The 144,179-nt window shown below is 31.1% G+C and overlaps 4 protein-coding genes across 7 annotated transcripts; 2 read left to right on the top strand and 2 right to left on the bottom strand.

The window, feature by feature from the left end:
- The first annotated feature begins 7,720 nt into the window (after nucleotides 1-7,720).
- Nucleotides 7,721-38,885, top strand: LOC134710273 (glypican-5-like). 2 transcript variants are annotated; one of them, XM_063570561.1, is made up of 7 exons: nucleotides 7,721-8,184; nucleotides 10,524-10,700; nucleotides 24,369-25,072; nucleotides 30,909-31,174; nucleotides 32,247-32,349; nucleotides 34,830-34,971; nucleotides 36,365-38,885. In XM_063570561.1, the coding sequence occupies exons 1-7, from the start codon at nucleotides 8,028-8,030 to the stop codon at nucleotides 36,478-36,480; spliced, it is 1,665 nt and encodes a 554-aa protein (XP_063426631.1). In that variant the 5' UTR covers nucleotides 7,721-8,027; the 3' UTR covers nucleotides 36,481-38,885. The 2 variants fall into 2 exon arrangements, with proteins under 2 accessions (XP_063426631.1, XP_063426630.1); XM_063570560.1 differs by having other exon boundaries at nucleotides 7,728-8,184; nucleotides 34,773-34,971.
- Nucleotides 38,886-46,699: 7,814 nt separating this feature from the next.
- On the bottom strand, nucleotides 46,700-60,074 carry LOC134710272 (DNA replication licensing factor mcm7-like). Its single transcript, XM_063570559.1, has 15 exons — nucleotides 59,939-60,074; nucleotides 59,022-59,101; nucleotides 57,187-57,351; nucleotides 56,801-56,931; nucleotides 56,204-56,384; nucleotides 54,865-55,002; nucleotides 54,363-54,467; nucleotides 53,902-53,979; nucleotides 53,150-53,363; nucleotides 52,717-52,800; nucleotides 49,965-50,176; nucleotides 49,234-49,499; nucleotides 48,595-48,763; nucleotides 48,143-48,252; nucleotides 46,700-47,522 (listed from the first exon to the last, which is right to left on the bottom strand). Exons 1-15 carry the CDS (start codon nucleotides 59,967-59,969, stop codon nucleotides 47,315-47,317), a joined length of 2,172 nt encoding a protein of 723 aa, XP_063426629.1. The 5' UTR covers nucleotides 59,970-60,074; the 3' UTR covers nucleotides 46,700-47,314.
- A 6,293-nt stretch (nucleotides 60,075-66,367) lies between these two features.
- On the top strand, nucleotides 66,368-74,869 carry LOC134710271 (DCN1-like protein 1). Its single transcript, XM_063570558.1, has 7 exons — nucleotides 66,368-66,429; nucleotides 66,509-66,728; nucleotides 68,547-68,715; nucleotides 70,535-70,665; nucleotides 71,291-71,373; nucleotides 73,551-73,647; nucleotides 74,418-74,869. The coding sequence occupies exons 1-7, from the start codon at nucleotides 66,427-66,429 to the stop codon at nucleotides 74,495-74,497; spliced, it is 783 nt and encodes a 260-aa protein (XP_063426628.1). The 5' UTR covers nucleotides 66,368-66,426; the 3' UTR covers nucleotides 74,498-74,869.
- A 9,499-nt stretch (nucleotides 74,870-84,368) lies between these two features.
- Nucleotides 84,369-141,758, bottom strand: LOC134710270 (filamin-B-like). 3 transcript variants are annotated; one of them, XM_063570555.1, is made up of 39 exons: nucleotides 141,148-141,758; nucleotides 135,642-135,831; nucleotides 133,111-133,176; nucleotides 131,938-132,151; nucleotides 131,177-131,276; nucleotides 130,566-130,753; nucleotides 128,160-128,315; nucleotides 126,840-126,968; nucleotides 126,116-126,245; nucleotides 125,192-125,329; nucleotides 124,537-124,710; nucleotides 123,636-123,779; nucleotides 120,574-120,657; nucleotides 118,008-118,148; nucleotides 116,814-116,990; nucleotides 115,885-116,034; nucleotides 114,297-114,377; nucleotides 113,325-113,462; nucleotides 112,358-112,525; nucleotides 111,360-111,509; nucleotides 109,294-109,380; nucleotides 108,132-108,269; nucleotides 107,647-107,820; nucleotides 107,167-107,316; nucleotides 106,626-106,847; nucleotides 105,670-105,843; nucleotides 104,931-105,155; nucleotides 104,127-104,210; nucleotides 101,511-101,648; nucleotides 100,021-100,200; nucleotides 92,289-92,432; nucleotides 91,222-91,344; nucleotides 90,125-90,271; nucleotides 89,616-89,720; nucleotides 88,867-89,043; nucleotides 88,290-88,571; nucleotides 87,827-87,976; nucleotides 87,171-87,338; nucleotides 84,369-86,753 (listed from the first exon to the last, which is right to left on the bottom strand). In XM_063570555.1, exons 1-39 carry the CDS (start codon nucleotides 141,464-141,466, stop codon nucleotides 86,506-86,508), a joined length of 6,153 nt encoding a protein of 2,050 aa, XP_063426625.1. In that variant the 5' UTR covers nucleotides 141,467-141,758; the 3' UTR covers nucleotides 84,369-86,505. The 3 variants fall into 3 exon arrangements, with proteins under 3 accessions (XP_063426625.1, XP_063426626.1, XP_063426627.1); XM_063570556.1 differs by lacking the exons at nucleotides 115,885-116,034; nucleotides 116,814-116,990; nucleotides 118,008-118,148; nucleotides 120,574-120,657 and having other exon boundaries at nucleotides 141,148-141,757; XM_063570557.1 differs by lacking the exons at nucleotides 104,931-105,155; nucleotides 105,670-105,843; nucleotides 106,626-106,847; ... (2 more) ...; nucleotides 108,132-108,269; nucleotides 109,294-109,380 and having other exon boundaries at nucleotides 141,148-141,755.
- Nucleotides 141,759-144,179: the final 2,421 nt, after the last annotated feature.

The raw sequence follows: 144,179 nt of genomic DNA, 5'->3' as shown, positions 1-144,179 counted from the left end.
GAAAAAAAACTAGATATATAAGGTAAAAATGTTAAAAAAAAACAATGGGATACAGTCGTCAATATTCTGTTATAATCTTAATCACTTTAAAAACAAAGAAAAATGTAACAAAGAACGCGTTAAATGTGTGAAAACACAAACATATGAAATGTTCTTAAATGAAACATACGCTTGTGAATATAGTAAATATTGTATAACAAGAATTCCTTTTATATTGCATAGTTTTATGATAGATGATTTTACATACAAGTTAGAAATTTGAAAACAAGTTAGAAAAAAAGACGAACAAAAGAAGTTATACTTTTAGTAGTAATGGCTTAAATTGTTGATATACCAACAAGAGTGAACATTATTATTAAAATATGCTAACCAATTCTTTCGTTTATGGATTATATTATACATTTCTTAACTATTTTACCAGTTTGAAATTACATGTTTTGATGAAGTACATTTAGACGTAGGTACCTTGAACATAAAAACTACCGCATGACGAAATCGGTCCCGATGACAAGTTTCTTTCATCCATTCCACCTTTAGCGGTCTAACTGAATAACCGATACTCTTTATATTTTTGTATACTACAGTCAACCCTTGTGAATATATTGGAATTGAATATGGCTCAAACGTTAATATAGTCTTGTAAATATATTTTTTTGGGTAGGAGGGGGTATAAAGATAACAGAACAACGCAATAGATAAAGTTGATAAGATGTCAACTATAGACGATAATCCAGCAACACTATGAAAGTAATTCAAAACATTTATAGGTTAACACACCATCTTCAATGATTAAAGATATCGAACACTGATTCGCTTTTGCAATATAGTTGAAAATGTTCTTAACCTTACATCCCTTTAAAAAAATAACTTGAATATTCATATAATGAAAATTTAAACGAGCAACGACAGATTCATTGACAAGATGAAGAATTTGTGGTTTAGAGATCATATTCAGAAACTTATACTGATTTTAACAGTGTCAAATTCGTCCTTGTAAGATTACATTTCAAAACAGAGGAATGCATTTCAAAAGAAGGTGTCACTTGTTATGATATTCTACTAAATGACATAAACAAGGGATTTAATTTCGTGGTGGATAACATTAAACTAGTGTACTATGTTGCATAACTTAGTCATGGTACATCGAGTAAGCTCTTCATTCAGAAAACCATTTATTTAACGACACCTCCGATTTTTTTCAATGAGAACTGACGAAACGTGTCATTGTGCTTCCGTTTTTACACTAAATTTGCAATTTAAAATAGTTTATGAATGAAGTGGTGGTTTATTCATAGTTTATTTTTATAGCATATGTTGTATGTTTATTTTCTACTTAATTTAAGGTGGAAAATATTCTGAGAATAACATCTATATGGCATTAATTGACTAGTATTATGTAAATATGTAAATACGCGATTTTCTACATTTTACCGGAAACATGTAATACAATAAATGTCTCTGATTTTACAATGCAGTCTTCATTTTCAGTGGGCTTAGTAATAATTGTTTTGTAAATTTGCATTGTTTTTTTCTTATTGAAGTAAAGAACTTATTAACAACCCGGCGGATTAATTCTCTTTGAATAGGGATGAGGCACTTTTTCTTTCGATAAAATAGACTAGTATTGACATTTTATCAATCGCCCATGCATTAATCATATTTGCCTCTTCGGAAAAATGACAGACTCGTCAGTCCATTGAAAAATATATACTAATAAAACCTGTGACTTAGTATTGGCTTGTAGCAAAATGTAAAGGAAAAGTCAAGTACCATGAAGATCAAAATCCCTAAATAGTTGTGCTAATTATGGATATGACTTGGGGTAGAAAAGTCATAATATTTTGCATGATTTTAAAGGTTTTTTTTATTTACTGATTTACAGAATTTGATTGTATTAATGATAATTCAAGTCAGGCAACTCAGAATTACGCTTATCTCATTGGGAAGATACCCTGATGAGGAAAAGAAAGCATACATAAACACACTTTCGATTTACTTTAATAGTCTATAAATGTTTTGGAGAGTTTTGGCCTTCAAGGCTGCTGTTGTGTTGATGAGCCCATTTTTTCCATTATCTCGAGCTCAATCAAGTTTTCCTTGACTAGAGTGGGGTGCTCATTTTCGCCACATCTTCTTATGTTTTCCACAGTTTATGTTCAGGTCTAAATGTTTTTGAAGTATACTGATATTTCTATACAAAGATAACTTCGAATGCAAAATATTCTTAAGCGTGAAAACGTGTTTGTTTGAATATCATCATCTGAAAAGTTAGATTAAAGGGTGTTCGAAATTTCCTGATTTTTTGTCAATGGGGGATACACATTCGCCGTTTTTACACATCTATTTAAAACCAAATAATCACAGCTTTAGACAACATTGACCAAATCAATTTCATTATAGATGAATAGCAGACATTTCAAAGGTGTTAAGAACTGAAATTTAGGGCATTCAGTCAAAGAATTACTTAGAAATACTTCTTTGAATTCGTGTCTTTTCTTCAGGAAATTGGCCGAAATTGTTGTCCGTTTTTCGGTCCTTTTCAGTAGGTGCCGCAATTTTGTCTCAAAAAATAATCATATTTGTTATATTATATCGTTTACCGGTATATTTTTTCCATTTCAGCCATCCTTTGAAGTTTTTACACTTCAAAATCATTAAACGGCGAAATTGTGTCCCCGGCGAATATGGGCGCCCCACTCTATTTGTATTTGCGTTTAAGCTTTAAAAGCTAGTAATCGAGTTTTCCCTGAAATACAATGAAAAATGTTGCTCGTCTTCAGTTGCAGCCAGGACTGTTATTATCGGTTTTCTTCCCATTTAAGGGCGTAAAAGGGAAGTTGGAAGGCTAAAGTGATGCGATTATCATGTCTGTCATTTTGTTGATCTTATCTCCTGATTTTCATATACATGATAGCAAATCATATTCTGAGAAAACAAACTTAACACGGTGATATAAGCTATAGTTCTATTAGTAAAACATCTAGGCAAAAGCTTAATAAAAGAAAAGTTTTCTTCGTAACCAATTTAAATCTGAAAAAAAATGTTTGGGAAATGCTTTTAAGATTACTATAATAATATTCGCTGCCGAATTTTACAGTATTTTACATGTATGATTTGTATGAAATTGACTAAACATTCACTGCAGAGTGAATAAGTATATAACAAGATGAAACTATCATAATTTACTACGAATAGAAGTAGCTCTTAACCGTCTGAAAAGCAATTTCCGGAAGCACTCATTGAACTACTGTTTCTCTTGACGCTGTAGAGCAAGTCACAAGTTGATTTTCAAGTATATTTAAAAGTTGATATAAATAAAATCTTCTTGGAAACAAATACTTAAATCTATACATCTGGATTTTCCATTATTCCATCCGTTATGGGGCCATATACTTATGTCAAAAGTCCATGTCTCACCAATGAACGTTATTTTAGTGATGTTTCGGCCCTGGTATATCTCTTATTCCAGCCACCCTTTGTTAGTGACGTAATGCCGAATATTACATAACCTCGACTTCCTGTTCATGACAGCGACTATTATTACAATGTTGTAGTAAGAATTGTTGATCAGTTTACATGTGTCTTATTCGGTAGAACAGGAAGCTAATAAAGCTCATGCAAATAAAGTACGACGTTATCAAAAGGGAAGATTGCATGTACTCTTTCTATTGAATGTTAAATTGAATTAGACATGACTGTTACAATTTATTTTAATTTATCTTAGTGAAGACTGGATAAATAATTTGGTTTAATATAGAAAAGGTGGATATGAAATTCTACAAACTCTTGCTTATAAGGATAAAATGCCTACGCCTGATTTTATGATATATGGGCAAATACCCTTTGTAAATCGATATATCTCCTTATAATTAAAACTACTGGGCAAAATGGTGTCTAGAGAACAAGAAAAACTTACTGCAATTCTATATGAGTATACGTATTGTATAAATATAAAAAAATGTATAACTTGGTTACCAAATGTTATATCCATTCTTGGAAAATCTGGTTTGTTATTCGTTTGGGATACCAAATATTTTGTAATTGATACATGACTATATAATATTGTTAAATAAAATATTGTTGACTTATTTAAACAGAAATGGTACACTAAAAGACTCAAATTTAAAAAAAAAAAAAAAAAAATATCCAATGAATAAAAAAAACTATGAATTGGAATAAGATTTTTTGAATTTAAATAATACGAATATTATGATGGTTGAGAACATGACATCATAGATTTCATAGTCAGACTGGTATATGACAAGACATTGCAAGAGAAACTTGAAAATGCGTACTTTGTAAGTCTGGAGATGTCGCAGATGGATTTCTCTATAGTTTTACATGGTTTGTAACTAATGCGGATTTTAAAAAGTTATTGAGCAAACAACATACAGGCGAAATTTGTTAAAATTTAGTGACCTGATGAATAGAAAATCTTTCGGATCTTCAAAACTTGTGTACTTTTATAAGACAATAATCAATATACATGTAGCTATAGGCTCTGCTGTTTAATTCATGTACTTGATAACATTCAGTTTAATCTGTATACTGTATTGTAAGAAATTTGCCTCTGTCTTCGTAAAACTTTTGTATGCAGTCTGTGTATATATACATTATGCTTAAATAATAATAATCTTTATTTGTAATATAAGTAACATTATACTTGTGGCATAAATAAAAGTTACAACAACAATAAATTAACTGAGTTGAACGCACACATATATCTATATATATATATACAAGTAAAACTAACTAAAAGTCCCCTGTCCTCAGCTCTAAAGACTGTTTTATAAAGGAACCCGATTTTCACTTGGTTTATATTGAATATTTATTGTATATTTCTCTATATATCAATGTAATTTAATTTGTTGAGAAATAAATTATATATATTTATATATTATCACCAGTGCAGAGAAGAGACCTGACTTCGAAGTCTATGCATCCCATCTGATTTAGTGCGTATATTATACCATTACTCTTTCTATACTTGTTTCTTTACTTCCAACTGTCTCACTAATGTTCATGATTCGTTCAAGACTTATCATCGCGTAAATTGATGATACATCGGAGACTAGTAGGCGATCAACAGCGGTATTGACCCAGTGCTGTAGAAAATGAGGGTAAAAAAATCATTTTGTTAATGTCATCCGTCCCATCCGCTTTTCTGGACAGTCTCACCACGATTCTCATCCGCGTTTTACAGATAGATAGCCTTGATAATGTTTATTTCAAAGTTAGATTACATTTTTGTTCATGTCATTTTTTTCCATTAAAAATGATCCACTGACAGGAGTCAAATAAGTTTTTCCATGAGAATACTACGTTGAATTGTGTGAGACGTACAATTTTACAAAATCATGTTAATTCAAGTTTATTCTTAAAACTGTATCCCTGGATTATTATCAACGAAAAACTAGAGTGAAAAACTTAAACCGAGTAACTGCACGAATGTGTATCATGTGCGCACTGATTTATATATAAAGATAGATTCTATATGTTTTAGTGCCAAATCGGTGCATCTCAATTGAAAGTGCAATAAAGAATGCATTTTCAATTAAAATGCTTATGAGATTATTAACCAAGTGTTTTCTTTATAGTTCACATCAATTGAATTCGTAGTCGGATGTGGTTTCCGAAAGGGTGATTTTTACGTCATTCTATCGAATCATTTTCCCATAATAAGTATAGTATGTACTATATGAATGGAAAATAATAGAGCCCAGGTTAAGTGGACTAACAAACAAAAACATTCGAAAATCGGCAATTTAACCTGCATTTAATTTAATCAAACGGTTATTACATCTTTTTTATTTGTTTTCCTTCTCATATTGGTGTCTTTTATTTTACAATTTTTTGAAAGCTCTTCTATGAGGGTACGGCTATGGCCTGACCCCCCCCCCCCCCCCCCCCCCACTCTTTTGAAACATATGAACTTAAATCATAATTAACATTGATGACCAACGTTGCCACTACAACTAAATGTAAAACTTTTTTTTTAATTTATAAATGATATTGGCATAACGTCCAGTAGCATATATTTCACACCAAAAAATGCATAAGAAAAAGAGGCGGATTTAATCGAAAATTATCGTTTATCAAAAGTATAATGATTATTGGTCTATAATAATGGCGACTTAGATTCGGGACGATTTATAAGAGATGTTATACAAACACGTCGGTTGTATACCCACATCTCCTTTTATTCATACCTGTATGCTTGTATTTTCTGTGTCATTTGTATATCCACCCGAGACCGAAAGACGAGGAAATAAACAACTACAGATCGCCCTATGAGTCCATGACGTATAGTAAGCTACACAAGGCAATGGCATCACAATTACTTTGAAGATGTGAATTAGTTCACAAGAGAAAACCAACGGGCAAAATTAATGCGAAAAAAAACATTAAACGTAAAACGAATATACCAACCAACGACAACCGATGAATTTTCAATTGTGGTCGGTTTGGATATATTGTATCTATGCATATATAAAGTTTACCGTTTGAAGAATAATATCATTACACATATGATCGATTTTCAGTCTTGCGACAGTTACCGTTCTTTAGTTATGTCCATGAACGTTGCCCGAATCAATTTGTACATAAAGACGCCCCCTTTTCTTTCTTCTTTACCTTAGTTATTTTCAGTGATTTTTGTTTTTGTTTTTACTAATTAATGTGTTCTTGTCCTCGTACTAAAAAAGACAAAGAAAAAGTGAAGGTCCAATCTCGCCTTGAAATATGTCCCAGTTCTTCTGTCCTAAGATTAAAAGAAAATAGAAAAATATGTTGTATTTTTTTCTCACTCTTTTGTGAGTACATTCGAAATACTTCCATTTTTCAGAAAGTCATAAAAATGTTCTTACAGTACTTAATAAAAAATATTGAAATTAACAATATCATTCATTTGTTTATTTAGGAAAGTTAGGAAGTAGTCACCCTTCCTTATTATATTGTTTAAATTTTCCCACATATTTTTTTGTGTTTATCAACAGAAATCTGTTTTATATCTATAAATAAGATTAAAGTGAGATAATATAACAAAAAGGGGGAAAGAGTTCCAAACAAAATTTTACACTAATCAGTTGCAATTTAGGATGGCTATCTAAATTGGAGAAACAAGAGTAACTAAACGAAAAAAAAAGGAAGCATAAAATAGAAATAATTTCTCTCGACTTTGGTAATTTAGCACTGTGAATGAATTTGAATATAAACCGCATGGAGTAATATGTGAGCTAGAATTTTTGTTCTTCTCTTTTTCTTTTTATTCTGCTGAGACTTTAATGCAAAATTATAATAACTTGGCAAACTTTTTTGTTTGCTAGACGTGTCTTGTTTGTTTCTTTGCATTGTTTGTATTTTATTTTTTTTTGTCTGTCATCTAACTTTAAAATTTATGCTGGGTTTTTTTCACGAAAAATTTTATTATTATTTTTTTTTTTACATTTGTCTCTCTAATTATTTTACCTCTTTTCTTTTCGCTGAAATAAGCTGATGATCTCAGATACTTAAAACTGAAACAAATTTAGAATTAGTGTGGGAAAAGCACTGAGGGGAAAGTTTCATTGATTAATCATTGGTGTGACCATTGTTTAAAAGTGCGTGGGCGAAAGCTGCTTTATTTAAGTTTATATTTTGATATAAAGTGAAACAGATATTAATTTTATCTTAAAGACTTTGAAATAAGACAGTGAAATATCAAAACAAAAGAACGGTGTGATCCACTCATTGAATAAGTGTTAATAATTTAATTTATAACCTGATAAAATGTGCTACAGTCCAGTACATTCAGTACTTTGATTTAAAATTCGACCAATCAGAAGTGGTTTTACATCACGGTTATAATTACTCAGTTTTCGACAGGTAGCAGGCAATACACAATACTGTGAAACAGCTGAGTAGTAGTGTGGTTATGTTTCACAAGTAATACCATCAAAAGAATATGTAGTTTTATTGGAATATTTTCTACAGCATGTAAGAGGGTAGTTTAGTATTAACGAAGAAGGATAGAGGGAATTTTATTCACCATGGATTATAAAATAAACTTTCAATACCTGTGTTGTGTGCTTTTGTTCGGATTTCTAGATTCGATTTTAGCAGAAAAAAACTGTCATCCTGTGCGAACAGAATTCCAGAATCGAAAAATTGGACCTCCAGATTTGGTTCCAAATTTTGCAATTCATGGTAAGATTTATTGTTATTTTTAAAACAGGGATAATGTGTATAAAATCACTTTTTCAGGTGTGAACATGTGATTATTTGAGATAAACGCGTGTAACTTACGGATTAAACCTCAAAGGAAATATACCTACCTGTACATAGCGATTAAACAAACAAAACACATCTAATTAAATCATAAGCCTATTATCTAATTAATTGTATTAGTACAACCAGATAATTAATTCACACACTGTAAAAGATGATCACAGGTAGACAGGTGCAATTTATGGGTGGCCAAAGGTGTCAAATGGAATGTCATGTCCCAATAGTTTCCTTTTTTTGCTGGTATTTAAATACCATAAAAGATAACATGCCTATGAAATGAAAAAAATATGCACTGGTTGTAACTCCAGTTTTAAAAGATAATTGATATGTATGCATGTGAATGTATTTATTATAAAATTTCCTTGATCAGTTGATAAATATTTGTGACAGGAGTGTCTATTGTTCTTTTGTTGGTTCTATTGTTCGCATGAACTTTCAGTTCTATTGAATTTTTATCTCTAATTATAGATATTTGAAATTTTGTTAAAAGTTTGAATGAAAATCTGTTTTTTTTGCTGTACTGCATCATTGTGTTGTATTTAAGCTATTACAATGTGCATGTGGACACCATAATAAAAAGATAGTTTTTTATGAAACCAAAAGACGTTTTAATTTTTTTTTATCACTATGAAAATTTTAGCAAAATTTAGTCAGGGTTATTAATAACTTTAGGCCACAATATGATGAAATACCTGAAAGAGGAATATATACTATGATTATATTGATAATTTTTTGTTTGGTTAATGCTTCAGCATGCAATTTCTTTTAATGTTATACCAACAATTGAAATTATGGATTTCATCGAAAGTTTATTTTCAGTTGGTTAAAGAATCTTCGTAATTTAAAATTGATCCAGTATCTTTTGAATAGGGCCACAGTCTGGTGTTTGTACTCAGTGATAAAGAGAAAAGTCTTCTTCATATGCTTGTGTATCTTTATTTTTGCTAATTTTTTAATGATTTATAAGAGAGAAAAATTATAAAAAGATGGTATTACTCCAAGCAATTCCCCTGGGTTTATCACTTATGTATTAAAACCAGAAGCCTGTTAGCATTCACCAACATAAATGTACTTCTAGGCAATTATCAAAGAGATATTGATTTGAGTCCCTAATATCAGAATGGTTTTAAGTAAACATTAGGAATAATATTACACTTATTTGTCCCCTTTGTATCTCTGGAAATCTTCTATATTTTGAATTTCTATACCAAAGTACAAGAGATATTTATTTTTAGTACATACTTGTAGCTAATATGAACTGCATCAGACAGGTTGCATATAGATACAGTATTAGATAAAATATACAGTTGTGTGAATAACTATTTCTGCATTGGGACACATGTAAATAAAATTGGATTGTCACAGTTATGTAATATTGTTACGTTGATGTTTTTGTCTGCACCCTTATATTGTGTACTTTACTATGGTACATTTACTCTAAATTCAGTTAGCATGAAGTGAAAAAGAAAATGGGTTTCTTAAATCTAAAACCAGAAGTTTTCTAGATTACTACAATATAATTAGGAGATGTGATATGAAAACTATGATTGCCAATGAGACAACTCTTCACAAGAGATAAAAATGACACAATTAATACTTTGTTTCTGTAATTGGCTACAAAAGAGAACCATTTACTGATTATAGACAGTTAGGCTACTGTTTGAAATAGACACAAATCCCTAAGGTTCCAGTAATATGCATTTATGGTGAAAATATAAATGTAAAAAATAAATAATCTTTATGAATGTTTCAGAGGCTTAGTCTAAGCTTTAGAGTTTTCAAATCAATGAATGTATGGAAATTCACATTAAATAAATCAAACCAACCCCTAAGTACTTTTTATTTATTTGGAGATAAGATACTTTTCTCATTAATCTTGAAATTTATACAGAATCTATTCGAAACTGTTTTTCCTTAAAGATGTATAAACTGTTCCACGTTCATAGGATCATATAACTGACTGGGTGCACTTGAGTCAATGTCAACATAGTATTCATTGAATAATAATACATTGCTACTATTTTGTTGAGTGTATTTCTGTAGTATATTATATTAATGTATTTTATTTTTCATCATGTTGCATATATATTATCTATTGACTGTGCATTGCATATTTTATTGTTTATGATAATATTGTTTGTATGCTATATGCCCTCCTGGGGCCCTTATTGAGTAAATAAAAATATTCTCTTAAATTCTATAATCATTGTATAATGTACAGTGTACATGTAATAGGTATCATTTTCTTTTACTTGTAGATAATGAAATCAAGATCTGTTTTGATCCATTAAGAGATCCAACAAGACTGTCATGTTGTTCAAAAGCAAGTGAACAACAGTATGTTATTGCTGCTAAGAAATATCTTAAAGACAGTGTACGTTCTAAAACTGCCTTTTTAAAAAAGTCAATACTAGACCATATTTCACAGTTTGAAGGTAAGTTTTCATTCTTTTGATTTCACAAGTGTCTAAGTGTTCCCTATCCCTTCATCATTCAACTTGCAGCGTTAAAATGAAAGGCTGGTGTATAGGTTAAAATGTAAATGCATTTATCTTTTCTTGGAAAAAGGGAAATTTCTTAGTTTTAAAATTTAAAAGATATTGACAATTTGTAATGTAAGTATTAGAACTACTCTAATAGTCTGACAATATAAATGCTTACATTACAAATTGAAGGGGGAAAAAGTTGTGGCGATTTACATGCAGATTGGAAAAAGACTACAAAGTTCCATGGTTTACAATGTTTACGCCAAATGACTGGTTAGTACTTGTGACATTTAACATGTTGATGAGTTTATTGAAGTTTATTAAGTAAAGCCTTTTTTGCTTTAAATTATGCATACCATATATCATAATCATATGTTGTGACTCTAAAATACACATTTAAATACTAAATTGTATCTCTTCAATGTTACAAGTCTTCCTACTATTTAAAATCATTTATTATCTATGGAAAATGTAATTTCTTTGTTTTATTTTATTGTTTGTCATTAAATAATTTGATATAACATTTAAATATCATAAGTCTCAACTGTTTATAAGTATTTGTTATGACTGATAATATAATGAAATCTTTGTATGTGAACTTCTTTTGAAGCAAATCTTGATCTTTTTCATAAAGGATTTAAAATTATGAAACTGGTTATTATAACTAAAGAATAGAAACACATGTACATTTGTATAAAAGCTGTTAGGTAAATGTTACAAACTGCACTTAATAACACAAAACAAGGAAAATAAAGGGTTGAGGTATATTTAAGTCCTCATTTGTAAATATTTTGCTACACAACCTCTAAACCATTTCAATTCTAGACCAAGTTTTGAATGAATTAAAATTTTACTACCTAAGATCCACCATCAAAACTAGATTCTTAGTAGGAAAACAAAAACCATCAAGATACAAACAAAGACAAACACTGACAAGATTCCTGACTTGATATGTCCTAGTCCTTCGGTCTCTGGTGGACAAAATGGTGAATACTTGTCTCAATGGCAATTATACCACATCTCCATATTTTATATATATTTAGCATGATTAAACTACGAAATCTCTTGCTGTTTATCCTGCATTGGAAAATGTATAATTGACAACAAAAACTAAACAGTTTGACTGCATAAACTATAATGTACTATATACATGTAATTACCGAAATAAACATGGGATAAATTGGTTGATGAATGTGAAAGTGTCAAGTCTTTTGAAAATCGAAAAGAAAACTAAAATCATATTCAGTGATGGAAAATTTAGGACTGATTGATTTAGAAAATACAGTAAAGGTCCTTGGACTTTGTAAATAAACATTCATAGTTTAGAACCTGGCTCATTTCAAACCATTGCTTAATTTTGTTCATTGTTACTACTAACTGTAGATACAACAGAACATACAGAAAGAGCACATTGACATGATTATCCAAGTACATTTAGTCTATACTCCTACTGTTTGGTGAGGATGATAATTTGTTATTCTTCAAGAGACAATTATCCAATTAAAAGACCCAGGAAACATCTTTTGATGTATCACTTGCAAGAAAACAGAATACACATCTATTAAATCATGATGGTTGTAGTTCAAATTTAACATGACATCCCTGAAACTGATCTCTCAATCATACAAAGATGTAAATACAAATTAGCAGACAAAAATTGGCAGTTATTCAGTTTGTGTAACATTTTCTTGCGATGTTTTTGATCAGATTGATATCATCTCTTAGGGTTAAATCAAGAAAAAAATAAACTTCGGAACTTTTTCTGGATTTTTTCTGTATTTCGCCTGGATTCAGGCCAATTTATTAATAGGTAATTCATGAATGAATTTAAACTATTACGTAGTAATTAATTTTTCAAAGTGAAATTTGGGTACTATCATATCTAGGAGATACTATTGGCAAGCTAGATTAGTGTTGGGTTTATAATTTTACTTTGATTTTTATTTTTCATCATGATTGATATCAATGTGAAGACTACATGCAAGTGATGGGGATTTATTCATAAAGATAGCTGTTTCCAAAATCTTATTTAAGACAACAGATCAAAGTGTAAAGTCCCCACCCATTGAATTTTTAGTTATTTTGATATTTGAAATATAAAGAAGAGAAAGTACTTTTTATAAAGAAGAGTTTTTTAAAAAGCAAATAATGAAAATTAGTGTGGTTCTTTTGCTCTTCCTTTTGTCCTTTAATTTTATTGTCTTTATTTGACTTTTCAATGCTGCCATTGGTATCTTCCAGACTTTTTGAAGGCCATGCATACCGTTGACACCTAATGGTTTACTTTTATAAATTGTTTCTTAAATGGGGAGTTGTCTCATTGGCACTCATACCACATCTTCCTATATCTATTTTATGATAAATCAAGATTTAGTGTAGGAAAAAATAGGTTATTGGAGCAGTCAACTGCTTTTTTCATTACTTTTTTGAGTTTTTAGTTGGTTGAAAACGATGTATGTTTACCTCCAAATATCTTTTCCTTTTCTTATCATTGTGATTGTGGGGTTGCTCACTTGCTGTCTCATTGAAATATAACCATTCTATTGGATATTTTTCCTAAAGACATGCACAGGAAGTTTTGTTTGTGCTGATATGAACTTTTTATTTGATCTTTATATGTCAAAAATGGGTGAAAGCAAACCCAGACAACTTAAATTCATCTCATCCACATAACTGCACATCAGAATGACAAAATAATACACCACTGCTCCAAATAACAATCACTTGAAGTTATGACGTAACACATTTTATGGAAAGTACATTACTCTGCGGATGTGCAGAAAGACACAAAGGAAAAGCTAACAATGATAATGGTATATTGGTTGGCCAATCCCTTTATCCATGGTCTTCTCTTACTCAACATTAAGTTAGGTGTTCTTCGAAGTGATTTCCTTGTGTAGAAATTCCAATAGGGAAATGATTTTGTAAAAGATTTTCAATACTGAGTAGCTATATGTAGATTTTCTTTATGTCTATGTTGTACATGAGACTACTTAACATAGTTATGACCATTTTAGCTTATTGAAGTTTTGGGCCATCTGTCCATACAGAAAGAATTAAAAGATTTATTAAAAAAAAGTGCTAGGTTATAGTCTAGGGGAAACACATTTGTGTACAGTTTATATGGCATTAATCTTGGATGAACTATGGAAATAAATAAAAATGATATATTTTGATTTCTACTGAAAATATTAAGGTCCATCAAACTTGTTCATTTCTATATATTATATATTGAAAGGATTCATCAGATACTCTAACCAGAACCTTTATCATATTTATCATCAGAGTGAAGGAATATGGCAGATAATCTTTATGCTCAAAATAGCAAAAACTTTTTGGAGTTTTTTGAAGTTTCAGACTGTCTGAAATGTCTGACAATTCTACTGACTGATGGCATTGAAATACTGACAATTGATGTCAGACAGTCAGATGACATTTGATAATTGTTAGAAAAGATCTGATTTCCTGTCATTTCTGTTAGTCAGAAACAACTTAATTTGTGCCCTGTTTAGGAACTGTAATAATTATGTAAATATTGCTCATAGACAAACTGTTGACAGACCATACTAGTATAAACATTGCTTACATAGAATCTAAGGACCAGCAAATTGGTATATCTGTTGGTTTGTCTACAATCTTTCAACACACGTTATTATAAACCAGATTGAAATTGCATAATAGTTAAAAAATTTATAAAAAAGAGTATTTGCAGATCATTTTAAAAAAAATATATAAATGATAAATATGTCTTTTATTTGTAGTATAGTCTTTGGTTGTTTGGTCAGCTGCATTTTTGTTTTAGAGTTATGCCCCTTATAAACTTTTTAGACTTGCAAACATTGTACATTGCATACGAATTTGAGTTTTATGTGATAATTGATGTCCATGTAAAGTGCTTTTGAACTTAAAATGAGTCTCCCTACAGTTCATAAATTAGTCCTAATAAACTTGTTTTATGGAGAACTTTCAAACAACTTTCAAATTATCACCTCCTTGATAATATCTATGTTTTAGGTGTTTAATGGGGAAACACTTTCAAGACTAGACTTGAGGTCCCAACTACTAACTGCCCATAGTGTTAAATAAACAGTAGTAGATCAAGTAATTAGTCTGGAAGAGAGTCAGGTTCCCTGAAGGCGGTAGATTTCCAAATAATTCTTAAAACAAGGAAAGATTATAGTAGAATAGAAACTAGAACAGCAAAAAACTCCTGTAAGACACTACTCTTTCCATAATGCTGCCGTGCCAGTACATGTATTTTAATCTGAAGAGAACTGTAACAGGAATGTTTGTTCAAAAGAGTAAAGTTTGTTATGATTAACCGTTACTTGTCATAATGGACTGATATAAAGTTCATAGGTTAGATGGTAAAATAATTTATTGTAATAAAAAATAATGCAAATCACATAGACAGAGCCTGAGGTAAATAAAGGTCACTAGCGGTTATTAGAGCAATCATGGTCATTTATCATATGTATGTATTAAATTAAATGTATAACAGAAGGTAGAGTTTCAGTTGTTTGTCCCTGAAAATTAGTCCTGACTACAAAGGTTTAGATAAAGAAAATCTTGCTTAAGGGCATATAAGTTATTGTTTTGTTCACTCTGATCTTCCAGGTGTATTTTGATGCAGCAACAATGTTTTTGTTTTACTGGTGGTCTGTAACCTGTACAATTTGCTGGATCCTTTGAACTAAAATAATTTCAATTTTCCCAAACTTTAAACAGTACTGTGGATTCCCTTTTTAGCTCACCTAACCTGAAAGGTAAAGGAAGTAAACATTTAGAAGGGTTTTCCATTAGATGAAAATTTCAACTTACTCTGCTGGCACATCTGAACTACCGGTACCTTTTAAGTTCAGTTGCAAATGAAAGATGTGGGTGATTTTAAAAAACCTGATTTAAAGAAAAATTCCAACAACAGGGGGTTCTTTCCTTGTGACCCCTCAATGACAGAAAGGGGGATATATAAAGTATGGAAACATATTGGTTCTCAAATTATGAACATGGTGTTGTTGTGACATGGCACAAATTCCTGCAATTAAAAACTTTCTCTTTGTACCACTGACAGTTGATAAATATGTCATGTATTTTTACTATTAATTCTTGTAATAATGGTGTAGTGACATATATTGCACATTTAGGTTAAGAATGTGACACTGCTAATTACATTTTGCATATAAAAACAAATTTCTGACAGATCTTACAGCCACTTCCATCATCCACGCAATCGTTCAAAAATCTGTGGGACATTTCTCAATCGTGGACCCATCTGTCATTTGTTCATCCACTATTAACTATGCCAGAATGCAGAAACCATAAAAATTCTTGCGTCTGATATATTGTTGTGTCTATTGTGTTGACTAAGTATATCTACAGGAATAGATTACCTAAGCTGTATTTGGCAAAACCTTTGTGGAATTTAAGAGTCCTCATTGCTCTTCAATTTTGTACTTGATTTGGCCTAAAAGACTGATTTGAATTGAGCCTTACTGATGAGCCTTTTGTAGATAAAAAATGTTTCTTGGCTCTCAAACTGTATCTTTTATTTGGTTTTGTTTGTAAAACTTACTTGTTAAAAATTCTATTTTATTTCTTCATAGTCCAGTAGACAATAGTACAGAACAAAAGTTATAGAATCAATTGAATGATACATGTACTTGTTAAGACTAGTTTTCTTTTGTCATATGTAGCTATATGCTATGATGTGTATTCCTTTCAATCATTTGAGACTTTCTGATGATCTCTACATTTCTATTTTTGTGAACTTTTGTTGTCAGGTTGCTGTGTCATTGACATTCGCCCCACGTCTTCTTTTATTCACAGAGAAAACAGTTGGTAAAAACCCATTGATAAAAAGATTTGATGGCCGTAAAAAGATTTAAACTGTATATATATTGTACATTTAGATAAAGTCTACATTCCTTTGTGATTATGCACAACTTAAACTGTGGACTCTTTTATGTGACAAAGGTACACATACAAATCAGATTGACAAACATGCAGTAATGTTTCATTAGGTAACAAAAAATTTCTGCAATTTTTGCCATTGCATGTTCCAGCAATATAATGGAATATTAGGGCTTTTAAACTCTGCATACACCTGGTCCTTGTAAATGGTAATAAATTATGAGTAATTTGCATATTTGAACTTGTATGTCTTAAGGCAGTACAATTTCAAAGTGTGACCTTCTGTCTACCATCTGTTAGTATTGATGCATATCATAAGTCCTTTTTCTTGTTTCACATGTCCCAGTTTTATGACTTAACCGAGGAATAACTTGATATAACTGTATACAACGTTGTTTATTAACAAATTATACAACTGTTTATGGAAATGTGTAAATGCGTTGCAGTTTTTGGTTGTGGAAAATTTGAAAAAATCACCTTTGTGCATAAACTTTGTCATTTACTGATGAAAACACTCCTTGTTGGCCATGTTAAATAATTGTATCAAAGAACTTCAAACGTTTATTGGGAGATTGAATGAAACTTGTTGAGACCAGCCTCCACCAGTTTAAGGAAAAATCAAAGTCTCATATTTGCTAGGGTTTTAGGCAGTATAAATGTTGATAATATTAAATAAATATAACATGGGTCTATATCAATTTATATTAGATAATTTTTTTAACCACAATTACTAATGCAAGATTCTCCGAAAATATATGGAAAATGAAAGGCTAAGATGTAATATTCAAGATGTAATGGCTAAAATGACAATTGTCTAGAGGCTTAAAGAACTATTGATTTCTTTATTAATCACATTTGTACATATTTTTTCTTATGATTTAGATGTTCATTAGAGCTTAACGTACTGTAACCACAATGCTAACACTTACAATCATACTTTACTTACTATTTACTATATTCCCTACTCTATATTCCATTTACCTTGTATATGTCTGTTCCACCCATCCAACAAATATTTCAAGTCACTCTTTTTCATGTACCATTGTGTACTACTGAAAAAAGTCTTTATATTTAATTAGCATCTTTAAAGTGATGATTTGTAGTGTCGTGTGGACACTTTATCAGTCAGATACCTACTTTCTATTTTTGATTGAACTTTTCGTCACATTTTTCTTAAAACTACTGAATAGAAGGACTTCAAGTCCCAAGTCAGGAGCCTGTAATTCAGTGGTTGTTGTTTGTTTATGTGTTACATATTTGTTTTTCATTCAATTTTTTGAATAAATAAGGCCATTAGTTTTCTCTTTGAATTGTTTTACATTATCATATTGGTGCCTTTTATAGCTGACTATGCGGTATCGGCTTTGCTTATTGTTGAAGGCCGTACAGTGACCTATAGTTGTTAATGTCTGTGTCATTTTGGTCTCTTGTGGACAGTTGTCTGATTGGCAATCACACCACATCTTGTCTTTTTATATTTTTACTTGGCCAGTAGATTGAAAGACATCAGTTGTAATTTGTGAGAATATACTTACTTTTTCTAAAACTTTGAATAGCGACTGTGGGTATGCTTAGAACAACAATGCACAAATACATGTACATTCTTGGGTCTGACTAGGTTACCCGGTATACATCTACATTATAAATCTTACAGTTTGTTTGACTGCATTGTTAGAAATATTTTCCAAACACTGAAACGATTCTATGGAGTCAGTTTTATTTTTATACAGAGTATATCATTGACTTTTTTGAAGTAGTTAATGAAACATGTAGCACATTTAGAAAACATTACGTGAGGTTCATGTTTCTAATTGAGTATAACATCCATAATTCAAAATAACTAAAATTATTAATGTGTGGGACTCGGTTTACTTTTGGCATATGTAACAGTTGCTTGAACATTGTCCAAATATTAGAACAAATTTAAAATTGATAATGACATGTCCTATTATTTCATAGTTATATTGCCAATATCAGTGTAAATTGGTCATGTGACTGCCATAGAATAAGAAATACATTTTTACTTCCAAATTCAAATTTCCATGTAGAATTAAAGTTTTAATAGTTTTCAGTGTTGAATTCTTTAACTGATGAGCTGTGGAGTCTGTGCTTGAAGAAGCATTAATATTTCACCATATCAAAACATTTGAAAGAAAAATTTGTAAAATTTGTGAAAAAAATTCAGAATGCTGATTTTTGAAGATACAGATCTTAAAATGTTTCAGTTAGTAATACTTAAATAATTTCAAATAAGTGTCACTGCTAGTCTTTTCAATGTTTAAAAGTTGTAAACAGGTGCACGTGTTTATCTTCGTAACAAATTTATGTTTCAAATCTCAACAGTAGCTTTGAATTTATGTTTGGTTTTTTGTCTGAAATGACAGAACTTCACACTGAGAAGAAGAATTAGTTTTTAGTTAGTCAGATTTTAATGGAAAATTGAATTTGGAAAGGCAGAGAGACCTATTTATTTATTAAATACCACAGGCTCATTTATATATTTCACTAAAGTTTGAAGTAATCTGTTTAGCATAAGTATGTTTTACCTATTCATATAGGTAATAGAACATTTAATCTGCCGCTTGTGTAGATTTTATGAATTCAAGCTGCAGTGAATGGGAGTGATGCCAAACTTAAAAAATAACACCAGCAGGGGTATAATGAAGTTGGATTTTCCTTTTCATATGCTAATACAGTGGAAACAGGTATGCAATGATCAAAAGAAACACACACGACCTAACGACAGGTAGAGTGTGGACAAAGGAATTTATTTTTAGGTCATATTTACATCACAGCCTGATTTAGAATTAAATATGTGAGTAGGTGGCGAAGTTTATGACACAACGGAAATGTCCTGGTTGTTGATCACCTGTCCAGATGACCTTTGCCCTTCCATATCTTTTGTCTGTTGACTTTTATTTGACCACAAAAGAAACTCAAGCATTATCCTTATAAGACATGTTTAATCATGTGATTACAAGACTTATCATTCGTCTGATTACTTATACCAACAAAATACTCATGATCTTTTTCAGTCACGGTTTTATCAAGTTAAGTTCAACAGTTTTCACTGAAAGGACCTTTTCTTCACATATAATATAGAAGCTTTGCAACTTTCTATGTATATATATACCATATATAGTTTAGCATTATGAGGTTTTGAGTTAATTGTTAGAGATTTATAAAACAAGAGGATAAGAGACATTACAGATACCATACACCTTCTCAGCGGACAGTAGTTGTCATCTAACTTCTGGAATGGATGTTCTGGGAAATTTTAGGATAAAATTTTGAGGACAAAGGTCAAAATTTGTACTTTGTTGGTTTTTCCCTTGTTACATTTAAACAGGAAATATTGACCATTCTTTTCTAATTACAATTAGAATTAGCGATGCTATTTCCCTTGAAACATCCAAGCAGGAAATATTAGCCATTCTTCTTTCAATACAATGAATTAGAATCAGGAATGGATTCTCCCTTCATTGTTACACCATAACAGGAAATATAGGCCATTCCTTTAATTTTTTAATTTTGTGATCATAGCCAAAAGTTGGAACAACTTAATAAGGAAGTGTTTAAATCTTTAGAATATAATGTCTTGTTGTTGCTTGTAATTGCAATAGCTTAACAAATATTCAAATGACCTTACTGTTTACTTAGAAAAAAAGAAATATATTGCTGTTTTAAGAGGGATCTAAAGAGAGCAATGGATTTATTATCATTGCTGAATACTTGTATTTCAATAGATCGTCCATCGCATCCTATCGAATACTATGACAAGAAGCCAATGTTACAGTAATTGCTGTATAGTGTACAGTGAATTGCATCATGATCCTTGTTATGTCAAAATATATTAGTTAGAGTTTAAGATCTATTGAATATGAATAAAAGGAGCTGTGGAGTATAGAGCAACTCAAAGACAGGATCCAGAGGGCAACATATATTTTTCATCAATATAATGTGTCTAAACAACTATGTCAAACTCTAAATCTCCTCCATAGTCTATAGAACTGGTGAATAATTAATGAACTAAAACAATCAAAGATATGTTATTGCCTAGATGAATGTCAGTCTACAGCAATTGTACAGGGATTGGGTAAAAATTACCTAACAAGGATTTTAAAAAGTTATATGTATTTATAGATCAGAATGTTGTGTATCTCATGGCTACAAGTTGTTTCAGTTATGTTCTGGTAATGCTTTTGATTGATTTGGTTTCAATTGTTGTTGGTTTAGTAAATTGAGTAGATCCTGATCATTGATTTCTCTATAGTAAAGGTAGACCATAGTTGTATATGGATAATTTGATTCCCTAGATCCATGTATTTGTTGACACCAACATTGTTATGCAATATGCCCAGCCTCTGTGCTGCAGGAAAATATACAAAAAGTATCTGGAATTTTATTTACATAATTCTGGAATGGAATGCTGATTATGACAAACTTTGTAATTTTTAAGCCACACTATAGGGATTGTAACTGATGATTGATTATTTGCCCAAAGCACATTATAGATGCAGTAAATCATTGCAGTCCAAACAATAATTAGATTAAAATCCATTATTTTCAAAACTTCATTAGATTGGGGGCCAAAAATATAATTGTAGTGGGGTTAACTTATAAGGACATGGTTTGAAATTATTTCCAGTGGTATTAATCCTTCACCAAAAGAGGGATTAATATAATTTAAATTCCTATCTTCAATCTTTCAACTCTATTCAGAATATAAATATATTTGTATGATATAAATTTTAATTATATTAAATCCAACTTTGCACTAGTTTAAGATATGAAGGTTACAAGAAAACAATATTAACTAATTAAAGTTGACTTTAGATGGTTTGGCTGTTTGTCATTTTTTAATGCTCTTATATCATTTGGTATAAGAGACAACAGAACCTTTTTGTCAAAAACACATTTAATGAAGGATATTTTAGAAATAACATTACCCATTGTAACACCAAAGGTTTAGATACAATGATTCTTGTGTTTTTTCCTCCCAGTTTTATTTGAAATATTGAGTTTGGATACTACTTTTGAAGTGTAATGCAGGTTTTCCATCTCTATGTTATTCCATACACGTACACCTGACTTTTGTCCTATTTATATTAAGATTTAATGTACAAAAAATGACACTGCTTGTTTACAGATGGCAGAGTTAAATTTTAGCTTCATTTTAAGATGAAAGTATTTTTGTCACTTCTATGGTGAAACGTTTTTTTAACTTCAAAGGTGAATTTTTTTTTGCTTCTTCAAAGATGAAAGTGTTTTTGTCACTTTAAAGATGAAAATGTTTTCTTGTTTATGTTTTTCAGAGATTATGATGTTTTCTGTTTTTCTGGGTTTTTTTGGTGACATTTTTTTCTTAATGCTGGTTAATAAGTTTTTCTTATTTTTGCACTAGATATAACATATTATTTTTGGGTCACATAGAGATGACATGTTTTTCTTGTCTCTTCTGAAGATGTTGTGTTGTGTTGTGTCAAAGATGACACTGTGTAATTTGTTTAATAATGACAACACTGCTACAAAGATTTCATGCTGTTTCATAGAGAAAAATATTTTCTTGTTGTTCTATAGATTACAATGTTTTCTTGTTGTTTCTCAAATAACAAGGTGTTCATGTTGTTCCATAGATTACAAGGTTTTCTTGTTGTTCCATTAATTACCATATTTTCTTGTTGTTCCATAAATTACCATGTTTTCTTGCTGTTTCTCAATTTACAATGTTTTCTTGTTGTTCCATAGATTACACTGTTTTCTTGTTGTTTTATAAATTACAATGTGTTCTTGCTGTTTCTCAAATTACAAGGTGTTCATGTAGTTTCATAGATTACACTGTATTCTACTTGTTTCAGAAATTACACTTTTTTATCTAAATTACTGCAATGTTTTCTTCTTGTTTAAAAAATTACAATGTTTGTCTTGGTATATCTGAAATTAAAATATTTTCTTCTTGTTTCTAAATTACATTGTTGTTTGGGTGTTTCACGAGTGACTACAATGGTGTTTCATTAAGAAAAATATATACTTAAAATGTGTTTTATATGAAAGAAAATAAATGACTGACTATAAAAAGGAGGAAATTATGTGATATATATCAATGTTTATTCTTACAGGTTTAGCGGTTATTACTTCCTCCTTCTATTGAATTCTTATGGGGGTTTGATTTATCATGTTAAAAAAAGATCAAAGGTGTTTAAATAATCATTGAACAAAATGAAATAATGAAGGATTTATAACATAACTCTATTGTTTACACTCCAGCTTATTGGAGTACCACTTAATGCTATTGATACATGTAAATTTGAATTCCGTGTGAAAACTTTAACCATGTTAGGAATGTGAGAAGTCAGGTAATAAAGAAAAATCGGTTTTATTTAGAAATAGTTTAATGCTGGCGCCCTTAGACTTGTAAATTCAGGCACCTCTACTAACTTATGGAATAATGACAAAAGTATAGAATTTTAAATAAAATTCAGTACTATTGTTTATTGGTGTTCATCTGAAATCACCTAGTTATCCAATCTTAAGTTCAATCACTTATTTAGACCAGGACTGAATTTGAAATATGTTTACTGTATATTTATTATCCCTAATAAATACATGTATAACAAAGTTTTTACCTATAGTGGTGGCAATTTAGGTCATAATTGATGTACATTTATATACAAGTTTGAGTTGAGATCATTTGATAATAAAAATTTTGAATAAAAAGTGTTCACCTCTTTTATCACCATTTTAAATTGATGAGATTCAAGAATTTTGTCAAATATTTGGGGATATTTCAAAGAAGGAAGAGAAAATTGATAAAATAAAAAACAATAGATTTCACACACTGTCTGTGAGAGAAAACTATTGAAATTCATTGAACAGAATTCAATTTGTATACTTAGAAATGGCAGATTCATTTATTATTTTAGTATAGGGTATACATTTTTGTGGATCGATTTTTGTTGATTGATTAAAAAAAAAAGATTTTTGTAGATATTTAATTTTGTAGTTTTTGGCAAACCAAAATGTATTCAGCCTTCTAAGAACTCTGTACTGAGTTGCTCACCTCAATTAACCAATCAAATTCATAAAAATTGCTGCTAAAGATAAATCCATAGAAGACTTCATTTAACTGTTGTCTCTTTGACTGGTTTATAAAACTAGTTTCTTCTCTATACAATTAGTGAATCACAATCTCGGTATACTATATGATCATGATGAACTAAAAGCTTTACTTATATGCAAAAAATCAAACTTGCAACATGTAAAAAACAAATAAATAAACCATATGAAACAATAAATCAATTAGGCACAATGAAAGCCTTCTTTCCTCAGTTCTGTTTGTTGAAAACATTGCCTACTTGAAACTGAGAGGGTGTTGATAGGTGTAATATTTTGATGAATTTTCTTTGCCATCATAGATATCAGATCTAGATTTATTTGAAAGACTATATTATATCTGCACTACAAAATAAACAATATTCACTTGTTCTTCATTTATTCTTAGATAGTTTTCATTTTCAGTTTCCTTTGGTATTAAATAGTTCAAAACTTATCTTTTAACCTTCTTCAATTTATTTATATTAAGTTCCCACAATTTTTAGAATACATTGGAATTAACAAATACATTGTCACCCAATAGTATTGATATGATCATTATAAATCTCATGGTATTTTTATGCTATCTAATATTTTGTTTTCTTTATTTTACAGAAAGATTATCTTCATTAATACTTTTATCTGAGAACAAAACTTCAGTGACTTTAGAAGATCTTTACAAAATTCCAAAGTCAGAATATAGTCAAACTGTATCAGAATTCTTTTCACAGATACGTCTGTTCATGAAACAAAAACAAGTGAGTTTATATGCCTCTGTTGCAACGTTTTATGACAATATATTTCCATCAGTGTTGAAGTACAATCTTCATAGTGGGAAAGTTTTGACTTTGACGCCAGAACAGACTTCATGCTTGCGAAGGAATCGGCAAGACATTGTTCCGGTACCATTTGGTAAAACCCAATACAATATTTCACACAGTTTACAACATACATTGTCAAATGTGAAATCATACATAGAAGTGCTTTCTCTAGTTGTTGAAGCCATTAACTTGACTGATAATGCTTCAGTCACAGAAAAATGTGTTCACCAAGTGACTCAGCTCCAGTTTTGTTCACGTTGTCAAAACGAAACCACTGTGTTACCATGCAAAGGATTATGTTTGAATACAATGAGAAGATGTCTAGCACAGTTTTCCATTTTACATCAAGACTGGAAAAAACTGATGATGTCGGTTGTACGACTAGATGGTGGACAAAGTGACAAATACAACGTGGAAGCAATACTTCAACAACTGAGTCACGATATTGATATGTCAATCAAACATGCAGTTCGTAACATTGCAGTTACTTATAATGCTGTAAGTATGATAGTCATTAAATTTACTTTTACTGAGTAATGCCTACACCCTCCAAATCTATTTGTTTACAGCAGAATGTGAAGTTTCTATCAACCCATGCTTACCAGTGATTATTTTGACTGTAACCTACCTAGTTAACATTGTTATCAGTTCTTTTACTAACATGAGCAACATGCTTGTGTCAAATGTGGAGCAAATGTGGAGCAGTACCCTTTCAGAGCATCTGAGTTCACCCCCAGTTTATTTCTATATGCTATATCATAGTTTGTTGACCCAGTTGTCCTTTATGTTAGCTTGTGGTCTTTTTGATAATACTCCAAATCTATTTGCTATTTATTTCAATTTTTGATGCAGGATGGATCCCTTACAGTCTTTGTAGATTTTTCTGCCAAAATTTTTAAGCCAGATGTACCACAGCAGTTAAATTCATTTATATTGATGGATAATATATATTTCTTTTACAATCAAGATGGTCCTGTCATTTCTGACTAGTTTGTGACAGTGATGGTCCTATAAAGGTACAATTCTTGTCATTTCCTGTCAACAGTTTAACATGAAGGCCATTTTTGTCTATTTTTGCATTTCCGTTCTAACAGTTGTTTTTCAAGTTTAAAGCAATGATATTAATGACAAGCCCTCACACTTTAAATTCAGGTCTAAATCTAGTTGAAATATATGCTTAATATGTTTTTTGAATATCTTCATGTCTATACTCAGTGGCTCCAGCCATGTTATGGATAGACTCCTGGGCCCTAAATATATCAGAATAGTACAACAAAAGATGAACTTCAAACAAATTAGATAAACAAAATTAAAAATGACAAAAAATATAATATCATCATTATTTTCCCTTTTTGGTTGTGAAGGTTATCCTGAATTTACAAATTGATATGGAAATTAAGCCACTCTACTAATAATGCCATTAACGGTAATCATGTCAAATTACCACTCTCAACCTTTTTGTTGAAACACAATCTTTTTCCATTTATTGTTCAACAGAAACGATCTGCTATTATAATAGATAATTATGTATATTGAATAACTGTAATTTATTTACTAACAGTTTTAAAAGATATTATGTTTAAAACACCAATTAGTAGAAGTTAGTTAGTTTCTAAAGAAGACATTAAGCTTGCACAAAAGTAATGAATGTATAAGATCTTTTTTCTATATTGCATGTATCCAGATTTTACTGTAAATATATAATTATGTTTTTTGTCACACATGCAACTTAATTTTACTATTAGATGCTAGATGCATGCACGTAGATGAAGTACTTTTCTGGAAGCCAACGATAATTAGTTCAAAACCATTATGATGTTTAGCAGTGTAACACCCAATGCATGTTAAATTGCTTTTTAATGGCTGCTGTGATACAGACAGAGAGAGACCTGTTGTGAAATACTCTATTAGTAAGAAAAGAATTGGTAAATTTGATGTCAGATGTAGCAATGGTCATGATACCAATCAAAAACACTTCTTTTGTGATTGTGTGTTTATAGAACTAGCATTTACTGAACACACAATGAGTGCTTCAACACAACATAATACATTTTTTTGGGAAAATTTTCCTTGTGATACTTATTTTTGGAAATTTTTACATAAATTATGATCAGTTAAATCACTCTTTTAAGCAAGTTGCCTGATAACACCCCTGGTATATGGTGGTGTATGTATTGATCAGTCTTGAGTTTTTCTTCTACCTTGTGTTTTGTGTACTGTTGTTTGTTTTTCTGTTTATTTTTTAGCCATCAGGTGTTGTCATTTTATTTTTTAACCATCATGTGTTGTCAGTTTATTTTTTAGCCATCAGGTGTTGTCGGTTTATTTTTTAGCCATCATGTGTTGTCAGTTTATTTTCGTCATTGAATTTGAATGTCCCCTTTGTTATCGTTTGCATCTCTCTAAAATATATCAGAAACTTGGTGAAATGACAGATTTTGATTGCTAGTTGTAAGCAGGGTATGTTTGAAAGGGTAAGAAATTATACATAGTAAAATGTCATCTATGAACCTTTTTTTGGAGGTGTTGCTAACAGGAGGAGTGATATTGATAAGTATCACATGATATTTTCACCTGAAATGACATCCTTTTATATGTAACAAAAAAATAATAATTAAAGAGCTCACTTGACTATTCTTGAAAACTATATGTTGACATTTAGATATGATTTTGTTGATTTTTTATGTTGTTCGACATGTTTGGTAGCTGTTTTGACAGTGATGGTCCTCATACACGTCTTGTTATTGCCTGTCAACAACTTTACATGAGGGCCTTTCATGCTTTTTTTTTGCATTTCCTTTTCAACACTTTGCTTTCAAGTTTTTGAAATTAATGTGTACAAAAAAAATCCTTCTATGCATATTGAAGTTTTTAAAAACACTTGAATCATCTATTCTCCAAAGATTTTAATGGTTATCCATATATTTAAAATAACTAAAAGCAAATCACACTTTGGGGAGGGTCCTGCATAGAGATTCCCATTAAATAACTAGTTATAAAATTAAAAGTGAATGAAATTTTCTGTAGGTCATTGAAATACAGTTTGAATATTTTCTTTATATTTGAGTAAAGAAGATCCTCTTGTTAATCAAACATTGCTTAAAAGTCTGACATTGCAATTGCTTTGATTTAACCTTTCATGGGACAAATTGTTCTGCAAAATTTTATTTTTTTCACTTTGTCTCCCTGATTCTGTTCATTCTGATGCATCAAATTTACATTTCAAGATTTTATCTTCATCACAAAGAAGCTAAACTTTCCAATTTTACAGTATGCATTTCAAACAAAGTTATCAGATAATGACTGACACCACAATCAAATGCAACAACAAAAAATGGATTCAAGAACGAATTTATAGATATCAGTACTTGACAGTCATAGGTGCGTGTGTACGTAAAGTCATGCTGATATAGCATTAGGTGAAGCTGATTTGTAACCTGCCTTGATAAAAAGCAAAAAAATTAAGCAATTTTTGTTACAATGACTCTTTATTGCCAGAACATTTCATAGATATTTGGCAAAATTAAGATGTAATTTTTCATTTGTTAACTCCCAAAGATATTACTTCTGTTTTTTCAAAGACAAGAGAGATTAAAACTTTGGTACAAAGCAGACTGTTGGAAACACGAAAATCTATTAAAACTTTGACATTTGAATGATGTTTTTCATATATTATCTCATCAACTTGTATTTAGTTTGTAATTTTTGAGTATTTGATTGAGTGATTATTCTGTCTCTCAGTTTCATCTTTCAGATTAGTCTGTTTTTTAAAACATTGGCTCGATTGCAATGATACAATTTTATAAATTACTTTCCACTATGAAATCATGGCTGCATGCAGATGGATTTTTAATTTAGTGGTTTTAAGTAAACAAGTGTAGGATTGTATATGAGTTCTGAATTCATAATAAGAACATTTCAATGTTTCTGCAATTGCAAGAATTTCAATAATTGGTTTGTTTGTGAGGCAATTTTGGTAACAGGGTTCTAGCGTGTTCTATACTGAATGTTTACCCAATATACACAAGCAAAGAATTTGATGTTGTAAGGAATGCTCTTCACTTCAAAAGCAAATATTTGTCCACGTGGAAAGTGGTCTTTAATTTGTGTCTTTAGTCCTGCTGCTACAAATCTTTTTATTTATCATTTTGAAAGCCAATTTTCGCTGTTATTTAAACTGTATTATACCCTGCTTAAATGAGGAAAAATGTTGTTTGCATTTGAACAAAAGAAGTTCTTCATTATAGAAAATTATCAGCAAGTTTTGACGTAGATATTTTATTTATGAAATAGGTATTCAATTCATTAGATAGGTTTGAAAAAGGTCAATATGCTAGACAGTCTGACAATGTTAAAGTTTGTCAATAAAGTAAATTTTTTCTCCTCACTAAGTTAACTTGGTATTTATAAACAGCTTAATCTTGTTTGGACTATCTATTTTACATTGAATTACCCGAGTATTTTAGTTTCATAAGTAAAGCAAGCTTATCATTGGACTGTAAATTGTAAATTGACTTTCAATTTATACTTAGCAGATGACTAATATTTCCCACTTTATAATGTTTATAGATGGTCAAAAAGTAGACCACAAAACTGTGAAAGATTAGGACTTCTATCAGGAAAATTGCTGCTTCAGCTCATATCAACATTCCATGAAGCTACAAGAGGGGGGGGAAGTCATATTTGTAACAGTTCTTTTCATAATGTTCTAAGTATGATTTCAATGGGGTATATTAAAAAAAAGAAAAAAAACTCTCAATGAAATATTAAATGATCAAGTCAACAAAGCTGATTTTTTAATTTTCAGTAATTCATCATTTTACTGAAAACGTATGGTAACAATTTAGAAGAAAAACATACTGAAATTGACATAACCTTTGTTCAAAGAGCTTTCTTGTAGTTCTCCGACATCTGGGTATAAGGTAGGGGATGAGGGGGTGATTTGGATTTAAGGATTATCTCAGTTGCCTACTGGTTACAGCCTGGAAGTGTTGTAGTTTTTCAAAATTTGTCATTTTGTTACTGTGTATTCCACTTCAATCTCAGAATCACATACCAATGATCAAGTAGCATTTATTTGCACACCAAAGTATAGTCATATGATTATACAATAAACTGGTTTCCTGTCATACTTTATACAATCCATTGAGTGGCAACTAAGCTTGTTTTTTCTAGGGGTACATGATGAGAAAAGCCCAATGTTTTCTGTAAGAGTAGGAGAAGGGTATTTGAAATGTTCTTTTCTGGGGGTACATGATGAGAAAAGCCATTTTTTTCTGGTTAGAATAGTGCAAGGGTATTTTAAATGTTGAAGCATTATTGTACATATCCATCAGCAAAGACATGGATTTAATTGACAAGTATGCAGGTTGTCATGTCAAGTAGATACTAAAAAAAGCAGCTTTAGTTTTCACTAGGTTGTCAGATATATCAACAGATGGTGGAAAAAATGGCAGAGTTTGATAAAAAATGAAATAAACCATTAATTTGAAAGAAATTTGAAACTTGAAAAGTGTTACACTCACTCATTAGGCAGTTCAAAGTGAGAAATACAAATAAACATGCCAGCCTTGTGTTGTGGTAGAGGATGATAGGGCAATTCTATACTGCTTAGACTCTAATTACCTCAAGTACTTAACGTCTTAGACCAGCATCTATGGCATCTATCTCGTTTGTCAAGGCAGGCTAGATATGATCTAATAGCTTTACACCTGTGACCATTGCATTGCTGTGGTATACAATAGTTAATTTGTAAACAGTGAAATTCTTCCTTGTTCCAATTTCCTGCGTGACTGGTATTTCCAGACGAAAAAAAAGGCAGATCAGTTCAGTGACTAGTCTCTGATGTTAGTAGTCATTTACTTCAAAGTATCTTAGAGGAAATCCTTTTTTAGAAACAAACCTTAAAAAATTCTATTTCCTGAATGTTCTATATTAATAATTTGTTGACGAAATGATTCCTTAATGTTCTATTATAAATTACGATGCGCTAGCAAGTTGTACAAAAGTATGGTTTTAAAAAACGCTAATTGCTTAAGCGCAGTGGCTGATGTATCTTGTACTTTACCCTTAAACAGTTGATGTGACAGATGTATATAACCTGTAGCATTCTAAACCATTACACTCTACAGATGTTATTGCCAAGTCAGATTGATTCCATTTAAACCATACCAATTTATGTCAATGGAATTGATTTTGCTATCATTACAAAAAATAGTTGCATATGAAAAATTGCATAAATGTTTGTCAATGTATGAAAAGTATTCTTAACAAATGTAAAACATGTTGATCTAGTCAAGTTAGTAATTATTTTATTTTGATATTATTTTTCTAGGCTAAAGGTTTATGTGCTATTTCTGCAGCAGACACACAAATTCCAATCAGAACCGCTTCTAGTGAGCTGGGAACACAACTCAAACATAACAGAAACCGTAGAACAATGGGTGGTGACCTAAACGATCAAGTCCTACAAGTGAAGGAACAACTTCTTATTTCAATGAATATTTTCAGCACTCTTTCTGAAGATATTTGTGAGCAAAAACTTTTTTATGACCAGGATCCAGATAGTGCTGTGTGTTGGAATGGTACATTGGTGGGCAGGTAATAGTTACCACTATTTACATTTATTGCATATGAATAAAGATGGTAGTGAGGATACATTTAAGGTTGAATGCACTTAACACAGATTACTAAACCTCTATATCTTAAGAATAGTCACTAAACTTTTATACTCAGTTGTCTCGAGGTAGCCTGCCAGCCTCAGGTGACAGAGGCCAAGGGAACAACTCACTGCCAATTGAAAACAAAGACTTGAAAAATTGGTATTTGCTGCTTCTCCAATAAGCTTGAAGCAAAATTATAAGTAAGAGCAAAGGCTGGTCAGCTTTGAGTTGGAAAAAAATGTTCGGGTAGGGTTACATGTCTTCTTTAATACTATTACCTAATGAATGAGCACACTACAATATCTCTCATCATGTTTGGACTAGCACATAGCAGGGTCTAAATTCATGTCACATTTTCATGATCTTGCCCTGACTTTGCATTTAATTTGCCACTGGATGTTGAACAGCCATCCATTTATCTTTAACCAAAAGAATAATTACTTTTATGTCTATAACCTAAAAAACAAATATATGTGAAGGAATTCAATACTTAGGAATTAATTATTTTGTCAGAAGGTCAATAGAAAGTTAACGCTGATCTTGTCAGTTTGAAACATGGTTATTAACTGTCTGGTGAATATTCCAGAACAAACCTCCTGGCTTGCTTGAACAACTGGTAACCTAATTCATTTACGATTAAAACACAAAATTTGAATGTCAAAAGGGTTCTCTACCAATTTTCACATTGAGATATATTCTTTGAATGGTTATTTTTACATTTATCTAAATAGGTTTGGAATATATCTTGTCTTTTATGTAATTCTCGGGAGAAAAATGATAAACAAGAATGAAATTGTTTTTGAGATATCCTAGGACTCCAGGGAACTAAACAGGAGACAGCATTTATCTTTGTCTTATGGAATTTTGTTAGATGTAGTCTGCTCAAGATGGTGTTGATTGACAAAAAAATTATCTAATTTGGGAATACAGGAATTAAGTAATATCGACATTTTTCCATTAGTTGCTTTCTTTACATGATATTTTGAGGAGTTTATTCTGTTCTATTTTAGATTCACTGGTAATATCGAGCATCTTAAAGCATTTACCACATCAGAGATGGATGTGGACCCACAATTAATAACAATGAGAGACAAACTGTCATTGACGAGAAATGTAAGTGACAATGTTATTATAAAAATGTATTATTAGAGATTGTATCAGAAATAATTATACACTACTGATATAAATGCTGATATTTATCATAAGTCACACTTCATTCCTTTTGTCTTATATCAAGGTCCATTGTAGTTGTGAGGAATTGAGCTTTGGTAACTAGGACACCAGGGCAAGATAACTGGATAGCTTTCAAAATGCACTTAATGTAACCCTATAGTGTTTAAAGGCACCAACCCTCCTCTCACATAAGACAGTGGTGGAATAGAACAACATAAGAACAAACTATAAAATGAATTGAAAAAAACATATATTACAATACACATGCCAAGATATTTGCTTATATCCTTAAAAAGAAAATAGAACATATTAGTTCTCATGTTGTACTGGTATACCCAGGTTAAGGGAGGGTTGGGATCCCTCTAACATCTAGGTACAATGATGTTGAATTCTGTGTCATTTGTTCTTTATTGGAGAGAAAAATGTATCATTGCCAAACATACCACATCTTTTCTTTTTTATATATTCGTTGATTAAGAAAAGTAAAAAGTGGCAAGTTATAGTCAGCAATAAAAAGCCAATAATCTTCATTCGAAGTGTCAGAAAAGACAGTGGTTGTTTAACATTTCTGGAATATTTGGGATAATAGAAAATCAGTTTTGTCCTAATGTCATTCTAGCAAGTCTTCATGGGTTAAAATCGATCTGAAGCCTGGAGAAGATTACATAATACTGATTAAAGAAAAATAACCAATTTAAACTTTTAAGCCATAATGTGCCTTGAAAATTACTTTTAAATTATATGCCCACAATAGAAATTGAACCAAACATTGGCCTTAATGTCAGTGACCCTGTTTGATGGAGATTTGTAATATACTGATTCATGAATAAATACCTATGTTTTGACTATTTTATTGTAAATCCTCTGATTGATATCAAAACAACTGATAAAGATTAAAAAGATAAAATGCACATCTAGGTAATATATCTATAATGTAGTGTAAACTTCTGTTGTATATATATTGTTATGACATTTGAATGATGGAGGTTAAAAAATAAACTTGTCAGAACCATGGGATATGAAAAGGTTGAAATCTGTACGCAAAACAAGGGAAGATAACCCATGCTGACACTTCTAAAAAAATTACTGGAGCTCCTGTTTTTTCTCTCTGAATTTCGATCTATTTCAGATAACTGACACAGTATTGCCTGATTGAAATCAAGTTTAAACGTTGCAAATTGTTTTTATGGAAAACAGATTGATTTTGTTTATAAATATCAATCACTACACTTTATTATTTTTTCAGTTACAATATTGTTATGGAAATCATCTTTCATTAGAAAATCATTGTGAAATTCAATATTCCAGTTAATGTTTAGAAATAATTTATCGGTCCCGGGTGAAGTATTAAAGAAAACATGGTAAACTAAAGTCTGTAGTGTGAAACAGTATTTCCTCTTGAGTATTTAAATTCAAAACCAATGAATGATCAAAATAGGATGAAAGTTTTATGGATTCTTTGTAGTCAGAGTGCATAATGTTGACAGACCAGTCGGTTTATTACAATTGATTGCACACAACTTTAAATAACAAATTTCAATATTTGCAGACGTCAGCAGTTGAATTGACTGTTGCAAATTAAGTTTTTATTTTTCTATAATTACTTGTAATATTGAATTTGAAAAAGAATTTTATGAAGTATAAGAATTTATGATAGATGTCAAAAAGTTCAGATATAATATAGTTTATCTTTTCAATTTAATTCATATTTAATTATGAATTTTAAGCAAACAACAGTTAATCATTCATATTTAATTAGCATAACCATCAAAATCTGCAGCTGTTCCGTATGCTCAGACAAAACAACAGATTTTTACAGGAGCACCAAAAATTCCAGAATTTTCTAATCAGAATATGGATTTCAAATGAATTTCATATTATCCTCTTGTGATGTTACATTTGTGCAAAAAATTAGTTATCAAAAATCAAAGTAACTATGGGAGATTAATTATAAGAAAACATGCAGGTTGTGGTGCAGTTTTGCAGATAAATGAGTTTTCCAAAAGTATAACTAGGCGTTGCTAGACAAATTTGACTAAAGTATTTATTTTTTTTCTTTCAAATTTCTTTTTGGATTGATTTGTCCTCAAATTTGACTAAGTAAACATTTTTGTTTTTTAGTTTGTCTTCTGTGTGGAAGAGTTTGCTGTTTCTTTTTGATAAAGAAATATAATTACTTACCTTTCACATTGCTCTGGGTTTTCTGTGTGTTGCTGTATGGATATGGTGTCTTGAATTAAAAAAAAACATCCTTCAACACCTTCAGATGGGTAAAGTTTTTAGTTTTAGTACAACTAGACTCAGAAAATACTTTTCTTAAGTTTGTTTACAAAATTTGAATATTCTTATTTATTTCTTTGCAGACTTTAGATACAGAACATCAAGAATACTCAATGATGTCAGATTCCTCAATTTTCAAGTATGGTAGCGGTGATGGAGGTATAAATGATGGCGGAGGCATCGTTCTAGAGACAGATGATGAAGATTTGAATGGATCGGGAAGTGGTAGTGGGGATGGAAGTGGTCAAACACCGAGCCCAATTGATGTCACCCTTGCACCAAGTAAGACAAGTTTAGAGCTGTTCAGAATTACATATCCTGTTAAAGTACATTTTAATGTTGTTTCAAATTTTTATGGTTATGGACAAATCTGTGGTTTAGGGATTTGTGAATTGCCTTGCAGTTAAAGACTTTGATCATTGTAAATCAATATAGAGATGTATATACTGAACATGGATATAAAATTTGGGGTTTATAATAGCTGTGAAATGACCAAAAACGTGTTTGCCTTCAATCTTCATTACAAATATTGTACATATAGCAATGCATTTCTAAATGCAGTAACTTAGTTGCAAACCTGATTCAGTTCAAGTTCATGCTTAAAAACTTTGGAGCTTACTTTATACAAAAGTCTTATCTTTTTTGTTAATTTGACATAATTCTACTCTCGGCTACACCTTAATTTTACCGATTACGTCTAGGGTGGAATTGCAACTACCCACCACTGGGAAAAAACATCAAATATCAAATGAAAAAGTGTCAAACAGTTTCTGTATTTTCTCTCTCACAGACAAGAACAAGAATTAGATAATTTCACAGTTGCTATACAAATATCATGCAAGCATAGAGATGTTTAATGTTTGTTTCGAAGCATGTTAGATCTTCTGTTTAATCAATGACAATTTACTTGTTATTCATTCTGTATCATATGTGATATTTCATGTGTAAATCATGGCTTTGAAAAAAAAGATAAATTATTGGTTTCCCGCTAATTCTAAATAAGCCAGTTTTTTTTTTTTCTCGTTTTTTTTTTGCAAGCAAATCAGGGCAACAAACAGAAGACAAGTAAACAACCTTCTTTTAATTATAACATATGTTTGAAGTTGATAATTTTTATGTATAATTAGATGTAATTACCAGAACATGGTTCTATTACTGTGAGACATGTAATACTAGCGAGTGTTCTATTTACAGTTTATTAACAATTAATAATTCGTCAGTCTCAATATCTGTAAACTTAGCTAAAGGAAGTATTAATTAGGAATTTTTACATACAAAGTTGTATTTGGGGAAAGGGTAGGGGTTACTCTGGTACAGTTTTGGATGTTTAGCTTAAAATTATAAAATCAAATACACGTAGTATGAAATTAAAATTAATGTAAAATATTTTCCATAAAGTCTGTTGAAAAATAGCCGTGAGGATTTGGATTTGAAAGGTGTTCACTTTTCACAGGTTAATGACAAAGAATATTCACATTAGAAAAATTTCCAGTTAACACGGGTTAAATGACTGAAGAATATTCACAATTTGTTCTGATATTTAGATTCCTCACAAACAAATTTCCCATGTAGTCCGGGTCGGTGTAGACAAGATTCATTGTGCTTAATTTTAAGTTAAGAAAGTAACAAATTCAGAATTAACAAAATTTTAAATTGATGTTGTCTTTATTTTCAGCCAAAAGCTTCAATAAACCTCCAAATAGAAATCAACGGCCTGAAAGTTCTGCCAGTTCAGTTTCTGTTTCCATGGTGATGGTTATTCTGACAGTTATAACAACATTGATATTATGACAGACAGCAGTTGACTGAAGAGAAAAGAACGGAGTGAGACACTCGGAATAAAACTTCTATCATGTGATATTTGCAATTATGTTAACTTTATTGTCTTATTGTAATGTATATGTGCCTTTATACATAACTAATATTAGCAGCATTCTTATAAGTATTTTTAAAAAAGCTTCTTGTCACACTATTTTTATATTATCTTCTGTGTGAAAAAAACATGTCTTCATGACTTTTTCCAAACACTTGCTGTTCACAAAAGTATAGTTGACTTAGTCAATGAATTTATTAAGAGATAATAAGAACATGCATAGATCAAAACTTTGAAACATACAAAACACCAAGTATGACTTTGAACCTTGAACAAGGTCCACTCATTTACATACAGGTATTGTTAATAATATAAAAAAATGTGACAGTTGCTTTTAATCATAAACATACATAGTTATACCATAATAGACAGAAACTATTTAATACATAGAAATAATGTGTGTGACTGTAGACAAATATGTGTGTAGTTTGGAACAAAATTGCATTTAAGAGTCTGAAGCATTGTGGGTAAAAAATATCAAAAATACAAACCAAAACTTTTGGTGAGGGAAAATCCAAGATAATGAATATTAGAGTCATTTAGTCACTCCCATTCTGGTGCATGAACAGTTAAATTACTCATAGAGCTTCAGATATTGAAAATGTAAATTGCATTATATCATAACTTCTAATTGTTTAAAATTAAGAAAAAAAATGAATGGTAGTGCCCTGCTGCCTTATGTTATTCTTGATACATAATTTGAATAACATAGATATGAAAAATTGACTGCTCCATCAGAGAGTTAATAAATTTGATACATTGAATAATTGAAATTAATGGATTTGATAAGATATTTCATTTTTTGTTCAGAATATCTACAGGATAAATCCTTGCATGTTTTTTTAGTCTACTGTTGATAAAATTTTATGTTGCCAAACTTTTTTGCGTCTGAATTTCGCCATTAGGTGTTTGATTATGTATTCATTAGTCAAGTCTTTCTACCAGTTTATGCATATTTAATGGGCAACATTAAGTTACAACACATTGAATCAGATGTTCATTGCTGTATAATCCAATACATTGTACTTGGAAACATATGCATGTTAGATTAGTAAATAATGCTTTTCCTAGTTGTTATTTTTTCATTATTGTCATTATCAAAAGGTATAATCTCAAGTCTTTCAGAATTGTATGTATATTTTGCTGATGTATTTTTTAGCTAACTGGCCAAAGGTCAATCGTAGTTTTTGCATTGCTTTGCTTGTATCCATTCTCTGCGTCATAAGTAGTGTTACTCAGTGTTACCTTAAGGACTTGTATATTTTAAGACTTAACTGATAAACCAATATCAGTCAATGTAATTCTTTTCGGAAAACTTCTTCTACTATATAGCATGTTTTGTTTTTAAATTAGTTTTATAAAATTACTGTTTTAGTGCCTGATGCATTCTGGGTAATATGTTCAAAAAGAAACACTGAAACATTGTGATTTTTAAAGTGAAAATTTTTTCTCATTTGAGTAAACTAAAAAAATGTTTTCATTTGAGTAAACTAAAAAAAGGGTAATTTCAAACATCCAAATTTGGAGTATACCTTTTCATTATTAAGGGTTTGCTAACTTCAATGAAAGTGTATTCAGAAAAATGAATTGATTATCTGCAACACTGAAGAGATGTATAATTTTTTTTCAAAACTGTTTTACAGATTATTTAATTCTAACATTCCTATAGGCAATTAATTAACATTTTCTTAGCCAAAAAAACTTAAATAGCTTTTCAAGTTCAATGTAAATCATGAGTGAACAAACATACGTCTTTGCGTAAGCTTTAGCTTTCTTTTGCTTTATTATATTTGTTTCAAGTCATTGTACATATATATCTAAATGAAAGCTGCAAGCTAATTAACGTGGAAAGTTCAGTTGTCACTTGTTAACAAAGTCATAACAATGAAGGAATGTATGAGAAAAATGTCTAAACTTGTTATATCCTTTGTTATGTATATACTTATTGATATGTATCTAACCAAATCAGACAAATCTTTAGCTTTTCAGGCCTGTCTGTGTTCACTCAAAAAAGTTCATTGTGCTTTTTATTCTATTTTTTGTCATGATTTTATTTTTGTTTCATTTTCTTATGAAATTTTTAAAGACAAAAGTACTTATCTGCCTAAAATAAAATTAAAAAAAGTCTGAGAAGCTAAAGAATTACTCTGTGTGGCCTCTCTGATTTTATTTTGCATCATGTTAAAATTTTAACCAAGCATTATAGACCATTTATCATATATGTAGTAGAATATCCTTCAGTTGTTGTCCTTAATAGAAAGTTATAAAGGGGAGATAATAAATTACAAAGACACGAAGGGAGATAACTGAATAATTTCCCACTATCATTTGCTCCTATCATATTAATATAAGTTCTTCTCCCTATCATGTGTACATTTATGACGCTTTTTTAGTTGAATCCAAATGCTTAGTGCTGATGACCACACAAAGTATCAACTTTTGAGAAGTCTCAGTTGCAGTGGTGTAATTATTCAATTAAACAAAAAAATATATAAAAATTTGCAATATGGTACATATTTTTTGTGGGAAGTGATTAAGAGCATTTTCAATTTCTGAAATTTTGTATTATATTTAACATATTTACCTCAACACGAATTGTAAAATTTGAAGTAACTTAATGATCTCTTACTGTGACAGCTTGCTTACTTTAATCTTCAAACAGTGACATAAGTCAGGTATAAAACAAAAATAATCTTATTTGCTTGATAATGTTTTTTACAGGTTTTTAAAAATTGATTTTTAGAAGAAATTGTTTAAATTTAACTTTTTTTAGAAGAATTTGTTTAAGTGTAACTTTTTTAGAAGAATTTTCTTTTGAAAGCTTGCATCTATTAATTAAAACAGTATTGACATAATCAGGAGTATAAAGCATTATTATCTTAGTTTGACATCAGGTTTTTAAGAACAATGTTTCTTAAATTCAACAGGAAGGGGAGGGTTTATCTTATAACAGACCACATATTGACATCAATGTGTCTTGGTTTTATGAGGATGCTTGGTTGCTTTCTGATTTGTGTTGACCTACATCTCTTTATTCATATATATATATGAGGATGTGTGCTAGACAACCCTACAAATCTCATCTTCTAAAAGCAACTTTTAATTGATATATACTGGCATTGTGGTGCTACAAAATATGCATGATCAGGCCTTTTGGTCACAAAACTTTACAGAATGAATTGTGTACCTACGCTCAGAAATCAACCAATCAAAGTTCTGGATTTGGTTTTTAGAGCACAAATTTTAAATTTCCAGTGCTGATTAAAGTTTTATGACCTAGACCCCTGATGCATCATTTATTTGTCTCTATTTCCCTTGTATCATACTTAAATACTAAGTTTTATCCATGTATGTATATTATTGTTCATTATGTTATTGTTGTTGTAGATGTATAGGCTATTTTAGACTTATATAAGAGCTCAAAGCTCTAAAGAATTAATGTTTCTGTTACATTAAAAACAGATTTGTTTACTTTCAAATCAATGCTATTGAATTAAACATTTTTAATTTTTAATTATATTCTGAAGTACATCTTCTTAATAAACTTTTTTAATATGGGCAAAACCTTTTGTCGATAATAAAATAAACTAAGCATACTTTTATTGTAATGCATTATTTTTAACATTTTAACTGAATCACTGGTGTGTATTCAAAAAATCATAACTTTAATGTTTTTAATGTAACAGAAATTTTACTCCCATGTAAAAATCACCATTTAAATTCAATGAAAATTTGAGAATCAATCGGGGAATTGACACAATGATTTTGTCTGATCAGCGTTTTTTTAACATGCACGATCTTGATGAAAAACCTGTTGGGAGAGTTTTCTCCCATACATTTCTTACTGCAATATTTACCAAAACTTTTTATTTCTTTTTATCACTTTAAAGAAGAAATGTTGGTGATAAATTTTTGTTATACACCAATTTTAACAATTTTACATGGGACATTTTCTTTTCTTTTTTTTTTATTGTACATGTATCTAATACATATGTAATAAGAGTTTCTGTGATTAATTGTGATATTTTGTCAATAGAGGTGATGAAAAGTTTACAATATGAACATAATTAAAAATGTAGGAATGGACAAAGTTTTTTTTTTTGTGTAGTTGGGTTGACATGTACCCCACAACTTCTTTCATTCAGACTCTTAGAAATCCATGATTAAAGAAATCACAGTCAAAATAGAGTATTATTGAATAGCAGGAAATCTTTGAAAATCTGAAGTAGTGTCAATGTGGCTGCTATCAAAGATGTGTTTTTAAAGTTGTTGTTTTTATCAGAAATCCAAATTATTTGAAGTGTGTACGTAATTACATGTATAGTGCTTGTATGAAAAGTAGGAGAACAAAATTCTGTTTATAGAAAACTTTTCATAGTTTCATTTTATTTTTTGTAAATTTTATCTTTTCATTAAGAAAAAGAGAAGAAAAAAAAGCTTATTTGTTTTCTGGTTTTACTTGCACTGTAAATTTATGTGTATGGCAAAAGGAGAAATAAAAAAGAATCAACGAAATAAATAATTTCAAGTTATAATGAATAACTTTTTGAGTATAGGTCCATTCCATCATTTTTATTCTGGCAAGTCCACCGTTTGACCAGAAAACTTAATATTGTTATTGTTATTTTATTGTATGACGATGTTGAGAATTATAACCAATATTTTTGTGTATATCATCCATCACATTTTAATAAGACTATTTTTATTACTGAAAGTACTACTTTAAAATGATTATTTGCATTAAATTTTAAAGCTATTCTATGACTTACTTTTTCTATTCCCTTTGGTTTCATAGAAGGGGAGGAAAACTTGTAAAACAGTTTTACAACCAGAATCATACATGTGTGAACCTATTTTCTGGCAAAATGGTAATTCTATTTTTCGAAAATTTCATTTATTTGAAACCAAGTTTGATCAGGTAAATGCAAGATCAAGTTACTGACTAATATTGATTTAGATATTTGATAATTTCACTGACAAGCTGAACAAAAATATAATAAAATAAAGAATTGAAATGGAGAATATGTTAAAGAGACAACAACCTAACCAAAGAGCATAAAACAGCCGAGGTCCTTAATGGGTCTTCAACATAGCAAGAAAATCATGCACCCTATGGCAGACTACAGCTGTCCCCGATATAAAAATGTGTACTAGTTCAATGAAAATGCCATCATACTAATTCTCCAAACCGTATAAATGACCTAAAATTCAAAAACATACAAGACTATCAAAGGCCAGAAGCTCCCACCGTGTAACAGGTGCACAAATTTGGCAGTTTTAAACAAGTTTTGTGAGATCTCAGCCCTCCCTTTAACCTCTAGCCAATGTAGAATAAATAAAATGCTTGACTGAGCACAGCCTGATACAATCGCAGAGTTTGAACCCTAAACAGTTGGGGCAAGTTTGGACACAATGATCAAGCTTGATACTGTCTTAATTTGGTTTGTGAACACAAAATAAATGTATTGAAAGATCTTAAAAATCTTATTGCAGAATACTGTGCAATTGAAGATTTCTTCTTGAAACTTTTCGGACGAAGACAAAATCATAGCATTATACAAACCAAAAAAAATGTTTGCCATGGTATGACAAACACACATCATGCGATCAATAAATATGATTATGGTTTGTAAAACTTGTGTGTAGTAACAATAATTTTATATGTAGAGATGTCAATGCATTTGATTGATTGTTGGTGTTTAAAGCCAGTTTCAGCACTCTTGTCACTTGGCTTTATGGTTGCAGCCAATTTGGAGTGCCTGGTGATAACCAATGTCTTCAGGAATGAAAATTTGCAATTGCGTGTTTCACAACCTTTATTGGATCTAAAGTCCACACACAGGCCATCCAGCTGGCAATCCTTGTCATTAAAGAACAGATATGAGGGTTGGTTGAAAACAAAACTTTACGACAAAAGAGATGATTTCTGCTTTTCAATTGTGAACTTTCCATTTCAAAGTAGCAACATTCCAGCAGCACCTGCATACAGGGTATATATCTCCCAATTGATACGATATTCCAGTGCTTGCATTTCCTATCATGATTTTTGTCGAGCCTGCAACTTTTGTTGCAGGAAGCTCGACTTGGGGATAGTGATCCGGCGGCGCCGTTGGCTAACTTCTAAAAAGCTTTATATTTTAGAAGGTAGAAGACCTGAATGCTTCATATTCTCTTTTATTTTAAGTAATTGGATAACTATATTTGGTATGTGCGTACTTTGCAAGGTCCTCGTGCCCGTCAGACAGTTTTCACTTGACCTCGACCTCATTTCATGGATCAGTGAACAAGGTTAAGTTTTGGTGGTCAAGTCCATATCTCAGGTTCTATAAGCAATAAGTCTTGGATTATTGGTGTATGGAAGGACTGTAAGATGTACATGTCAAACTGGCAGATGTCATCTGACCTTGACCTCATTTTCATGGTTCAGTGGTTATAGTTAAGTTTTGTGTCTTGGTCTATTTTTCTAATACTTTATGCATTAGGTCAACTATATTTGTTGTATAGAAATATTTTATGATTTATATGTCTGTTACACAGGTTTTATTTGACCTTGACCTCATTTTAACAGTCCATTGCTAAGTGTTAAGTGTTTGTGTTTTGGTCTGTTTTTCTTAATTTATAAGCAATTTGTTGTATTGAAGAATTGTTAGCTGTACATGTCTGCCTGGCATGGTTCATCTGACCTTGACCTCATTTTTATGGTTCATTGATCAACGTTTCGTTATCTTGGTTAATTTTGAGTTTATGTGGCAGTTGAAATAAAGCTTTATATTAAGGTCTATCAACATAATATCAATAATTGGTAAAGAAGGCGAGACATTTCAGCGTGTGCACTCTTGTTTTGATAGAGGGTTGCTGCTCACAAGGAAGCTTTTAAACCAAGAGTTTCAAATGGTGAAGTTGAAATCCACCCCTTCGTAAATTTTACGGATGCCATCACGAGTTGGTTGACCGTTTCACAAATGATATCGGATATGTTCCTTACGTTGTAACTACAATCCCCTTCCCTTTCATGAATGTGACCTACCGAATTAGACTTTTTACAGGATTTGATATCACATAAGCAACACAACGGGTGCCACATGTGGAGCAGGATCTGCTTACCCTTCCGGAGCACCTGAGATCACCCCTAGTTTTTGGTTGGGTTCGTGTTATTTATTCTTTGGTTTTCTATGTTGTGTCATGTGTACTATTGTTTGTCTGTTTGTCTTTTTCATTTTTAGCCATGGCGTTGTCAGTTTGTTTTAGATTTATGAGTCTGACTGTCCCTTTGGTATCTTTCGTCCCTCTTTATATGGCTTACAAAGTTTTAACAAAAAACCAACATCTGATACAAATGATACATAACTTGTGTATGATAATCTTTTAAAAAAACCTTTCTAATGGGATATGGAACATTTTTTTAGTGGAGATTTTTCTGGTTAAAGAAAGATAATCCAATTTTAACACATTTTTGTTTAAAACAAAATAGTTCAAACCATAAGCTAGCTATAGAACAAGGAAGACATAAAAAAAAAAACAAGGGAAAATAGGTTGTGTAAAATTTGTAATACAAATGAAATAGAAGATGAATTCCATTTTGTACTAGTTTGTCCAATTTTGGCTGATATAAGGAGAATTTTTTTACCATTATGGTGTCAAAGTTATTGTAACAGAGACACTTTAACTAGTCTTTTTAGAACAGAAAATTAAATTACTTTGAAAAATCTGGCTGTATTTTTGAAAAAAAGCTAAATGCTGTAGAGAAGAAGTCTTGTCACTATGACTTGATAAAATGAATATATTTAATAAATAAATAAATAAATTTATTACAAATACAAGTTTATAAAACTTTTTGAAAATTTATAAATATATATATATATATTGGTAATATGTGTGTGTTGTATTGTTTAATATATGTTATTATTGAACTGTAGTTGATATTATATTGTGAATTTATAAATGTACCGTGGGCTGGAGGCCTGTTTTTGTACAATAAACTTGATTTGATTTAATTTTTTTGATAATCCAATTTTAATGTTTTGTTTAATATTTAATATGACAACACATAAAAACAACAACAAACAACAATACTTTGATTTAAGAGGGTTACACAGTTAGCTATATAACTGATCTTCCCTGAGGCCCTCATCATGAAAAAACAAACAAAATGCAAACATATACATTGCATACATTAGTATAAAAAGTCAAGTATGATAATAATGTTCAATACAACTTGATAAAATGTGATGAAAAAATAAACATGATGACATGATCAGTTTTAAATATTATTTATACAGCTAGGTTGATTTCAATAAATGATCTGATAATTTGTATTTGAAAGAATTAATATTTGTAATATTTCTTAATAGTATTGGCAAATTATTCCACAAGAATGGTCCACAATACATAAAAGATTTTTTGAATAATTCTGTTTTTGGTTTAGGGAGTATGAGGTTTCCTTGAACAGCATTTCTCAGGGGGTATGGATTTCTGTCTGAAACATAATGAAACTTGTTAGTAAGATATGATGGGGTATCATTTTTAATGCACTTAAATGTCATCACTAACTTATGATATTTTATTCTCTGTTCAACTGTCATCCAGTTTAAATGTTTGAATAAGGGTGCAGAAGGAGCGAATGGGTGTGTTTCTAGTATTAATCTAGCAGCCCTCTTTTGTAATTTTAAAATCCTTTTTAAACCCTCACTGCTACAACTACTCCGCACTATACAACAATAATCAATTTGTGGCAAGATATAACCATTATAGAATAACTTTCTGCAGTCTAGATTTAGAAATTATTTAATCTTTAATAGTAGATATAGTCTAGATGATATATATTGTAATGTGGCATTGCTCTTTGCTTCGTTCCAATAATCATATATTTTGTTTAATTTTTATTGATGAACATATTGTTATCATTGCACCATTCCTCTATACCATGTAAATCTTCTTGTACCTTTGACTGTAGAGTTTGATAACAATTACCAGAAAGATGTAAAGTTGAATCATCGGCATATAAATCAGTGCAACAATTTTTCATATAAATAAGAAGATCGTTTATGTATAATATAAACAGAAGGGGGCCTAATATGGAGCCTTGGGGGACACCATACTTGATATAAAGTATTTCAGAATGAGCAGTATGAATTATGTTCAAAGCTCAGTACATTTATTATTGGTAATTATGAGTCATGAGTCAACCAGTGATTTCTTGAATTTAACTAGATGGAAAAGCAGAAATTTCCTATTGTGCCCACCTTTGGATCAAATCAATGACCTTAAGAAACTGATCATATCTCCAGCATGGTAAAAAGGTTGATTGACCTCCTTTCTATGTATAAGGCTATAATGCATTCACTAAGCCTGTGTATCAATTCATCCTAGCAAAATCTCATCAAATTATTTCAAACCACTACTAAATGAATTCATATTGGTCAAAAGCTTGACAGTGATGAGTTGTAATGTATGATCTCTTTGAAGATCTGTCGGAGACTTTTTCACCTTAAGCATTTCATCACTTCTACTGAAGAATGACCAGATATATTGAGGTATAGATCAACACAATTTCAGAAAAGTAGGTCACTCAGACCTTATCATCAAGTTCTAGCATCAGATGCGGTATGTGCTCTTCTCATTGTTGAAGGTTGTATGATAACCTGTAGTTTTTAATTTCTGCGTCAATTGGGCTATAGTGTTCAGGTCTGTCTGGTAGGTTTCATTTGACATCTAGATTTATTGGTTTGATCTGTTTCTTTGCTACTATCAAATATAAAAAAAAAGATGTACCAGACAGACCTGAACACGCCTTACAATTATTTCATATACTAAGTATATTTGCCCTATTGCATATAGTATCTGAGAAATAGACAAAACCAAGAAAACCAAACATTGTCCACTGAACCATAAAAAAGGTGAAGGTCAGATGATACCTGCCTCCAAATATAGTTGACCTACTGCTCAAAGTATCTGAGTTATGGACTTGTCCAAGTAACTTTAACCTTGATCACTGATCCATGAAATAAGATCGAGGTCAGGTGAACCCTACCCAACAGACAGGTAACAGACAATAGGGACAAAAACATTATTTCCTACACAACTTTGTTGCTATATCAGTATAAATAAGCTTTAAGTATTAAAATGAAATCAATAAGAATCTGTAGATAGTTTTATTCTTGAAGTTTAATACAATATGATATATACATGATCAAATTGAAATACTCAAGTACAATATTAACAGATGGCTGTTTTAAACTTGTACACATTTTGAAAAATTATACATTCTAATGATATTCATACTTTTCAGTTAATAATAAATATGAGTAAAATGAATAACGCATTGATTTAGTATCTTGAAAACTTCCTTTTACTATAGTTTAATTGATGAATTACTTGCTGGAACTATACAATTAAAAATCTTAATAATTTTATAAAACCATAGAAAATTAATTTTTAAATATATATATTTCACATATTTTTACTACACATGATTTAACATTTTGTTTCACAATTTATACCAAACACATCTTAGTTTGCATATTTTTAAACAAACACATTGATCTTAAAAATTTTGAACACATTTTGGTTTTGAACAAAATTTTAAACCCATGTAATATCTGTCAGAACACACTTTGGTTTAAATTCTTATTTTAAGCATATTTAAATACCATAGGTTTTAACGATGATTTTTATAACTTAATATATCTGAACACATTTTGTCTGTCTTTCTGAACACATCAATGTTAGATCTGAAACGTTCCACAATTTGAATTACACAAAGGTGATTTTAGATTTGGCTTGGTTGACCTGCCACACATTCAGTTCTTCGTATTCCTCAATACAAGCATCCACTTGATCTGGTTTGAATCCCTTTGAGGTACACTGTTCCATGACATCCGTTATCTTGACTGTTCTGGGGCCCTTCAGGGGGAGCATTTCTCTAATCAAAGCAAATACCTGGTCAACAACATTCTGTGTTCTATAGGGAGAAAAAAAAGTTGTACAATAACTAAGAAGAAAAAATAGGATTAAAACATTAATTGTGCAATCATATAATGGCAAGTTTGTTTTGTTTTGGGATAAAACAAATAAACTTTTCCATTATCACCTGCTTAGAATATAAAATATTAAATTCAACCTAGTTTATATCTAAAGAAAGAGAAATCACATACTAACTTATATGATAAATAAGTCCCAAAACTGATGAGCAGTAAATCAGGCACTTTTGAAAGCCTACCAACAGCCCAACACCAGTTGTTGATTTTAAAATTGTAAGTTTCCATTCTTGCAAGATATAATGAATGTTTGTGTAAAGTCTTGTATGAATTTGGACTATTGACAAGTATTCAAATACAATAATGTAATCAATCAGTTCAAATTAAAAATCTAAACTTAAAATAAAATAGAGAATGGAAATGGGGAATGTGTCAAACAGGCAAACAACCCGACCATAGAACAGACAACAGCTTTTTGTAGAACAAGATAACAAAGTAAAAAAATCATTATTATCTGGACATGTAAAAACATTCTTCAATTATACATGTATTTTTTTTTTCAATGAGGACAAATCTTTGGAATGTGAAAACTGAACAAACAAACCTGTTGTGTACACTATGTGATGTATTAAGTGAATCTTTAGACATTTCCATCAACCTCATGGCCTCATTCACATCTTCTTTCTCTACCACATCAGCAAGTCTTAATCTAGCCTGAAAGGATTATTTATAAATATGTAAAATATAGACATATTGATCATAGACCAAGTCTTAATCTAGCCTGAACAAAATGAGTAAACATATTCAGTTAAGACGCAAGAAATCAATAGGAAGGCTATATAAGTTAAGTTAGCAATGTACTGTCCAGTGCTCTAGAAGAAAAAACATATCAACACAGAATGTGTGATGACTAAACATGCAAGGATAATTAAACCTTATTTCTCCATTAAAATATTGAAGCTCAAATAAGTTTTGATTGTTTGGTTTAAAAATTTGACCAGACAACAGATTCTCCTTAAAATTGATACATGTAGTGAAAAATTGCAATAAACTAACCAGAGCTGTAGACAATCTTAAAACAGCAAGTAAAGTTCTAGCTGAGGTAAATGTTGTGTCTTTGCTATTTCTGGCCTCTTTCCTCATTTCTACATATGCTCCTGTAATGTAGTCAGCCAATGTTTCAGGAACTGTTGGTTGCTTTTTCTTACACAGTGCAATATATCTCCTATAATAGTAAAAAGATAGTTGTAAAGTTTTGAGATATAAAATCATGAATAAGTCATAAACCACATAAAGTATCGATCTGAACAAGAAATTTATCAGAAATCTATTTGTACCATCATTATTTTCAACATAGTATTTGTTTCTTTTCCTATTTTTGCATGTTAATCTTCCTTTTAAACGTAATAAATTTTGTCAACAAGACTTATTGTTGGTTGAAAGTAACTTCTTTTGCTTATGGCCCTTTCTTTTATAAACCATTTCAAATTTTTATCGTATTGGTCAAATTCTTGTTAACCTATTTTGCTTAATCTTGAGGTCTTCTATCTATGAAAACAAATGTATCCTGGAATTTTGACCTTCAAAATTCTTTTGTTTGGTTTTTTTAACACATATGCAAGGGTGTTGTAAATCATGCATTTTTCATACGACTTCTTAAATTATTTGTTTTCTGAAAACATACAGGCCTATTACCTCATTAATTTCATGTCCAGTGGTGTGAAGTGCGTAGGTGGTTGAATGTTATGTTGGTGGACATATGTGATATGTTGAGCCAGTCTCAGATCATTTTCTCTGTCTGACTTGTCCTGGATAAGCCAAAGAACATCAAACCTGGACAAAAGTGCAGCTGGAAGCTGAATGTTCTGTTCTAATGATTTTTTGGGGTTGTATCTTCCATATGCTGGATTAGCAGCAGCCAGGATGGACACACGAGCATTTAAACTGGTCATGATTCCTGCCTGTAATAAAGGAGTGTTGTCAGTTTTGTAACACAATACACAGGCATCAATTAATAAATCACTTTTCCAAATGTTGAGTATTGGTATTATCTCTCTTATTTTCAATAAATACTATAAGGTTTTAAACACCTTCAAATAATGGATCTGTGAGAGAAATAACAGAAACTTTTAAACCTAGTCATTTTTGGAAATTAGCAACAAAAAAATCTAAAATATTGAAAAATTTAGTCTTACACAATCCATGATTTATCCATGAAAATACCACAAACAATCATAAATGATTTGATATAAAAGACTTTCATTAGCCTTTTTCACACAGTTAGAAGAAGTTTTTTTAGTGAATTCTCATGGCGTGCAGACAATGTACTTGTGTGAACTATACAATGCCTTCTATGATATGCAAAAAGCTGCTTCTTTTTTTCATTTACAATACATTCCTGTAGAACAGATTTATATCATACTAACCTTGGCAATAGAAATTGTCTGTTGCTCCATAACTTCATGAATAGCAGTTCTATCCCCATCCATCATCTTGTCAAACTCGTCTATACAACAAACACCTTGATCAGCCAGGACTAGAGCACCTCCTTCTAGAGTCATCTCCCCTGTAATGGGATCCTTGGTAACAGAGGCTGTTAGACCAACACCTGAAGATCCTCTTCCAGTGGTGTACTGACCTAAAAGATACAAAGAGACAATTAAAAACACCTTGCTCAGCCAGGACTAGGGCACCTCCTTCTAGAGTCATCCCCCCTGTGATGGTGTCCTTGGTAAGGGAGGCTGTCTGATCTACACCTGAAGATCCTCTGACTGTCAGTTGTGTACTGACCTAAAAGATAGGAAAATGAAATATGTTTTCCTTACAAACACAATACTTCTTCACCTCTCTAACTGTGATATCTTATGACTAAGTTGATAGTACATGAACATGATGAATGCTAGTTCCTTGCTTGAAAAGATTTATTGCAATATCTTCCTAAAAAATGGTTTCAGTATGATATGTGCATTCAAAGCATAATATAGAAGTAATGTAAGCTTTATTAAACTAGAGGCTCTCAAGAGCCTGTGTCGCTCACCTGTTACTGTATTTACTGATGTCGGTCATCTTCATTGGTAGGAGGGGTCATTAGACTCTTTTTCTAAATGGATACCCTAATGATTGTGGCCAAGTTTGGTTAAATTTGGCCCATAGTTTTAGAAAAGAAAATTTTTGTACAAGTTTACGGACAAAAAAATTACGAAAAGTTGTTCAATATTGACTATAAAGGGCAATAACTCTGTAAGGGGTCCTCTAACAATTTTGATCATGTTGACTTATTTGTAGATCTTACGTTGCTGAACATTATTGCTGTTTACAGTTTATCTCTATCTATAAGAGCATTCAAGATAATAACCAAAAACTGCAAAATTTCCTTAAAATTATCAATTTTAGGGCAGCAACCCAACAACGAGTTGTCGGATTCATCTGAAAATTTGTGAGGGGATAGATCTCTTATTCTGATGGACATTTAAATCTTGAAAGATTTGCCCTAAATGTCTTAGTTTCAAAGATATAAATCAAAAACTGCATTTTACCACTATGTTCTAATTTAAGCCATGTCAGCCATTTTGTTTGGAAGGCGGGGTCATCAGACAAATTTTTTAAACTATATACCACAATGATAATTGTGGCCAAGTTTGGTTAAAGGAGTAGGTCGGGTAAGACCCCTTTTTGGCCCCAAAATATAACAGTTTTACAAAGTTGTTAAAATGTAAACTTTTAGTTATTTATTGGACAGTTAAATGCTTCTGCTACATAAATATGGGCTGTTTTTGACCATACAATGCACATATATCGGGTACTAGCATCATTAAGTCATGCTAAATTGCTGAAATCTTCAAAATTCTGTCATTTTAGTTAAATTTTAGACGGTTTCCGTGTAAAACGAAAGTGGCCGCATTCGTGTTCATCCTTAATATTGAAATGTAAGTTGTGCTTTATGATAATACATAACATATATAAAGATTGTGGATGAACACGGATGCGGCCACTTTCATTTTTGACAAAAACCATCCGAAAAGTGACGTTTTTTGGCATATTTGAGAGATTTTTCATATTTGAGCTTGAATCGGATCGTTTTTAATGACTAAATTAGTTAAAAACTTTCACAAAAACTAATTGAATCAAGTGAAATAGACACTTAAGTGTTTTAAAAGTGGTCAAAATCTTTCGTTAGATGAAACTGAAATTTTAGGCCAAAATGAGTCCTTACCGGACCTACTCCTTTGGACATGTAGTTTCAGAGGAGAAGATTTTTGTAAAAGTTACAAAAAATGACAAAAAGTTGTTAAAAATTGACTAAAAAGGGCAATAACTCCTGAAGGGGTTGACTGACAATTTTGGTCATGTTGACTTATTTGAAGGTCTTACTTTGCTGAACATTATTGCTGTTTACAGTTTATCTCTATCTATTTTGGTATTCAAGATAACAACCAAAAACTGCAAAATTTCCTTAAAATAATCAATTCAGGGGCAGCATCCCAACAACAGGTTGTCCCATTCGTCTGAAAATTTTAAGGCAGATAGATCTTGACCTGATCAACAATTTTACCTATGTCAGATTTGCTCTTAATGTTTTGGTTTCAAAGATATAAGCCAAAATATACATTTTACCCCCTGTGTTCTATTTTTAGCCATGGCGGCCATCTTGGTTGGATGGCCAGGTCACATTTTTTAAACTAGATACCCCAAGAATAATTGTGGCCAAGTTTGGTTAAATTTGGTCCAGTAGTTTCAGAGGAGAAGATTTTGGTAAAAGTTTACGGACAACGGACGCCAAGTGATGAGAAAAGCTCACTTGACCTTTCAGGTCAGGTGAGCTAAAATACAATCAATAATTGTAATTAGGTCTGCAGCAAGATTTCTTCTGACAATGTAACAAATAAAAAATTTGGCAAATTATGAAAGTTATAGGTTATTTATTTTCACATTTACTTCTCTAATAATCTATAAAACAAAAGATGTTAAAATGCAGATACAAGTGCATACCAAAAGGTATTGACTTGCCATCAGTGGTTTTTCTCCTTAAAATTATTATACACGGAACAAAATGTTGAACAGCTCACTAAAAGCCTCCCTTTGCCTCTTATAAACACTTCACCAAATAAATGTTTCAGTGACATTTTATATGCAACAGCTTTACATTATTTAATTCTAAGGATATTATGAAAAACTTACATCTTGGTGCCAATCTGTCAATGAAACCCAACAACTGAGATTTGGCCACACCAGGATCTCCCATCAGACAGATGTTTATATTGCCTGAAATAAAGTTAAATTCAAGATCAGAATTTTTTTTACATTGTTTTAAACCACCCATACTTTACACTTGTCCACTTTTGAAGACATTTAAATGATCTTTTAGTGATAGGGGTGCTAACTCAATCATGTCTACTCCATACCTTTCATTCATATACATCATGACAGGTATTCAAAATGCTATCATTGTTTTCATAAAAGTAACTTCAACATAATGAACACTTCCTTTCTTTCTTACATTAGGTTACAATTGTGGTTTGGTAATAGGTTGTTCTTTTTTTTCCCAATAGAACTTGAAAATGTAACTTAGTTACAATGAAAAAGTAACGTTTTAACATTATACATTTCTCACCTCTGATTTTCATTCCTCTAGGTGTTTTATCCACTCCACCTACTAATAACAATAACAAAGCTTTCTTAACATCTTCATGGCCGTATATTTCTGGTGCTATACTGCTGGCTAACTTGTCGTAGAAATCATCCTGGGCAACCTGTCTAATCTCATCCTCTGAAAGTTCTTCGGCTGATAACTCATCATCTTCTGTTTTGTTCATTTTTACCAATCTCTGCAATATATGACAATTTCTTTGTGCAATACAAGAACTTAAAATTGTTTGAAAGTAGTCACAGAAATTATTTCTTTCACAGCTTCATTTGAACAATTTCAATTTTTATCACCTTCCTTTTTATTTGTTTTCCCTCAGTAAATGTTTTACAGATTTAATCATTTGTTTCTTTTTCTCAGTTATAAGAAGAGACATACCTCAAGAAAAGTCAAAGGGATAAGAGTGCACAACAGATAATTGGACACTTTTCAATTTAAAAAGTGGTATAACATATGGACAGTGAAAGTGACAAAACAAAATTAAAACTTGATCGGAGTTTGGTGGTTATAAGCAATGTGTTATATACAAGTTTCTCAACATTTAATTGAGAAAAATTCAAGTTAGAAAATGGAAACCAATTTTAAGATGTACAGAATGAATCATTTCATTTTTTCAGATGAAATTGTCAAATCTAACAGAGAGCTAATAGTTCAATCATATTAGACTGTGGTTATATCCAAGCACAAATGATTTCTTTAACATGTATGACATTACTTACATGAGCTTCTAGGTATGTCTCGGCCAGTAAACCAGATTGTACCTGAGTATACCCAGCTTTCATCAATGGCAAAAATATCTAAGCAAATTGTTAAGGACTAATAAAAGAATCATCAACAACACTTCCTTTTTTTTTTAAATAGATAGTCTCACAAGGATCAGAAGAAATGATCTCTGATGTACAATAAATGTTGTGTATTTTTTGGATTCACAAGGATCTCTTATTATCCCTACACACTAGTATGAGCCAAAATAAATATTGAAACAGTATGTATTTTAAGAAGGAAAAACATTTTCATGCAAGCTTTTTCTACCCTCCTTTTCAGTAACCTAGCCTATGTGTCGATAGGTTCAGCAACTGAAACAAGAACTGCATTTTTTCTTACTTGCTATAATGGATCATCTAGCAATTCCCAACCCCTAATAGTTAACACCAATGCACTTCTTTAACAAAAAGGATACTCCAGTGATGCTGACATGGTCTCCAGGTTGTGTATTACGTGTCATTTCACCTCTACAGTACACGGTCATAGATCTGGGAATGTTTCCTACTGGGACTTGATCACTCTATAAATATAAATACATAGTGAAAGGTTTAGGACTTGAAGCTTTGGAGATTTAAATCCACGATTTCGCAACATGTGTATACATTTATTAAAGTGAACTACCATAACAAATCACACTAGAATATGTATGTTCAATTGTAAAAAGTAAAATAACAAAATAAAAAAAAGTCCCAATCCCAGAAGAAAATCTAAAACTGTTAGTAACAAATGTCTATTTGAGTTTTGGATAGGCCATTACCCATTTCCATTCTCAATTTTATATAAGATTGATCATCTGAATTTCTGAATATCAGCTTAAATAATTTACACAAATGATTATGTAATTTACAACTACAACAGAGTATCTAAACAAATTTGTCCATGTAACAAATGAGTTCATAATGATGTTAAATACTAACATGTTCTTGAATTTTGACTTCTTGGAACTTGACAAACTTTGATCCTCTAGTCTGTAGGTATAGTCTGCCACCAGATCTGTTTGTGGTACACTCCTGGCTTGGACACATGATCAAAGGCATAAAGGAGGGAGAATTTATCTAAAAGAAAACAAAACATTTCAATATAAACAATTTCATGGCAATTGTCAACATTTGTTGTACATTCCTGGCTTGGACATATAAACAAAGGCATAACTGATGGAGAATTTATCTAAAAGAAAACAACAAAATACAAATATTTAATAGCAATTTCCTGGCAATTGTTAAATCAATTCATAAACATACGCATAAGCAATTTTGTGGATTTTTTGTTGTTTATCATGTCCACTTTGGTTTTTTGTTGTTGCTGTTAAACTATTGGGTTATTGACCTCTTTCCTATTAAATTTGTTCACGAATAATACAAAATTCCATTTCAATTTATTTTGTGAGCTGCTTTGATAGAAGGCTCTGAACTGAATTGAACAATTGTACTTTATAGGCTTACAAACGTGACCAATTAACACTGTCAATTGACCATAAAATGTACATAAGAACATTTTCAAATTACACTTCTTTCCACTAAATTCACATTACAGTGCAATGGTATAGAATGACAATATGAAGCCAGAAACCAAATTTAGCTGATTTATAGTTCCTGGGAAAATTATACAGAAAATCACATGGGTTCTGCTACTTTGAAGTAATGAGGATTCTCTCAGATTGTTTTCAATGTATTTGAACAAATAATATAGAGAAGGAGTCATTCATTCAAAATCAACCATTTTCAGTGCATTTAATTGAAACACTCTACAATATAAGCAAGAACTATTTGTAAGTAATTCCCGTCGTGTGCACATGTATAGACTTACAGGTTGGTATGTCTCATTACCACATGTATCACATATGTAGGTTAAGAACTATTTGTAAGTGACTCACTTTGTGCACATGTATAAACTTACAGGTTGGTATGTCTCATTACCACACATATCACATGTGTAGGTTAAGAACAATTTGTACGCGACTTATTTTGTGCACATGTATAGACTTACAGGTTGGTATGTCTCGTTACCACACATATCACATGTGTAGGTTAAGAACAATTTGTACGCGACTTATTTTGTGCACATGTATAAACTTACAGGTTGGTATGTCTCGTTACCACAGGTATCACATGTGTAGGTTAAGAACAATTTGTACGCGACTCACTTTGTGCACATGTATAAACTTACAGGTTGGTATGTCTCATTACCACACATATCACACGTGTAGGTTAAGAACAATTTGTACGTGACTCACTGTGTGCACATGTATAAACTTACAGGTTGGTATGTCTCGTTACCACAGGTATCACATGTGTAGGTGGCCACCATCAACATTGGTTTGACCTCTGTAGCTCTGGTTACGATACCCTTCACACACACTAATTTTCCTATACAATCAGCTTTCACCTCTCGTATAGCTACATGTTTATCTTGTGGTGGTAGTTTGAAATAAACTTCACTGAAAAAGTTTAACCAATCATTTAACTAAATTTTATCATTTAAACATTTAATTTCAAGAACCTGATCTAATATTTCTGGTTACTAAAAAATAAAATTCATTTTCAGACTGATATTAACATTTTTGTTCACAACCTTTAAAAGCTAGAGATAACTTTAACAATCTATATTAAAGTTCTAATGTATTGACTATTCCTTCATTGTCCTTGAAAATTTTGATGAAGAAAAATTACAAAACTGTTTATTCAGTCAAATTTGTTCACAGCAGCTTAGAAAAGACAACTATATCCTGTTTTACAAAATTTAAAGTGAAACTCACAATAATTCAGTAAATGAAGAAAATACATGTTGACAACTTATAAAAATTGTATTCAATACAAAGGTATAATACGAATGTGAAGTTGAAAGTACACCTACTATCTTCTCATGAGCTCAGCAGGATATTTATTCCTTGGATCTCTGGTGACTTCTTGTCCTTCAGGGTGATTACGCTGTTCCATCAATAATCTGTGTTCTATGTAAACATCTAATGCATCTTTATTTGCAACCTAAAAAAAGTATACATTTCTATACATCATTTTAATTTCAAATTGGGTGACAATTTTTTTTAAAAGAAACATGAAATAGCAAGAGAGGAATAGTTCATGTGAAAAAAGAAGCATATTAAATTAATTTTTTTAAATCATAAATTTCAACTTTCATTTTTTCTTCTAAGAATTACCTTTTTCTGAAAAATACATACTTTAAAATGCATTGACATCACTGTCATTATATAAGAAATAAAAAAAATGGATAATAATTACCTCCCTTTCTTTGTAGTCGGGAAGTATTTCTTGAACAGCATCAGCAAACAAGTTGATATAGCGTCTGGTGTTTTCCACCATGGCCAGAGCCAGATCTGGATCATGTTCCTGTACATCTTCTATGTCTATTGTCAGGGCAACTTGTTCTCTGTGTGCAATCCTCACCTAATTTGAAAAGAAAGGAACCACATCAAGTTTGATCACAACCTCGAAATAATTTCCTTTTTAGCTCACCTGGCCCAAAGGGCCAAGTGAGCTTTTCTCATCACTTTGCGTCCGGCGTCGTCCTGCGTCCGGTGTCAACTTTTACAAAAATCTTCTCCTCTGAAACTACTGGGCCAAATTAAACCAAACTTGGCCACAATCATAATTGATGTATCTAGTTTAAAATTTGTGTTTTTTGACCCGGCCAACCAACCAAGATGGCTGCCATGGCTAAAAATAGAACATAGGGGTAAAATGCAGTTTTTGGCTTACAACTCAAAAACCAAAGCATTTAGAGCAAATCTGATATGGGTTTAAATTGTTTATCAGGTCAAGATCTATCTGCCCTGAAATTTTCAGATGAATCAGACAACCCGTTGTTGGGTTGCTGCCCCTGAATTGGTAATTTTAAGGAAATTTTACTGTTTTTGGTCATTATCTTGAATATTATTATAGATGGAGATAAACTGTAAACAGCAATAATGTTCAGCAAAGTAAGATTTACAAATAAGTCAACATGACCAAATTGGTCAGTTGACCCCTTTAGGAGTTATTGCCCTTTATAGTCAATTTTTAACCATTTTTCGTAAATATCCATGATCTTTTACAAAAATCTTCTCTGAAACTACTGGGCCAAATTAATCCAAACTTGGCCACAATCATCATTGATATATCTAATTTAAAATTGAGTTTTTTTACACGGCCAACCAACCAAGATGGCCGCCACAGCTAAAAATAGAACATGGAGGTTAAATTTTGGTTATTACTCAAAAACCAAAGCATTTAGAGCAAATCTTACAAGGGGTTAATTTGTTTATATGGTCAAGATCTATCTGACCTGAAATTTTAAGATGAATGGGACAACTCGTTGTTAGAGAGCTGCCCCTAAATTGGTAATTTTAAGGAAATTTTGCTGTTTTGGGTTATTATCTTGAATATTATTATAGATAAACTGTAAACAGCAATAATGTACAGCAATTTAAGACTCAAAAATAAGTCAAAATGACCAAAATGTTCAATTGACCCCCTAAGAAGTTATTGTCCTTTATAATCAATTCTTAACAATTTTCATAAAATTTGTAAATTTTTACTAACATTTTCCACTGAAACTACACGGACAAGTTCATTATAGATAGAGATAATTGTAAGCAGCAAGAATGTTTAGTAAAGTAAGATGTACAAACACATCACAATCACCTTAACACAATTTTGTCATGAACTGTCTGCTTCCTTTGTTTAATTCACATATACCAAGGTGAGCGACACCGGCTCTTTAGAGCCTCTAGTTTATCTAGACACAAAAAAAGTTTGTGTCGCAAGAGTAAAGTACAAATGAGTTATCAAGACATTGAATATTGCGATAGTGCCAAATTGGATATGCAGAACATCTGTGTAAATGGAGGAACATGTAATTTTAAAGGATTTCTAAACTTGCAGAAGCCAAATAATATACAGTTGTTAAAATATCAGTGCATGTTAAATTTTTAATTCAGCATGTGAGAAAATAGATTTTAACCTATGTGAAAGTGTGAAACAGTACAATCTATCTTTGAAATTTGAACTGACACATTAGATCCCTTATTTGTCAATCTCTATATATGTATGCCATAAATATTTAACATATAAATTACCAGCTGTTGTCCATATACAAAATCTTTACCACTGTCATCTCCGTCTTTGTAAAATTCTCGCAGGAAAGTCTTTATTTTGTCTGAAAAAAAGACATTCAACATTAAGCATCATTTCAGAGCATTTTTGTTTGTACACTTTTAAAAAATATCACTTGATGAAGATATTTAAGATGACAAGAACATGTCAACACTCACACAAAAGGTAAGAATGTGTATGTTTATGTAAAAAGTTGTAACTGTCAGCATAGTCCGAGATTACTCTGACGTCCGACGGCTGTTTTGCCAGACAAGCTGGGGCCATGGGACGTCAGAGCTTGTCCCATATCAAAAAGTGGATATTTGCCCACCCAAAATAGATGCGCTGCTGTAACGCTTCTCGAGCTGACTGAGGGCCTTGGAATTATATAAATCTGGCTTCAATCTCTTCATTTTTCATTTGTCTCTTTATTTATGCAAGTTTCACCTACCTGCCAATCTTTATTTTCTCATAAATAGACAGTTTTCACAGTGACAGTGTCAGAGTAATCTCGGACTACTGTCAGCAAAGATTCCATGGCAAAATTGGGTCTATAACTTAATTCTTACCCCAAAAATAAAGGCTTCAGCATTAATGTGTCATAAGAAGAACTACAAATTGTCTGTACATATTATATACAACATGATACAAGCGTATATATATATATTGATCCTTTCGTGTAACGAAGCCTTGTTGACCCAATTAAGATGATGAAGTACGACTTATGGACTTTTATTACTTAATAATTTTGCGTGTCACAAAGAAAATAATTTGAGGTGTAAACACGGCCATTTTAGACAAATGCTTATCATGATCCTTTAAAAGTAGGATATCATATAAATACAACCAATCAATGAGTATCTTTACAGAACAAACACATCAATTTTACTTTAATACACACCAAGTTCTGCCTGGTAATCTCTGGGCGGCATTTTTCGATGTTTATTCAGTCGTCCAAGTTGTACACAATGCTTGATGGAAACGGCGGGAATTATTTGCGTTAACGGAAGTAGATGTTTACACTCGGAGAATATCGGCCATTTCCGGTTGGATTCCGATCTACTTTCGTTTTATCTCTCGTGTAGTAAAGTGTTGATTTTTAAAACATTTGTTATAGGACACAATTAAAATATTCTTTTAATTACGACGTTGTAATTAAATAAGTGAACATAAAAACAAATCGTTTTGTTAACTTAGAGAAATCTTAAATTTTGTTTAAAAAACTAATGATATCTATTTTTATTAAACTAGAGTTAATAAAAACAAATCTGAAGTTGAAATCATTTTGTTATTTCTAGTTCATTAATGCCTTATTTATTATATACGATAAGATATTTTATTAGATTGAAATCGAAAACTGTCGGAAGTTACCTAGGAAATAAACATTAATTATGCATATAATAATCATACAGACATAATAATATATCTGACAATGAAATAAATCTGATTAAGTTGAGAACCTGTACAACGAGGGATAACTCAATTTATTCAATTTAACTTATCTCTTGTTTCCTGGATCTTGATAGGCTAAACATGTTTTTTTTTTAATACAGATTGAATGCTGTATAAAATCTTAATCTTCATATCTTTATTCTTCATGATGCATTTACAAACAAAGATTTTAATATTTCTCGGGAAACATTGAAATAATGAAAGTGAATTTTCTAAGAATTTTAAGTGTGGAGAATTAAAAAAAACATAATGCGGGCCGCACTAGTTTGTTCAAAATGAAGTTCATTTTCTAATAAGGTATGTGAACAATGTTGACAGAATCTTAGTTTAACATCTAGTCCAGAAGCTCATTTTCCTTGGATTGTATTTAGTTTTCGTTCCAGTCTCCCATTTTCTATTCGGCGAGTCATGTTATGGTCAAGGCGTCAAGCTTAAGTTATTTAAACGTTCTTCGGTTGTGTCAATTATTGATATTTTCATAATTGAACAGGTATTGGAGAACACAACACACAGTACAAATCCATATTTACTATATACTAGTATATTTGTTGTATATGCTGTGTTTTCCGGTATCATTTAAATAATCATTTCTGATATCTAACCATGTCTCAAGAAAGTTGTTCTGTAGATATTTAAAGTATTCAATTACAATTTATATCTATTTTTACTAAAAGAAATTGTCAAACAGATACTTGTAACTTTAAGCAGTGTTTTTTTTTATTGAAAAAAAATCAAGGATTTGTATAGTTAGACTAACTATACAAATCCCTGAATAAATGTATTTAAAACAATTTTGACCGCTTTCGTCTAGATTTATTTTCATTACAAACTCTGTCTAAAAGGTCAATAAGATTGGGGAGTGCTCAAGTTTATTCCAGGACAAAAAGTCATTGTTTTCACAAGATTACACACCTGGTATAATGAGTTACAACGTTCTGTGTGTGATCACAGTTTGATTGCATTGGCGTTGATATAACAACATCAATCAATCAATCAATCAATCAATTATAACATTCGACTTTTTCAATATATCAAACTCTTTTGAGACATCAGTTTTGTTCTCCATCCACTCCCATGCCATCATAAACGGTGCTGGTGTTTTGCCTCATAATGAAATAGGCTTCCAACTATACATATATTAGACCCTTCTACAACGAAATTTGTTTTACATGCACACGTATAAAAATTGCGTTTTTTTGTCAAACGCAATCATAGGTTTGAACGTAGTTTCAATTTAGACTCGTTTATATATGTTTATACAACTCGTCTAAACATCAACCCAACAATGTTAGATCTGTAAATTTGCTTTCGCAAATTGTTTGTTCTTCCCTCGTCGGGATTCGAACCCATGCTACTGAGATATCGTGACACCAAATCGCCTGCACTGCAGCCGTCCCGCTAGACCGCACGACCACCTGGGCTTTACAAAAGTAAAGCTTCCGGTGGCCGTGTGTTACCTTTCCTCGTCAGTTTTAATCTAGCGGCGTACTACAGTACATGATATATAAGGCATGGAGATGTTATTGTTACAGATCAGCCCAATTATCTATAGTAATGGATCCTACAAATTAATGCAAGATACAGTCACAGAAAATAATTATATTTATAAGTACGTCTGAGTCAGTGACAACTCTACATTAGATTTATCCATCGGATCACCATCAATGATGGTGATACATGGCTTGTGTACATCATGTATATACAACTCGTCTAAACATCAACCCAACAATGTTAGATCTGTAAATTTTATTTCGCAAATATTTTGTTCTTCCCTCGCCGGGATTCGAACCCATGCTACTGAGATATCGTGACACCAAATCATATATATATATATATATGCCACTGATTTTATTCAATCATATATCATTGATATTCGTACAAACAGGTCGTTAGTTTTCTCAATTGAATTGTTTGATATTTTTCATGTCGGGGCCTAATATAGCCGACTATACGGTATTGGAATCTCATAGTTGAAGACCGAACAGTGGCTTATAAAAAGTAAAATCACAAAAATACTGAACTCCGAGGAAAATTGAAAACGGAAAGTCCCTTAACAAATAGCAAAATCAAATGATAAAACACATCAAACGAATGGACAACAACTTTCGCATTCCTGTGAAGATAAGAAAATGGTGGATATTTATAATTATTTCTTGGTTGTTATTGTAGTTTGAGTTATGTCTGAGGCTAGTTGACGTATTCTAGCCCCACATCTTCTTTTATTCATTTAAGTAACAACTTTGAAGTTGAATATCCAAATAATTTTGAACTTGACAACAATTGTTTAACATTTTGAAATCACTAACTATTAATTAGGAGATATTACTAGCTCACTTTTGCTCTATCCTTCCACATATAAAGGTTGTAAGAGATACAGATACAAGGTAATGGTGGTATTTGGATATTCCAATAAGACACCAATCGAATGACAACAACACAAAAGTCATTTCAACATACAGTTTTTAGCACTAGACTAGGGACTATGCAATATCAAGCTCTATATCGTCACAAACTTAGAAAAAAATCTGCTAAATATGAAATCAAGCCCTCCTACATTGTAATATCGGCGATTGTACCGGTATCGGAGTAGATTTCGTACAGCAACGTAGTAGTGTGTACGGTAAAAGAATGACACAATCTTGAAAAAGAATATATAATTTCTATGCAGATAAAGTCAATAAAAATAGATTGTCTGTATAAAAAAAGAAGATGTGGTATGATTGCCAATGAGACAACTATCCACAAAAGACCAAAAATGACACAAACATTTACAAGTATAGGTCACCCGGTATGGCCTTCAATAATGAGAAAAGCCCATACCGCATATAGTCAGCTATAAAAGGCCCCGATAAGACAATGTAAAATAATCCAAACGAGAAAACTAACGGCCTTATTTATGTAAAAAAATAAGAATGAAAAACAAATCTGTAACACATAAACAAACGACAACCACTGAATTACAGGCTCCTGACTTGGGACAGGCACATACATAAATAATGTGGCGGGGTTAAACATGTTAGCGGGATCCCAACCCTCCCCTAACCTGGGGCAGTGGTATATCAGTACAACATAAGAACGAGCTAATAGTCTTTTTTCAAACAAAATTCAGTTAATTAAGTTAACGGTATATCATTTATATAAAATTTTATATAAAAAAAGACAAATTTTTAATTGATATAGTTGACCTAAAGTAAAACCAACAAGGTCAACGATATGATCAATTTTGATTAAATGCTAGACGGGAAATATAGACAGGCATGATGAATCTATCCAATGATTCAGTCTGACAAGCCATGTTCAATAACATCAAATAACAAATGAGGTGATGTACTGTATTCTTTCTAACACAAAAAAGTAAAATAAAGCTTACATATACAAAGGTGAAATAAATGTAGTGACTGATGATCAATTGAGGGGAAGCTACAAATATAATGATCGATTGTATGAATTGATTGTACTACATTTTTTATTTTGTAATGTATTGATACGAACATCAGCTTAGTTCAAAAATAAAGACAACTTGACAAATACCTTTACTTGATTATCTTATAAATGTAGTAAGACACGTAAATTAGAAAAGATTTGGCTAAATAGTATGAAGATACTTTAAAACAGACACACGTAATAAAATTTATTGAGCTAAAAGCCTATATAAATTAGTAAAGAGCCGAGTTTGCACAGAGAAATTTATTAAACCCAAAAGCATTTGAAACTAGAGAGAAAATACGCAATATAAAAATATGAAGGGGTCAATTATTGTGTGACAACTTATACAAAGGCTGCTTGAAAAAAATCTCTGCAATGATAGAACTTCAACTAAAGAGTTTTGAATTTAAAACATGTCCTGATATGGACGGTAAAATGCACATTTCAGCCGAAGGCCACCAACGGGTCTTCACTGCAGCGAGAAACTCCCGCACCCGAAGGCGTCCTTCAGCTGCCCCTAAACAAAAATGTATACTAGTTCAGTGACAATGGACGTCATACTAAACTCCTGATTATACAGAAGAAACTAAAATTAATAAACAGCTGCGCCATGAGCGCATGATACGCCCGACGTCTTGTGTGGAAGTTTTATGAAATAATCATAAATAGTTTCTGAGAAAGTTTTAAGCAATAACCATATATTGTTTTGGAGACACGGTGGAACATGTGAAACCCCCAACCCTGTTTTTTTTTTTTTTTTTACAAAAAACTAAATATCACTAAAATAAAATTTTGAATCAAAACCAAAAAGTATACAGATCTTAAGATTAATATAACAAAGAAGTGTGTAAAGTTTTAAGCAATAATCATAAATTATTTTTGAGATACGGCGCGACATGTAAAAAAAACCTCCCCTGTTTAACAAAATACTCAATAACTCCATAATAAAGATTTAAATCATCACCAAAAAGTATACAGATCTTTAGATCAATATAACAAAGAAGTGTGTAAAGTTTTAAGCAATAATCATAAATTATTTTTGAGATACGACACAACATGTAAAAAAAACCTCCCCCTTTTTTACAAAATACTCAATAAATCAAAAATGAAATTTTGAATCATCACCAAAAAGTATACAGATCTTAAGATTAATATAACAAAGACATGTGTAAAGTTTTAAGCAATAATCATAAATCGTTTTTGAGATATGGTGCGACATGTAAAAAAACCCTCCCCTTTTTTTACAAAATACTCAATAACTCAAAAATGAAATTTTGAATTATCACAAAAAAGTATACAGATATTAAGATTAGTACAACTAAGAGTGTTTAAAGTTTTAAGCCATAATCAAGAATCGTTTTTGAGATACGGTGCGACATGTGAAAAAAAAAACACCACCCTTTTTTAGTTACAAAGTGCCGTAACTCAAAAAGTTTTAATCTTATTTTCACCAAAATGTATACAGATCATTTGACCATGATAAGAAACAACTATGTTAAGTTTCATGAAATTTGGATAAGTCGTTCTTAAGTAACGGTGCGACATGTTTACGCCGGACAGACGGACAGACAGACGGACAGACAGACGGACAGACAGACGGACAGACAGACAGACAGACAGACAGACAGACAGACAGACAGACAGACAGACAGACAGACAGACAGACAGACAGACAGACAGACAGACAGACAGACAGACAGACAGACAGACAGACAGACAGACAGACAGACAGACAGACAGACAGACAGACAGACAGACAGACAGACAGACAGACAGACAGACAGACAGACAGACAGACAGACAGACACCGGACATTTGAATACCATAAAAAGTCCCGTCAAAATTTTCACGGGCGTATAAAAATCGTACGAAACTAACAAAGGCCAGAGTCTCTGACAGGACTTGGGACAGGCGAAAACTGAATTGCGGCGGGGTTAAATATGTGTTTTCAATCTCAACCCTCTCCCTATACCTCTAGTTAATGTAGAAAAAACACGCACAACAGAACGTAAGTAAAAGTCAGTTTAAGAGAAGTACGAGTCCGATGTCAGACAGAATATAGACTGTTCTAAAAAGACCCGATTATCCAAGTTTATTTACCTGAATGTGCTCTTTGGTTGATGATATTTATAATTTCATTTTTATAATTTAAATCTTTAGATAGTGTGTTCTCATTTATCAAAATCAACTTTTCTAATATAACTGTTAATATCACAATATAACATAATTAACCGAGCCACGATTCCTGTGGGTGACGGTAGTTTTCATTAAAAAAAATAAAAAAATATATATAATAAAAAAATTACTTGAACCTCTATTACGGGAAAGAAACTTTATTAAATGACATAAGGTTTTGCTATTTGAATACTGGTTTCCCCTGTAGAAACAGCAACCAAATAATAAAGATCTCAATCTCATGGCATTAGGGTCTGCTTGATTACACTTTAGAATGAACACTTTACCATTTTAGCAGATTGACCTCATGACCTCATTTAATGGAAGACGAACAAAATGGTAGGTTTCACAACAAACAAAAAACTTCACAGATATTCGTGTTCTTACAGAATATTTCACAAGAACTTTTCTTTTACAGCATAAATTAAAGAGTTCACAAAAGGAAAAGGTTCGACAGTTCATCGCCTTCACACAAACAAACGAGAAAGGAGCTATCGCCTGCCTAGGTTCTCACGACTGGAAGCTTGATCTTGCTGTAGATAATTATTTCCAAGCACCAGAACGTTACAACAGCGAACCCAGTCGTTCAGCAGCTGTAGATAGGAAAAAACTTGAAGCATTATGGCAGAGATACAGAGGTATACAATTACTTAGATTCGAGTATCTTCTTGTGCCTTCCTGATACTACTATAACACATGTGTTATAGTAGTCTCAGTGCCTTCTTGTAATCTTCAACATATTGAAGTTAAAAAGTATTATAAATATAGACGTATGAGTTATTTTACCTGTACTATCATTGTGTTCTAAAACTTAAAAATATATAGTATTGGGGATACATAAATGTATATACATGCAGTAAGTCTTAAGGTTCATCATAACAAACGGACAAATATGGCTGGATTTACATGCCAAAAATTACTCTGAGTACAGACTTACCTGTAAAGTTGGAAATTTTTTAATGCCTAGCATCCACTAGATATAATAAAGTTAAATCCATTTTGTTTTTCAGAAAGATAAAATATCTTTTGGATTTTGATGGGCATTTTTTTTCCTTCATGTAAAAGGTGTGGAAATTGACTAAGTTGTGGAACAACTATGAAATGCTCCCTCAGGTAAAAAACCGGTTTGTATTGTTTTCATTGTCCTTAATTGACATGGACACCAGGTAGCTTCACAATCATAGATGAGTTAAAGAGTTTATCTGAGTCAGTGAGTGGACAGTATCAAAGTAATTCAGGTGTTTGTTTATTTTTGCACCTTCTGAAAAAAGGAAAAAAAATGCCCATCAAAAACCAAGAAAGATTTTATCTTTCTTAAACACAAAATGCATTTAACTTTTATATATCTAGTGGATGCTAGGCATTAAAACTTTCCAAACAGCACAGGTAAGTCTGTACACAGAGTAGTTTTTCAGGTAAAAATACGGCCATATTTGTCCATTTGTTATGATGAACCTTAATTTTGTTGAGGTATGGAAACTATTTTCTACATGTATCTCATTCAGTTAGAGCCATTCCTTTCAACCTGGGGTTGCAGATTCAAAAATGACGCTACATGATTGTAGTATCATGCATGAAATGTTGAGCACCACAATGGTGCTGCGAGCAACTACCACTGGCAGAGACAAGAGCCTGTTAGTTGTCTTCCTGGCAGTCGCATAGCGATATAATAGTAATGAAGTAACAACTTATTTTGCTGAAAGTTAGAATGATTTGATGTATGCTCACAAGTAACAAGTACCGGAAGTGATGGAGAAATGAAATTTTTGGAGGATTTAAGTCTCGACCTAGCCTTGCTACAATTCCCTTTCTATTATTTTTCTCTTACTAATTTATATGTTTACTGATAAGTGCCAGCCTACTGATTGCCCTTGGAGAAAGGCTTTCTTCTGCAGATGACAGTATAATTGTAATCTCCTAGTTATAGCAGTAAAACTATTAAAGGGGGAAAATTGAAAAAAAAGAAGAAAAAACATAATTTTTAGGAAGGGACATGTAGCAAGTCTAGTCTCAACCCAGAATCTAGGACAGTATTACTGCTTGCATGGCGGTCCAGTGGATCTGCCTATAATAACATTTATGGACATTTATGTCTTTTAATTTCCTATACATGTATTTATAAATGAAAAATTGATATTTCATTGACTAGATTTTGCTTTTGACAGAAGGGTAAAGCGAAGTGACAGACGATAAAGCAACTTTATTGCACCAGTTGCCTGTTAGCGTGAGCCCTGGTACTAATCATTCTGAAATTGAAGTTCAAAGCTGTTTTAATTTGGCTACATAATCTCTGTACAACATATTTAAACTCTATGTAGAAAAAATATGCATGTAACATACTATAACATGATTAAGACAAGCAGAGATGCCTGTTAACATGCTTTTGATTTTGAAAACTGAAAGTTAATGAAAGTAAACTTACAGTATTTTAGTGTGTTGACTTTCTGGCCTTTCAGACCCTCATGAAGATGATAAAATGACAGCAGATGGTGTAATGAAATTTTTGGAGGATTTAAGTCTCAACCCAGAATCTAGGACAGTATTACTGTTAGCATGGCGGTTTAAAGCAGCAACACAGTGTGAATTTACTAAGGATGAATTTATATCAGGAATGGCAGATTTAAGGTACATTATATATATTGTTTTGAATAAAGTAAACTGAAATTAGGTTAGTACATGTAAATGTATTAAACAGGTTAAATAAGGAGATGTTGTATGATTGCCAATAGAACAACTTTTGAAGAATGGAGTTGGAAGTAAGCTAATATACTAGACATTAACTAATGACAACCACTGAATTTAAGGCTCATGACTTAGGTATAAAACAGACACAATTAGCTATAGTTTGGGTTCATGTCAGCCTACAAAATGTATGATTTAACCATCTTACACCAGGTACCATATTAAACCACAATCAATTTATTTTTAGAAGATACATTGTAAATTTTATATTAATTATTCACATAATTTTACATTAATTACACATTGCATACATACTCAACCTTATATTCTATTTTGGAATATTATGAAATTTATATCAAAGTTTTACAATGTATGTTATCAGCAATGTCTTGGATGAGTTAAACATACACTGCCAATTTACTTTTTTTTTATACAGGAATAATTTTTATTTGAAAAGTAAATTATATTAGGAAATTGGCATTATAAGCGGCGTTTTGCATTTGCGCTGATCTGCACTTCATTTGCGCCGATATTTTCTTTCATTTGCTCCGATTATTTTACAGGTAAATTACAGGTGAATAGATATAAGAAGATGTGATATGAGTGCCAATGAGAGAACTCTCCATCCAAGTCATGTTATTTTTCATTTAACATTATAGACCTCTTCCATTAGCCACTTGTACAAATTTATGAATTGTCAATCATAACATGTATATAACTGTTTTCCCCTGCTCACAGTGGGGAGGTGGAAGAAGGCCTACAAGATGCATCTCCAGACATTTTACCTGAATGTAACCGTAGTTCTTTAGCCTCTGTCTTTCGGACATCTGCCACATATTTATGCTCGATCTGTGTTTTGACAATAAAATCCGTGGTGACTCTGGCTTTACACAGTTTTATAGTACATTAGTAAGATATGTTGTTATATTTCAGGACACTTATCCTATATGTATGGCCCTTGATGATTAAAGAATTGTCTCCTCGGCTAGTTTCAGTGTGCAATATGTCTATCATGTTACAATGAAGTTGCAGAAAAACATGAATCAAAATTATCTTAAACATAAATGAAAAACATTTAGAACCAAATTTTACCACTGGTATAGTACATGTACAAGTATTAATTTACCTGTAAATCTAATTAGGAGCAAATAAAAAATCGGTGCAAATGAAAAAATGAAATCGGCGCAAATGAAAAAATGAAATCGGCACAAATGAAAAAATGAAATCGGCGCAAATGAAAGAATGAAAATTTTCAAAATCGGCGCAAATGTCATACGCCCATTATAAGCACTCTCTCACAGAAGATTAAATCAAAGAGATTGCATCTGCTGTAGGATATTTATTGTAAAAAATGTTTCTAAAGATAAAAACATATATATAATGCATTAATTGCCCTCTGACTTATCAAGCACATATGTATGTGTATCATTGGTGGACATTGGAAAGCTTACTTTTATTACACATGCAGCCTTCATGCTTTACTTTTGAGTTCACAAGTCAGAAGCTCAATTTTTTCGATAATTTTAGTTGGATTCTGTTGGCTTGTAGAGAAGAGTTTTACAAGTCCAAAAACAATTGTACAAGCCAATGTGGTAGTTGCAGTTAAGCATGAAGACTGCATATGTCTCATTGTAAACAAAATGAAAAGATAAGGTATAACAAATGAACTATTTAAATTTAATTACGGTACTTATATTCTGAAAAATAGTCTTTTCAAATAAAATGTAATAGTGTGTGTAAAATTCTACATTTACTTTTTCAGCTGTGATTCAGTAGACAAATTAAAAAGTAAATGTACCTCCTTTGAATCAGAAATTAGAGACTCAACAAAATTTAAAGACTTTTATCAGTTTACATTTAACTATGCCAAAAACCCAGGACAAAAAGGTTTAGGTAAGATAATAGTTAATGTTAAATAGGGATTGTAAGATGACCTTCAAAAGTTTATGAAAATCTGATAGAGTTATACATGTAGATGTAACAAACTATGCTGCTTGTTACAGATCTTAACTTTAAATTATTGCACATAAAATCAGTTAAAGAACCTCAAATGACTAAAAGGTAGTCCTTAAAGACATATTTGCCACATGCCATTAAGCAAACAACAAAGTAGGGCTGATGCAGATAAAAAAATCCACAAAGTAGCTAAAACAACATTACATATATATAACATGTGGATTTTTTTATTATTATTATATAAGGGATATTAAGTGTTACCTTGTCCACCTGTCTGTACCTACATCCCAAAATTAGTTTAAAATAAAATGTTCTCTATAAACTTTAATTTGCCTCTACCAAATTTTATTTTACATATACACAATGCTTATTACCACAAAATACAGATTAAGTAAGAATAAGGGTGGTGTCATTTTTACTGTTCTCAATTTATACCCCATTATAAGGTTACATGCAAGTAGACGGAATCATCTGTGTCCCATGAACACATCCACCATTAATTGCTGTTAGACTATGGTGTATACTATCAGTGCTTATAATAATGTTGTATATATGTTTTCAGATTTAGAAATGGCAATTGCATATTGGAATATAGTTTTAGCAGGAAGATTTAAATTTTTAGATGTATGGAGTGAATTTTTACAAGTAAGGTTTCTGTTTAATAAGTTGAGATTATTTGAGAACATGAGTTTATCACCTTTACAGAAAATTTAACATACAAATAATTATACACAGTCACTCTAATCATCAAAGGCTGATGATTAATTTCATGTAAGTTTTCTGACTTTTCGGGTCATTCTGCTAACTTCACATTCTAGAATGTACATACACATAGAATCCAAACATTGGAAATGTTTTGAAAAACATTTTGTTGTTTAAATTCTTTTGATGTAAGTATTTAATGTGTGTATATTAAAATTAAATTATGGAAAAGATACCTAATTTTGTTTCACAACTTTTTTGGCAAAATTGACAAATTATATGTTGAAAAATAAGCACAGTTTAGTCATGCAATATAGAGTACCAAGATCTATCTAGCATATATATAAAAAAAAAGAAGATGTGGTATGATTGCCAATGAGACAACTCTTCACAAGAGACCAAAATCACACAGCAATTAACAACTATACATACATGTGAACCTCCCGACGGGAGTACAAAACTCCCGTTTTCAGAGGTCTCCTCCCGTCCTCCCGTTCAGGAGAAAAAACTCCCGTGTATGAAATATTTCATGAATGAAAATTTTCAGACGCCATATTTGATCATTTCTTACTACTCTACGGGTGTAATATTGACACCTGTGTTAAATTTTACCTGTACATCAAAGAAGATGTATAATTAATTGGCTTCACTTGACAGCTGGGGTGTCAAACATACTGGTAATCAACAATGTTTACCTCTGGCTAACTGCCGTTGTGTTATAAAAACGATGTGTATTGGGAATATTGAAATACATTTTTGTTACTTCCCTTTGTTTTATCCTGTTTTCAGTTATTTTGCTTTTAAAAATGTGAATTGTAAAAAGACTATAAATGATTAATATTTTAATCAAATAATCATAAACGAATGTTGATTAAATGAATTTAAATGTTTTGGGACAAATAAAAAAATATAAATTTATAAATTATTTTAGCAATCTAGACCTCCTTTCAAGGATTAAATTGAAGTTTATATTATAAATCTGTTTCTTATTTCTGTTTGGAACATACAATATGTACATTTAGACTAATAAATTTCTAGTTAGTTTAATTGGGATTATAAACACTTGGGTTTGAGAATTGTAGATGTTAAAATGTATATAAGATTTTATTGTGTAAGCTAGTCTTTTAAGTTTTCTGCAAATAAGACTGTCATAATGCTTAAAAGCCATGCAGTACTACTGTTAGTGTTTGTTATTTTTTTTAATTAATTTATGATGTTGCAAACAAACATGTAGAGCTTATTTCTTTCTTATTTGTCTATACATTTACCAATGATAAGGAGATGGAGACATGAATAAAAATCTATACAGATAAGATAGATAAATATAATGATTTATTTGCAAGCAGTGAACAATCATTTATCAAAAACAAAACAAAACTAAACAGGAAACAGATTCTTCTTAATATTTTATTTTATTCAAATAGAAAGGCAATAAGGGTACTTTAAACATATTACAATTTGTAGAAAAAACACAATTTCTACTTCATATGGTTACATTTACGACAAAATTTATGTCGATAAAAAACCTCCTGATCTGAGTCCTAATCTCCTGACCAAAATTTCCAAATCTCCTGATCTGAGTTTCACAGTCCATCACATGTATGACTATAGGTCACTACGGCCTTCAACAATGAGCAAAGCCCATACTCATAGTCAGCTATAAAAGGACCTGAAATGACGATGTAAAACAATTCAAACGAAAAAACTAAGCTTGTTGTTTAAGCTCAAAGTTCATACAGAGTTGAACCACCTATTGTGGTCTTTTGGTAGCTTTGTAGTTTATATCGCAGGAGCTTGTAGGTTTGATACCAAACCAGATTGCACCAAAGACTTGAAAACTTCTCAAAATAAAAATTCAAAATGTTGATGTGAGATTTCATTAGCTGCATTGTTTTATTTCCAATGTGTAAATTAAAAACAATGAAAATGCTAGCTGGTGTCTGTTTAATTGTTTGTGTTGTCCAAGCTGTCTTTAGTTTCTAAGATAATACAATTGTTTTTAACCTGCCTAGATAAACTCTCAAAACAATAAAAACTAGATTATGTATTGGGAAAATTTCATACTAAACTTATGCATTTCTAAGCTTTAGTTCACCTACAGTTTTTATTTATATTTACAGGAACACCATAAACGATCAATACCAAAAGATACCTGGAATTTATTATTAGATTTTTGTAATATGATCAATGAAGATATGACAAATTATGATGAAGAAGGTAAATAAATAATACAGATACTTCTGTTGGTAACTGTCATGAGGTAGTCAGATTAAATGTGGTTTTTACTGCTTGCTGCCAAGTATTTAGCGTTTAACATTAAATATTGGTTAGTTATAAATTATAATAGTAGGGAAGAATGACAAGTACCACTGCTAATGTTATCTTGTGACTCAGTATGTTAGATTGGAAAGGGGAATGTGTCAAAGAGACAACAAACCAACCATAGAGCACAAAACAGCCGAAGGCAATACGTGAGTCCTAAACACAGGGGGAAAATCCTTCACCCTTAGACCGGCTTCATCTGGCCCCTTAGTAAAAGTGTACTAGTGTGGGCGTGAAGGTTCTAACCGTAGTCTATTTGAAAACTGACTGTAAGATTGTTTTATTTACTGCTGGCTGCCAAGTAAATTTGTATTAAGCATTTAACACCAAAAACTGGTTAATTATTAATAGTATGGTCTGAAGACATGCCTTACATTTACTGGTATCTAGAGAATCAGCATGTTGTTTATATCAAAGCAAAAAAAACAAAACAGGATGTTAAAAGATTATATGAAACAGCTTTTTAAACTATAGGTATACAGTTATGAAATTAAGAGTGAGCAGACAAACCTTTTCACTACATGGATAACACCAGAGGATTCTGAAATCTTATCAAAAAGTAAAAAAACAAACTCAGAGAAACAACCCTAAGTTATTGATCAATTTTTAAAAAGAAGTTATAGCTTTCATTAAAGTTTAAAGAAGTTCTTTATTTTTTGTTTCAGGTGCATGGCCGGTGTTAATAGACGAATTTGTAGAATACGCAAGACCTCTGATAAAAGGACCTAAAAGTACAACTGTTTGATGATTGTTATGCTTTATAATTGTTTTATGAGGCCTTGACTTAACTCAGAGGACATTTTTATATAGGCTTCTAGAATAAAATTGTTAAACCATAGTTACAGATAAACAATACCATCTTCCTGCTATTGTGCAATAGTCAGAATGGTTATATTGGCTTGTGATTGGTCAATTGGTGATGTCAGCAGACACAAAGAAGCCAATGAACAGAAAACTTTTGCATTTTTATCATACAAAATGTATTTGGATTAAATCAGCTAAATTGCTTTGTTTATAAATATTTGTCAAAATTATAGTTATTTACCAGGTTTGTTATGTGTATGTTAAGGATTTCTGTGCATGGCATTTAAAAAGAAGACATAGTTAAACACTCTAACCATTTTTACTTTGTCTATCTAACTGTCTTGTTGATATTTATCCCACTGTCCTTATATTATATAAATTGGTACATCAGTATATCAAATCTTTGCCAACAAGGGCAGTCAGGCGTTCATAAATATCCATTTCATGATCAAAATTTGTAATTTGAACCTTAGAATAGAAAACACTTCATTTTTCACAGAATGCTTCATGAATACAAAAAAAAAATCGTTTTTTTGCTGCTTAAATATTTTTCTCATATACTGAAATGACTTATATAATTGTTGTATTTCATACATGCAGAATGGATTGAACTTTAGTGATATTTAGAAAATTTTGCTTTTAAATAAGTATGTCATTGTCGGAGATGCCAGAGTGATAAATTATTGTTCTTTAGATTTTCCTGCGCTAGTTTTAGACAAAGCAAATTAAGTCTTTTGATAGACCAACAAAATGAATCCTGTCTCATAATAATCTTTATCTGTTTCAATAATTGAAATCTTCTTACATCTCTTTATATGTTTATAATTCATAAATAAAAAGTACTGTTTTATTTGGAATTCTTTTTTCAAAAACAAATTCTTACACAAGATTTTTGCACCCTCTAATTTTACAGTTCTTTTCACAAAAGTAGAAAATGGTAACATATATTAAGATGAGATTACATATATATTTCATGACATTTTTTAAATGAGAAGAAAGCTATGCATTTTTACCAACAAATGGCAGTGAAAAAAAGGTTGTCACTCTGAAATTTTCATCTGTATAGTTAACAGGCTTACACAAAGAGATTGAAAACCAGTGAGTTTTAATGAAACATCAGTATTTTTATACATGTATCACTTATTTAAGAAACTACTGTGTGTGTCATGTATTTTCAAGAAAAGTAATATTGTGCTAATGTTAAGTGCTAGGCTATTTAAATTATTATTTGTGAACTTTTTCTGATATTACATAAAAAAAGAGTGAGACTTGTATTCTTTAATATGTTGACAGAAAAAAGTTTGAAATTTAAAGAACTTTTTATTCAAATAAAAATATGAGACATTTGTATGTGTCCACACATGCATTATATATGTACCTTACTCTTTAACATGTTTTTCAGATAAGACATTCATTTGAAAACTTTCTTAACATAGAAATCATTTTGGTTTCAATGAAATACAGTAATAATTTACAGCTAATTTCCCAATGCTTGTAGAGTAAAACTTTGGTAGGCTTGCTTGCTTTGTTTGTATAAACATTAATTCAAGCTTTGTAATTAACATTAACATCTTCAAACAATATATATATATATATGGGCATATTTGAACCTGTATATATTATATTTAAATATTGACATTATTCCAATTGCAATTGTACAATATACAAAAAAAGCATGCAAGCTGACTAAAATCTTACTTTACATGCATAAGGAAATTAGCTGTAACATTTGAAATGAATCCAAAAGATTCCTTCATCTGACTTCATATAACAATAGCTGTTGTCAAGAAATTCTTTGTAGTTTCAACTATATTTCCAGAAAAAACTTCCATGGTCAATGTATTATCAAGATTAACTTATCCAATAACTCAAATATAGAAAACTATTTAAACTTGTGACCAAACATCACTTTTAATTAACTCATGCACTATGTGCATACCTGAATAATGTGTTGTTCGATCACTCATTGAATATTTTTCTGTATTTCAATTCTTGGCATAGATACATGTACAGTCATTGGACAAAAGGGAGTTTCCAGTCAAAAAAAGTCCTATCATTTCAACTAAAATCGATATTTTTCAAAAAAACATTACGAAGTAACTGTTTGAGCGATTTTTGTAAATATAGATACCAAAAGATGTAGAAATGGGCGAAGTTTTATTGTTTATTTGGTTATAATAATATTCATACTCGTTTTAATTTTCTGACGAGATGAACCCAAAGAAAAATATTTCTTGAAAAGTTTGCTATTAATCTAACCAAATTAAAATCGTAAAAAATTGCATTTGTGTTTAACTCATCAGATGATGAAAACAAAGCTCCAGATAATTATGACTAAATAAACAAAAAAACTTCAGACAGTTTTACATCTTTTGGTATCTATTTTATAAAAATCGTTCACACAATTACTTGGAAATATTTTATTGAAAAATATCGATTTTAGTTGAAATGATAGGATATTTTTTAAGTGAGAACTCACTTTTGTCCCATGACTGTATTCTATAATTAATCAATTTAAAGTATTCTAGATGGGGATATAAAATTTTGTGGGCTACTAAAATTGAACAAAGACAGAAAATCTATCAAGGCTGTACATCATGCACAGCTTGAAAGTATTACTTGACCATAGTGGTGTGAAATTATATGCATATTCTGTGCCCTCTGGGCAATAATAGTACTGGTTCATTTGTATTATCATATTAAAATGTAATATTTAATTACAACATTGTTATATTAAAGTTGAATAACCATAGAATTGTATTTTTAATGTCAATCAGCAAATATTTTATGCATATTCAGAAATATAACGATAAATTCAATGATTACCATTTTCATAAATGTGTACAACGAAGAAACCTGTTTGAAAAAGTTGGGTTTTTTTATTTTAAAAAATCAGCATGGAAGGTGTTAACAGAAACTGAATGACTAAAGAACTGGTACATTTTAGTACAAAGATGAATACTGTACTGCCATCATGTAAATTCAGGGTCAGAAAAGACAGTTATAAATTTATAAACAGTCAACCTTCAAGTGGATCTTGGCCTAGATTTTATTTTATGATCTGTTAACAAAAAGGTTTTCATTTGTTTTAAAAAAATGTTGCCATTTGCAGTTATTAATCAGGAACAATTCTTGCTAAATTCATTCTTCCCATCAATGATTCCAGAAAGAAAATGCCTCCTCATGGACATATACATTAATAACTTAGTGTACCATGATTGAAACTGAAAATGAATATTCTCAATATTAACCATGACATATATAAATTTTCAGTTGTTTCTTTTGTCTCTCTCTACTCTACAAAGTAATAAAAGTATGTCTATATACAATGTATTGTCAAATATTTCTGTCATTTCAGTTACTGTAAAGGAGTAGGTAAGGATCGATTTTGGCCTCAAAATTCAGGTTCATCTGACGAAAGATTTTGACCACTTTTTCAACACTTTAAGTGCCTATTTTATTTGATTCTATTAGTTTATGTGAAAGATATTAACTGATTTTGTTATTAAAAATTATCCAATTCAAGCTCAAATATGAAAAATCAACAAAATATGCAGAAAATGTCACTTTTCATATAGTTTTTGTCATAAATGAAAGTGGCCGCATCTGTGTTTATCCTCAATCTTTATATATGTTATGTATTATTTCTCAAATACAACCTACATTTTAATATTGAGGATGAACACGAATGAGGCCACTTTCGTTTTACACGAAAACCGTCTACAATTTAACTAAAATGCTAGAATTGTGAAGATTTCAGTGATTTAGCATGACTTAATGGTCCTAGTACCCGATATATCTGCTCTGTATTATCGAAAACAGCCCATATTTATGTGGCAGAAGCATTTTACTGTCCAATAAAAAACTAAAAGTTGACTGTTTAGCAATTTTGTAAAACAGCTATATTTTGGGGCCAAAAAGGGGTCTTACAGGACCTACTCCTTTAGAATATTTTAAATGTTTTAATATTGTAAAATTTCAATGGAATATTTTTGGTAAACTAGCATTTTATATATGACAGCATTAATTTTATGCAAGATTTTCTGATATGGCAATAATTAATCTCACTTTTTTTGTCAATTGTTAATATGTTGTAATAATAGATACAGGTAAAAATTTCTGAATTTACAGGATAAAATGCCTTCTTTGTCAAAACTAGTGTCAACAAATTTTAATTATATTGTCACCCCTCATCCAGTAAATTCTACCTTTTTTTTTTTCCAATTTAAAAAAAATTCAGCCGTATTATGTGCAGGTGCTGCACTTTTCTGCAGTTGCTCTTATTTTTAACATGGACAAATACATGATGTCAGCTTTGCTTAATATATAAGAACTAATGCTTCTAGATATTCAAGTTTTTATTAATTCATGATTTTTGTCAAGCCTGCCAACATAGGGATAGTGATCCGGCGGCGGTGTTAGCTAACATCTTAAAAGCTTTATATTTTAAAAGATGGAAGACCTGGATCTTTCATACTTTGTATATGGATGCCTCATGTTACGAAGTTTCCGTCAGTCACATGTCCAATGTCCTTCACCTCATTTCCATGGTTCAGTGACTACTTGAAGATTTTTTGTAATGTAAAATTCTCTCTTAGAATTAGTAATAGAGTAACAATATTTGGTATGTGGGTACCTTGAAAGGTCCTCATCCCCATCAGGCACTGACCTCATTTCATGGATCAGTGAACAAGGTTAAGTTTTGGTGGTCAAGTCCATATCTCAGATACTATAAGCAATAGGTCTAGTAAATTGGTTGTATGGAAGCACTGTAAGATGTACAGGTCCAACTGGCAGGTGTCATCTGACCTTGACCTCATTTTCATGGTTCAGTGGTTATAGTTAAGTTTTTGTGTTTTGGTCTGTTTTTCTTATGTTGTATGCAATATGTCTACTATAATTGGAGTATGGGATGATTGGAAGGTGTACATGTCTAGCTGGCAGGTGTCATCTGACCTTGACCTCATTTTCCTGGTTCAGTGGTCAAAGGTAAGATTTTGAGTTTTGGTGATTTTTTTTAATATTATATATGCAATAGGTCAACTTTGATTGGTGTATGGAAATATTTTATAATCTTTTTATCAGTTGCACAGGTTTTATTTGACCTTGACCTAATTTTTACAGTTCATTGCTCCGTGTTAAGTTTTTGTGTTTTGGTCTGTTTTTCTTAAACTATAAGTAATAGATCAACTTTATTTGTTGTATGGAAGGATAGTTAGCTCTACATGCCTGCCTGACATGGCTCATCTGACCTTGACCTATTTTTCATGGTTCATTGGTCAATGTTTAGTTTTCTTGGTTAATGTCAAGTTTATGTGACAGTTAAATAAAGCTTTATATTTAGGACATCAATGATTAGTAAAGAAGGCGAGACATTTCAGCGTGTGCACTCTTGTTTTCTGTAACAATGAAAAAAATGGAGGGGTAGTAGGTACCTTATTTGGCACAAAATATTAGTACAAATTTAAAAGTTGATATACATGTTATATTATTTGACTGAACCAATTAAGATATAAGGTGTTTAGAAAATAAACAAGTTCCACATTTAATGAGTTGTTTAGGCAAAGAAACATTACAAAAACTTGTGTTACTACTGGTAAAATAGGTTTTCCTTGTTTTACATTAATTTTTAGATATTTTGGATTTGAAACATGTGGACTCAATCAAGAAACAACTCTACATTGGAAAGATTATACAAATAGCTTTAATAAAGCTTCTATGTTGTTTTTTCTATGATAAAGATGATACAAATGTAATATGGATGGAAAACTTCAAAATTCACCAGTTTTCTATGTTTCTTGAAAAAACAAATATTTCTGACATACAATCTTGCATAAGAAGCAACTTATAGACCATTTTCACTCAACCGACTTTTGACTCCGGAATTTATACTTTTCAGCAGATTACCTTCTCTGTTGTAGGACATTCTGGTACTGGGTCAAGCAAGAGCAACATGAATAAGTATATTCAGGGGTGGATCCAGCAATTTTCAAAAAAGGGGGGGGGGGGGGAGGTTCCCAACCCAGGATAAAAAGGGGGGTTCCAGCTATATGTCCCCATTCAAATGCATTGATCGACCAAAAATAAGGGGGATTTTCAACCCTTGGACCCCCTCCCCCTTGGATCCGCCAATTATATTTAAGATTTTAATTGGTACAATTTTGAGGGAAAACTGTTAAATGCTTTTTATAAATGAAAAAATCATTGGAAAACAGAAAACTTTCCTCCAAAAATTGAACCGATAATACATATGATTATACTTCTTTTGGTTGCTTGTAATTGCATGAGTACCAGGGTGTCCAACCACAGAAGAGGTAACCTGTTGAAAATTTACTTTTTCAGAATCTAGAGGACTATGGGTAATCTCATTGTTTGTACACCAAATAGAATATAACATTACATCATTTGTTGAATTTCTAATGTTTTATCAATTAATAAACCAATCACAACGTTTTGATGTAGGCTTTTGGAAATATTACCCAGAATGCATTAGATTCTGGAACAGCGAATTATAGAACAGGAGTCAAAAGTCAATAATATGAAAATGGTCTGTTTACAGAAATGTTCCAGTTATGAATTAACTCAAATGCATTGAAGGCAAAATATATGTATAAAATAGGAAGCTACTTAGGATAGTTATAAAACCAGTTTGTTATGCCTTTATACTTGAGGTGATTAAATGTTTATACTGTAAATTCAGAAATAAATGAAAGGTTTTTATATTGCGAAAAATGTGACAAGAGTCGTAAATGCAATAATTTAAACTCAAATTTTGAAATATTTTATATGAATTAAACAGGATTTTTCTCAAAATCATAAAAATTGAAATCACATTTAAGTCTTAAATGACAAAATCCCCATTATAAATGCCCGCAATAATTTTTGAATTTACAGTATTCTCATTCTTGAACTTTTGATTGAGTATTAATAAATTGATTTGCTATTGTTATATCTACATATTACCAATTTACACCCAACAAGTTCAGTTGTATGAATAGAAATATTTATATCACTACTTATTGAAAAGTACAAGTAAAATTGAAAACTTGAAATTGTTTCTTTTTTCTTTTGATAGCACTCCTAGCTCAATTTGAGTCCCCATATGGCATAGTTTAGAGGGATTATAGTTTTTCACTCTGTCCATCAAGTTAAGTAAGCACCTAACCCTCCTCTAATCTGAGAAAATGGAGTTACAGAACAACTAAAAATTGTTTGAGAAAACCTCAACTCACCAGTTTGCCATGAAGCACCCTTCCCTAAAAAAAAATTAAAAAAAATATCCCAACAACAAGCAAATAGAAAACAATTCCTGAAAGCTAGTTCAGAGCCAATTTCAAATTAAAAATACCAATATAAAGTATACATACAAAGGATGTGCCTGAATCAGCTGATTGGATCTTTGTTCTATTGTCATAGCATACGTTGCAACTCTAGGTTTTGTTTTGTTCTTTTTGAGTGATGTTTGCTGAGGTTGTGGCCCAAGCACTACAAATCCATTAAATCTTAAAAGATCCTAAAATTGGCTAATGCACCCATGATGCATTTGGAATTGCCTTGCCTGCAGTGATATAGTAGCACAATGGAAGACATAAAAAAAGCTAATTAAGCATTTGAATTAACTTTTTCTACAAAGCTTTATATTAAAGAAGATAGAAAACTTTATGAGCACCTTTTAAAAACTTTATAAATTTTCATCACATGAATTTCTCACTTATGAGAAAAAAAGATAACTAAATTTGCTTTATGTCATCCTTGAAAGGGCTAAATGTTTGTCAGACTATTTATCTGACCTTGACCTCATTTCATGGATTCCAGATTGTGATGGTCAGATCTATATCTCGGATTCTTGACACAATAAGTCGCTTTATCTGGTGTATGGAATGAATGTAAGATTTCTATGTCCTTGAAGATTTCATCCAACTTTGACATCCATTTCATGTTTCATTGGTCATTGTTAATTTTCTCCATAACCTGGATGCCAAATGGATACACATTTACTGATTTTCTTTTCTCAGATAACTGTATGCATTAGGTCAATAATGTACTACTGACGGAATTATAATGTGTACATGTCCATAAGGCAAGGTTTATCGTACCTCTTTCTCATATACTGTTGAAATGGCAACAAGGCTTATTTTGCGATCACATAAAAGCAGAAAACATCCCCCTTCAGTAATATTCTGTAGAAATGAACAATATAAATGCAAAGGGGGAATTTTTACTCTAGCACGAAAAGTTTATGCATTGAAATTGTGAGAATTGCTGTCCTTGAAAATATCTACTTGAACAGTACTGTAAGCAATAGGTGAACTATACTGTGGGTTAGGAATGTTCTAAAGGTGTACATGTTTTTCTGGCAGGATTAATCTGAATTTTTTGGGGTGAATGTAAAGTTTTTAAGGTCAGGTCAATTTCTCATACAGACCTTGTGGAGTTATAAGCTGTTGACAGATGTAGGTGTTCCTGTATAGTATTTTGATAGTAAAACACAAATGTTGAGATAAACAAGAATGTGTCCATAGTACACAGATGCCCCACTAGCACTATCATTTTTTATGTTTAGTGGACCATGAAATTGGGGTAAAAACTCTAATTTGGCAGGCATTAAAATTAGAGCGATCATATCATAGGGAACATGTGTACTAAGTTTCAAGTTGATTGGACTTCAACTTCATCAAAAACTACCTTGACCAAAAACTTTTACCTGATGTGGGACAAACGGACGGATGGATGAATGGACTGACAAACAGACAGATGCACTGACCAGAAAACATAATGCCCCTCTACTATCGTAGGCGGGGCTTAAAAATTGCATTACTATGTAAAAAATTCTATGAACCATTACTGAAGGTGCAAAGCAAAATTTTCTTCATGGAAATAATATACCAAATTAATGTTCCTCTAAAGCTAACCAAGTCAAACATTAAAACTAAAATTTTAAAGTCATTGACCCATAACAGAGGGGGCCTGGACAAATGCTAATACAACTGCATACCATATATTATTGTCCTTCAACTATTATTTCCCCTTTAACTGACTTAATCAGTTGACCTAAACTGATACCTGTAAAGTGGCAACAAATAATGTTCTTGGATAGGAAATTTGTCATTTAGCACAAGTTTCAAAATTTATCTAAGCAATTGGGGCCAATTAATCTCCATGAACAAAAGATGTGTCAATGCTAATGATACAAATATCCTTGACTTACTGGTACCATAAGTAGTTCGTCTTAAACTGGCCTTAACACAAACTTATACATTGTTGACACCACCAACATGAGACTAGGAACAGTTGAAGTGGTAAAAGTTTAGACTTTGATCAAAACGCAAGATACTTTATATTCCATGGATTTTTCCAGAAAAGGAGAAGGAAATTAAGATTCTCTATCATGATAAAATTGAGAAAGGAAATGGGAAATGTGTCAAAGCGACAACAACCCAACCATAGAGCAGACAACTGCTGAAGGCCACCAATGGGTCTTCAATGTAGCGAGAAACTCCCGCACCCATAAGTGTCCTTCAGCTGGGCCCCCTTAAAAAATATGTATACTAGTACAGTGATAATGGACGTCATACTAAACTGAGAATTATACACAAGAAACTAAAATAAAAAAATCATACAAGACTAACAAAGGCAGAGGCTCCTGACTTGGGACAGGCGCAAAATTGTGGCGGGGTTCAACATTAAAACATATATGAATATAAAATCAACAGTTTCTATAAGAAAAAATTATTAAGCCACGGAATAAGAATCCCTGAGGCACAACTATTCAAGAAGCCATGTAAATTTTGTAGCCACCAAATAAAATAAAATTCTAGGTTTGGTCTGTTTTATTATAATAAACATAATACTCAAAATGAATATGATTTTAAATATTGCTATATTTGTATGTTAATACACAGTGCTGTGCTTGCTAATGCATAGATTTTTGTTAAACAATAATATCAACAAAACAGTCGTATAAACAAATATATTCTAATTTTCTACCATACTATAACGCTGACAGCTAGAAAGCTAATTTTGTGTCTTGTTTTGCCGATTATGCTACTACTATAAGTTCTTTTTGGTACTAAATAAATTACAAAACATCACAGATGTACAAATATATATATATATTATTTTGTCATTTTAATTTTCTATCTTATATCTTATGCTGATGACTAAAAAGCTAGTTTATGCCAATGATGTTGCTATTTAAGGCTATCGTCTTTCTTTCAGATTTACACAGACACAGCACATCAAAGATGTACAAATGAAGAAAAGGTTTTAATTATAATATCTAGAAAACTTATAGACTGAAGACATATAATATAACATTGTGATTTCTATTGAAAGTAAAACAAACCCTGTTATAATGATAATTATGAGCATTTCGTGGATAAAATAGAAAGTAAAGTTAAATATAAGAAGTATGTCAGTCAGAATCACTTTTTTAATTCAATTTATGATAATTATGATCATAATAATTTTTACAACCTTTGTAAATAAATTATTTTGTGTCAACTTTCATCCTGAGCATATATCACATGGTTGTTTAATAAATCTAAGTGCCACTTTTTTCTAAGAACAGCTATTTTGGTAAAACATTTGACCAATTTGCAATTTTGGCTTGTTTTGGTATGTGACGTTTTTTAAACTTTTAAGTTACAATTTTAAAATTGTAACAACACCTAAATGAAGAAACAAAAAATAAATAAAATAACATCACTAGAAAAACAAGCCAAAAAACATAAACATAACAAAAATAAAATGTATAATTCAATTTCAATCTTTTCATTTTTGGTTAAATTAATTTAATCTTCAACCCACGCTATTCTTGTGAATTTGTAGATATTATTTTGTGTGCTTTTGAGTGAAATATGAAAACAAAAATACAAAATATGAGTATTAGAAAATAACTTTACAACAATGTAAATGTATATATCAATCATGTATAAATATATATCAAAATATTAAATAAGCAAAAATTATATAATCAAACAGCTATTCATACCATGAAACAAAATTATTTCAGTAGGGTCCACTAATTTTACTTTACCAGTATTTTTAATTCTAAAACCAAGTTTGGATTTCTTTCTTACAATAATTAAATAGTTGTAGAATCATTGACTCATAAGACTCAACACTTTTTTTTGGAGATGTACTAGGTTATAAAAAGTGTCCATATATAATTGAACATCAAGTACAAAGTTGCTGTCAGAAATGTGAGTAAAATATAGTAAATATGGCAATCAAAGTAGTATCCAATTCCACAATTGCACAATTTGAAATGAATGAATTCTCAGTGATTATTAACATTGGTGTACTTAAAATTATCATATGAATTTTGTGATATGAGAGAATTTATAAGACCCATTTCAAATCTTGAACCACTCATTGTAAAAATATATATGTTATACAACATATCTGTAGATAAACAAATTGTGAGCATTTTAATTGAAGGAAATATATTTTAATTTTGAATATAAATCCATCACAATATATATCCTCATTTACATTTTTTTAGCCGGATTCTTCTTTTCATTGTACAAGGGAGGTAATTCATTATATAACATTTGTAAATTAGCACTTTTTGTGTCAAGAACATCACACATACAAAGATCATAATTCTCATTATTAAGAAAAATCCAAAAAAAATCTCTATACTAATAAATGAACAATTTCAGTTATAAAATTGAATGGAATGTAATGTACCCTGATTTTCTTAAAACCCTGCAAAAAAATAAGTACATAACTGAAAGCTTTGAAAGACAAAAAATCGGTCAAAAAAATCAAAATGACTATGACTCAATATGCTAGTATTCGAATAATATATTTCAAAGAATTACTATTCATTTGATCATAGTAAGTTACAAAATCAGATCTATCATTTTATGAATTTGAAGAATTAAAAGTTTGCAATTTCAGATCATTTATTTCATATCTCAGGTTTCAAAATCATCTTTCAGATTATAATTTTTCTCTCCATTCATCATAAGATCTTGGTGTAGGTTGGCGCCCTGCTGACATTGATGATCTCATAACTTCCTCTAGTTCAGCCATAGTGTCTACGATATGTACGAGGAATGGACTGCCGGGGACATCCACACTTGACCATTTGACACTGATATGATAGTCACCGATTTCTGTTGGATAGTACTGACACAAGATTGTCCTGTCTCTTTGGCTGTCTCGTTTCATTTCCACCCTGAAGCTTCCTACAATACAAAGTAATATACTTTTGGAAAAAAAAGTTGATGCAGTAAAAAAAATTATCAATGCAAAAAGTTTTGAAAGTCATAATTTTCTTTTTCAACATTGGAAAATACTAGTTGTATTAGTTTATTTTCCTGAAACCTTGAAAAATGAGTCCATATATACAGAAGTTCAGCAATTAATCCTTAGTTTCATTCATTAACATTTAATGTATATTTTTTTACAGTTTAACATAAATTTCATGAAAAGAAGATCTGGCAATACACCACAAAGTTATAATTTATAAAGTATACATATCACAGGTATTTTTGTTTGACAACAAGAGTTAAAAAGTTTACCTTAAAAAAAAAATCATCACTGAAGAAATAGATATCATAAAGGTATATATGTTCCCTTTTAGCCTTTTTACTATAACCTACCTTTTGGTCCTCTTACTCGGACTGTGAGTTGTCCAGCTCCTGCACCTTTGGTTTCTACTATAAACTTGCTCTGGAATTTTGCCAAGATTCCATGCTCCACGCCTGGGCCTGTCACTCTAACCTTACTGGCATCTGGTGGGGCCGATACTTTGATTATAAATGGACTACCTATAAATAGTAATAAAAACATATGTGTTATTGATCATTTATATTACATGTTTTATTCAATTTGTTGTCCAGTTGTGTAATAGTCTAATGTAAACCAGTTTAATTGAACAAGGAGCATAGTTACTAGGAGAAAGCCACCAATATTTATGCTTCACATGAACTGGCACCACAATAATTGTAACTAGGGACTAACTTTTTTATGAGGTTTAAACATGCATCTTTTGTTCCCACTGATCATTTATCTACAAACTGTTCTTATTTCTTTTTATTTTAAGTTGGAAATTACTGTAATCATAATTATCTTTTAGAACATGCGTAACATAAAAATGTTCAAAAGAGGCAAACTTATGAACTCTTATTAATTTGAAAAAAACCTGAAAGTAAATTTTTCCATAACCTTTTTAATTGCAGGTATTAACTTAATTTATTTAGATGTGAAACAAATTTCAAAGTCAAACTTAATATATTCCTGTCAGTAATGGTTTTACCTTGAACATGTTCACCACCATATTTAACCTGTAGAACATGGCGACCTATTTCCTGAGGTTTAATTCTAAGTTCAAATGTTCCATCCCTGTTATCTTCAAGTTCACAATAAGCTGCCTTATTGGGTCCCATACAGGATGCAGTCAGTTCACCTGCAAAATGAAAAGAAAAAAGTCATATAATATCTAGAATCTTTGTTTTCAAATCAGTTATTTTGTTTCTCCATTTCATCATTCTTATTATGGATTTCTTATTTTGTGTATAAAATTGTATAACTAAAAAAAAAAAAGACGATAAAGGGAAGTAATTCTGTAATGCATATTTGATATCCAAATTTTAGACATGTCTTAAATAAAAGTATATGCAAAGGTTATGAAGAATTATGAAAATGACTTCTTTCTAACCATCTGAACTTCTGCCAAAAGTTAAACAAGTCAACTCTTCAATAAGAAAAATGAAACAAACCTGGACCGGCCTTTCTTGTATCAATTGTTACATTCAATGACCTTCCTGCAATACCACCGGTTAGTCCCTCTCCAGATACTGTCACTTTGTTTGGATAGAATGCACCAATGACATTGACCTTGTAGGGAGATCCACGAAGTTGTCGATTGTTCCATGTGATATTAAGGAGATATGCCCCAGGAATAACTGGTACATACTGGCATCGATATTTCCCTTGTGCAACTGCAATAACTTTGACTGGAATTTCTGCTTTCACTCCTGTCAATGTTACCTCTGGTGTACCTATAAAAACAATCAACTTATCAATTTAAAGAATACCAGTTATTATTTGTAATATTACCTGTCTTGAATTACCTCCCCTTCAGTAGCGATATTCAGTAATTTAATTCCATAAAAATTAAATTAATTATACAAAAACGTAAGTTTCATATCATTATTTTTGACTCCGTACTTGTGCGTCTTATTTACAACAAAATGGTTACAAATGTGAAGCAAAAATGATTGTTCCCCTTCAAAATTACTGTGACTTATCACGGTTTAAATTTCATAAACTAATTCTTCCTCCGTCAAAATTTACCTGGTCCTGCCTGAGTACCATCAATGTTAAATTCAGCCTCCTCTCTGACTGATGCCTCCTTAAGTCCTCTACCTGTCAAGATGACCTTATTATCTTGACGACCATGTACAGCATATCCTAGTAATGGGGACTTTGGAAGGGCTAATTTACTCCATTGCAGATGAATATAATGGTTTCCTGAAATTTAATAAAAGTTGATGAAGAAGATTTATTTTGAAAGTATACTTCCAATCTTAAAACCAATTAAAGAATTGATACTTTGGAATCATTAATATTCATTGGATACCAATCATTGTGGATTTCATGAGAACAGGGGAACCACAAATTTAAATGTTCAAAGAAATACAAAATTTCCAAGGGAATGCATTCCAATTTTTCAAAAACATCCAATTTAAATATGCTCTAATATGTGAGTTTTTCCACAATCCACAAATAATCCGTACCCACGAAAATAAATGAATCCACAGTATGCTAAAACTTATCCAAAAGTTATTATGATCAGGGAGTAGAGTATGAGGGCCTCAGGGAAGATTAGCTTTATAGCTAAATGTGTGTAACCCTCTTTAAATAAAAAAAAATTATTATTATGTAAGTATGTAAAATATAGTTTGTTTTTTACTGACCAATGTTCAATTAATTTTAGAAGTACATATATTTATTCATAACCTTTCAAAACTCTTTCAAATGACCTGGATGATTTAACTGAATGCTTTTGAAAAACTCAAAACATGTAATTTAATTTATCTTACCTTCTTGTTCTGGAGTGAAGGTCATTGTTACTTGAGAACTTCCTGTTGCTTCTATCACAGAATGTAAACTTGATGTTGGTCCTGTTACTTCACTTGTTAGATGACCTGAAAATGAAGGAAAACACGTCAATATGCATGAAATATTTGCCACTAGACATTAGGCAACATTAACCAACCAATTTTTCTACCCTTAATCTGAGTTGAGCCACTTCACTGGATGTGAAACAAACAACAATCACAAACAATGAATCTTATATTATTCCTACTTAAATCTGATTATGTACTTTATACAGAAATAGAGGATTGTTGCACAGTATACAGACAAAATGAATCAAAATAATTAGGTTTAGAATTTACTCAGGACTTGAGAACTGAAAATTCTTATGGACAATGCAAGTAAGAAAAAATTCACAATAGATGAAATATTTTATGGAATCATACTTATTTGTTGTGTACCAATGTTTCTGGTTTAAAGGGGTATATATCAAATATATAAGTTAGCAGTTTACCTGGTCCTGCCTCAGAAATATCAAAAGCTATATGTTTTGGTTCTCCAACAACAAGATGCACTCTGTCTTTATTATCTAATATCTGCTGCCAACCACCAACCACTTCAACTTTATGAGGATTTACAACTTTGGGATGGAAGGGGCTACCTGGAAAGAAAATAAATCATAAATATAAGTTTATTACACTACAGTAGTAATTTTTGGGGCCCTTTAAAGCTTGCTGTTCAGTGAGAGATCCAAAGCTCCGTGATGCAGGCCTAAACCTATACTGGTTTACTTTTATAAATTATTAATTGAATGGAGAGTTGTCTCATTGGCACTCATACCACATCTTCTTATACTTATTATAATCTGATTCTCCTTTTTTTTATACCTCTGTTACAAAATAATAAAGTTTTATAAAATCAAAGAGAAAGTTTCATTTTAAATAACATGAAAACATGTCATCCTGAATCAGCTAAAAAAATTAAATAATGTAAAATAATTAATTGTTATCTCCCCTTGTAAAGAATAATAAGAAACTTATATTATCTATCTCTAAAAAAACTTCTTTAGGGAACAGAGATAATACAAAATTGTCTCTCCTTTCCCTCTATTCTTTATCTTTAAAAAATATAAAAAAACATGTTTTTTTCATTCATCTTTTCATATCACCAAAGCAAATATGAATTAAATTTCCAGGAAAAATAAAATGAATTGTTATTCATAGTCTGTTTCATAGACAAAAGAATTATTACAAGCGCACAGATTATCGTAGGAAATGTTTTTGTTTTGATGGTACAATGTATAACAAAACATAAATATGGTTACTGGTAATCAAACCTTTACATCAAGGCAAAGAAAGATATCTGATGAAAGTTTTTAAAAGTTTGTTTTTATGAAAAATTTATGATTTTTGCATTGATATTTGGTGTGAACCTAGTACCTTGACCTACAATGGTTTACTTTTATGAATTGTGACTTTGATGGAGAGTTGTCTCATTGGCACTTATACCACATCTTAATTCCTATACCTATGAAATTATAGGTTCTATCTTAATGGTTTATATCTAAATTGTCTATGTTGATATATGTACATGTTTGACCCTGTTACCCACCTGGTATATCTTTACCATTCCATGTCACAACCAGTGTAAACACTCCAACTTCTACTGGTACATAAGATACAATGTATCTACCCTCCTTTTGCTCAAGTGTTGTTTTGGCAATTGAATTTGGACCTGTAACAGTAATTTCAAAGTTTTTCAATAATTCTTGACAAATTATAATAAGAGTACAAAAATTAGATAACATTATGGCATACACATTTTTGGAAGCTTTAGAACTGTGTTTACTTATTTTTTTTCTTCAGAGCAAATATTTCCTGCTGGACATAAGTAAATAATAATGGGATATTAAATTCCTCTCTATTGCACTAGTGCAAAAATGCCTGTAAGTAGTGCAGTTAAAAATAGTTTACAGTAATTAAACATGGAGTTCTTGTCATTTGAATAGGTTCAGACATATAGTGAAATGTCTTTAACAAAAGCAGGTAATTTTTTACACGTAGAAAATAATGTTCTGCTCAGGACAATGTGAATAATTATATAATGTTTCCTTAATTATAAACCTCTATATCATACACGAAATAACCACATAAAAGATGAATCTATCATTATTTCCTCTTCTAACTAACTCATACAATATTGGCATTAGACAGTACAATGTATTGGTTGTTCTTTTTTTAACCCGTTGTTTTGGTTTGGATAAGCTGCCAATTTGTATTTTGCTCTACAAATTTTTGATCTTGAACATACCTCATAAAGGTTATTCCTAAAACATGCATAATGCACACTTAATTTAGTGCAAAATTTCCTATTCTTACAGCTATTGAATTAGTATATTCAAATCATAATCTTTGACAAAAATTAATGTTATGTTGGTTAATTCAGGCAAAAAACTGTATACAACATCATCAATTTATTTTAAGATGTTCTTGTCTTGATTATACACGAATGAAAGCTGATAAGCATCAACAAACAATCAATAAATTAAAAAGTATTTTTCTTTTAAAATACAATATAATAAAACAGCCATTGAAATTGATTAAATACAATGTTTAAGCATAATATTGCAGCATGAATCACAAATTTTAGGTTAAAAAAGTGTGAAAAATAATTTTTACCTTCTACTTTAACGCCCAAGTCACCAACTCTATTACCCACATCAACACTAAATGAAGCATTTTTATTTTCTTCTCCTGAATAAAGTCCATCACCGGTAGCTGTAGGCAATCCACCATCATCGATATTCTGTATGTAGGGACACCCTGTGAAATAGTTAAACAAACTTTATTGCTTCTTCATCCTTACCTGAATGAACATTGAATCATACTCAATAGAAAAATTCAATTTAGAATCAATCTAACAAAATGGTGAAAAAGGAAATAAAATAGACACTTAAAAAATATTACCAGATATCATTATGATCAAGTAGACCTGTCACAAATACAACCAGTTTTAATATTATCTCAAAAACTTCTAATGAGATTTAGACAATTTTAACAATATCAGACACAACATCTGTCCATGCCCCTAGGACAACCCGTTTTGTAAATTGACCACAATGCACAAAGGCAAAGGTTATGTCAAAACCTTTTACTGAGGAATTTTAATGACTCAATTTACCAAGGTATTTTTGATGTCCAGCTAAAAAATTCAAAACAAAAGACAAAAGATGGCAGTTAATATGCTCTAGGACAGCATGCTATAAAAACATGCAAAACTCAATAAAACCTGCTCAGATCCTACCATTTAAAGCAGGTGTTGACACATTTACTTCATATAAAAGTAGACAGCTGCTGTTAAATTATGCACCATTGATTATTATCATTACAATATGGTAAAATCATTTGAATAACTGGAAAAATTTTAAACAGTTAAAAAGCATGGTAAACTTATGCATGTATCCCAATAAATATAATGAAATTCTATGCATTGATCAGAACAAATTGTTAGATCTAGAGGGATATTTCAAATGTAAACACTTTTTTTTATTTCTTTAATGAATAGAAAAGCATGTTAAATCCCTATAGCCTAGTGGTCTTAAGAACTTGCAGTTCTCAGACTCAGAATTCAACCAATCAAAATACTGGAGTTGGTGTTTCAAGCACAAATTTTCTACAGTGATTTAGCACCATCAGAGTAAAATTTTATTCGTTTGATCACAATATTTGTATTTGTCCCCATCTCAGATTCTTACCACTAATGCTGATAACAGTAGAATACATTTCTTCATCATTTATAACCTTGACATTGGCAGTGTACATGACACCATTTCTTAGTCCATACTGAAACACACTATCATTTGATTGCTTAGAAATGTTATTTTGAACACTTGGTTTATGACTAGAATATTTGTTATCTTTCTTTATCCATTGTTGTTTTAATTTTGGAAATGAATATTCCAATGTGGAAGCTGTATAGCTCTCAAAACTATTTTGTCGCGACAGATTTGATCTTTTTATAGACTTATCATGCAGTTTTGAGGCAACACTCGTATTCTTTAAAAATTTTGGTTTCTCATGAGAACTGTCTGTTGGCTTTGCTTTCTCATGAAAACTTTCTACCGGTGACAACATTTCTTTTACACTTGGTCTTTCTTTTTCGATTTTCTTTTGCATTGTTCGATTTAAGAAATGATTTTCAAGGTTTGCCAGAACGTTGCTGTCGAACATTTTTCTGACAGACTGAGGTTTTTTGACTGGCTTATATGAAGTTTTGTTTTGATTGTTTTTGATTTCTTTGATATTAGCACCATCTCGACTCATTAACACTGTCTCAAGTTCCTTCACTAACTCATCCTGCAATTTTGACCCAGGATCCTTTTTTATAGAAGTTTTGAAAAATATTGGTTTTGGAATCGGTGCGATTGAAACACCAATTGAAGAAATCCTTTTCAATATTTCTTCTTTACTTTTGCCAGAAATTTCATTCTCATCTTTTTCTTCTGAATTATCCACTTTTTCAGTCAATGGTAATTTTTTATCGTCTTCAGCATCTGAATAAGTTTCACCATCAGAATCAAAATTGATATATTTGTCTTTAATAGCACCACGTAATTCATCCAGTAATCCACTTTTTTCTGACACTATTTTTACATTGTCAATAGCAGATATTCCAGTAGTTACTGACACATTGTCATCCACTGTCACACTGTCAGTAGTTATTGACACATTATCCTTCAGCATTAAATGGAATGGCAAGGGTGGTGCAGGAATAATTGTAGGAATATCAGAACTGTCAGTAACAGCCATGTTGTCAGAAACTGTCACTTCACTGTCAATGACAGATTTTTCAGTGTCAGTTTTTGCAGATTCTACATCCATCTTTGACAATTTAACTTACCCTGCAGTTTTACAACATAATGTCTAGTTTCTATAGGACATACCAATGCACTAATAAACTGCCTTAGGAGAGTTTATAGATCCCATATCTTTTCAAACAATTTGCAACCATGTATTTACAAGAATTTTGTCTTTATCCTAATCCACAGTAAAATAGTTTATCACAACTATGTCTTTATATCCACATTATATAGGTAAATAAAGCACAACTGTTTTAATCTATCAGAAAATCACATGGTTATAATATATCCCAGAGTTTACATTTCTGTATTCTTTCCTCAACTTCTTTTCCTCAAATTACGCAAGACTACATAAAAAAATCTTCACCTTCGTCATGTTGACATACATTCAGCAGGAAATTAATATTTCTCCCTCAAATAATTGATCTGAAATACTATATCACTTTTCAAACCAGTTTATAAATGTGCTGCTATTTTTTAAAGGTCGGCTATCTATAATCAATCAATCATCCAATTATAAATATTTGATTTCAGATATGTATTGTGATAAATACTGTCTCTTCAAGTAAAGCCCGATCAATTACTTAAAACCTGTGTCCAAACCTGTGTCCAAATCACTCAGCGTCAACAACTGATCATATTCCTTTAATCATTAATTCCAGTGAATACAAAAGTCCTTTTGCATTATAAAATATGAAATTTAAATACTTTTTATTTTGTTATTTAACTGTCTTTTCTTCACAAATTCAAAATTTAAAATTTCCGCTTTATAATCTGTGATTTAATCATGTACACTAACTAACGACAACTTTCATAAGGCTATCTTATTCATCACAATTGTACACTCAGCATGTTTATTCAATCCTTCTATAGAAGAAAATTGTTTGCATTTTAAAACACCCACATTTGATTCAAAGATTTAACTTAACATTTAAAGTTCAAGCTCTGTTATAGCCTAAGGGCATACATAATCCTTGTTCCAAGGTTTTTACACTTGACCATTTTATTTGAATTTTAAAGTCAGTTCCTAATCGTGTTGACCTTGATTATATAATTATTATCAAAAATAAATTTAGCATTTAACATTTAAGTTTATTCTTTTGGAGAGGAGTTTCCTGTCAAAGTTTTGGAGACATTTGCATGCATCAAATCTTTATAGCTAGTTATTAGATGCTAAATAATAAATGACAACCTAATCAAAATATATAGCATCTGATTTGGGAGAATTTTTTACTAAGTAGAATGAATATGAGTGAGGGGAAGATTTAGGGCCTCCTCACTGGTAAATTATATCAGTAACCATTTGTGCAGAGCAAGGACGTATTTAAGTCCTTGTGCAGAGGGATTATTCAATCTCATTTTTTTATTTTTTCATCTGGACTCCTGGCTACACGAGCTGAGGGACTTAAAAAATCTATTAAATATTGCTATACAATCTATAATCAAGTTACAGGTATTTGACTTTTACAGAAGGACTTAAATCTTTGTGGGTTGTTTCAGAATGAGATTTGAAAATTTTTTCCTTCTCATCCTACCACAAAAATATATCAGAGGCTTATCTAGGAGAAAAATCATTATAGAGCCAAAACTTTTTCAGACATTTTTTCAATTGTTTTTCAAAAGAATCAAAATCAATGAACATTTTAATTATAACATGAAAATGTCAATGAACATGTGATATATTGATTTATAATGAAGCTGTGTTAAAATGCCTGCAAATATGGGAGATAACTCAATATGTTTATTTCAAGAATTTTAACATTAAAAAAAAAAATATCTTTTTATTTTCATTTTAGTAGTCTCTAGTTTCTCTAAAATAAATATTGAGTCTCAACATATTGACAACAACTTCCAGAACTTTTAAAGTAAAGTTTTGTTTATTAATTTGGTGACCAACATGAAAATGTCACAAAGGTCAACTGGCACTCTGCCATGTTTACTGGTCAGTAATGTACAAACTGAGAGTTTGTTGTGTTAATTCTTTTCATTGTGTATCACAGCATGATACCATTATCATAATAAATTATAAGGCATTTTAATTTGTGATAAACTTTTCAAAAATATAATCAGGTTATATTAGGATAGATTTTATTAATCTGCTTGAACGATTTTTGTATTATTCGGCATCAAATTTAAAGAGATTAACAGAATGTAAACAAATGAATTGTTGACTTGCTAAATGGGGGACAAGAATTCCTTTTATGAGTTTTTATAGGTATCATCAAAAGTAAACAAGTTTGTTTGAACTGAAATTAACCTGAGGTTGGATAATGCATAGCAATATACAAGACTGTTTAAAAGTTCTTTCATGAACTCTTATTTTACAAACATGAAACCCCCAGATTCTATGATGTTTTTAGGAGTGTGTATCAATTAAATTCTTCCATATATTATTGGGATTATTAAGCATTCTTTAAAATATTATGTAAATAACTGTGACACTTTAAACTTAACCTAAACGAGAACCTGAAGTAAAAAAATTCTGAACCGATAAACTAACAAAGCATAAAAGTTAAAGGTGATTTTTTTCTTACAACCTTGTTAGAAGAATAAAATGACTAAACTTTGAAGGTATATATATTTTGTTTTGACAGATTCTTTCATAAAAAGACATTAACACCCGATAAATATTCTAAGTAATTTTTTTGTTTCCTAGTACTAAATACAAAAAGTAATTGTTTAGTTTTATATTGTCACTATGCTTATACATGTTTATACCATGCACATGTCCAGTTCAATGAACCGCATGTAAAATTGTATTCAGTCTGACAGATGATAACATCTGAAACAAATGATTGCATCACACTTCAGTAAAAAAACTAAATATAACACTATTTTACAATTTTTTTAAAAATTGATCCAACCTTGGCTGTTGACCATAATTTGCATACATGAAGTTGTATATCCAAACTTTGGTAGCACATGTTTTTTGGGGTTGGCTAATTTTTCTATTCAACAAATCCTTTACTCCTTTATACTTTATGGATTTAATACCAAGTTGACACATTTCAGATAAATAGTGACCTTAAGGTGGTACCTAACACTTTCACTAAAATCAATGTGGCTCGTTTAATTTGGATAAAATTTTGACAAAGTATTTAATTTGACCCTTTAACAGTAATATAAAAATTTCTAAAAATTTGAACCAACCATTTTGTCAGAAAAATTACACTGGTTATATAGCAGTTTAACAAACACCAATTTTGATCTTCGAGAAGCTTATTATTCCCTTTACAACACAACGTAATTAAAACGTATCATTGACTTTACAGAGTTATCTCCCTGTAGTGTTGGGTACCACCTTAAGAATTGATCAGGGTACAACAATACCCTCACCTGGATTCCTGCTATTTGACAGCAATACACATACTGATATAGTGTCTGTTAGGCCATGCCGTATGTTAAGATGTGCAGCCACATCTAGTTAAAATGGGAATGTTATATCTGATGCATAGTGTCAGGAGAGTATCACACTCTCTCCATGGATGAAATCCTTAATAACTCTTTGAAGGGTTAATAAGCAACCTATTGCAAAAAATATTGTATCTACCAAACATGTCCCCTTTTCTAGAGACTCTCAATCTTTGCAAACAGTTGTCAAAAAAAACATGCAGAACACTGCTGACTTTATATAACTACTCAAAACATACAAATATGTATTTCTGAAAACAGAAGCATACATCCACAACTCTCTTAGTATGGTCTCTTATTTTAGTCATATTATGATGAAAGAAACATAAATTTTGGAATTTGTTTTTTCTCCAACAAAACGTATTTAACTTCCCATTCAAGAAGGAGACTTAGTCTGCTATAGATTTCACAATTCTGAAAAATCTGAAAAGCTCCAATCAATATCTGAATTGGTGGCTACTATTTATTTCATTTTCATGTGAGTTAATTTTTTGTTTGAAAAACAAATTCCCTTCTAAAGAATTCTTATTTTCAGTGGTGTGCTCTTTCTACTATTATCACAGTAGCTTTACAGGTTTATTTTTCTTTTTAAACTTGGGTTTATTATTTGTACTTGCACAAGGACACTTTGTGCTGGAAAATCATTGGAGGATATGTCATTTGCTGGGTATTGAATGGTTTCAAACCAGCATAAAACTCATGAAGACTGGAACTCAATGAGTAAAAGTGTTTTGCAGTATTTAAAGCAATACAAAATTTATTATCTTTCATCAACTTCTTTTTTCCCAGTTATACAATTTGAAATACTGGTACTTAGCCTCAACATTTTTTGTTTTTTTCATGGCTGAGAAAGAGGCAATTTTTGGAAAACCAAATATTTTAAAGTATAAACAAGTGAAACTGTGAGCTACTGCTCACTGATGATACCCCCGCCGCAAGTGGATAATATAAATAGTGTAAAAATATGCAAGTGTTCGGTAAACAGGAAGTTGTCGAGTGATGAATCTGAAAACACATCACACGGTATAGCTGACTTATATAAATCCTGAAACCAAATTTCAGAAATCCTTGTATTGTAGTTCCTGAGAAAAATGTGACGAAAATTTTCAACTTGGCTATCATGTGTAAATCATACAAGTGTTCGGTAAACAGGAAGTTGTCGAGTGATGAATCTGAAAACCCATCACACGGTATAGCTGACTTATATAAATCCTGAAAACAAATTTCAGAAATCCTTGTATTGTAGTTCCTGAGAAAAATGTGACGAAATTTTCAACTTGGCTGTCATGTGTAAATCATACAAGTGTTCGGTAAACAGGAAGTTGTCGAGTGATGAATCTGAAAATGCATCACACAGCATAGCTGACTTATATAAATCCTGAAACCAAATTTCAGAAATCCTTGTATTGTTGTTCCTGAGAAAAATGTGACGAAAATTTTCAACTTGGCTATCATGTGTAAAATCATACAAGTGTTTCGGTTAACAGGAAGTTGTCAAGTGATGAATTTGAAAACGCATGCCACGGTATGGCTGACATATATAAATGTTGATACCAAATTACAGAAAGGGTGGATGTGTAGTTCCTGATAAAAATATGACGAAAGTTTTATGGGACGGACTGACTGACAAACTGACGGACTGACGGACGGACAGACAGAGGTAAAACAGTATACCCCCCCTTTTTTAAAGCGGGGGTATAAATATGTAATAGAGGTGTTTTAGCTATACAAGAAGTTGCTGTTTTGTCCAATTCAGCATGAAAATTTCCTATTCAAGAAAAAGAGGACATATTTAGATTAATGAAATTATGGGATATTTAAGAAAGAGATTATATTGGAATAAATACAAAATATAGTACTAAATATAACTTATACCATTAAACAAGAAAATGTCTATAGTACATGGATGCCCCAATCACACTATCGCTTTCTATGTTCAGTGAACATAAAATTGTCGTCCAAACTCTAATTTGGCATTAATATTAGAAAGATTATATCACTTTAAAGTTGATACAACTTCAACTTCATCAAAAACTACCTTGACCAAAAACTTTAACCAGAAGCGGGACTGACAGATGGATCTTACACACAGACCAAAAAACATAATGCCTATATATGGGGCATAAAAACTGACTACTCACCAGGTAATTCATAACCAGCATAGCTAACATAGATTGAATAAGGTCCTGATTCATCTGGGATATAAGCTATGTTCTTGGTCCATTCTCGGTCCTCTGTTGTAATGCTGTGGTCCACTGTACGACCTGATGGACTTTTTATAATGACATCGTAATCATGTCTGCTAGCTTGAGAAAGGTCCACTAAAAGTAAAACAGTTTGAAGATTAGAAATTTTCTGGTTGTAACAACCAAATGAACATAATTGCTCATTGTTGAAGGCCGTACGGTGACCTATAGTTGTTAATATTTGTGTCATTTTGGTCTTTTGTGGATAGTTGTCTCATTGTCAATCATACCACATCTTCTTTTTTATATAATGTTCACACCATATCTTCCTATACCTATATAATGTGTCATGTTGGAATTCTGTTTCTAGATAAACCAGTAAAACAAGAGCCTGAATCCCTCACCTGTATTTCAGAGGAGAAGATTTTTAAATGTTAGCAAACTTGATGAACATTGTGTAAAATTGTCGTTAAAGGGCAATAACTCCTTAAGGGGTCAATTGACAAATATGGTATTATGTACTTTTTGTAGATCTTACTTTGCTGAACATTATTGCTGTTTACAGTTTATATCTATCTATAATAATATTCAAGATAAAAAACTGCAAAATTTCCTTAAAACTACCAAATTAGTGGCAGCAACCCAACAATGGGTTGTTCGATTTGTCTAAAATTTCAGGGCCGATAGATCTTGACCAATTCATCAATTTTACGTCAAGTCAGATTTGCTCTAAAAGCTTTAGTTTTTGAGATATAAGTCAAATTTTGGCCATGTTTGTCGATGGATCAAAGCTAGCAAAAATATCAAAGGTGAAAGGAGTTATAAATAAGTTAAGCCCAATTTTTTTGGCCACTTAAATATGAAATTAAAGGTAAAATATATCTATCAAATAACATCCTTCCATGGTACATTAGAATTAATTCTGTTAAATTTCAATGTTTATTAGTTTTAACTTTAATCAATTTTTTGTGCAAGACATCTTTAACATATAACTGCAACAAAAACCTGCCAAAGTAGCCTCATTTTAAGTGAGATTTGTTAATAAATAAATATCTTGCTACAATATATCTTATACAATGATGTTACTGTTGGTAAAACATCTTTTTGAGAATGAAATTGGCTTGATTTTACTAAAAACTACATCATATATGTCCATTTCAACCAGTTTTTGTCACAACATTGCAATTTATGTTTCAAATTTCAAAGGCAAGATAAATTTGGAAATTTCAAAGGCAAGATAAATTTGGAAATTTCAAAGGCAAGATAAATTTGGAAATTTCAAAGGCAAGATAAATTGGGAAATTTCAAAATTGATGAATTGCAGTACATGTATAAAATAATAAAATCAAGAGTGATGACACTAGTAACACCTTGCCCCTGATATAAACTTGTCTGCAAAAAGTAAGAGGAGTTAACCTCATAATTGAATGTATAACCAAACTCACCATCAAAACTAGCAGGTTCTCCAACCCCTCGCTGATTAAATCTGGAGACACGAATACTGGCTACATCAAACACATCTACATAGTATGGACTGCCTTCTATTGGTTGTCCTCCAAAGTAAATCTCCACTCTATGTTGACCTGTGTAAGGAAAAAAAAAGCTTGCATTGGTATTAAAATAACTGTTGTTTTATGCTTTAAATCCATTTTAACTTTCAAACATAAGGTTTCAGTAAAATTTAACTGGTGCTAAGACATACATGTGATGGACTGTGAAACTCAGATCAGGAGATTGTGAAATTTTGGTCAGGAGATTAGGACTCAGATCAGGAGGTTTTTTATCGACATAAATTTTGTCATAAATGTAACAGTATGATGTAGAAATTGTGTTTTTTCTTCAAATTTCCATCAAATTGTAATATGTTTATAGTACCCAACCCTTATTGCCTTCAATATATTTGAATAAAATAAAATATTAAGAAGAATCTGTTTCTTGTTTTGTTTTGTTTTTGATGAATGATTGTTCACTGCTTGCAAATAAATCATTATATTTATTTATCTTATCTGTATAGATTTTTATTCATGTCTCCATCTCCTTATCATTGGTAAATGTATAGACAAATAAGACAAATAAGAAAGAAATAAGCTCTACATGTATATTTGCAACATCATAAATTAATTAAAAAAATAACATACACTAACACTAGCTAGTACTGCATGGCTTTTAAGCAGTATGAAGGTCATGTTTGTACACTTAAAAAGACTTATGCAGTGTAAAATATTTTGCTCTTTTTTTAGGTTACACAATTAAACTTATACTATCCTAAATTCTACAATTCTCAGTCCCATGGTTTAAATAGGAATTAAACTGACTAGAACTTTTCTAAACTTTTCTAAATGTACATATTGTATATATTCCAATATAAAATTTATGAGATAAACAGATTTATAATATAAACTTTAATTTAATCCTTGAAAGGAGGTCTAGATTGCTAAAATAATTTAGAAATTTATATTTTTTTATTTGTCCCAAAACATTTAAATTTATTTAATCAACATCCTTTTATGATTATTTGATTAAAATATTAATCATTTATAGTCTTTTTACAATTTACATTTTTAAAAGCAAAATAACTGAAAACAGGATAAAACAAAGGGAAGTAACAAAAAAGTATTTCAATATTCCCAATACACATCGTTTTTATAACACAACGGCAGTTAGCCAGAGGTGAACATCGTTGATTACCTGTATGTTTGACACCCAAGCTGTCAAGTGAAGCCATATAATTATACATCTTCTTTGATGTACAGGTAAAATTTAACACAGGTGTCAATTACACCCGTACAGTAGTAAGAAATTATCAAATATGGCGTCTGAAAATTTTCATTCATGAAAAATTTCATACACGGGAGTTTTTTCTCCTGAACGGGAGGACGGGAGGAGACCCCTGAAAACGGGAGTTTTGTACTCCCGTCGGGAGGTTCACATGTATGCTAAGATATTCATTGAACAAAACAGAAAAATTCTTGAATTATAGCAAAGAAATTTAAATATCTTAAAACTAGTGTTGTCAACAGTTAACTGGTTAACCGGTTAACGGTTCGAACGACTGAATACCGAATACCAAAAACATTAACCGGTTAACCGGACTTTTTTTCAAATTTAATAGATTTGATATATATTTGTATTTAAATTATTAAATAGTTATGTTTTCTTTAAAAATTGTCGTCGTGGTAATTAATTTTACGGCTCATTTGTCCAGTATATTGATTGCTATTGTTTATCCTAAAATATAAAATTAATTAGAACTTGTCTCTCAGCTCGGGGCAAGATCTTAAGGAAACATAATTAGTTACATGTTTTTTTAACAGTAACTTCAAATAAGTAAAACTATTAAATTTTACGATATACTTCATTATTTTATTTTTGATCCAATATTGTGTAGACCTACATCTGAATGTGCAATCTAAGTCAGGCAAGTCTTTGTCATACCTTAAATGAAATGCTAACTCAAAAACTATAAAAATCAAACCAACGTGAATGTAATCAATGTTTACTTGATGGTACGAGTATCAGGATTAACCAATTCAAATTAAAACACTCCACATTATTTTCGGAGACAACAAGAGAAAATGAAAGAATCATCGGTTTCAGACTTATTCAATTCTACGATATCAAGAAGTTTTTTTTTTATTATTCATTCTGAAGTTAGTACAAACGCCATTTGATACCGTGTATTTGATTATTAAAAGTCAAACTTCGACAGGAATCTTCACAGACAAGCCTTATAATACCAAAGGACAAACTTAAATTCATTGTATAATAAAAACGTAAATGTACATGTATGACTTGGATTGAAGGTACTCACATTGGCACTCATACCACATCTTCTTATATATATGTGTAGGATACTATTGATAAGGTCTTCAAACATCAACTTAAACTACCGGTTAACCGGTTAATCGGTCGAACGATTATCCAAGTAACCGGTTAGGCAAAAGTGAACGATTTGACAACTCTACTTAAAACCAAATTCAAAATTATAATTTTCTGCTTTTCATTGTTAAAAACACCTTAAAATCCCATCCTAAGTTCAGAAATTTTAATATTGTATGTACCTGCCATAACTGGAGTCCATTCCACTTTCATTGTACCATCAATATTTGTTGATAGACGAGAAGGCATTTTGTCACCATTTTCAGCTACAAAACAAAAGAATAGTGATGAATTAAAACATGAAAATATAATGTCTAAAATATTTAACTCTATCAATCTTTTTTAAAAAAGACCTTCTTTGCTTTCTCTGCTGATATAATCTATTATCAATAAACCTGCATAAAAGTTTTAAACAAAAATCTGTATTCTATATTTTGAAAGCAAGTTTGATTCTGTTGTTGAATATTTAACTTCAATGATCCAACACAAATAAGGCTGGCCTGTCAAGAAAGGTTTCCACCTAAAATCTAAAAATAAAACACTACACAGCTGCTGAAAAAAATATTTCATAACTCATTATTAGAAATCTGCTGATATATCAGTAAATACCTCCTGCCTTACAAGGTCATCCTGCAGGTATATCAGTACAATACCTCCTGCTTTACAAGATCACACTGAACCAAAGTCCCTGAACAGTGGGAGATGAGATCTGAGACTATCATTCATTTAAAAAAGCATTGATGAAATTACCTATTACAAACACAATACTGATTTAAAAGAGTTGTCTCCCTGAAACAAGGTAGATACTCCTTAATTTTATATTATTTCATATATAACTGACATAGTTGTTAAAATAATATAGTTCCACTGAAAAAATACTATAACAAAATCAACTCATCTATCAACAAAAACACTATATAATCAATATACAGGTTTATACAAAATATCAGATGTTTTAATAAATATAAGCAAGGGATTCTTTAAACCTATAATGACAACTTGAAGATGTTCAGGATCCATATAAGGTAACAAGGACTGTAATAAGAACCACTGTGATTGGTGGATCATCATCAGGTGCTTCTCCATGGTAACATACACAGGATTATGGGAAGAGCTCTGAACTAGAGAGGAAGTCTGCTTAACCATTAGGGATGAGTTCCCGTCAATTTGAGAACAGTTCCTGTCAATGACTTCAATGGTGAATGGTGATCCTGTAAAATAAAGACTTTGTATTAGTAATCTTATAAACAGAGGTTGCATTCATATGTTTATCAGATTCAGTGTCCAGAAATGTATCAAAAGCATTCCAGATATAGTTTTTTAAATAAAAATTGATAGAAAAAAATGGTCCTTGGATCAACTCTGATATATAAAATGTAAAACCACTCAAACTTCAAAACACAGAGCAATAAGTTTAAAAAGACAGAAAATAGTGATAAAATATTTCACCCTTAAAGATCTGTGTCAATTAAAGGTTGCATGATGAAACCGAATCAAAGAATACAAATTATTTATGAAACAAATTGAGCACTATTATATTATTCAATTTGACACTGTGATTGTGTAATGTAAATATTATGAGATTTGTTTTGTTCATCTTTGAATGGTGTGGATTTCTGTCAATTCTTGTTCAAAATATGGTTTTCTCTCTGATTCTCATTCTTATTAGCCTGTGCCTATTTGTTTCTTTTAAAATATTTTACATAAAAGGTCAAATTGAAGTACCTGGAACATTATCTCCATTGAATTTAGCATAAATCATGTGATCTTTTCCAGTTTGTGGTGTAAATTCTGCTGCTAGCATTCCTATCTGTGTTTGATGAATTGAAACTGGAATTGTCTCCCCTTCACATTCCACTATGACCTCTAATGCTCCTTCGCCTGATTCGCTCACATCAACTAAAAGAGAGGAACCATTTCAACTTCACTGTGGACAATATTATAAAGCTTTTTTTAAATAGAAACTTGTAAAAATTAAAACTAGAGTCTTTCTATAGTATATCTTAGTGTAGAAATGAATTTAAATACACAGACATATGTGTAGTCTAGAATCGATGGCTTTTAAAATAATTATTCTAAAGCTATCATTATAATTTAATCTATATTTTATAGCTTAGTATATTGAAAACCTTTATAACATCTGAATAAATAGTAAAAATCATGAAGTGTGTCAGTTTTGTAATCTACCATTGTAACTTATAGATACCAGTTACTTTCAAAATCTACACCCACATAGGACAGTTTATTTGGTCTGTGACATATTATGGAAGATGTGGTATATAATCTTAATGCTATTGGAAATGGAAACCTTTGTTATCAAAGTGTTATTTCAAGTGAAAGACTAAATGATATGTTATCAAAGTGTTATTTCAAGTGAAAGACTAAATGATATCTAAAAGCTGTAAAAATCTCGACTGACTCCTCAACTATTTAATGCAGCATCTTACTAGAACTGTTTTTATCATTTCAAATGTATTAAGGATAGCATAAAAATTAATCAAAATTTGATTTTAAATTTTGTTCACATTTGCTATATGTAAAATTTCCAAAAAATGCACGAACTATTTTAGGATTTACCAATCACTGATCAACAAAAGCAATATTAGATGCTTACAATAATTTATGAATTAACAGGAAAATAACATACCCTCTTAATTCTAAAATATAAACTATAAACTCACAATTAAGTTTATAAAGTTCTCCAACATAGCCATGACTTCTGATGGTGGCAACAACTTTGTCAGCATCATAGACTTTGACGATTTGAGGAAATCCCTGAGCTACATGACGACCAAGGTATATGGTTGCTAAGTGATCCCCTATCTCTGTAGGACACCATTCTAAACTATACATTCCTGGACTGTTCTCACGAACCCTTGCATCATATTCTTTTCCTGATGGACCTAAAATATATTTTAACAACAATTATAAACTGAAAATGGTTTATAAACAAATATTTTTTTCAGATATGAATTATCTCCCTTTTATCTTGTTTTTAAATTGGTAGGCAGAAGTTCATAGAGCTGACAAAGGCTGATTGACTACTTTTTTTTTTTTTTTTTTAAATGTAACAAACATCTATTTTATTCAAGTATTAACTATTGTTCTGAATGAGATCAAGATATGCCATAACTTAACAAATTCCTTTCTTTTCAAGTTCATTATTTGCTTTTACTCCAAATTTTCTTTAGTTTTCAAGATGAACCTGTAAAAAAGTCTTACCTCTTATATCAGCTGAAACTTCCTCCACCAGGCCACTTGTTCCTTCAAGGGTAAATCCACAATCTTTATAACATGCCACGAACTGAGTTTGTTTAAATTGTTTCAAAACAAACTCAGTTTCATCTGCACATTCTATCCAAAATGGGCTACCTGTAATACAAGTGAATTATGCATTATGTTATATAGTTTTCATCTTTAAAGTTTGCATAGTCTCTAATACAACTATGTGAGGATATACAGACTATCAATATCTTAAACTTGCAAAATTAGGCTCATGGGTGAATAATTCCAGCTTGAATCATCAAGATTCAATAATGGTATTCTTTCAACCAGGAATATTTTGGGAACAACTAGCTGGTCCAAGACAATTTACAAGAATCCAGTGCTTAATATTCAGTGTCATTTGTCTTATTTTTTTAAGCTCATTTTTCTGTAGTAATGTTTTATCACGAAAGTCAGGTGAAACTATCTAAAATATACCTGGCACATATTCCTCGTTGAATGTAAGGTGGACACGATGTCTGACTGACAACTCTGGGGTGAAGGTTATATCATACATTCCATCCTCTTTAGTTATCAGGTCATGGTCAACAGTGGTGCCATCTGCCAGAATTATTACTTGCAACATCCCTTCACCTGCCTTACTTGCATCCACTATTCAAATACATCCAAAGTAATAATAAAAATATTTTTGTTTTATATTTTTTGTAACATTTAATATGTATTTTTTTTTTTTCTATATCAGGATGTTTCCATATATATGAAATTTTCATTCTCAGAAGAATAAACATCTTTATAAGCAGTTACAAATTTACACAGAATAACAAATAAATTAATTGACCAGTTGCAAAAATTGGTTTAAATATGAATGAATTTTACTGGAAACCATTATGTGAAGGCTACAATAAGCTAACCAAGGATTAAAATTGAATAGAAAACTATTTCTTTTTGTTCACTTTACATACCATGTAAGGTGCATTCCTCTTTAGTAAAACATCTATCCACCAATGTCACCTCCACTTCTGAAGGGCCAAATGTTTTAAATGTGTATGGACTTTCCATTATATGATGATCCCCAACTTTCAAGTCTATTTGGTATTCACCTAAAATATGTATATATATATGTATACATATTATTTATGATAAATACAAGATTTCATCTTGGAGGGGGAAAATTAAAAGAAAACTTGTGGAAATAAATTGTGAATAAACTCAATAAAGAATAGCAATAAAAGGGCTGTTCCTTTGCATTTTGATGTATTTTTTCTGTGCTTGTACTCACTACGGGTATTTGGATCTGAGTCCAGGGACTCGTAATTTTTGGCTATGGCAAGTCAAACAGAAAGAAGAAGTATTTATTGCAATCCAATTTATTATTTTAGTCTCCAAAAAGCAATAAAGCAATGAAATAACATTTAATTCAAATTATTATTAAACTTTGCTATAAAATGATGTGTATTTAGTTAACATATAGAATATTTCAATCTTTGAAAAAAGTTTTGAAAATGGTGAGACCAGAGAGATTTTTATGAGTCCAGAACAATTTAAAGTTTGAATGTGATGACAAACAAGTTGATAAGCCAGTGTACCCCTGTATGTATCTTGAGGGGCGGCAGGACCTTTTTTTCCGGACGTCGGAATCAGGTGCTTTTAAACTATTGACCCTTTCGGGATCTGTGAATTCTTTTTTCAGGATGTTGAGATTTAAATTTCTTTAAATTCTGGACCTCAGAATTTCTTGTTCCTAAGGTCAGGATTTTGGGATCAGATCCCCTCAGACTCCCCCTCTAATTTGTCACACTTTTTAAATGCAATCAACTAAAACTTGAATGTAGCTTTGAATCAACTTACCAAATGAGTTATGATCTACTCAAAGATGTGTTCTATTAAAAAATAATACATAGCATTAAGTGGTTTGCTGAGAAAAACTAAAATCTAATGATAAGATAAGAACAAACTTGTTTTTGACACAAGGCAATATGACTTGACATAATTTTAAAGCACATGTCTATTGTTTAAGACCATAAATTGACCTCTTTATTTCCCAGCAAAACATTGGAGGGGGGATACATAAACAAAAGGTTGTAAGTTAGTAATACTAAAGCTTAAAGCAAGAAATAACCTTACCAACTTCTCTTGGTTCAAATTCTACCAACAGTTCCTTCTCTGAATTGTCATGTGATTTTTTTACTAACATCTTTTTCCCAGAGGGACCTATAATAAATTTACAAAAAACTGCAATAGTTAGTTTCAGATCTTATTTATACATATAAGTTATCTTCTTCTACTATGATTTATTCAAAATTTCTTAAATTTGACACTATTAAGTTCCAGACACTGTCAAATCATCTTGTAGCACATAAAATATTTCTAAATCAGTTTTCAGTTTCCTACACATCAAAATTATAATTTCACCAAATGAATTAAGCAATAATTTAATTTTGGATGAAATGCGTCTTCTGATTGCCTGACAATGTTTTTTTTTTTTATCATATCATAGACACAACTTTGTCATGTGACCATGAAGTCATCAACGTTTTTTCATGATTTACACCAGTTTAAAATGGATTTTAGAATTAAATTATAAGAAATAACTCTAATATTTTGTCAGTCTATTGGAAATAACATAAAAAATATGGTACACACTGTTAAATTACCAAATAAGCGCATTATTCAGTGTGCACCACATTTTTTATGTTATTTCTTCATAGACAGAAAAAATATTAGTCATTCCTTAAATGAACAATCTAAATTGTTAAAACTTTGATTTTCATTGTTTTATCGAAATCGTTACAATGAATTTTTATGTTAATTATGTACTCACCATCTTAAGTTATCTATTTCATCCTTCAAACTTCTGGCATGCATATCTTCCCAAGCTACTTCATGCAAAAATTCACCAAATCAAAGCAAAATGTTTAATATCGGCAAACAGTAATACTAATTCTAGCAATTCTTGAGAATCTCAAAAAAACATGCATCTACTACCAAAAATTCATGCTTTTACAATAAATTTCTTAATAATGTAAAATTCTACTACTGGGATAACATGATAAACAAATATGATAACTCCACCAACAGTACTAATTAACGAATCTGAAAGTTCAATAGGAGGAAATATTAAAAAAAAAAATATATAATAAACAAATAAACAAAGTATCTAACTAGCACCAGGGACACAAAAATGGACATAAAAAGTTAAAACTGCATATCTAGCAAAGCAAAGTGAAAAAGAGGTCTGTGAAAATTGATCAATGATCACTTTGTAAGTTATAGTTTTCAGTTATCTTTTGTGAAAACAATGGTTTTGTAATTTTATTATTTTGTCAAATCACAGAGCTTACATATTTTATGTTGAGAGCAAACACACATCTAAATAGTATATCTATTTTACAAAATAATAACAATCAATTAAAGATAAATTAAAAAGTAACATTTTTTCAGAGTAAAAGGAAAACACAAGATAAACTATTTAAATTTGGCAAACAGAGGTTACTGAGAGAAAGTCAACTAAAAGCTTCAATTTAGCTTAAAGATTTTTGAAATTATTTTGTTTTCGTGCAGTTAAGAATTTTCTCTTTCATTCCTAGCTATGCAATTAATAACCTTTTCATAAGCTACTTCAATAAATCTGTTTATTGTTGTCATGCCACATACACCCATGCTGAAAAATCTGAAAATCTAAAAAAAAAAATTGTTAATAAAATGCAATACCTGAAACAAGCAGCTTTGTAAAAAGTATTAGTAAAATTTGAATATCAATATATGTTTTCACAAACACTGAGTTAATATGGTCTTAATCAATATACATGGGGTAGATTAATAGGGGATATATACTACAAACACAAATTAAGATATCCCTTCTTTTGTACATTGAAGGTCCGACAATAGTGTAACCTGGGTCTGTTCATTTCCATACTTACCATATATAGGATGAGTAAAATCTATTTTGAGATTAGAAACTATTCTTTGCTCTTATACTGAACAGTGTACCATAATTTCCAAATAATCATTTTAAACAAAGAATTTAATGGTTTCTTATTTCCAAGGTATATTGTAGATTCTATCATGATTTTTTATTCCAAAATTGCCAAATAATTTCAGCATCTGGAATTACTTATTATATTGCTGCCTTTCTGGACCAGAAACCATGTTGGTTTTGTTTCTTACTTATTCCCCAGCAGACTACTTACTGTATATCTGTACATCAACTGCAGCTTCTAATGATCCTACACCTTCTGACTGTATGGTAAAGGTTGAGGCTTTGTCTGTTGGTAACACACTCTTCAGTCCTCTGACAAGGGCACCAGTCACATCTAATGCCATGCAGGTGAATGGTGAATCTGGATTTTAAAAGATAAAAAGGGGAGATAATTCATAGATGTACAATATTTCATTTGACAACCACAACTGAAAAATGTTCCATTAGCCAAAAAAATACACATAGCATTGTTTACATTTTCAAAAGTAATTTAAAAATTGTGAAGCTTAAAAATTATTTATATAGTTCAGAAAAGGATGAGTTTCCCGGATACAAATTCATCCAAGTTGAGTTAGAAAGACAATAGATATCATATTCTCACTCTACTTGAAGAATAAAATCCCTTCTGTAAGTCATGCTGCTTGATGAAAAATCTAAACAAAGGGGTGGAAAAGGAAAATTTATGATTATGAAACAAGATTGTGTCCATAGTACACGGATGCCCCACTCGCACTATCATTTTCTATGTTCAGTGGACCGTGAAATTGGGGTCAAAATTATAATTTGGAATTATAATTAGAAAGATCGTATCATAGGGAACATGTGTACTAAGTTTCAAGTTGATGTAACTTTAACTTCATCAAAATCTACCTTGACCAAAAACTTTAAACTGAACTTCGCACTATCATTTTCTATATTCAGTGGACCATGAAATTGGGGTCAAAACTATAATTTGGCATTAAAATTAGAAAGATCATATCATGGGGAACATGTGTACTAAGTTTCAAGTTGATCGGACTTCAACTTCTCCCAAAACTACCTTGACCAAAAACTTTAACCTGAAGCGAACGGATGCACAGATAGACGTTCAGACGGACGGACGAACGAACGAACGGAGGCACAGACCAGAAAACATAATGCCCCTCTACTATCGTAGGTGGGGCATAAAAAACGACACATTTAACTATTGCCTTCTTCAATAAAAGTTACCTGGTAATGGTTCCCTGTTGAAATTTATATCCACATACTGTTTCCCTGCTTGTTCTGGTATAAAGGCTATCTTATAAACTCCAGCATTCTCCATTTCCACTGTGTTAGGAAGATTTCCATTGTTGACCATAATTTCTAACTGACCTTCTCCTGCACTGGTTACATCAACTATAAATAGAAAAGGTTGACATATCATATATGAGGGGTAGGACCTTTATCAGGACTTCGGATCAAGTGTTTTTAAGCTCTGGATTTTGGGATTGACCCTTTCAGAATACAGGAATTCTGAAAGGATTTGGTACCTCAGGATTTTGTGTTTTTAAGCCTAGGATCAGGACCCCTCCTACCCTCTTTCATATATATATATATTTACTTTGGCTACATTAATTATTTAAGTATGTTTACAGTAACCAACATTTTTTTGTCAATTGGTCTTTTATGGAAAGTTGTCTCATTGGCAATCATACGATATCGACTTTTTTCAAATAAGTGTAATTTTCAAATAATAGTCAACTTTCTGTTGAAAAAGTGTTCCTTGTTCTGTCTTTTTTAAACACTGTTAAAATTGCCTGTTTTAATTTTTTGCTCATTAAAAATTATTAATAAACCAAAGTCTGATATAATTAAATCATAAGAATTAAAATGAATCCAAGAATTAAAATAAATGTAGGGTTATTTCCAAATATGACCACACAACTGATTAAAATAATTGTACTAGTCTTTATTTTCAAGGATGAGGACAAGATTTTTCCTGGATGTTTGATTTTGTTGTTTTACTCAAGTCTGATTACCAGCATGTAGTACACGTTGAAAAAATTTAATTCCTGGTTTATTTGGTAGCCATTTAATCCACAAAAATTAGTATCCCACATACATTGAAGAATCCACTAGAAATAAGAAGCTTCCTTTTATGATGTTTCCTTCAAATATTAGATAAACTTTGATCATAAACCATGTATTATCTTACTTGTAAAATCTACTGATTTGCCCACCAGTGTATCACCAAACCTTGATACCCTGATAGCATGTGTATCATAAGCCTTAGCTGTAAATGGACTGCCTTCAATCTCACTATCACCATACTTTATCTCTATTCTGTGATCACCTTAAATTACAAAAATATTTATTTTCACACATGTTAAAATCAAAATTCATTTCTTTCTTCAAAATATCCTTTCATGGCAATATGTGAGCATACTCAGAAGCTATTAAATATGGTTAACAGCTACAATTAAAATAAACAGCTGCCCCACAAGCACATGATACGCCCTTCTTCTTATGTGTGAAGTTTTATGCAATAATAATAAATAGTTTCTGAGATACAGTGCAACATGTGAAAACCTCCTTTTTTTTATACAAAAAACTCAAAAACAAAATTTTGAATCAGCATCAAAAAGTATACAGATCTATAGATTAATAATGTTTTAGTTTTTGTCTTTCTTAATTGGGCTGAGACAATTATAATAGGAGCATCCTACTTACAACAGTACTTTCACTAAGAAGCCATTCTCAAAAAAAGATCTGATGTGTTTCATAAAACTTTATTTAAAACATTGTCTTAGGTCATTTTTGTATACTGTAATTTCAGAAATTATTGCGTGCATTTATTATTGCGATTTTGTCATTTTAGACTTAAATGTGATTTTATTTATTACTTGAGATATATCTTGTTACATGCATAATAAATATTTCAAAATGCGAGTTTAAATTATTACATTTTCAACTCTGTCGACTGTCGCATTTTTCACAATAATAAACACCTCGCAATAATTTCTGAATTTACAGTAATATGCTATTCTCTAAATATTTCTGATGATATTATATATCTCAAATCACTGATGATGCATTGAGGAACAGATGTAATGGCAAGAATTGCAACTTTACAGGCAAGAAATTCCCCCTAGCAAGAAATGTCTCCGATTTGTCTCCAACTACCTACCAACTTCTGTAGGAATGTATTCTACAACATGTCCCTCTTTTGACCTTCTGATGTTGTATGGAACAGTTCTTTTACTTGGTGCTGAAAAGAATAAATATCATCTTAGAATGTTTTGTCAAGTTCACTCATTTAACAAAGCCTAGTCTAATAGCAAAAATCATTTGCAAATTCTATCTAATATCTCAGTCTAATATACACGATGTTAAAACACACGTTAGTTTGTGCAATTAGCTAAAACTAATAGTGCAAGGTTATACAAACAAAATAATAACTGAATGGAACACATTTTAGTCTTTCATTTTATTTATTTAAAACATAATTTATAATTCTTCATTACATACAACATCATTTTCATTTATAATAACACTTTGACCTTTATAAAAATCTAATTGATCTTTGTAGCTTTCAGCATAAGATTTGATGAAGAATATTGAATTACTTTTTTCAAGAAATTGGGATTCATCGTTGCATCACAATAAGCAAAGACAGTAGACAAAAAAGACAAAGAAAATAGAACATTTAAAACTAGTACATGTATTTAAGAGTAAAACTTAAAACTGTATTGACAAATAAAATCTATAAATCCTATTTCATTTGCATAATGTCTAGATATTATCAAAATGAATTATGGAAATATTTTGACAATAACTTGATTGTGTGTATTTCTCCTTCAAGGGGCAGTAACTCAAAAATATAATCACAGATTTACATATTTCATCCCCATAAGTTAAAATCTGTAGGCTAACAAACAACCAAAAGGATAGGAGGTAAGAATAAAGACTTCTTGAGGAACCAATAATGATTGTAAAAATTTCACATAAAGATCGAGAAAAGTAATGACCAAGTAGTTTATGAAAATCCAAATATCATCCTGTATTTGCTGTTAATAAAAAAACACTTTCCTAGAGTGTAATGATACAATAGGCCCAAGAACACAGTTATTTCATAGTGCATTTCTTTTAGACAATGAATTCAAATAAAAAAAATCACACCTGGTCTTTCTTAAAAAGATTTTTACAGTGTAGTGTACTACTAGTGGGACAAATAATATCAAAATTATAGAAACTTCTACCAGCTCTAATTCAAAATATTAAATGTGATAAGGGGGTCTAAAATTCAGTTTGACAGCTTCAGACATACTAAAATTTGACCTTTTCTAACTGGACCAAATCACTACCTAACATAAAGATTCAGTACCCACATTTTTTTAACATGTAATTTCATGCATTAAATATCAAGAAATTAATTTTGAAAGTGTATAAAAAAATGCAAGTTATACACTGTTCACACAAGGATCTATATTCGTAGACAACAAAACCAAAGGATGATGACTGTGTACTTGACCAATACACTAAGGAGATGACAACTCAATGACACAGATGAACCATGATATCTTTCTTCAGAAACACTGATTTCAATGTTTAGGGGGAAAAATGTATAGCATAAACACATGGTCACCTATCCAAGCAAAAAGGGTCTTAAAATTTACAGGTAGTTTGAATGAATAACTTAGTATTTCAAGAGAATTGTGTTTGCTAAGAACCGTATGTATGCATGAGTTCATGTCTACATCTTTCCACCTTTTTACCTGATATTTTAATATGCAAAAAAGATTGATTTATCTCCCCCTTGTTATTGATATTAAAGCTAGCTTTTTTATTTGTGTGACATAAATATAATCCATCTCCAGTGACACTGAAACTCCCAGGATCTATTACTGCTACAGTCCATGGACTTCCTGAAATAGAACAACAAATATATTGGCCAATCTTTAAAATAAACAAACAAACCCAAAATGATGTACATGAATTACAATTTTGTTTCTCAACAACAAATCATGGTCAAAAATAATTATATTAAACAACTTGCTGAGCTTTGAGGAGTCTTTTCAAATTGTTTTTCTCTTAACCTTTGGACAATTTATTGAAAAAAACATTGCTACCAAATTTAATTAGGACTTTTTTTTTCAGTATTTACTTACATTATTCGTCTTGATAGTAGTTAGTTTATAACCCCAAAGTGTATTTTTCATTGATTGCAAGTAATTCTTTTTGATGTAAATTATCTTACAGAAAACTGTCTTTATAATTCACTGATTAAAATATTTGTTATTCTGTTGATAGGTCTGTCTTTTAAAAGTTGATTTATTCCCGCTTATATGTTTATCACCGCCACATTATTTATGTATGTGCCTGTCCCAAGTCAGGAGCCTGTAATTCAGTGATTGTCGTTTGTTTATGTGTTACATATTTGTTTTTCGTTAATTTTTTACATAAATGAGGCCATTAGTTTTCTCGTTTGAATTGTTTTACATTGTCTTATCGGGGTCTTTTATAGCTGACTATGCAGTATGGGCTTTGCTCATTGTTGAAGGCCCTACGGTGACCTATAGTTGTTAATGTTTGTGTCATTTTGGTCTTTTGTGGATAGTTGTCTCATTGGCAATCATACCATATCTTCTTTTTTATATTTTCATCTCCTTTCATTCATTTTGTCTAAAAAAAGCTTCTAATTTACCTATAACTTCTTTTTTATTGAACTTCAACTCTACTAAATGAGGCTTTGGACCTTCTGGTATAAATGATGCTTCAAAATATTTGTCCTCATGTTCATTGAGGGTCTGTACTTGACAAGGTATAGTCCCACTATTGATCATTATTTCTATGTTTCCTGGTCCTGCCTTTTCAGCATTTACTGCAATTAAATTAAGACATCAAAACCATATTAAAGAAATATTAACACTGGCACATGGCACAAGTGTTGCTATTGAGGAACTTTTAACATATGCACATGTGTTGCTATTAAGGAACTGTTAACAATCTAACATGTTGCTATTCATGAACTGTTAACACATGCACATGTTTTGTTATTAAGGAACTTTTAACATATGCACACATGTTTTATTAAGGAACTTTTAATACAGACACATGTGTTGCTACACTTGTATTAAGGAACTGTTAACATAGACACATGTGTTGCTATTATGAAACTGTTAACACTGGTATACTGGTATGTGTTGCTATAAAGGAACTGTTAACACATGCACATGTTTTACTATTAAGGAACTTTCAACATATGTACACAACACACATGTTGTTATTAAGGAACCATTAACACAGACACATGTGTTGCTATTAAGGAACTATTAACATAGACACATGTGTTGCTATTAAGGAACTGTTAACACAGACACATGTGTTGCTATTAAGGAACTGTTAACACAGACACATGTGTTGCTATTAAGGAACTGTTAATAGAGACACATGTGTTGCTATAAAGGAACTGTTAACACAGACACATGTGTTGCTTGTGTTACATATTCAACAAATATTGGCAATGTAAATGCTGCCAACACTGCTCACTTGTCTTGTATTGGGACAAAATTATGTTAATATATGAAAAGTACACAGAGACGGACAAGGTCAAAACTTTTGTGCTCCCCTACAACAGGGGCATAAAAAATATAAATGTTGGACATAAATGTGTATGGCAGTTTAGAAACATATACCAACTTGTCAAGACTACTTTTTGGACTCTCTTTCTTTCATGTCAATGCTTATATCTATCAACAGAATGGGTTCCAAATGATTAATTTCTGACACTTTTACTAAATACTTTCAATATAAAGTGTTTCTGAATAATTTTTTTAATCTACAACCCAAAAATGTTTAATATTTTTTACATATTTTTTAGTTATGGAAATAAACTTACTATTGAATTTAACTGGATTTCCATACATACACACATGAGGCACATTTGAAACAATAATACCATCAGAACTGTACACTTTAGCTTTGAATGGTCCACTTTGAATTGGATGGCCACCATGAAAAACATCAATTTTATGTTCACCTAAAGAACAAAAAGAATTTTTTTTTATTAAAAACAAATAAAAAGACTACACAAAAATAAAGCTTAGTTCGTTACCTTTGCAATAACAAAATAAATGAAGAATGTGTCTATTGCCCAGAGATGTCCTCGCGTATAAATATTCAGGAATCAAAATCCACATACAGATGGAGGATTCACCATTTTGTGATTACAAGTATTGTGTATAAGTTTCATGAGATTTGGTTGAGGCAAACTTAAGTTGAAGACAGATTTAGCAATTTTTCCATTTATAAAGGAGCATAACTCAAGAACAGTAAAAGTGACACCCCAATTTGCAACTTGATCTGTGTTTTGTGGTAGTATTAGCATTGTGAATAAGTTTCATAACATTTGGTTGAGGCAAACTAAAGGGAAAGAACGGAAAAACAAATTTACATTTTTAAGGGGGATAACTCTACAACGATAAAAGTGCACCACCCAATTGCAATCTTGATCTGTTTAGTGGTGATAAGCATTGTGTATATGTTTTACAACTTTATTACTTAAGGTCAAATGATTCATGTTAGACAGACATGTACACCTTACAATCTGTCCATACACCATATATAGTTGTTCTTTTGCTTATAGTACTGGAAATACAGACCAAAGTCACCAAACCACAAAAAAATTAATATTGTCCAGTGAACTGTGAAAATCAGGTCACGGTCAGATGATACCTACCAGATGACTATGTACACCTTACAATCTGCCCATACATCAACTATAGTTTTTCTATTGCTTATGATACTAGAAATACAGACCAAACCACAAAAAATCTTAACATTGACCACTGAACCATGAAAATGAGGTCAAAGTCAGATGAAACGTGCTAGACTGTCATGTACTCATTACAGTCATTCGATTCACCACATATAGTTGACTGCTGCTTACAGTATTTTAGAAATGGACCTTATCATGTAACTTTAACCTTCATCATTGATCTATAAAATGAGATCAAGGTCAGGTGAATCCTGTCTGACAGACATATAAATGTTGCAAGGAACCCATATAACAAATATGGTAATCCTAATATTCATAATAAGTAAGAAATTTACAAGACAACAAAAATCTTTTTTTTTTTTTTTAAAGTTGTTGAACCAGTAAAATGTGTTCAACAGCATTGGATATATAATATATAGAAATATTGTAACATAATATACAAGACTGAATACAAGATATGAAGCATGAAGCCTCCAGGTCCTCTACATTCAGAAATAGAAAGCTTTATACAAATAGTTTATGCCACCACCTCTAGATAGTAATAAATATGTCTTGCATACTGCGACCTTCATTGCAGGCTAGACAAAATTTCAAATACTTTGCACAATAAAGAAAAAAAACAAAATTTGCAAATATTTTGAAGCCAATCTAAGCAATACAATGAACAACAACTAAAATATCTACAAACCATCTGTCTACAAATGAATGTCATTAGAATAATAATCCACACAAACAAAGTCCTTTCACAGTAAAATAAATACCCTCCTCATCGGTTGCATGATCCAACATCTGAAGAACCTCATAAGCCGAAGTGGAAAATGACAATGACTCTCTAGGATAAAGGCTTTGTATGTGGGGATTCCTGTACTCAATGAGACTGTCACAGAAATATCTTGGTTGTACCACTGCCATGTTCACCTGATCTTATCCTTATCAATCCAAATAACAAACTGTTTATGTGTTCAAATGTGAGTACTTTGTCTGAATGAGTAAATGTTCAGAGGGTGAACTTGATTAACCTTGAAGTCACACTCCAGTGATTATACATGTCAACACAATGATTAAAAGCTCACATAGGACAGTTAACTCTGGATGTGCCTTTCAGGCATTCATTCAATGACTTATATTGAGCAATTCATAGTGTGCATTTAGTTTAATAAACAAACTTGTATTGACCTGAAAAATTTCAGTATAAACCAAAATAGGATAATGTATTTGAGTAGATATAATATACATAATAATCTATTCAGGATATGCCAGTAAACACCAAGAGGAGTTCTAAATACCCCCAAAACACATGGTGTATTGTGTCTTCATTTTAAATATATTTTTGTATTTTTACTATCTAACTAATATTTGTCTAAATCTGGAGCATTACCACAATCATTCAGACTGACTTTTCCTATTTTTAACTACTGGGGTACCTCTTTGTTCATGATAAAATTATAATATTTTAAAGTAAACTAAAATTTTGGGGTCCAAAAACAATTTGAGATGGCATAGAAATGTAAATACCTATTTCAAAAAGAATTTTAATTCCAAAATCACTGAAATATGATTGAGGCCTTGAGGCATCATTTAGTATGAAATGCAGTAAATGTAGTACTAATGACAAACAAGACAAAAATGTCTTAAAGATCTATAGTCTGCATTATTCAAATTTTGAAATGACATTTAGTCTACTTACCAACTTCTGTTGGAATATATTCAACTTGGTAAAGTCCACTGCTTTTTCTTTTAACCACTTTGTTTACCCGTTGTCCTGTTGGACCTGTAAGTCAAAACAAATCGTCAATTTCCCTAAGAGAAATTTTCCAGAAACACTCAAACAGACTTTCTAGTGAATAGACGAGAGCAAATATCAAGTAAAAGTGTGCTCAATGTGAATAACTAAAAATTAAACATTCATGATAGCAAGAAAAAGAAGATTCTACAAAAACAAAATTGAATATATTTACTCTTATTTTGCCATTCATTGTTAAAAGATAAGCAATTTATTTAAGCTTCAGCTCCTTTATGAGGCATTAAAATTTTCTGAAATATTTATTTGTTAATGTATTTTGGGAAATTTCTTCTGATTCACATAAAGTGCCTTACAGATATCATAAACTTCTAAAGATTCTACGTTTGATAATCAGTAAGCTAGCATAAAATTTGAATCTCAATTTAAAATATTAGCACATGACTTTTTAATTTAGCATATTGAGTTAATAACTTCCAATATTTTATCTATATAAAAGCATGTGATAAAGACAAGAAATTTCCCAAAATGCATCATTTTTTGAAAAACAAGTTTCATGCCAACCAATTTCTAACTTACCTTATAAAAAAATCACAGAGCTTGCTAATTCGGTGAATAAACAAAAGGTGCAACAGATCGAGCAAGAAATATCCTCCATGCGTAAGATATCACGAAGGTATATCGATCCATGCGTCCGCAGGGCATATGTGTGTATATATAAATATCTGTCCATGCGAAACCGCAAGGGAATATATTCTGGATTGTTGGTTATGGATGACATCATCATGCTGTATTACAAGATATCTTCATGCAACATTAAAATGAGCGAAGAATGTTGTGAGGCGAGTTGAAAATCCGAGTATAAGCATATGAGGTTAAATTGTTACATATATAATGTCATCCCTGAAATTTCTTTCAGTCGAAATTTTAGTTATTGAAGAGTTAAACAGTTATTTTAGACAATTATTTCCAGCAAAATCATAAAATGACAATGCAATTAGAAAATTAATTTAATGATAATGGGTAATTTTGAATATTAAAGATGATCTTTTAGATGAGTTTCACCTAAATTCCCTAAGCATTAACTTAGAAATATCAAACTGAGTTGAATTTGAGTGAGTTCGGTAAGAAACTAATGTAAAATGATAAAAAAGTCTGATTAAAATTTCCCATGCTAGATTTGTTAAAGGGAAATAACTCTTTCTTTCTTATTGGTGTCTCAAAAGCTATACCATTATTTTATAATTTTGAACCCCAAATCATGCAAATAATGCAAATTCTTTCTTGACAAAATAAGGTTCTACTTATTTACTCAAAATGACAAGGTTTATATGAAATGGGCAAATGATAGCAATGTATGGCAATGAAAATGAAATGGACACCATGGCAACATTCAATGTATCCAATAACCATCATGGCAACATAGGAATTACATAATCCATAAACCTATGAGCAGGAAAATCTGCAATTCATTTTTGTAAGTTTAAATGTGTGTTAAATTAGCATACACTTACATGAAAATATGATATGATATTTTTACAATAAAACTTCAGGAGCCTGAATTCTGTTCAAAAGCATAATTTACACATCTCAAACAATCATACTATCCTTTCTTTATCATTTTTTTTTTAAATCAGCAGTTTATGTAAGATAAAAAAAAATCAATTCTGTTGGAGTTTGGGTTTTAGTTTTACAACCCATTTTTGACTTGTGTAGTAATTTCAAATGGAAACTTTGAGCAAATTGGACCACATTGAATACCTTTAATTCATTTTCGATTTTTGTTTAGAAAAATACAATTTTGAACAAAAAAAATAATATATCTTATTTCTTTTGCACATAGATTTATTCATGACTTTGGATGCACAAAATCTATCAAAAAAAATAGACTATTTTTTCTGCAATGTAAATATTTCTAAGGAACACAAGTGTGGACACAAATCAGTGTGGATAGTAATTGTTCAATTTGTTTAAGTAAGTTTGACAGCTCTATTCTAAGGAAAACAATTTCCTTATCAGAATTCAAGCTTATGAAGTTTTACTGTATTTCTTATTGTTATAAGTAAGCCATTATTTGGACAATACTGTAGACATTTTGTAATAGTAGAAATAATGTTATGACTTAAGCATGATTCTTTTGGATGCTTGGAGTCAAGCAATTAGAGCAGCCTTTCCCCTGAATAAAGCTTTGGAAAATTAAAATGTTGCCTCAACAGAAGCTTCAGGGGACAGTTTAATGCATTCTATAGAAAGCTGTTTTGTATTATTATTTTCATTGTTTTGTTTAAAGACAAATCTCTTTGTACTAATACATTATCACATGTTCTGTTCAAATGGATGTTATAAAAGACTGATTTTTGACAAATAAAAGACAATACTACTGCATACCGATAGACTAACTTTAAAAGAATCTGATCAATTCAAGAACAGGTTCTTTTTAAAGTTAATCCCTGCCCAAATCTTTTGAGTCAGACTGGATTGCTGTAACAATGAGTCATGCATGAGGTTGAACAATTAGTTTTGCTCTTACTAAAATTTGAACAGAACTAACCACATGCAAACAAATTTGCTCACAAGTAAATGCTTTCTTGTGTTATACCATGAATCCATACAATATACAATATACATCCATTCAATATGCAATTAAATATGTACAAATGGTGACAAAATGAAGAGAATTGTAATAGATGTCAAATCTGCAAAAAATGCTAAATGAGACATTTTTTTCTTTAAAGCGGTCCTTAGTCACTTAAATGCAAAATCAATGTTTACCGATTACCATGGTATACAGTTACTGATACAGGATTCAAGCATTTCATTATCTTTCATGTCACCTGTGCTTTTCTCATTTGTAGAATTTTGTTGTTATATTTTTTAATACATTCCGTGAATCCATTATACAAATAATCCTAAAGTAAGGTGGTACTTATGAGTAGCACAAGGGGGGAAAGAGAACCCAGTTAATCAGAAGTCATATACAATATGCAATTCAGAGAGGAGCTTTTTACCTGTGATTTCAACATCCACTTTGCTTGATGAACCCTGAGTGTCAACATTGAAATAAGCTGTCTTGTTTAATGGAACCAAACTGAGGCCGTCACCACTAACTGTGGCCCGTCCTCCACCAAATATTTCTACCATGTATGGTGATCCTATAATAGATTGTTATTTATGAAATTTTATAAAATGCCACTTTTACCTTGCTTGTAGTCAGCACAATTTTTCACCCTGATCCATTCCCTTTCTATCTGTTACAGAAAGTACCCAAGTTGATGACATGAGACTTTTTTTGCTAAAAGTTGCAAATGTAATATTCATTTATTGAGTTTATTTCTTAAAGGTATTTATTCTTCAGACATACTTTGCTAATGCTGTGGATTATTACATGTATATCATAAATGTATAGTACTTCAACATGCTCTCCATCTAATAGACTATAATTATCAACAGGAAACCATAAACTGTCAACCTCTTTTTGTCTTGCTTCTTTGTAATTTTGATTAAAATATGCTAAATATTCAAAGTAAACTTATCTCCAGGGAAATGAATTGTCCCATTGCTAATACAATTGTGGACCAAATATTAAAGACATCATTAATGGTTCCCCTTTAATTGACCCAATCAAACTTTAACAGTAAATTTACACATAAACTCTCCAAAATTTTCAGTCAATACACCATGACTGAGCGGGAGGGGTCAAATAATTGTCATGGAAATGAGAAGTGCCAATGCCAACACAATTGTTGGAAAGAGCATACCTTATTTTCCTTTTTTTAATTGTCAAGGCCAGACAATAAACATTAGTTGCAACAATTCTATTTTAACAAAATAAATTCACATTTAACCTTAGAGTGATAAAGTTGACAGATTTAAGGCTGATGTGAAATTTTTAAATCAAAATCATTTTACCTTTAACCTCAGTGCCGTTAAAGTTGACGTGAACTTTGTAGATTCCTGCTCCTTGTGGTGTAAAGTTTATCCTGTTTACTCCTCTGCTGTCTTCTGTTACATTAGCAGGAACTCTTGACCCCTCATACAATATATTCACGTCAAGGTCACCGTCGCCTGCACTGGAGTGATCGGCTGAAAAGGATAGTTACCAATGATGTATAAACTTAGGATTTTCTCAAGACGTCTTATGTTCAGCAAAATTCATCAACTATAGAAATATTTTACAACCATGGATTGATCTTTTAACAAGCCTTTAAGTCATACTTGATATATCCAAATATGTAAGAACACATACATCATCAGCCATTACTTTATAGACATCAAAGTATACATGTAATACAAACTGCTAACAGCAGTGAAAAGTGACACATGAAAAATGGGGTGACAAAACTGAACTATATATATGCTTTTTCCTATAAAAGGATCTTTTTACAACACATTTATTTAAGTGTACAAAAAAAATAACAAAGAATTTTTGGTTTACACTTTTTCTTTGCACTTAGTATACACTCAAATTGTTCAGCTGTAGATACATTTACAGAAAGGAAGAGTACATTACAAGAATTTGGGTACAATGGATAATCTGAGAACACCCCCTTAGGTTAGTATTTACCATGGAAAGTTAGATCCGATCCTACAATTCCCCCCTCTAGTCCATAAACTCTCACTGAGGCTGGATCATACACTACAACAGAGTAAGGACTTCCACTTATGTGTTCTCCATCATAAAGGACTGACAAGTTCCAAACACCTGAAAAAAATAAACAAATGAAATATCAATTTGTTCTTATCTCAATTTATCAAATAGTTTTACAGAAAATCTGAACCATTATTCCATCAAAATTTTTTTCCAGCTACATAACACTCAAATAAATGATGTATATTATTATTTTCTTATTCTTCATTTTTTAAAACCAATTACTTAAAATATACCACTTTCATAAAAGCAACAAAAATAAAGAGTCAATGCAGTGAATGAAAATGGCTTAAACAATGGGAGATAACTCACCCTTGTGAAATGAAAACTATAACTGTTAATTGATAAAATCAGTACAATTAAGCAGAAGTTCTTGCCCATTTTTAATTTTAGCATGAATGCACTGATATCTTTTAACCCAATTTTGTTAACGTGGTATCTAACACTACAGGGAGATAACTCTGTAAAATCAGCTAAACGTTTTAATTACATTGTGTTGCTAAGGGAATATTAAGATTCTCAATGATCAAAATTAGTGTTTGTGAAACTGCTATATAACCAGTGTAATTTTTCTGATAAAATGGTTGGTTCAATATTTTTAGTTTTGTCAAAGGGTAAAAGTAATAACTTGGTCAAAATTTTATAAAAATTAAACAGCCAAATTAATGTTAGTGAAGGTGTTGGGTACATTGTACCACCTTAAATACCTCATTTTCAATTATGATTTGGACTTATTTGCAATTTCCTCAAGAAGCAACAAATAATCTAAAATAATCAACAATTGGTATAATAAATTCACAGACTATGTCTTGAACATACAGTGCATCATGCCATACATACCAGATTCAGATGGTGAGAAGTTAACAATATATTGTCCATGTCTGTAGACTGCAGTGAGATTTTGAATCCTTCCACCAGGTGACTGGGCCTCTACTCTCACATCACCCTGTCCTGCTCCAGAGGAATCAACCTATTAAATGTTATAATTATAAATATCAGACATAATTTCCATGGAAAACTTTTGTTAGGTCAAACAATCCTTGCCCCTAAAAACTTCTCTCTCCAATTCCATAAAAAATAGAAAGAACAAGTACAGTGAAACCTGATGAAACCGAATCCTGCATAAACCAATCATGTTCTTAAGCACTGTCATATCCAATTGTATGCATTGTGAACCTGATAAAACGGAACATCGACCAAAACTGAACAAAATCTTAAGTCCCGAAGAGGTTCAATTTAAACAGGTTTCACTGTATCATCAAGCTGTCAAACCATTAAAAAGCCACAACATATCTAGAATCAAATGTGATTAGGGTACATTAGCTTCAAAATTATCAGAACCCATTATTTTAATATCAATGTCTTGGAACAACAAGAGACTCTATCATAAATTATGTTTATTTAAACTTCAAATTCCAGAATTTATGCTTCATAATATTTGTTTCAATGACTTCTGACCTTTGAAACAATTTTGAGCAAAGAAACAATGAAATTTTTGTAAAATTATATTTCTCAATGTCTTAAACTTTTACTGCAACCTTCAAGAATGTTTAAGACTATTTACCTTGAGTTCTGTTATCATTCCAACAGGACAGGACTCCACAGATGTAAAAGAGATCCTTGACCTATCAGCCATTGATTTGAAGGTCACTGGACATCCAAGGATTAATTGATTGTTGCAGAAGACACTCAGCTAAAAAGCACAGCAGAATTGTTAACATCTTTATAACTATACCATGCAAATTAAGAGGTACACATGCTAATACATGCATTTATTATATTGTTTCATCTAAAGGTCAAAGAAGAATTTTGATGTGTTTGACATTTAATGAAGAAACTGTCTACATTTAAAATGTTGTGCTATGTGATACCAATATATACAAGATTATAGTTTGCTGGGATCAATTTAATAACTTGTCAGTGCACATTCTAAGGTTAAGGGCATACGATACAGTTTTGATCTTGTATTTACAAGTTCATGAAAATTTGCATATAGGCTATTTTTTACCTGATTAAATCAAATATATAATAAAAAATATACCTTCATGTGCTACTTTTTGCGTAAAATGAGGTCGAAATTTTGTTTATTTGCTCGAAATTCAGATTTGTGGCCGTAATTTCTTTTTCGAAAGAAAGACATAACTTTTTTGTTAAAAAAGATAAAAACAAATTGTTTTTTTGTTAAATAATCGGTAATTTCTGTATTTTATAAATATCTTTAAAAAATATGCATTTTTTTATTCATAAATGACTCATATTTATCAAATGTTCATGAATTGAGGAAAAAACGTATTTTTTACTGCATGTTTATCACAATAAAAAGAAATCCTCTATTTACAGTTTTATAAAATTTGGGTCACATAATCTCCCTACAAAATGAAACCAAATGCCGTTTTGAAAAATAGGGGTCCATGAACTCGTTTTCAAATTAAATCAGTTTGAATGATAAAAATCAGTCGAAAAATGCATCTTTTCCCGATATGTCACAGTTTGACGTCTCGAAAATAACAAATTACGTTAGCAACGTCATTACCTTCCCTGTAACTGTATCGTATGCCTTACTCCATAACATTTCTAACCCAGCTACATTCTCCAAGTGCATGTTCAGTCAACAGCCTGCAGTAATTCAGTGGTTGTTGTCGCTGCAGTGTGTCATTTTTGTACTCCAATTATGCCATAAATCAGGCCATTTGTTTTCTCATTTGTTATTACACATTTGGTAATTTTCCAATATGGGTGTACCTCATTGTTGAAGGCTGCAAGGTGACCTATAGTTACTGACATTCATAAGGTTTGGACTATGGAGAATAGTTGGCCCATTGCAATCATGCCACATTTCCCATAGTTTTGGATGTATCATTTGAATGTATCATTTATCTATTACCCTATGAACTCCTGTTTCCTCAGGTGTAAAAAGGCCATCTCCAATACTTCCAGTCCAGCTGAGTCTGACATTTGGGGAGGAGTCTGGACCTTTGATCTCAGCTCGGACATCTGATGGTGAAACATTATCATCTTCAATCCTCACAGAAAAGTTGGACTGAAACACAAATGCATATGTGAATAAAAAATATACTGATGAGATTTTAAAAAAAATTATATGTTTTATATCTAAACAAAAACTACTCTTTCTTCCAACAAAAATGTCAAAAATTCTAAAAAAAAGTATAAATTTACCTTTACAACTATATAATAATTTAAATAACTAAAATTAATTTATCATCCCCATAAAAAATAAAACAGGACCATATTTTGCCAGCAAATCCAACTAAATATTTTAAAACAGTAACTGTTTAAATTAAAATATTGCTTGCCCACAAATCCATTTTTTCATTCAAAATTGACTAGCAGTTATCTGTGGAAATAATGCATATAATTTCTTTTCTTTACCATTCAATTTATTTTGTTTTATTATATGATAAGAATCCCAACTGAAATAATATAACAAAGTTAAATTTCCATATTGCTCCTCAAAAACAGGGAAAAAAAGCCTTTTCAACCATTGAAGTTCACATAAAATAGACATAATTATTAAATAAATAAAAGTGCATGCTCTTCTTTTAAAAATGATATATCAATCTAAATACAAGGATAATTCTAGATCTGAAATTTTAATATTAGAAAAGAGGTACAAAGTATAAATATAATTTAAGTAATGGCTACTGTTGTAACATTATATGTAACTCAAAATAAACTGTGTGTCCCATCACATCTGGAACTTGTTTAATAACTTAATTTCTGTACCAAAAACAACAGAACAAAAAAATATACTGTATCTTTTTTCAGTAAACTCAAAATATGAAACTCTAAAAAAAAAAAGATTTTGTATGCATTTTGTTGTAAAATACTTTCCTTACATATAACAAACCAGTTGAAATAAAATTGTTTTCATGTTTTCCCAGACAAACAGGACACACAGCATTCAATACAAGAGGTAAACACACAAGAGTATGCATTGGTCATGAGGAATTGTTTGTTAATTATAAAGCTCAGAAATTGTAACATCTACTAACTGTTAGCTTATTTAATACAAATTCAAAAGGCATAATCAGCACACATATATTGTAGGTCCTACAGGAAATATATATATTATATCTACAAAAATAGGGCTAAAAAAATGTAACTTTTCTGTTTATTAACATGAATAATGTGGACACATAAATATGTCTGCCTTAGTTCAACATAACATTATATTTGTAGGTAATTTAAAATAACATAGAGGCTTTCTGTTGAAATTTATTTTTACATCAAAAACTGGCATATTACAGAAATTTCCAAAAATCAAAAACAAACAAAAAAATATCCAATATTCTGGTACTTTTGGTACACTATAAAAGTATTGATTTTTGTGAAATCCATTTTTTTCTCTTTTATTAATCACTGCATATTTGCAAGTATTTAAGTTCATTTTCATAATATAACAAGAGAACTTTTTTTATACATACTTATAAGAAGCATTTACTTCAAAATTAATACTTCAACAGCATATGTATAAATTTAACTATTATAATTCATGTAACGGAAAAGCAAGACCTCTGTTTCACAATTATTTCACAAAGCAAGCAATTGTTTTAATGACTAATTCTTATGCATCTACAAATGCATCTAAATAAAGTAGCATCTGATAGTTTTATAACACACTAATACAACCAGTATACATACCGTCTGCACACAGCATGTACCAATATCAAAAATCATTATTTAGTCAAATTGTGTCTTATTTTATTTTGTGTTAAAATTTGGTGAGACATGCATTGCAACTTTACAGAAATTTCTTTCAAGCAGAAAGCAGTTTTATTGAGTGAAAACTAAGAACAAAATTACCCACTTAAATAAAATATATATGATATTTCAAAATGGATGTTGAAAAAGTGAAATAATAATTAACTGTGCTTAATTACAAGACTATTAACTATGGTGCAATTACACATTGGTATGGACATTGGAATATATCAATTAATTCAATTCTCATGGATTAAACTCATTTCTATCTCAGTTGTACAAAAGAAAATGTGACTTCATGAAAGTAATTGATTATCTTTCTATACTGTTCCCTTTGTGGGAATATTCATGGAGAAAAATGAAGCTATAGTTAAAATCCCCCCAGGTGAAATTTTCGATGGCTACATTTAATCATTCTACGTTGAACAACTGAGATTAGCTGTGAATTACAACATTAGTCTTATAGGCATTTCTGATGAATTATTATTACTTAATCAGTTTAATAAGATTAAATATAGTGATTAATTGGCATAAAGGTTGCTGTCTATTTTGACTCGGACATACACACCTCTAAACCAACAAAAACATTTTTTGGCGGTGATGATAGGACTACTCTTTCAGCTGGTGTTTTTGTTGGTTTGAAATCCTTGAAGTAAGCAGCGTATGCCATGATCCCAATATGGTCAACTTCTGGGTCACACATTTCTTTAGCAGTTAATATTGGATTAACTCCAAGTCTTTGTGCTGCTTCCAAGCCTATTTTTAAAGAATGTGAAATGATAAAACATTAAGCCTTTGCATTATTAAAACATAAATGTCACTTGCTCAGCTTAGAAGCTCCAAATATCACTTTTCAAGTCTTTTGTTTTAATGAGCCATGGATTAAATCCACAACCTCTTGCACTCTACTAGGTGAGCATACTAAATTGGGACTTTAACAGGGCCAGAGCAGATGCTACAACAAGACTACTAAGTTTGTTTTTCTTCCTGGAATATGTAACAGGATCTTTTTTATTGTCATTACAGATTTTGTTCAACTGAAGAAGCTTAGTATATATATTGGCAACATGCAGTACACCAGGCAAGAGTGAGACCCAATTCCCTTGTCATTGCTAAAAAGTATATATTTAAAGAATTTGTGTTGTATGAAACAATTTACAGTATAGATAAATTATTTACCTTTTTGAATATTTTCAGAATTTGATCCAGTAAGATTAGGAACATTTTCTCCCAATGATTTGACCAGGTTGGCTAACAAATGTCCATCTTGCCAGTCAGACTAAAACAAAAAGCATCCATTTGTAAACTGCCTTCAACTTAACCAGTCACTTATTGGTATAAGACTTAGCTTAGAACTGCATTAAAATTACATGTATTTACTATTTTTTCTGCATAATAAACAGGTAAATAGAATAAAATTACAATTATTCATCCCACACAATTTGCTCAAAGAAGCTTTTTAACATCAAATGCCTTAAGACATTTTAGTAAGACATTTTAGTATAAAACATTTCTCTGTCTTGCTTTATTTAGATATTTTTCTACATATTAATAAACATAGAAAAGCATTCATACATGTATCTGTTATAAACATGAGGCATATAGATATATACAGAATAAGTTGATAAATGCTATATATTCACATAATGATATTTATAGAATACAATTTCAACTCATCTGTTTCTATATATATAGTGAAATTTATACTGTTTATATCTTGCAATCATCTAAGAAAAAAATCACAAGTAAAAAAAACCACAAGTCAAAATAACATATAACCTTTCTTTTTTTTTAAGTTGGAAAATTGATCCCTAAATGAAGACCTGTGAAATTAAGTTATCCAGTAATATGGAGCTTATTGAATAGTTACCACCCCTGTCATTTAAGTATACAGTTGAATATCAAATGTTCAAAATACATTGTAAAGAAAATAGACTTACAGCAAAATTATTGCATGTTCCATACTTCAGAAGGCTCTGTATTATTTTAAGTGTGGCAAAATATCCTGGTGAATCAATTTTCATGAAATATGACAAATATGTCATGCCTGATAACTCGTCTAAATCTGGAGATGCCAGATCCTCTGGTCTGACTACTAATGGGATATCAAAGTTATCCTTTGCTAGCTGCATTGCCACTCGACAGTTGTCAAGCCTGGAATAGAAATGTTAGCAATATACTGGATTTGTTGAAAAATAAACTGCATAAGAGTCCAAGCAGGACTCAAACCATGGCAGATAACCCTGGACTATATTTGTGACGTGTGTGAAGTACAAAGTTTAATCAGATACAGTGTAACCTGTGTTATCCGACACACCACTCAAGGGACCAGAAAAAATGTCAGGTTATTAAAAACAGGGTGCCGGAATACTGAGTTTTTTTCTGCAAGGCTAGCTGACTATATGCGGTATGGACTTTGCTCATTGTTGAAGGCCTTACAGTGACCTATAATTGTTAATGTTTGTGTCATTTTGGTCTTTTGTGGATAGTTGTCTCATTGGCAATCATACCACATCTTCTTTTTTATAGGCATATTTTGGGACCATTGAAATGTGTCAGTTAAAGCAGGATGTTGGAATAAACAGGTGTTGGATAAGGCAGGTTACACTGTAGTATTTTTTCTAAGCTTATAGGGGGCAAGGTCTTTTTACAGATTCCTCACATGATTATGTCAGAAAGTAAGGTATGAATTGGATTAACAACACATATCATCTTCTTATGGGCATTGTAACCTACAAATAGGTTTTTAGCTGGGTGAGGCATCAAATAATTTTCTGTTTGAAATCTTGCCATTTGTGTAATTCACTTGTGAGAAAAACTAGACAGATGTCTAGAAAAATATCATATACTGTGGATTCATTAATTTTTGAAGGATACCAATTTTCGTGGATTTCGTAGTTACAAGTGAACTACAAAATAGAAAAAATGACAAATTTTCAATAGTCTTGTATGTTTAGACTTCATCAAAACCATGAAATTAAATATCCACGAACATGCCAGTTCTCCTAATCCACGAAAATTGGTACCCACGAATATAAATGAATCCACAGTAATCGCATTCACTTATATTTCCATTCAATATTTAATTTCCTTAGATATTATTTAAAGCTTACCCACTACTTCTGCTCATGTGCCTCCAATCAGGAGCCAATCCTGGTCGACAGAAATCTACCAATGCACTGAAAAATACAAATATGCATAAGTTTCACAGGGTCATATAGATGCAGAGGCGGATTTAGGGGGGGCCCCAAGGGGCCCAGGCCCACCCTTTTTGAGAAAAAATTTGGTTGCTTATATAGGGAATCACTGAAGCGTGACCGGAGTGGGCCCCCTCTTAGGTCAGTCAGCGGGCCCCCACTTATGTAAAATTCTGGATCCGCCACTGAGATGTGATCAACATGGTTAAAAAAGAATCTTGGTCAAATATTTAATTGTTTGTCTGTATTTGTATTAACAGTATTATTTGGCCATGGATGATATTGTTTGTAGAATTATTTCACCAGTGTTTATAAAAAAATATTGATCTTAAATAGTAGTTTCAAATGCATAAGCTGTTGACATCTATGTACTGCTTCAGTTGCCATAAGTGGCTGTCTGGCTTTATCTTGCTGTAAGATGAGAACTCTTTAGTTCAACATCAAGGACTTTTTATGAAGTTACTTAGATATATTGGTTATTTTGTAGTTTTTCATTGGGTACAACCCATATCTCTCTTTTAAACTCTTTAAGATGCTTATTATAAATTAAAGAAATCAATTTTGCTGAGACTAGGGCTAATGCATGTATCTCACAGAGAAACAAAAAATGAACGAACTGCATATTTCATCATAATAATTTTTCCAAACAAAGACAGCAAAAGTAATTTATGTATAGTAAAACTGTACTTAAAGATGTCAGCAAACACAACCTTTTTGTTTGAATTTTCACTGTTTATTTTTTCGTTGTGCAAATATATGTCTGTATTTTTAATGTAATCATATGGTTTTTCCCTTTTGGTTTTCCCCACATCTAATGTTTTTAATGTTTCATTTAATTTTTTTATGGCAATCGCTTCAGTGCCCACATGGTCCTTACTTTATATCTTATTCATTCTCAAGTAGAAAACTATTCACATAAAATTCAAGGTGATCTTTGTATATACATACAGTTACAAATGTTACCTTGTAGGGGCAAAACAAATTTCAAAAAAGTTATGTCCATAAATTTTTAAATCTTTATTTTGATAATCATATGTAAAATATAAAATCCCTTTAAGCAAAGACTTTAATGGCCAATTTCATTTCTAAAGTAAGAATTATTTGGTTTTATATCAAAGAACGTTATCAATCAAAACATGATGGTTGTAAATGGTACAATAGATTACACAAATTGCATAATATATCTTTAATACATTGAAACTTCAAATCTTAAAATGTGAAATGCATTGTTAATCTGATATTAAATTCCATACTATTGTTCACAAGATATATTATGTACACTTTTAACTGTTGCCAACTGTTGGGAAACCTAAGTATGTCAATGTGCAGAATATTTCAAAAAGATAAATATTTGAAAAACTGTTTCATGATTTTGTTACAACTACAGCCAAGAAATCAAATATATGAAGAAGAAACTAGAGGCTCTAAAGAGCATGTGTCGCTCACCTTGGTCTATGTGAATATTAAACAAAGGACGCAGATGGATTCATGACAAAATTGTGTTTTGGTGATGGTGATGTGTTTGTACATCTTACTTTACTGAACATTCTTGGTGCTTACAATTATCTCTATCTATAATGAACTTGGCCCAGTAGTTGCAGTGGAAAATGTTAGTAAAAATTTACAAATTTTATGAAAATTGTTAAAAATTCACTATAAAGGACAATAACTCCTTAGAGGGTCAATTGACCAATTGGGTCATGTTGACTTATTTTAAGGTATTACTTTGTTGTACATTATTGCTGTTTATAGTTTATCTCTATCTATAATAATATTCAAAATAATAACAAAAAACGGGAAAATTTCCTTAAAATTACCAATTCAGGGGCAGCAACCTAACAACAGGTTGTCCGATCCATCTGAAAATTTCAGGGCAGATAGATCTTGACCTGATAAACTAATTTTACCCCTGTCAAATTTGCTCTAAATGCTTTGGTTTTTTGAGTTATAAGCCAAAAACTGCATTTTACCCCTATGTTCTATTTTTAGCCGTGGTGGCCATCTTGGTTGGTTGGCTGGGTCACGCCACACATTTTTTAAACTAAATACCCCAATGATGATTGTGGCCAAGTTTGGTTTAATTTGGCCCAGTAGTTTCAGAGGAGAAGATTTTTGTAAAAGTTAACGCCGGACGACGACGACGCTGGACGCCGGACGCCAAGTGATGAGAAAAGCTCACTTGGCCCTATGGGCCAGGTGAGCTAAAAATGGGGGGAGTGGGTTGTGAGAAGGAGACAAAAACAATATACAGCAATATTTAATCAACCTTAATCAATGCTTGAGATCAAACATTTAACCTGATATTGTACAAAGAAGTAATGGAAGGGCTACTCTACTATCTTAGGCTGAGCATAAAAATGTTTTGCCTAAACTGGCATTGCACTAAATTTATATTTGAAAATGATGATGGAAACAGGCAACAAAAGAGAGTAATCAGTATGTCTTACTTCAATGCAATTCCATCATTCCAATCTGTTGTAAAGTTGCCGATACCACATTCTGGAATTACTGCCTGTATCCATGCCAACATTAACTTCTTGGTGGGGAATTTGGTTTTTCCAATTTGGTAACGGAGAATAAGATGCCATATCAGACCTAAGATTAACTTCAGGTTTCCAGTTACAATATCATCGCTTCCTGTAAATATGAAATTTATTACATTATATCTATTACATATAGTGTCAAGATTTGTAATGAAAAGGAACTAACTATACATATACGGAAGTTATTAGAGGTGAATGTTTTTAAAATAGTTTCAGAGTGTTATCTACCTCCAGTTTTTCTCATCTAATTTTTTTGATTAAATACACAATTTTATCATTCCCTAATGATGAGAGTTTATGATTTATCATAGAGTTATCTCCCATTCTTATCCTTCAAACTCTCCATTTTTCCCTTTTTTCATTTTAATTGTTTCTCTTACTTTTTTGAAGGGAATGCAAGTCAGTAAAAAAGATTTACTGAATAAAAATGTTTTTCCTTTTTACAAGAAATTGAAAAGCAATCCAAATTAAAACTATTTATAAAAAAAAATATGTAAATATAAAAAAAAACAGACTGACAGATTTAGGATTACAATGTATTGCAAGTCCTCCTCTATACATTTTCATCTTATGTAAAAATGTTGGGACATTTAAACAGCATTTTTCTTTTAAATAGTTTGTGAATAACGAAAATTTTACAATACAATAACATGTCATCTTATACCTTATTGGTATTGTGTTTATTGTACAAAATGTAGTTTACTGATTCAGTATCTTTAAATAGATTATTTTGCTTTTAGGCACAATATAAGTTGACATATTTGAATAAAATATACCCCTTAGTGCAAATGTACGATTATTTCAAATTGAATGTCACATATCAGAGATTACAGGCTTAAGTGAAAAATATGACTAGCATAATGCTCCAAGCCTATTTACTATGCACACTATAAGATTTGAAAGTATTGTACATGTATTCTATACTGCTCTATTTGATAGAGCAAAACAATTAAAAGGTTTGATCTCTGTTTTGTGTTTTCTAGTATTTCTAAAGTTAAGGATTGGCAATCATCATTGATAAGTGACATTTTAAAACGAAAATAGCACATTTGAAAGATAAATTTGCTACATCCTTTTGTTCAACTAGCAATTGCAATTCATTAATATTCACTGGCTGAAAGCTTCAAAACATTAAAGCAGCCCTGAGTTGCATAACAGAACTTTTATGTTGCATAAGCAATGTATTAATAATGCTTTTGCATTTGTAATCATAGTAATAGAAGCTTTTTATTTGCATTTGCATTCAATTTACATCAGTTAATTATCTACAAATTGCAGACAATTAGATTGTAAATATAAAAAAAATATGTATTTACTATTATTTATATTTATATTTTTGTAATTTCAATGTTTTATAAGAAAATCATTTCTTAATTTTAAAACTAATTTCAATTTAGATTTTAAAGAATTGTTTAATACTCATCTTTCATAATGATAAAATATGTTTAATAGATATATAGGAAGATGTGGTGTGAGTGCCAATGAGACAACTCTCCATCAAAATAACAATTCAAAACAGTAAACCATTATAGGTCAATGTACGGCCTTCAACATGGAGCCTTTGCTCACTCCAAACAACAAGCTATAAAGGGCCCAAAATTACTAGTGTAAAACCATTCAAACGGGAAAACCAACAATCCTTTTCTGCAATAAGCATATCCATAAAAATAGACATAACCTCGCCACATTCTGTATATATGCCCCTGTCCCAAGTCAGGAGCCTGTTATTCTGCTGATGTCGTTTGTTGCTGTGTTACATATTTGGTTTTCATTCATTTTTTTTCCCACATTAATCAGGCTGTTAGTTTTTTGTTTGAATTGTTTACATTTGTCATTTTGTGGGCTTTTATAACTGACTATGTGGTATGGGATTTGCTCATTGTTGAATGCTGTATTGTGACCTATAACTGTTTATTTCTGTGTCATTCAGTCTCTTGAAAAAAAATTGTCTAATTGGCAACCATACCACATCTTCTATTTTATATTTACAATGTATCTACATTTGTATGTTATGAAATCCCTCTGAGCAAGCAACTTCTCTTTTAAAGATTTTTAACAATTATGAATCAAATTTGAATGATGTGGTAAGAAATGTTTGAAGATTGCAACAAAAATGTACAAAAAAAAACAAATTATATCAAGACCAGATAGGACCACAGGGAAAAAAGTGAAAATTCCATAGAAACATTTCATCCACAAAACATGACACAGAAAAACAGGTTGACCAAGAATGTTTATGAGCTTTAAAGGTTTTTAACCATATGATTTTGAGGAATGCTAAAACACAAATTTTTGTACTGTATTATAAATTGGCCAGAAAAAAACACCAAATTTAAATATCAAAAATTAAATGCCTATCCATTGATTCAATGACCCATGGTAAAGTTTAAAATATTTTAAGTGCAGTCAGTAAAATGCAGTAAAAAATGAACTTGAAAAATGAAGGAGATTCTTGCTATGGCAGTTGCATCATGCCAGGGGTCAGTTATTTCTATGAAATTCTAAATGAAGTTAAAACTAGATGATTTTTAGCTCTTGCAGTTGCTACATGTACATGTATCATGCTTGTGAGTCCAGAAGAGATCATCTTCTTTTCAATCTACAGATTTTTAAAAGTACATGTACATGTATCTAAATACACAATGTATCTCACAATAAAATAAAATGATTTTTGAACTAATGAACGTATGATACAGTTTGTACAATTTCAAACAATTTCATTTGGTTTTTAGTGTTAAATGCCTATCTTCTGATAAAAAAAGTTTAAAGAAATATTCAATTTTTACAATGCTGGACAAACTTAAAACTAGTGTATCCCAAAGACTGTTGCAGTGGCATCTAGAGTTTATAGACACCTGTCTCTTGTTGTAGTCTAAATATATGTTAACTTTCAAATGTGTTTTCTCGTTTGATTTATGTTGTTGTGTTGCTATCTGATTGACTTGAGGACCTATGTACATGTGTGGCATATGTTGTGAGGGAGTCACAATGCAGGATTGCCAAATGTTGTGGTTTGTTCAATAAACGTTTATGTTTACATTTAAAAAATCAGTCAGTGAGTTCTATGATTTTTTAATATAGATTTAGAATCAGTTTGGGTATAATTTGAATAAATGTAGGATAATACATGTAGGTTCAAGCCCGACACTCTCTTTTTATTAATGCATACATTGTACATGTACATATGCACTTAATAAATGTAAATGATGTATTTTCCACCAAAATAATGGAAATCCCAAAGAGCATTATACAGAACAGTTATAAAATTTGTCCAACCAAAACTACATCAGTCTTTATGTACCTAATGTTTATGCAAATATAATGGTAAACCACATTTCAATGAAAAAAAGGAGCTATCTGCAACAAAAGTTGCAGGCTCGACAAAAAACAAAGAAAATATCCAACAGAGGTCAATTTTCTTTTCATTTTTCTTGGGTTGGACATAGCTCGACAGATTTCAAAAGTACACAGCAATTGATTATTTGCAGTTTACTTTACAGCCAGTGGCAAATATTTCAGATATACTAGATGCAAATTACATCTTGAATCATATCAATTTGTATACAATGTACAAAAATGTATATGCCAGTGGTACTTGTAGTTGCAAAATTGTTATTTTTGCGGAGTCCAAATGACTTCATGGAAAGTTTAGTGATTCTGGATCATTGCTAGATTTATGACTGATACATTGTTGGTGTTTAACAGCACTAACAGTACTCTAGGCTATATCTGGGTGGTCAATATTTTAAAAGGAAGCTGGACTGCCCAGAGAGAAAGAATCAATGATCTTTGACAGGCAATCTTAGTAAATTAAAATCCACCTTGCCATGTGCCAATCTTAGTAAAATAAGTTCTCAACACTTGCTCCTCGATTTTGTATATGTCACACGGCGACATATAAAAAATCCAGGAGCAAGTGATGAGAACTTATTTTAATAAGATTGGCCATGTGCAGGGTTCAAATTCATATAAAAAAAATGTGCAACCTACATGATACTGTAGATGAACTATTTAAACACACTTTTTTCTAAAAATATAGGAGTCTGGGTGGCTGACTGGTTTAATTACTTCATCTTCAGTCAACAGATATCTAATCATTGAAGTTGCAAGCATCTCATTGTATATATTTAATGATTTTGTTTGTGTTTTTTTTGGGTTTTTTTGTTTGGGGGGGGTCATATTTTTCAGGAGATTAAGATATCTCTACATTTATCTCAATTGAAGTACAGGAATACTCTGCACACGCAATATGATTTTTTTTATTACCTAAAATATTATTATTGGGTTATAATGTAAAGGCTACACAATTGAAAGTTATACTCCTTTCTGGAATTTCCATTATTTTAGGGTAAAATACTAATGTACATGTAGGTGTAGTCCTGTACCTATTAGCCTATCAAGGTACAGTACATTTATATGCATCAATAATTTTTAAGAAACTATCAGTATCACTCTCTAAACTGAAGTACATGTATTAAAAATCTTTATTGACAAACTTTTAACTGATAGCATCTTATGTCCTGAACCATGACATTGATGACCCCATATTCATAAAGAATGATTTTTCAAATTATGACCCACTGTGTACATGTACCTCCATGTTGTATACCTCCATGGTACACGTACATAAAACCTTACAAAACAAAGGGTTTGAAAATAATTCAGAATTTTGAGGATACTTATCAATCAACATTTTCTTGTTGAGTCATTTAATGACTCACATTTACAGAAAATATTTTTTTTCTTGAAAATCATCTATTTTTATTTTCAGTTTTGAAATGGTACATGGCATTTAAAAATACCATTGAAAGTTCTTCATCTGTAAAACCAATTAAAGATAAAAATATATGTACATGTAACAAGATTTTTTGAATTAGCCACTGTTTCTCAAGTGTTCATAATTGATTAGAAATTTCAAATGAAATTGTCAGAACTCCAAGATTGTCTGTGGAACAATAAAATTACATGCAATAACAAACACTGAATTGTAATGGTTATTTTAAATTCAGTGTATTCTGCCTTTATGAAATATCTAAACTATGTTTCCAAAGTTGTAATGTGCTGGTACAATTTTGTACATTGCTAGTGGAAAGAATATTTTAAAACATTTATTTTCAGCATAAAAAATGTGTTTTATTTAAGTTAATGTACCCCTTTTGGTGGTTTGGGACTCAACCTGGCCAAAGAGTTATAAAAAATGTGTTTTATTTAAGTTAATGTACCCCTTTTGGTGGTTTGGGACCAATCTGGCCAAAGAGTTATAAAGGTACATGTGCCCATGTTTTTATTTTTTACTTCAAAATTTATCACTTTTGGTCAACCCCTCTGGCTAAATCTAGAGACATATACATTTGTATGTCTCTGCTTAATCTAAGAGTCTGAGACTAAAGAATGTCATGTTTCAACTTACCAATATTCACCAGTCTAACATTGTCATTTGCAATGGCATTCAGTGCTTTAGAAACATTCTCCAGGTTCTGATGATGATTCCTTGGATTTTTTATAACCCTTCCTATTTTCTTTCCTTGCAAAGCTTCAACAAGATAACACAGTCGAACTCCATCCGAAAAGTCAGTCTGCAAATCTTCAATAAGGTCACAATTGTATATCCTAAGTTGTTCGTTCACCCAATTAGTGAATGTGTTTTGCTGAATTAAGACCCAGCGATCTGTTTCCCCTCTCAGACTCATAGCTGCATGTCCTTCTCTGCTTAGAGCACGAGCTGACATAGTGAGTTTTTTGCCAAAAATTTCTCAACTTTGACACTTTTTGAACTGAACCACACCTAACATACAATTGTATTGTTACAGCTGTAGGGTCTTGTTGCTGTAATTAATGTCCTGGATATCAAAGGGTCTCTTATCGGGAACACCTGTCAATAAATACCTGTCCTGTTTCGATGATGTTTTAGACAGGAACTTATGGTTCCAACAGACATTCAATTCCGGTCCGAACAAACCGGTTTGCAGGAATTACTAGCGAAGGCGTAAATAGACACCTTTTAAAAATCCGCCCTCTGGCGGGCAGGTATAGTTTTGATCGTTCATTCATATTTTCACGCTTGACTGGATACAGTTATAAACAAATATGGGACGGGTGTGACGGGTCATAAAAATGTAATTAATAATTTATTGTGTTTTCTATCATTTGTTGTTTAGGAAACAAAAAATCATTAGTTGATTCATAATTAATTATCATCTGTCAGGTGTATTGATTAACGTCAATCACTTTTACAAGCAAACAGCAATATTAAAATAATTTACAGGTAATTTGACACTATTAGTTTACCTATAATCGAAAGGGTGTGAATATACGTGCATTTTATGATTGTTGATTTGTTTTATCAATTAAAAGATTATTTATTTGGTTTCTTCAGTTTCCAAATCTATATCTTGTTTGAAACAGTATTCGGTGACTATTGGTTTTTGTTTTCTCGACGTCCAGTCGCAAATATTTCATTCAGGACGGGAAAATCAGCAACTACTATTCTTTAAGGCGTTGCATGGTTGCTTGCTTTGAATTGTTTCACATTTTTGACATACATTGTTTAAAGGATTTTATAGTTAGATTTACGGTGAAGGTTTTGACTTGCTTAAATCCGTTTCATTTAGACTTGACAGTGCACCACACAGGCACTTGTTTCTGTCCATATGAGGTTTTCTATCCATACCCGTACAAAAAAAAACCGGTACGGGTATGGATAGAAACCCCCATATTGACAGAAACAATTGCCTGTGGTGCATCACGTAGCTTTTTTTTTAGTATTTTTTTTTCTTCATAAAAACAGTATATTGAGGAAAAGGAACAATGTAATACACCAATTGGAAATTTGACTGATTCAAAGATTCTTGAAAGTCAGCAAGCAAATACTCAGTTTTCGCTCATACCATGCATTATGTAGTCAAAGTTTTATGAAATCCGCTTCAGAGTTCTGAAGATTATAATGATAAGAAAATCATAGAATTAACCAATGCATGCAATATATTATATCTGCTAATCTAATAAATTTAGTCCTGTATGTGTGTGTGTTTTTTTTTTTTTTTTAAATATTTATCACGAATCCGTAACGAATAAGCAACACGAAATATTTCATTCATTGATTGACGATCGAAAACCTTGGCTGTGAATTATCGTTTTGTTTTTTTGGGTCGAAATTTACAGTTTGTGACCATGATGGTATTCTATGAACACAGAAATATGGAGCACGTGAAAAATAAGGGACAACATCAAAAGTTCAATGTAGGAAAAAAACAACAACTCAATTTACATATTTTTTTCACTGACTTTTTGATTGATAATATCTTCTTTCCACGTTAGTAAATACGCATCTTTCATTACCCTTGGTACTTGTGTTGCCAGTTTTGTTTATTAACGAGAGTTTTAAAGAGGAAATGTCAAGGTTAAGGTGAGTGCATACGGAATAGGTGCCCGCAAATAAGAGTACGGGAAGACAGTAATAACATTTTTTAAATAATTGTACATTTTAAAAGTTTTAGATTAAATCAAGGGTTTTCTTTTTATCGGACGTCCTTTGTACACATGTTGTTGTTTTTTTATTGTAAAACTTAGCTATTCAACCATGTAAAAATGTTACAGCCGATTTTAATGAGTGTGTAGGCAAAGGTAACATCGTTGGTTAGCTGGGTTGCTAGCTGAACCCTGAAGTCATTGTTAAGTTAGGTAAACTATCCTCCTTTAAGAGTAGCCTAGTCCAACATATAACCAACCTATCTGTCCGTAGGACTAGGCTACTTCGAAAGGATGGTATTATACCTTACCTAACAATGATCACGGGTCAGCTAGAAAGCAAGCTAACTAAAGATATAACCTTTAGCAACATACTCATTGAAATCGGCTGTAAACATTTTTTTCAAATTTGAAGTATGATATCACTTTAAAACCATGTTACATTTTTGGACTTCCTGTGGTCATTAAAATTCCCTGAATGCATGTATGTCAGACGACAGAGCAAAATCGGACTACAGAAAGTTATATTGTTAAATGCAAAATTAATCGTTGGAAAACCATACCAGAGACATACATTTATTATAATGTATCTGAAAATACTAACTAAACAGTGTAGGTGTGTGGTAGAACTGGACCGAAATCCTAAGTGTCCAAGAGTTATCTTTCTTTTAACACGAGTTCTGCAAACTTGTCATGTCTAGAAGCCAGTAAAGAGTATTTTGAACTTGCACTCATTTTCGTGGTTTAATAAATGTTAGGTGTTGGACCAAAAATCAAGTTTTAAAAGAGAGAAAGATACCAGAGGGTCATTCAAATATACCAATGCCTAAACAGTTGCATATCAAATATCCTTGATAGTTTTCCCCTTATACTGAAAATTTAAGAAACACTGAAAAGTTGAGGGGCAAATATCTTTAATTTATCATGAGTTGTACCCCTTATTAAACCGACATAATTACAAATTTCATCAACAAG

This window comes from Mytilus trossulus, chromosome 3 (genome assembly GCF_036588685.1).
Source record: "Mytilus trossulus isolate FHL-02 chromosome 3, PNRI_Mtr1.1.1.hap1, whole genome shotgun sequence".
Lineage (NCBI taxonomy): Eukaryota > Metazoa > Mollusca > Bivalvia > Mytilida > Mytilidae > Mytilus > Mytilus trossulus.
This window is presented reverse-complemented; position numbering and strand designations above follow the sequence as displayed.

Bases quoted from the DNA above. Each gene is read 5' to 3' on its own strand.
- LOC134710273 (XM_063570560.1), top strand. From the start codon at position 8,028: ATGGATTATAAAATAAACTTTCAATACCTGTGTTGTGTGCTTTTGTTC. The intron at 8,185-10,523 runs GTAAGATTTATT...TTTTACTTGTAG, and splicing joins TCCAAATTTTGCAATTCATG to ATAATGAAATCAAGATCTGT. The intron at 34,972-36,364 runs GTAAGACAAGTT...CTTTATTTTCAG, and splicing joins TGATGTCACCCTTGCACCAA to CCAAAAGCTTCAATAAACCT.
- LOC134710272 (XM_063570559.1), bottom strand. From the start codon at position 59,969: ATGCCGCCCAGAGATTACCAGGCAGAACTTG. The intron at 56,932-57,186 runs GTAATTATTATC...TACTTTTTTTAG, and splicing joins CCGACTACAAAGAAAGGGAG to GTTGCAAATAAAGATGCATT. The intron at 54,468-54,864 runs GTTAGTATTTAA...TTATATTTATAG, and splicing joins AAGTCAAAATTCAAGAACAT to AGTGATCAAGTCCCAGTAGG.
- LOC134710271 (XM_063570558.1), top strand. The intron at 70,666-71,290 runs GTAAGATAATAG...ATATGTTTTCAG, and splicing joins CCCAGGACAAAAAGGTTTAG to ATTTAGAAATGGCAATTGCA. The intron at 71,374-73,550 runs GTAAGGTTTCTG...TTATATTTACAG, and splicing joins TATGGAGTGAATTTTTACAA to GAACACCATAAACGATCAAT.
- LOC134710270 (XM_063570555.1), bottom strand. From the start codon at position 141,466: ATGTCAGCTCGTGCTCTAAGCAGAGAAGGACATGCAGCTATGAGTCTG. The intron at 116,035-116,813 runs GTAAATTAGAAG...GTTCTATTTCAG, and splicing joins CAATAAAAAAGAAGTTATAG to GAAGTCCATGGACTGTAGCA. The intron at 112,526-113,324 runs GTAAGATAATAC...TTCTATTTATAG, and splicing joins CAAATCAGTAGATTTTACAA to TTGATGTAACCAGTGCAGGA.